Source organism: Phyllostomus discolor, chromosome 8 (assembly GCF_004126475.2).
Source record: "Phyllostomus discolor isolate MPI-MPIP mPhyDis1 chromosome 8, mPhyDis1.pri.v3, whole genome shotgun sequence".
Taxonomy (NCBI): Eukaryota; Metazoa; Chordata; class Mammalia; order Chiroptera; family Phyllostomidae; genus Phyllostomus; species Phyllostomus discolor.
In genome coordinates, this window is record NC_040910.2 from 37,428,691 (window position 1) to 37,541,412 (window position 112,722).

General features: G+C 54.3%; 8 protein-coding genes and 1 pseudogene across 29 annotated transcripts; 2 read left to right on the forward strand and 7 right to left on the reverse strand.

Moving 5' to 3' along the window:
- Positions 1 to 2,367: 2,367 nt before the first annotated feature.
- On the reverse strand, positions 2,368 to 5,269 carry FAM174C (family with sequence similarity 174 member C). Of its 2 annotated transcripts, XM_028520767.2 has the most exons (3): positions 4,763 to 5,260; positions 3,605 to 3,718; positions 2,368 to 2,833 (listed from the first exon to the last, which is right to left on the reverse strand). In XM_028520767.2, coding segments are annotated over exons 1-3 (396 nt in total). In that variant the 5' UTR covers positions 5,044 to 5,260; the 3' UTR covers positions 2,368 to 2,832. The 2 variants fall into 2 exon arrangements, with proteins under 2 accessions (XP_028376568.1, XP_028376567.1); XM_028520766.2 differs by lacking the exon at positions 2,368 to 2,833 and having other exon boundaries at positions 3,601 to 3,718; positions 4,763 to 5,269.
- Positions 5,270 to 6,017: 748 nt separating this feature from the next.
- On the reverse strand, positions 6,018 to 16,789 carry LOC114502427 (cold inducible RNA binding protein). Of its 7 annotated transcripts, none has more exons than XM_028519351.2 (8): positions 10,836 to 10,976; positions 9,672 to 9,780; positions 9,482 to 9,588; positions 9,246 to 9,387; positions 9,070 to 9,148; positions 8,886 to 8,956; positions 6,371 to 6,505; positions 6,018 to 6,173 (listed from the first exon to the last, which is right to left on the reverse strand). In XM_028519351.2, the coding sequence occupies exons 2-7, from the start codon at positions 9,772 to 9,774 to the stop codon at positions 6,501 to 6,503; spliced, it is 507 nt and encodes a 168-aa protein (XP_028375152.1). In that variant the 5' UTR covers positions 9,775 to 9,780; positions 10,836 to 10,976; the 3' UTR covers positions 6,018 to 6,173; positions 6,371 to 6,500. The 7 variants fall into 7 exon arrangements, with proteins under 7 accessions (XP_028375152.1, XP_028375148.1, XP_028375147.1 ...); XM_028519347.2 differs by having other exon boundaries at positions 6,026 to 6,173; positions 6,371 to 8,510; positions 10,836 to 10,986; XM_028519346.2 differs by lacking the exon at positions 10,836 to 10,976 and adding an exon at positions 16,647 to 16,789 and having other exon boundaries at positions 6,026 to 6,173; positions 6,371 to 8,956.
- A 1,756-nt stretch (positions 16,790 to 18,545) lies between these two features.
- Positions 18,546 to 28,352, reverse strand: MIDN (midnolin). Of its 3 annotated transcripts, none has more exons than XM_036032121.1 (9): positions 28,221 to 28,352; positions 26,385 to 27,031; positions 25,248 to 25,335; positions 24,981 to 25,043; positions 22,887 to 23,015; positions 22,488 to 22,802; positions 22,126 to 22,270; positions 21,649 to 21,909; positions 18,546 to 20,582 (listed from the first exon to the last, which is right to left on the reverse strand). In XM_036032121.1, exons 2-9 carry the CDS (start codon positions 26,615 to 26,617, stop codon positions 20,305 to 20,307), a joined length of 1,512 nt encoding a protein of 503 aa, XP_035888014.1. In that variant the 5' UTR covers positions 26,618 to 27,031; positions 28,221 to 28,352; the 3' UTR covers positions 18,546 to 20,304. The 3 variants fall into 3 exon arrangements, with proteins under 3 accessions (XP_035888014.1, XP_028375586.1, XP_028375587.1); XM_028519785.2 differs by having other exon boundaries at positions 22,126 to 22,273; positions 28,221 to 28,351; XM_028519786.2 differs by lacking the exon at positions 22,887 to 23,015 and having other exon boundaries at positions 22,126 to 22,273; positions 28,221 to 28,350.
- A 2,732-nt stretch (positions 28,353 to 31,084) lies between these two features.
- On the reverse strand, positions 31,085 to 33,287 carry ATP5F1D (ATP synthase F1 subunit delta). The gene is made up of 4 exons (XM_028521908.2): positions 33,035 to 33,287; positions 32,369 to 32,522; positions 31,735 to 31,823; positions 31,085 to 31,602 (listed from the first exon to the last, which is right to left on the reverse strand). Exons 1-4 carry the CDS (start codon positions 33,173 to 33,175, stop codon positions 31,480 to 31,482), a joined length of 507 nt encoding a protein of 168 aa, XP_028377709.1. The 5' UTR covers positions 33,176 to 33,287; the 3' UTR covers positions 31,085 to 31,479.
- Positions 33,288 to 35,710: 2,423 nt separating this feature from the next.
- On the forward strand, positions 35,711 to 44,940 carry LOC114504185 (CACN subunit beta associated regulatory protein). Of its 5 annotated transcripts, none has more exons than XM_028521906.2 (10): positions 35,711 to 36,028; positions 37,760 to 37,873; positions 37,957 to 38,096; positions 38,347 to 38,411; positions 38,751 to 38,895; positions 39,124 to 39,295; positions 39,520 to 39,657; positions 40,152 to 40,362; positions 41,548 to 41,731; positions 42,613 to 44,940. In XM_028521906.2, the coding sequence occupies exons 2-10, from the start codon at positions 37,778 to 37,780 to the stop codon at positions 43,664 to 43,666; spliced, it is 2,205 nt and encodes a 734-aa protein (XP_028377707.1). In that variant the 5' UTR covers positions 35,711 to 36,028; positions 37,760 to 37,777; the 3' UTR covers positions 43,667 to 44,940. The 5 variants fall into 5 exon arrangements, with proteins under 5 accessions (XP_028377707.1, XP_035888011.1, XP_035888010.1 ...); XM_036032118.1 differs by lacking the exon at positions 35,711 to 36,028 and adding an exon at positions 36,079 to 36,898; XM_036032117.1 differs by lacking the exon at positions 35,711 to 36,028 and adding an exon at positions 37,213 to 37,555.
- Positions 44,913 to 62,473, reverse strand: STK11 (serine/threonine kinase 11). 5 transcript variants are annotated; one of them, XR_003685115.2, is made up of 10 exons: positions 61,171 to 62,473; positions 54,555 to 54,638; positions 53,569 to 53,658; positions 52,704 to 52,836; positions 52,493 to 52,629; positions 51,386 to 51,513; positions 49,120 to 49,177; positions 48,838 to 49,034; positions 46,016 to 48,547; positions 44,913 to 45,443 (listed from the first exon to the last, which is right to left on the reverse strand). XR_003685115.2 is itself a non-coding variant. In XM_028521907.2 (10 exons), exons 1-9 carry the CDS (start codon positions 61,458 to 61,460, stop codon positions 46,028 to 46,030), a joined length of 1,320 nt encoding a protein of 439 aa, XP_028377708.1. In that variant the 5' UTR covers positions 61,461 to 62,465; the 3' UTR covers positions 44,913 to 45,443; positions 46,012 to 46,027. The 5 variants fall into 5 exon arrangements, 3 of the variants coding, with proteins under 3 accessions (XP_028377708.1, XP_035888016.1, XP_035888017.1); XR_003685114.2 differs by having other exon boundaries at positions 46,012 to 48,547; XM_028521907.2 differs by having other exon boundaries at positions 46,012 to 46,230; positions 61,171 to 62,465.
- Positions 62,393 to 63,409, forward strand: LOC118502328 (annotated as a pseudogene).
- A 7,179-nt stretch (positions 63,410 to 70,588) lies between these two features.
- On the reverse strand, positions 70,589 to 72,388 carry RPS15 (ribosomal protein S15). 2 transcript variants are annotated; one of them, XM_028519808.2, is made up of 4 exons: positions 72,262 to 72,388; positions 71,800 to 71,885; positions 70,814 to 71,048; positions 70,589 to 70,727 (listed from the first exon to the last, which is right to left on the reverse strand). In XM_028519808.2, the coding sequence occupies exons 1-4, from the start codon at positions 72,262 to 72,264 to the stop codon at positions 70,614 to 70,616; spliced, it is 438 nt and encodes a 145-aa protein (XP_028375609.1). In that variant the 5' UTR covers positions 72,265 to 72,388; the 3' UTR covers positions 70,589 to 70,613. The 2 variants fall into 2 exon arrangements, with proteins under 2 accessions (XP_028375609.1, XP_035888018.1); XM_036032125.1 differs by lacking the exon at positions 72,262 to 72,388 and adding an exon at positions 72,186 to 72,207.
- A 4,324-nt stretch (positions 72,389 to 76,712) lies between these two features.
- On the reverse strand, positions 76,713 to 101,900 carry DAZAP1 (DAZ associated protein 1). 4 transcript variants are annotated; one of them, XM_028521809.1, is made up of 13 exons: positions 101,665 to 101,863; positions 93,315 to 93,355; positions 92,409 to 92,575; positions 92,045 to 92,110; positions 89,532 to 89,639; positions 88,230 to 88,278; positions 85,047 to 85,129; positions 82,403 to 82,556; positions 81,003 to 81,032; positions 80,747 to 80,887; positions 79,545 to 79,721; positions 78,553 to 78,642; positions 76,713 to 77,664 (listed from the first exon to the last, which is right to left on the reverse strand). In XM_028521809.1, the coding sequence occupies exons 1-12, from the start codon at positions 101,691 to 101,693 to the stop codon at positions 78,563 to 78,565; spliced, it is 1,125 nt and encodes a 374-aa protein (XP_028377610.1). In that variant the 5' UTR covers positions 101,694 to 101,863; the 3' UTR covers positions 76,713 to 77,664; positions 78,553 to 78,562. The 4 variants fall into 4 exon arrangements, with proteins under 4 accessions (XP_028377610.1, XP_028377609.1, XP_028377607.1 ...); XM_028521808.2 differs by having other exon boundaries at positions 89,532 to 89,642; positions 101,665 to 101,862; XM_028521806.2 differs by lacking the exon at positions 78,553 to 78,642 and having other exon boundaries at positions 89,532 to 89,642; positions 101,665 to 101,900.
- Between the last annotated feature and the right edge of the window lie 10,822 nt (positions 101,901 to 112,722).

The window sequence follows — 112,722 nt, forward strand, 5'->3', positions numbered from 1 at the left end:
ACCTCCAGGGAGGATTAGATGAGCCACCAGAGAGGATGGGGATCAGAGAGGACTTCTGTCCTGGGAACCCCAGGAGGGCACAGTGGCATCACTTGCTAACACCAGGTGAGAGGGATGTGGCCCTACTGGATGCAGGGGCCATGTCCTAGGGAGCCCACATCAGAGCCAGCAGAAGAACCCCCACCTCCTGGAAGACAATTTGACTACCACCAGCCACTGGCCTGAGGCAGCCAGCCACAAGCTGCCCCTTTAAGGAGCCCGAGGTGTCCAGCTCCCACTTGTCCACATTCCCAAGATGGAGAAGCCATATAGTGATCAACCAGGAGCTGGAGATTCCAACCTACCCACGGCTGAGGGGACAGGTTTGCTGCATATTCAGTGGGCATGTGCGGGGGGAGGTGGTAGAGGTACTGAGAGGGGCCTCAAGGGGGCCAGGCTATGGGCTGTGTACCCCAATCTGGCACAGGCTTGGGATCTGTTGGAGGCGGTATGTCAGCATATGTGTCCTGTGTCCGTCCTATATGTGTGATATTCCATGTCATGTGCTACATGTCCTGTGCCTGCGTGTGAGTGTGAGAGGTAGAATGCTAGAAGCCCCTCCATGCTCAAATGCATGCACACACACGGGCCCTCGAGCCACCAGACCTGGGCCTTTCATCTTGTGCTGACAGGCCCCTCTTCCAGCTTTCAGCCACTGAGAACTTCCTGCTAATATTGCATTAACCTTGGAGGGGGCTGCCAATTACTCCACACTAACTAATGCAGGGGGTGCGTGGTGAGGCTGACAGGCACTGACAGGTGCCGGGGCCTGGAAACAAGGGGCACCCCTCCCCGCCCCACGGGGTGGACAGGAGGCAGCCGGGCTGGAGGGCATGTAGTGTGTTCTCGGCTCCGGATGGCAGGCGTGGGGTCTCTCCTGACCTCATTAGAGTAATTAATGTACCTTTTGAAGCTCAAGAAATCGCTCAGAGCTGCGGGAGAGAGGCACAGATCACAGGGTGGGGGAACCCACATGGTTTCTGTGCACCTGTTAAAAGCATGTCCCAGTGGTTCAGACAGGGAGAGAGGTAGAGAGCAGAGACAGACTGAGACGAAGGGAGACCAAGTGGGAGGCTATGCAGATACAGAGACGCAGACAGGGAGGCAGGCAGGGGCTTAGAAGTGCAGAAAGACAGAGATGTGTGGAGAGGGGTGGGGACAGATAGGGAGGAAAGAGCCAGAGCCCAAGGGGGTGTGACATCTGGGGCCTCCAGGGGACTGTGGCCTCATGTCTTCAACCTTCCCTGGAGGATCTACTGATCCCTCAGTGTAGGGCCCTCCCAAAGAATGGTGGTGGGGATGGGCAGGAAGCAGTCATAGAGAGAAAACTTCCTGAGGGTTGAGGGGGAACGGGAAATAGAAATGTGAAGAGTTAGGAGGCGCAGACAGAGATACCCAAGGAAGCCAACTGGGGATCAGCTGGCTTCCGTAGGACCCGAGATGGAGAGAGGAGTGATGAACTGACTGGCAGAGATGGCAACAGGCAGGGACCCAGGCTCAGCCCTGGTGAGGAGGGTCAGTGGGGCTGAGAGGGACAGGCCCAGGAGGCTGATGGATCCCAAATGGGCAGCAGGCTGGGCCCATCTCACAGTGGACATGGGAACAAGGTGAGGCTCAGGAGTAGGCATGAAAAACAGGGCTCCCAGACGGACTTATTTCTCCCCCACCTGTACAAGTGGCTGAGCCCAAGCCACACCAGGGCCCAGCAGGCAAGCGGGGCAGAGGCCAGACAGCACAAGTCTACCACCTAGTGGCTGCTCCCCCTAATGACATGGCCACGGTGGCTCTGGCCAGTGGCCTGGGGGAAGACCTCAGGTTGTGGGGCTGCCAGAGGCCAGCCCTTCCCCTCAGCCCCTCCCCTCCAACTCTCCAGGATCATTTACAGTGGGCAGGGGTGACAGAGCTGGACCCTGTGCCAACATAGTGACTTGAAGGAATAACAAAGCCCACAGAAGAACCCCTCGACTCTCCCCAGGAATGAAGTTGGGTGCCTGGGTGGGATCTGGTTCATCAATGAGGCCGATAGGGATGGGGCATGGTGGACATAGGGGTCCTGAGGCCTCATCCAGGCCCTACACACTACAGCCCCAAAGGTGCTGGTGGTGCGAATGAGGTGAGGCAAGTATCCCAAAGGACATGACCTTTCAGGGGCCCTAGACTGAAGGAAACACAGAAGAGGGAGCCTTTATACAGGGCCTTTGGTAGAGGAGTAGGCCCAGGGGCAATGACTGGGAGGTCCCTCCATTTCTCTGTCTACCTCACAGAACTCCTCCTTGTGCCCTCTGGACAGATGGGGACAAGACCAAAGAAACCCAGTGTGGTCGCATGTAAGAAAAGCCAGGCCTGGATCAAGCTCTGTTCTGCTATCCACCTTGCCTGTGAGCCAGGATGCCAGGTCTGGCCCAATATGGAGTTGGGTGACAACTACAGAGCCACTGCTGCCTTTATTGTTCTCAGCCCAGTAGGAAGGCTCTCCCAGACAGGACCACAAGCCCACCTGCCTGCCAGGTCTCAGCTGTGTCCCCGGGGGGGAGGGTCAGGGGCACAAGTCAAAGTCCAGCCATAGGGTCTCAGAATCCTGGATGGGGCAGCCAGAGGCCCCTCTGGTTCGCACCTGGCATCCTGGGTGGTCCTGTGGCAGTGGAGGGCCAAGGTAGCTTCAGGCTGGCTGGGCAGGTCCCACTCGAGCTCTCGGGCCAGCAGAACTGCCAGGTGTGTAGGCACTGGGAGTGGGGCCCTGTCTCTTGTCCTTCCCCCAAGGCTTCTGGGAACACTGCCTCCCCGACCTGAATGTCTGGAAGATGAGGGATAGGGGTGAGAGGTGTGGAGCAAGGGGCCTACCCTGATCCACTCCCTTCCACTGTGCCTGAGGCTCACCCTCCGAGTGCCCAGGAGCCTTCTCACCTTTTCAACTGCTGTCCCCAGGTCAACCAGGGTCCACCTCCCCCAGCCTGCCAGGCCCTGCCTGACTTTGCACCTTGGGGGAAGGGGGAAGGGGTTCCCTAGCCACAGGAGGTGGAGGAGACCAGAGGAACTACCACATTATAGCAATGTCTCCCCTGGGAAGCTTGGAAAGCCAGAACCATACCATGGTCTCCTGACCTCAGCACCTGTGTACCCAACAAGCTGGGCTGAACAGCCATCACTCCATGCTCAGGTCCAGTCCCAGCTCTGTGCCCAGCAGCCCCTGGGTCCTCAGTCTTGCTCTCCTTCTTCCTTCCTGCCATTCCCTTTGTCTGCTATGCTCTTCCTGGGGCTGGAGCCATGAAGAGGCCACCCAACCCACCCCGTCTATAGCACCCTGCAGTTAATTCTCCAACTCTGATGATGATGTTGGTCTTCAGGGCTGGGCCCAGAGCACTGACTCAAGACTGTGGCCCCTTCCCATCTGAAAGAAATGGGAAACTGAGGCTGGGTAGGGCACATGTCTTACCCAAGGCCACACAGCCTGGTCGGCGCAAGTGGATGACCTCAAGAATCAATCAGTGATCTTCCCAACTCTCCAACCCTGCTCCACCCACCCACCCACCCAGAGCTTCTGGAGGTAGGGGGAGGACTTCACTACCATCTCAGATTCGTGGTCTCAAAGATGGTTTCCTCATTGCTGTCCAGGGAGGCCATCTCTGTGGGGTCCTCGTTGGCGAGGAGGCCGTAGCTCCTCCGCTGGGGTTTCTTCAACCTGGAAGCAGTCCCAGGCATGATCAGTGGCTGTCTTGAGTCACCTCTGGGGGAGGCTCACACCCCATCCTGCTTCCTGCCTTCTCCCATGATCCTCCATTGTCTCTGCTTTCCACCTCCTCTCCCGATCCCTACAGTTTAGCTGTGAAGCTTCCTTGTCTAATTGTGTGTGTGTGTGTTTGCTTCATAAAGTTCACAGTAATTATCAGTTGCTCTTATGTCAATAATGGGAGGTGGACGCTTCCCTTGGCTGTTATCCCACTCTACTGATGAGAAAACGGGGTCTCAGAGAGAGGTTAGGGGTAGAAAGGACACCTAAACTGAGGGCTGTCTGTCTCAGGTACAAGCCCTCGCTCTTGACCACCACCAGGAAGAAGATGGAGGCTTTCTACAGCAGATGCAGCAAGATCGAGTACTCAGAGGGAGCAAGAGCACTGTGCACCCACAGAGTGCCAGTCTGGGACAAACAGGACCTCTTTAAAGCGTCCGAACATGGTCAGCTCTGTGTGACAAAGGCCCTCTGGAGCTCAGCCCCAAATAGGAAACTAAACAAGGAAGCCAGAGACCAAACCAGAACCTGGCAGGGCATGTGGGCCACAGTAGAGGAAAAGGAGTCCTTATCTCTCTGGAGGGAACACGGGAGGAACCAAGAAACTGACTTCCGGGTAAGGAAGGAGCAGTTCCATCCAGCCTTGCCCAGTGGGCCCTCCGCTCCATTCTCTGGGCTGGGTGGCTTAAAGTGGAGGGTGCAGCTGGTTGGGACCACAGGCCCAGGTTGGGCGGGTGGGCGACGCCTGGTATAGGGAACTGCAGGAAAAAAACATAAAGCGAGTACACGCCCACCCCCACCGTCCAGCCTGCATTGCTACATCCGAGAACCCTGCATCCGTGCCCACATTAGGAAGTACTAAGGTCTCACGTGACCCATGTAACCCACCCAGACAACATAACGACACAATGACATGCACCATCCACGCCCACTCTGGAGGGCAAGACGCACACTGGTTGGGCTCGCCAAGAAGGCGGTGGCGTGCGCCTGACGTACCTGAAGGCCCGGATGAGGAAGTAGAACACAACCAGACTGGTGAGGCCAATAAGCACGTAAAAAGAGCGCAGCAGCTGCGAGCCTAGCGAGCCCCGCGGCTGCAGGTGCGTAGTGTTGTACTGCACAGCCGGCTGGCTTCCATTTGCTATGGTCTGTGATGGCGAGACCGTAGACTGCGAGGAGCCCGACGACAGGGAAGCGACCTCCTGGACTCCGCAGAATAGCGCTGACAGCAGCAGTGTCGGCAGGAGCAGCAGCAGGGGCAGCACACACGGCCCCATCGCCCTGCGGAAGCGGTAGCTCCGACTCGCCTCAGCGAACTCCAGTCCCTCACTGGCACAGGGCGGTACCAACCAATGGCTCACAGGGGGCGGAGCTTGACACTCGGAAACACCCCGCCCCTTATCCACTACCCCACTTCACCTCTGCAGTCCTGAGTTTTTCCCACACTGCTCTGCGCCTAGCCAGCTGTGTGCACACCCTAAATCTTGTCTGGGGGCCATGACTTGTTCCTCCTGGGTCCCAGCCTGAGTGCCACAGCCAAGGGGAACGTCGTCTACAAGCCACACAGGAACTAGTGCCCCCCCAGGAACGACGTTCCCAACTGTATAGCGGGGTCAAAGATCCGTGCAAGGGACATGGTCATACCAAGCTCAGCACAATACCCCTGGAGCTTCTCCCACATGAGCCTGGTAACTCCTGCTGCTTTGGTCCCCACTCTGGCTTTTGTGCCGAGAAATGGGCCCTCCTGGAAAGTAGGCCTGCCTGTCCTAGCCTGGGCATTCTGCCCTGAGTAGCAGTAGGGGGCACCAAAGTCATCCTGATTGCACTGACCCAACCTTGGGTCAGTTGCCACCCTCCTCCCCTCCCCATCTCCCTCAGTTCAGCAGACAAGGCCCAACCCCAAGGGACTCTCAGCCACCAACTCAGGAAGAAAGCTTGGCTCTATGGGCAACAGACGATGGTGTCTAAGGTCACTCTGTGCCAATACTGTTGCCAGGGCCCTGAGAGACAGATGCCCATCTCAGATGAGGGGGCCCAGACACCACTACCTCCTCCTCTGAGGCCGAGTGTGCCCCTAGGTGAACCCAAGAAGACAATGAAGTGACTGGCTGGTCTGGTTTGGTCCCAGCTAGTATCCTAAACCAAGGCCAGAAGTTTTTCTTTAGGGTACCCCCATTTCTCACCAGCCTTCACCTGAGGCACAGGGACACCCCCCCCACCCCAATCAGCCACACCCCAAACCAGACTCAGATTTCTGGGTAGACACACCAGTCCTTTATTCAAATCTGAATCCCATGTCCTGCCACACTGTTGCTGGTGAGGACTGGCCATGTGCAAGCTGCCACTCACTCGTCCTCCTGGAGTGACTTGAAGCCCTGCACTCCATCCTTGCCAATGAAGAAACCTGCTGGATAAATGAGTGAAAAGAGAACTATAGCTGGCTCCAGTAGGAGGAACACACAGAAAGGTGTCCTCAAAGGGTGCTGTGGGTTGGACAGGAAACCAGAAAGAAACCACAGGAAAGGACACTGCCAGGGCCATAGGATTGTGTGTCACCCCCCACCAGGGACAGAGGATTGTTATCACCCCCAAAAAAGAACTTACAGGTGACAGGCTATGAGAGCAGGGGGCTGCTGTGTCTTTGGCTCCTGCTCCCAGGTGAAATCCCTCTTGGGACAGTATCCCAGGCCATCACTGCTGTTGGGCCACCCTTCTGAGTTGCACTGGCTTCCCTTCAACCTGCCAAAACAAAGGAGTGTTACCCCAGGGACTTGGACGTGCTCACAGCTGCCCCTCCCCACCTCACCCGAAACCATCCACAGCTCCTAGGAGGGTCTCAAGCTAGTCATCGGGCCATCCTGGTAGAGCCCCCATCATGGGTTGGCATGACCAGGGCAAGCCTGAGCCTTGACCAGGCCACATTCCATCCCTAAGCAGAGCCAGCTACCCACTGGGGATGGAGCTGCTTAGAGAATGGTGTGGGATCTGGGAAAAAAACTCATGGTGGCAACAAACATCAGAGAGCTGTAAGTTAGGAGTGTGACAAGGAGATCTGGAAAACACTGTCAATTGATGAACAAAAAAGCCAAAAGGCAGGATGCTCAGTGCTCTCCAATCCTGCTTACAGATTGAACCTACTTGCAAAGCACAACTGCCTGGCTTGCTCGCCTGGCTGCAGGCGAGGAAGGGCTAATGGCTGGGATCTGACTTTAGTTCCAGCTTGATTTTTTTAAAAAAGAAAATGGAAAAGCAAAAAACAGTCAAAGAAACATTACCCAGGCACATAATTTTACTTTCAAATGAGCTCTTGACAAGAGGAGGGATGTGGACACGAGCAAAAGGAGTTACCTCGAATTACAGGGCTATTTCCACATATGAGCTAGCCAAGGGAGCAGCTTGCGTCTCAGAGGTTTCTGTTGGGCGCACAACACTTCTGTCCTCCGAGGGGCTGCAGCTTCCATAGGCTAGCGGAGAACTCTCAGAACTTGTAAAGCAACAGCAGAGCTAGCTAACAAGCAGTCAGTCTGTGGTCACCCAGGGACACTGCCTGCAGTCTGCTCTCTGGCCTGCTTCTAGGCTATGCAGTCTGGTCAACGTCAAGTGCCCATGTGTCAACTGTTCCTGCTGAGCTGCCCGCCCATCAAGCCCTCTGGCTGCTACCGCCAGAAGCCTGCCAGGGCCACCTCGAGGTCCAACCTGCCCACTTTTGTCACCCACCTGCTCACCTAACCAGGACCAGTGGCAGTCAGCTGTCACAAGAGGCCTGCCAGTGTCAGTTTACTCTGCCTTCCTGGTCTAGCTCTCTGCAAGCTTCAGGCAGGGCTCACAGGCCTGCTTCTCAAATTGCAGCCCTCTCTGCTGAGGTCTGAGTGCCAAGAGCTAGCAGCAGGAGTGTGTTGAGCAATGAAAGGGAAATTGTCAGAGCAAGGTTCATTTCAGACGGTCTTTTAATCAGCTTCGTAAAGCCAAAGAAACTGTGTACAAGAATTCCTTAACCACTTCAAATACAACATCAATAGGATATGCATATGTCTTCCAGTAAAAAAGGACAATATAAATAAAACATTTTCAAGAACCTCTCAGGGACATCTTCGAGTCTACTGTGAGCTATATACGGCAGATGGGCTGTACAGGCTGGGCCCAGACAGCCAGGCACCTCTGCTGCCACCTGGGGCCGGTCCCACCATGCTACACTCAGGAACAGTACATGGAACTGGAAAAAAGCTACGGCCTGCTCAGCTTCTAACAAAAAACGGACTCAAAGTCTGTCCAGTCTCCGAGACTTGAATCAAGTGGGGGTGGGGGAGCCCAACTTCAACCAACCCCACTAAAAAGGGAAATAAAAAAAGACAACACAACCAAAACCAAAAAACCCACACAACCCCCAATGATTTTCTCAAAAACTCATGGCTCATGGTTAAATTAAAAACAAAAAAAAAAAAACAAAAAGAAACAAACAAAAAAAAACACACACATAAAATCAGAAGCGCTTTTCAAAAACGTTTTTAAAACCCTTAAAAACTGACAGCGCTTCCTTAAAAAGTAAAGTCTAATAGGCCATCTAGGGGGTGAGAAGCAGTCAGGCTGTGTTTGACAAGATTAGAACTGGTAAGACTACAAAAGTGGGTACAAGGAGATGTGTTCACTACACATTAACGATTCAGCGAAGCTCCCAAAATCTTTAAATATACAGCCATTGGAAGGACGATCTTGAGCAGGAAGGATTTTTACTCGTTGTGTGTAGCTGAGAACAAGAAGCAGGTACAGTGTAAAAGCACTGAAGCACGCAACAAGAGGCAGCATTCCACTCCCGGGTTCAGACCTGAAGGGCTCGGCTCTGTGGCCTCGGGAGCAACCAACCCCCCCCACAGCTGAGGGCGGCGGGGCTGGGTGGCCACACATGCATTTATGCTGCCTGCTCAGCGGGCCCCTCATCTCCCTTTCTTTCTTGGTCTGGTCTAGCTTTTATGTTTTGTGGTACAAATCGCCGCTGGCATGGAGACCTGAGAGGGCAATCTCGTCCCTTATGGGCAAGCACAGTGACAAGGTCTGAGTGTTGCTCACAGAGGGTGCCAAAGCTTGCTGAGCTCCCACCACAGGCCCTCGGAGTATGACTTACCATAACTGTCATAGCTGTCTCTATAGGACCCTCCTGAGCTCCGGTCGCCGTAGCCACCACCCTGACTCCGGCTGTAGGAAGGAAATATGTGGGCACTGGAGGGCACCTTAGTCTACTCACCCGAACCCTGTGCCGGCATCCCAACAGAACCCTGCCACACACTCAGGCAGGACCACATCCTTACCTACTGTAGTCTCTGGAGCCCCCATAGCCCCCACTCCTGGACTCGAACCGGCTCCCCCCATAGCCTCGGTCCCCTCCTCCTACAGACAAGAACAGGGAGGACAAGTGAGTGCCAGCTCCTTGCAGCAGTGTTACCATCATGTCCTCAAGGACCTCAGGCATCAAAGTGGCACTCACCTCTGGAGAACCCACGCCCCCGGCCTCGGCCCCCACGGAAGAAGCCTCCTCGGCCCCCAGCAGAGCCACCTCGGTACCCACGGGATCGGTTGTCGGATGACTTGCCGGCCTGGTCAACTCGAATCTGTCGCCCATCTACAGACTGTGGAGATCAAGAGATTGGCTCAAGTCAGCTTCTGCACCTCCCTGCCCTGCAAACCACAACCCTCTACATCCCCAGAGCAGCTGCCCCTCACCTTCCCATTCATGGCCATCATGGCGTCCTTGGCATCATCAATGTTCTCAAAGGTGACAAACCCAAAGCCCCTCGACCGCTGGGTCTCCCTGTCTTTCACGACCACCACTGTACAGGGAAGAAGTCTGCAGTTGACACCCAACATCCCCAAAAGTTTTGCTCAGCTGCCACCAGGCCAGCACCAGCCTCACCTTCAGAAATCTGTCCGTATTTTGAGAAGACCTGCTCCAGCGACTGCTCATTGGTGTCAAAACTCAGCCCTCCAACGAAAAGCTTGCCTTCATCTGATGCCATGGTGACCTGTGGCAAACCATTGAAATCTTGAGGTCCTCCAGGGGCTTCACTGTTCACCCCTCCCTCCTATTCTACTTTATATACAAATAACATATGCTTGTTGAAGACACACTAAAAAATTATCTTTCTCCTATTTACCATCATAAACCCACACCCAAAACTTAATTTTAAAAAAAGCTGTTAATTCCTTCATTACTCTGGGCCCCCTGTCCCCACCTAGGGCTCCTCAATAGCGGGTCAGGTTCTTTGTACTCCTCAGTGCAGTCCTGGTGGTGGACCCCAGATGATGCTCCCAGGAGATATTTAGGATTGGACACTTAAGACAGGAATCTGCCTTTGTTATCTCGGTTCTTCCTTTTGCACACAGGCACCAAACTACTTAACAGAACGATTGGGGTGGAAATAGCAAAGTCAATGGTCCACTGTAGGGCGCCTGTGGGGGGGGGGGGGGCAGAAACCGGGCCTTCGTGGGGAGATAGGGTGGGGCTCCAACGTGCAGAGGATATGTAAGGCCGGTGCTAATTTGGATAGACCCTTTCTGGGCTGGAAGAACCTCTGCCACATGGTTCCGGAGACACAGGCCTGGAAACGTGCAACTCAAAACCCAACTTGGGACTGAGACACGTGGTCCGCATTCCCCTCGAGCAAATTCAAGGAGAAACTGAGGAAGGCACAGGCCGTGGCAGAGGACCGCCAAGTGGCCCCGCCCCAGGCCCGCCCACACCGCGCGCATGCGTCCTGCGCGGGCCCTGAGCCATTGCATCCGGGCACTCGGCGCTCCCGCCATTTCGTGGGCCGCAGCCTCGCGCTCGTGGCCGCCATTTTGCGGTGGCGGCGGCGCCCCACTTTCGGCAAGCCTAGGCCACCGAGGGGACGCCCCCCGGCTGCGGCTTGGCCGAGTCTACCGCCACCCCACACCGCCGGTGGGGCAGACTCCACCCTGAGCCCGTCCCAGCACTACCCCTAATCAGGGGCGCACCGCCGCCGCCCTGCCTCCTCCGGTCGGCCCCAGGCCGCCCGCCGCCCGGGGCCCTTGGAGCCAGTGCCGCCAGGGCCCTCACCACAGAGTAGGGCAGGTCCCTGACGCAGGCAGGAAGACGACACGACAATACGACCAGAGCCTCCTAACGCGCAAGTGAGCGGGGGGGCCCACCGGGGGCCGCTCTTATGTACGTCGCCGCTGGGCTCCGCCCCCAGGTGCCGCCTTGGCCAATCTCAGGCTACGCGGCCACTGGCCACGCCTTATATTCCGTGGCTGTGGGCCGGACTTGTATAGGCCACGCCTTTTCCGCGCTCCGGTGTCGGGCGCTGTGACTGGCGGGAACGCGTAGGTCCGCAGTCCCCCGCCTTCGAGAGGGGGCGGGACCGGGGCGGGGCTGACCCACTTCCGCGTACCCACCTCCCACCCGGATCAAAGGCCTCCGACCACTGTTGCCAGAGGCTGGAGTCTCTGGCGGAACTGTGACCTTTGCTTTGCTCCAACAGTTGCCTACATTTCCACCTCACCCAGGTTCCCATAGATACTGTGCTCAGTTTTGATACCTCAACATTTGAACCCCGACAACAGTCCTGATATACCTGTTCACATAATTATACTTGTCCAGCGCTCCCAGCAGTCCAAAGTTCCTGAATACACACCACTTCACGAGTCTACCGCAAAGCCCACCCAAACCCCAATACTGAGACAAGCTCATTTATGTGGACCACAATATTCACCATGATTCAAATTCTCCATACTTCCCAACTTTGGGGAACCCACCTCACCCAATCCAGTTAGCCTACAAATCCGACCTGCACTAGCCCACACCCCAACACTCACCTAGCCAAACACTTTTGCATCCAGCTCTAGCCACAGACTGACCCCCACCAGCCTTTCAAGCCTGCCACTAGGGCCAGTCCTCTAGTCCTTACTGTACTCTTCCACTGGGCTCAGCTGGCTTACCCTTCACTAGTTGCTCCATGACCCCTGCCCCAGTGCATCCAGAACCCACTCGCTACCCCCATAGGGGGCCGGCGCCACTCTGCTCCTCCCCTTGCGTTCTTTTCCTGTCTTTTCAAGATGTCCCAACATCTCTGCTATCAGGAGACTGATCTTTGCAGGGATCCTCAAACATGGGGAGTCCCTTTTTGTAGCCAACACCTGCCTCCTGCCCAAGTCTCTGCTCATGCTGTCTCCTGTGGCCCTAGACCCTTCCATGGGTAAATAAAGTTAGTGCAGATCCTGGCCTGCCAAACCAAAGATCCAAGCTACATGCCTGCACTAGAAAGTCTTCAGAGGTTTTGTGAAGTGCCTTGTTCATGCATTCATTCCACCAGCACAAATTTATTAAACGTTTACTACGACCCCATTGCTGGTATGGGCTGCACATTTACCTACGACAGTTCTGGGTTGCCATCAAGGTGTGGACTGGTAACTGGATACCTGTCCCCGGGTGCACCTGCACCAGGCATCGTGTACTTGCGTCACAGGTATGTAAAATGTCTCCGTGCCTGTTTCTGTGGTAACACGAGTATGCGTGTCCCTGTGACTCGGTGTAGAACCAAAACCGTGTGTTTCCCATGGGGTGTTCTCAGGATCCTGGGACCACCCTCATCCCGGCCACAGCCGCTGTGTCACGCTCACCCCGAGGACAGTAGGGGGCGCTGCGGCCTAGCTGTCATCCTGACCCGAGTTCCGCCAGGCCCGCCACGAGTCTCATCGTGGGAGGGGGTCTCCGTCTCGCCCCACGCCTCAGCCCGAGCGCTGCAGGGGTGGGTAGCCGGGGAGGAGGAGGCTCAAAATAGCCCGGACGGGGGCGAGGCTGCTATTTGCGGCCCGGAACGCGCGGTACTCGCCGCCTCCCTGACTGGGACTGGGGATTAGGCCGGGAGGACCAGGTCGGCGCATTCGGAAATCGCCCCTCCCCAAAGGGACGCCATGGAGGGGGCGCCCCACTCCTGAGCCCCCGCAGCTGTCTCTGCAACTAAGGCTGGACGCCCCGCCCCTCCCCACAGTGGCATCGCCATGGAGACGGAGGGTGTGGCCACCTCGCTCACGTACCACCCCCTCCATCCTCTCAGCTGGGCCCCGCCCGCCGGATGCCGGGTTCTACCCCGACACGAGTAATGACCAGGCAGGAGACAGTAATGAGGACCTCAGACCTGGACGGTGGTGGCCGGGATGAGACGCTTGTATGTGGGAGACCTGGGGGCCAGCTAATTACCACACCCTTCTGGCCTGCCCAGCCAGGGTGAGGAAGCAGGAGGATCCTGGCCCACACCCGCGGCGTCCAGAGCCAGGGTTGGGGAATCAGAGACTGAATGTGTGTGTGTGAGTTGCCAGGTGTGGTGCACATGTGTGCCCGTGGGCAGTCTACTCATGGATACAGAGAGGGAAACAAGCATTTCTGGGGACGCTTACTTGTGTGGACATGAAAATGGGACTATGTACGCGTGCACATGGATATGGCAGTGAGTGCATGGAACTCATGTGAGAAAACTGGCATGGAGGTGTGTGTGAGCACACATGGAAACATACTTGCAGGGCACTCCATGTGGACAATCACAGGGGGTTGTGCGTAGATCCCAAAGCTTGTGCATTCAGGATGTGGATGTGGGAGCAGCCGGGGACAGGGCTGGGTGTGCGTGACTTGGATAGACTGGTCTCACAAAGCATATGTGTCCATGGCTGGTGGCATGACTCATGCTCCTGGGGTGGGCACACATGCTGTGCATCAGCAGTGGCCAGGGCCTCTTGGGGCAGAGGAAGGATACAGGAGGCCACAACCAGGAGGAGGCTTTAAACTGCCCCCTACCTAGTTTCCACCTGCAGAAGGAGGTGGGGGCTTCTGGTCCTAGGAGGCCCCAGCTGGTTGCCAACTGTGAGCACAGGAGATTTAGCTGCCCAGAGCTTAGTTTCTCTGGTTTCTAAGAGGAGGTCTCCACATGGAGGAGGATTCAAAGGGTAGGGGGGACAACTGGCAGATGCCGATGACTCACAGTCCAGAACATGGAGACTGACTTGTTTGTGCTCCCCCCCCAAGGCTCCCATCCCAGGAGTATAAAGGCCAGGTAGTGACCCCAGTCCCCACAAACTGCATGCACACATGATGGGCTGCAGAGTGGGATCCTGGGGGACACAATAAGACACAGACTTTGTTCATTTGCTCCAACCTGCACCTGGGCGAAGGCCTGTGGGAGCTACAAGGCTGCCCCTCCCATCATACACGTTTGCTCTTTCCTCAACTCATGATGGCGGCCCCTTCTACTGAGGAAAACTGAGGCATGGACAGGGTGGTAAATGCAGTGACTGACAAGCACACACCAAACATGCATTTGGACATAGAACATGGATAGGAGGAGCTAATCCCCACAGATGCCCTGTACATTTGACCCTGGCCCCACACACCCACACACAAGTGTCTTCACCCACATACAGGTTCTCCACAGGCACAAGGGGCTTGTGGCATCTCTGTGGTAACACTGGAGTACACAAATGAGGAGTGCTCCCTCCCTGGGCAGCTGCAGTGACTCCGGGAAGAGCTGTGGGGCAAGCAGCCCACACATGTGCCCACACCCCCCTGCACCTGTCCCCACCAGAATCACCTGGCTGGGCTCCAGTGGGCCTGTGTAGGCGAGTCTATGGCTGAGTGCTGGGTGTGTCTGGGGAGGCTGCTGTGTTGGGTGAGCAAGTCTTCCAGGACCTGAGTGTCCAATGCTGGGTGTAACTTCCAACTTTGCAGTTTTCTTACAGGAGATCTTGGCCCAGGCTGAGAGTAGAGGTGTGGTTTGATTTGAGGGTCACGCAGTTGATTGAGGTTGTGGCGGAACCAAAGTATGGGTTGGGGCTGGTTTGGGGTGTGTGTAGAATATTGTGTATTAGGGTTCTGTGTTGCAGAACAGGGAAGCAAGTGGACTATGGAGAAGGGTGCCTCACGTAAATGTCCTGTAAGAAGGCAGATTAGTCTGTCTGAGGCTGTAAGAGGCCCTGTGTGGAAGTCTGAGGTGGTGTTGCTTCTCCTGGAGGCCTGTGGAGAACATCTGAGGAGTGGGGAGGGGGGTACAGCACAGTTGGGGTCAGCCTGTGAGGGGCCACCTTCCCCTGCCACCCTGTGGGGCTGGCCCTACCCAGATTCCAGAAGGGTTAGGGGGTGTCCTCCCCACCTCTGCCTGCTCCCCGACCTGTAACCTTGGCCCAAGCCCACTTCCTTGGTGCTGGGTACCCAACTCAGCAGCAGCTGACTCCAGGGAGGGGTGGTGAGGTGTGGGTGGAGGCCGGAATGTGCTTAGGGTGATAAAGAAAGGGGCTCCCAGAAGAGGGTGGAAGTAGTGGAGGGGCTGGTGGGACAAAGAGCAGATGACAACAGAGGGAGACCCGAACAGGGATAGGGACAGGCCAAGAGACTAAGGAGGGCAAAAAGAGAGAGAGAGGACAAAGACAGAGGAAGAGAACTGGACAAAGAGAGGAGAGGAAGGCGGAGACAGATGGAGGCCAGGGGCAGATATAAAGGCAGCAGAACAAGGACACAGGTCTAGGGTACAGCAGTCAGGAAGCAGGGCCTCAGGTGACAGGGGCCCTGCCCCCACCCACAGGCAGGCTGCTCACCTGCCCTCAGTGACACCAGAGGCTGCTGATCCTCTGCCCTCCCAGGGTTGGGCAGCCGTGGGTGGGATTGGAGTCAAGACTCCTGGGTTGGGCCCCAGCCCTCTTGGCTTGGTAACTCCCATTCCCAATGAGTCTGGAGAGGAGGGCAGGTTCCACTAGGCCCTGTAGCGGGGGGGGGGGGGGGGGGGGGGGGGGGCAGCTGTGCCCCAGACACTCTCCCAATGCTGTGGGTGCAGCTGGCCCTGGTGGCATGCTACTCACTCCACCTCATCAGATGGCTCCTCCCTAACGTCCTCCCCAAGCGACCCCCTGACTGACTTTAGCCTTTGGCATTTCAACACTGTGCAGCTAGGCCCAGTGACCCATTTGGCCACCCCCGGAGGGCTGTTGCCCCAAGCAGAAAGCCATGACCTCCTCCTTCCCACCCACAGCAGCCTCTTCACCCCAGGAGCACCGCCCACCTGTTAGCCACCACCTGGACTCAGGCTCCACGCCTTGGTGGCCACGCCATTCCACACCACCATCTCCCACCGGACCCTCATCTCAGTCTTGAGCTCTGCCTGGGACCAATGGTTTGGCTCACATCCTCCCCAGCTGGCAGAGCCTACCCTGTTCACACTGACCTCTGCCTTCTCTGTGTAACTCCTGGTCACATCCCAACCTGAACCACAGCCAGGCAGCGATGTGGACTTCTGCCGCCCTAATCTCTCCCACTGGGGTGTTCAACAATTTCTGCCTAGAGGTTGGCCACATACTAGGGGCTCTTAAAAGGCACCTTCCTCCGATCTCCCAGCTACCTGCGGCCCCCTTGCCAATCACCCCGCTGAGAACAGGAGGCCCCTTCAGACAATACCTTATCTGTTCCTTCTCAGGCCTCTCCCCCAAGCCCAGGCCCAGCGTCCAGCCACGTCTGTCCTATATGTCCTGGCTTCTGTTCCCTCCACCAGCTCCTCCCTGGTTGCCATCTCATTCCCCAAGCCACAGACTTGGAGAATCACCCTTTCGGGTCCCTGGCCTTTTATTTCTCCCCCATCCTGATCTCCCGGCTGCCCCCAAAATGCCCTTGCTTTTACGCCTCCTGGTTTTTGCACACCCCGTGCCCCCCACCTGGGGGCACGCCTCCCTGTTCCTCTATTTGGCAAACCCCTAATCCTCTCGCAGTCTCAGCCCAACTTAAGTGCCTTCCTCCCGTTTGGTCCCCAGCGCTCCCGCAGCGTGGGGGCTGCAGTGCTCCCCCAGCTTGGGATCTCGCACACAGAGTCGTGGGAGAGGGGGCAGAGAGCAATACCTGGGCGTGGAAGGGTGCACGGGACAGCGCGGGTACGGGTAGGGGGTAGCCGCGTGCGGAGCCCCCGGATACGCCCCCTCTTCCGTCCAGGCCTATCTGCCGTTGTCAAAACTGCCGCTAGAGGCAGGGGTGGGGTGCCTAACGCCTCCGCTCCGCGCTTGCGCACTCAGCCCGGTCACCAAGCAGTACCTCCTCAGAGGCAACCACGCACCACTATTGGTGTGTACAGAAGAGCCAATGGGGAAGCAACCAATGAGGCGTCCCCGGGCGGTGGGTGGGACCTGGGCCTCAAACGCACAGTAGGGGGTGGGCAGGGCGCCTTCTTCATGGTGACGTGAGACACGTTTCGCGGCGTGTTGCCCTGGAAACCACGTTTCCATCCTCGAGGGTTTCCGGGGACCGCCTCTTCCCATTCATCTTTTTCCTCAATGAGAGAGGGGGCGGTGCAGGGCCGATCCGGACCCTTGCTGCCATTGCTCTTTCTGGGCGTCAGTTTACCTTTCTGTGCCTCCCGCTTCTTCCTGGTCTGACCTGCTGCCCCTCCGACTGCTGAACACCCGTGGCTGGCGACCCCACCCCACCCCCTGCAGTTGTGTGCGATGCGACCCGCAGTACCCACGAAGGGTGGGATCCTCCTAGGACCCTTGGGCTGGGCCGTGACTCTCCCACCCCGAGCTGCGCCCTGAGGGGTAGGTTCCGGAGCTGCAAGAAAAGAGAAGTGCTCCCCACCCTGCATTGTGCAGACACAGCCCCATGATTCAGTGGGTTCCACAGTCGACCACCTCCCTCCACACCCCCACCAGCTCTGTGGAGGTCACCTGGGTCACAGAGCTCGGGCCTCACTCCCGGGACCCGACTGCATAAGCGGAAGTTACACCTGACTTGTCCCACCCACGCTTCCACCACCTGCGGGGACGTTTACGCTGTTGACATTGAGGTCTGAAGGGATCAGCCTGACCTGGGCATCCTGATACCTTTTTGCTGTTGATTTGGGGGTAACTGGGTGGTGGGAGAAAGGCAGAAAGGCCTCCACAAAATGCCTCCACGACACTCCTGGGAAGGAAACTTTCCCTCCCTTTTAGCATCCCTGGAGCTGGGGCTTTGGGTGGCAGGAGCTTGGGCCATCACAAACTGGCCAGAAGTAGTCGTCACTAATTTCAGAAACACCAATTGTCCCAGGACAAGTAAATGATGCTTCTCTCTGGGCCTCCATAAATGGGAGTGTAATTATATCTCCTAGGTGGCAGTGCTTGTTAAGTGAGGAAATCCATGTAAAATAGCTAAGTTTTATGATTATCCCCTCACTCAGCCCCAAAGTGGATGAAGGTGGGACCCCCAGATGTTGAGGTTGTAGATACCAACTAAGTTCCCAGGCCCAGCACGGGTGGCTGAGAGGGTAGTACCTGGGTAGGACACAGCTTGGAGGTTGGATGTATGGTCAGGGCCAGGGAGTATACCCAGGGCCAGGTTACCTAGCACACCAGTCTCAGGCCCTGGTAATTTAGGAAAGGTCTGGATCCTCCAGAGGTCCGACACGAGGCGGGAGCCCTGGTGGTATTCTGGGAGAGGAGGGGGCTTGGGTCAGGGGCCAACCAGAGCAGGGAACCCAGAGGTCAAAGCCCGATAGTCTGAGCCCACACCCTGCAGGACTTCCGGCCTTGGGTGCCTGAGGTGGCCTGCCCCTCCCTCCTCTGCAGGGGCAGCTTCCTGCCCGCCCTCGCCCCAAGCCATGGAGGGGGCCTGGGATGTTAAGGGATGCAACCCTTCCTCTTTTTACACTGGAACGCCCTTTAAACTCCGAGATAGTGGAAGATCCCAGCATACCACCCCATAACCCCCCCATGCCATTCCCAGGCATGTGAGACCACCTCCCCACCCCCGGGGAGCAGGCGGACTTTCACTTGTGTCATTTTCTCTTTATTACTTGAAATCACTGTGTTTGTGTAGGTTTTTTTTCTTTTCATACAGGAAACTCACGAAAGGTGCAGGCACACCTCACAGCCTGACCCCCACCCCCAGGGCGGGTAATGCTTTCTTTAGGGGGCCATAGTGAGGGCTGGGGGCTGGGCAGGGCCTGTTCCTGCCTGGGGTCTCAACCCTCAGACCCTGGGGATACAGACATTACTTAAAAATTGTTTAAAAAAACAAAACAAAACAAGAGAACACACATTTAAATATCCAGGACAATTCTTCAAAAACAACCCGCCCTTTTCCCCTTTTGGAAAAAAAAAATCCTTGACCCCTAACCCTCTGACCCCTCCCAGCCCACCCTCCCACAAAAAAAATTTACAGAGCTACAGTTAACACATGATGTTCACATCTGAAACCATTAACTTGAAACACATAAGGGGGAGGGTCGAGGACCTGGGGTTCATCTACAGGTAGGACAAAGGGAGACAGGCAAGGGGTGGGGTGTTCTATAGGACAGACAGGTGGTGGTGTGGGAGGGGGGAAGCCCAAACATCTCCATTTATCAGTAAAAAAGTGAATGAAAAATAAACACCCCCACTGAAATGGCCCCAATAGGGAGGAGGTCTGTCCCTCTGCTCTGGGGGCCAAAGACCCCTGGGGAATGGGCATGAATGGGGAGGTTCCAAATTAGACCAGCAGCAACCCCCCCCCAGGGGGTTAATGCTACACAGTGTAGCCCCTAACCATGCGATTCACAGCTCAGCACTCCCTCCCCTCCAGGTTGCTGGAGGGCCACCCCCAGACAGTCCACAGGCCCAGCTCTCTCAGGTTGGGCTGAGAAGTAGGGCTGGGGGCCTCTCCCTGGCCCCACAGCCATTTCTCTCCTGATTTTTCAAGGGATTCCCAACTACTATTGGCTCAGTCAGAAAATTAACAGTCTATAAATACCCCGAGCTCAGAAAGAAAAATGGGGTGGGGGGCGGGGCCTGGAGAGTGGCATCAGAGGATATAGCACAGTGCGTGGCCGGCAAAGGCTGGCAACAGGTCTGTTCCCGTTCCGCCCTTTCCTGCTAGAAAAGGGTAGCACGTCATCACCCAAACCCAAGGTAGGCTGGCCAGCCTCTCCCCTGAAACAGCTTTTGTTTTCTGGGAAAAAGAAACCAAGAGAAAAGAAGTACAGACGGGGAATAGACAGCCACTGGTTGGTGTAGCTGTGGGTCCTGTGAGGTGTTGGGAGCCCTGCGGGGCCCTGCTGGCTGGGGGAAGGCCAGAATTGGCAGTGGGGGTTCTCTTCTCTGTGGCCCCCTCCTGTCTGTAAAGTGCATATGAGGCATCTACATTTTTGACTTAAACCTGAAGAGGGTGGGGGGCTGCAGAGCCAGTGGAAGGGGTGGGGCAGCTTCCTCATCTCTGCTCTGAACCATCTGGAAAGACTGCTACATATGTGGAGCTTGGGGAGATGGGCAGGGAGGACCCTGTGTGGCTGAGGCAGGGCAACAGAGGAAATGATGAGAAGGTGGGGAGGTGTGTGCTGAACCGAGGAGGCAGGAACCCAAGGCAAAGGAGGGTTTGGAAAATCGTGGTGAGAAATGAAATAAAAATTTAAAAACAAACATAAAAAAAACACAAAAAACAGAAGAATGCTGGCCAGAGAGGGAGGGAGGGGCCTTCTGCAGCGCCCACTGCCTGCCCTCCTGAGCTGGGCAATACTCTCAGCCACCCTGGGGAGGGGCGTGGGACAAGATTCCTAGGCAACCACGAACTCTGACTTGATGTCAGGGTTGACTTCTGGCTTCCAGACGGATTCCTCGAAGTCAAGGCCCAAGCCCGTGGCCTCACTGGGGCTGCCACTGCTGCTTCCACTGCTGCTGTCACTGCGGCCAGCCTTGCGGCTGGGTGGCCAGTGGTAGGGGCCACGGGCATCCCGCCGGGCCTTTCTGCGGAGCCGTTTCTGCTGGAGCAGCAGCTGCAGGCGCTCCACCTTGCAGCGGGTGGCTCGGTTCTCTGTCTGCCGCAGCCGGTCCCCTGTGAAGGAGGCAGTGACCGTGACCCCCTGGGAGAAACCAGACCCCCAGCAAATGCCCCACACACAGCCCAAGCCTCCTGGACACTCGCTCCACTCACTCTCCAGTAGATCTCTGGGATCTGTAGGTTCATTAAAACTTGCTACAGCCCTGGCTGGGTAGCTCAGTTGGTTAGTGTGTCATCCCATATGCCAAGAATGCGGGTTTGATCCCCAGTCAGGATACATAAGATTCAATCAATGAGTGAATCAATAAGTGGAACAATCTGTGTTTTTCTCTCCCCTTCTCTCTTTATATTAAAAAACAAAACAAAACAAAACAAAAAAAGGGCCCTGACGAGTGTGCATCAGTTGAATGGGCATTGTCCCACAAAGCAGAAGGACAATGGTTCGATTCCCAGTCAGGGCACATGCCTGGGTTGTGGGAACAGTCCCAGTAGGGAAGCAGTCAGGGCACATGGGAGAGGCAGCCAATCAATGTTTCTCACATTGACGTTTCTTTTCCTCCCTTCCCCCCTCTCTAAAACTTGTTCCGGGGTCCAGCTTTGAACCTTGTCTAAGGCAGGGCCATGTCTAAGACAGGCACTTCGGAAACATTCATTACATGAATTAAACACAGATTGAGCCCTTCCAGCTGCTTCCGTGACTGAGAAGAACTGCCTTAGCTTCCCCTTCATGGCCTGGGCTGGGGGGCGCACCAGACACAGTGGCATCACTGGTCAGCGCGACTGCACATTTACAGGGTAAAAACAGGTTGGGAGACATGGGTTGTTGTGTGGGAGGGGAGGCTGGGTTCCCTCCTTGGCCTGACTAGGCCATTCACAAAGGATGCACTTGCTACCTGGAGAAGGCACCTGAATGGAGTAAGGAGGAAGTGAGAACAAACCCCCTTCGGGAGGGTACAAGGACACTTTGTGCCCCCAACACACAATCCCTTCTCTCCAGGCTCTCCCAGAGCAGGCTGAGTGGCAGCTGGAGACTCCCCAGCCTGAGATGGGTCAGCTGCTCAGAGCAGCACACAGAAGGGCGTTGAGTAGTGAGGATGGGCAGGGCACCCTGGACACTCACCCGTGGGCTTGCCCAGGCGGGCCTGGCTCAGGGAGGCCGGAGATGTGGCTGCCAGCTTCTCACAGGAGGTAGTTTTGGGGGTGAGGTCTGCAGCGGGTGAGACTGGTGCACATTGGGCGTGGCATCGCAGTTGGGTCAGTGATGGGGGCATTCCCTGGTAGTGCCTTGTGGCACTCAGGAGGTCATTGAGGATCTGCAGAATGGTTCCAATGTCCCGTCGTGGCCGCCCGCTGCTATCCTGGCAGTTGGGGTGCAGCGTGCCTATGGGGCGCAGAGTGAGTTGGTGAATGCCCAGGGGTAGGACCCTGGGGCCAGAGTGACACAAGGAACCCCCCAATGCATGAGGACATAAAGCCTGCTGTAGGGTCACGAGTGTACATGGAGATCACAGGGGGAACTGTGAGAATGTCCCACCCACCATGTATGCGTGTGCATGTGACCACTGCTGGGAAACAAGTGGAAGCCACTGACACCTACCAGAGAAGGTCCCTGAGAAGACCCCCGGGGCGTGGTTCACGAAGCTCTCGATAATGGCACCAGGTTTGCGGGAACGGGAGGTGGGGCTGCTCCCAGGGGTGGATGTGGGGCTGGCCCGGGTGCTGGTAGCAGGGGAACAGTCCATCTGCTGATGGGGGAGGGGGCACATGAGCTTAGGGTATAAGCACAGACCTTGGTGTTCAGGGTCTAGGAATTACCCACCAGCCCAGGGTCCAGGGACAGCCTTTGAAACAAGGAATGCAGTAGGGTCTCTGAGTCCCTGTGCCAACCCCTCACCCCCAACACCACATCCCAGCAAAGCCCAGCCTTGGGTTCACAGGATAAGCCCTTCCCAGACTCACCTCGGAGCAGGTGGTGGGGGCTGAGTGGGAACGGAAGGAGCCGGCTGTCACAGGTGAGGGGGATGCAGGCGCAGGGCTGGTGGGCACTGGGGGAACTCGGGCGGCACTGGACAGTGGCCGGCAGGGAGAGGACATGGGGGTAGTCATGTTGGGGTCCCCACGGGTGGCGGCAGCTGCAGCGGCAGCAGCAGCCAGCACATGGCGGTGTTGTAGTGGGGCGTGCTGGGCCGCGAGCTGAAGCTGGACGAACATCATGTGGTCACCCACTCGAAGAGCCAGGGTCAGTGGCGAGCGGCCCGACAAGAAGTCACTGACCTGCAGAGAGTGGCCCATCAGCCCCAAGGTACCAGTCCTAGGCATCCCCGTCCCGTCCCAGCCCAGCCCCCCATGCTGTGTGACCTGGGGCCTCTCGCCGCCCCTCTCTGGGCTCTGGGGTCCCTGTCGGTGCCACGGATGCTTAAATAAAATGAATCGGTATTTCCGGAAGCCGCCTCCGCCAGCCCGGCCCGGCCCGGGCGCCGCTGGGGGCTGTGGGGGACAGAGGCAGGTCAGACAGGGGGGCCTGGCCCTCCCTGGCCAGCTTGGTTCTTTTAAGGGGAAACTGAGGCCAGAGGGGGCGGGGCCTAGCTGGAGGTCACTGCCCTAACCCTCACCTTGTATGTTTTCCCCTCCCTCGAACCCCTGGATCCTCTCTGCGTACATTTATGGCACAGGGAACTATCTCAGGCCCCCTCCCAGTTAAACCACGGGGGTGGGCAATGAGTGGGTGGAATTGCTGGACAAATTCTTCATCCTAACCTTTGCTTTCTCAAGATAAATATTTATCTGTCCTGGGCGGGGCAGAGGCTGAGAGGCGTCACTGCTGCGGGAGGGGCCGACTGGTTCCCTGGAGCCAGGGTCCCCCAGGGCCTGAATGCGGCCCACACAAACACGAACCCTCCAACTGGGGCCCCCTTTCACAGAGGGTGTGGGGTGCCTCTGACCCCCAGCTGCACTGGGGCCTGGCCAGCATAGAACTCTCCCCAGGGGCTGGACTGGAGGTTGGGGGGGGGGAGGTTTCTGAGAAGTGACACAGGCTGGATGACTCAGAACAACCGCCTCCCAGCTCTCCCCTGGCAGCGGCTGGTGTAACCTTCTGTGCTTGGTGGCCTCAGGGAAGAGGCGAGGGAGGCAAGCAGTGCAAAGCCCCCAGCCCCCAGCCCAGTCTGCATGACCCTCCCTCATCCCCAGAAATGCCCTTTGCAGGAAGAGCAACTGGGGAGCCCCCTCCACTCCCTCCCGCAACTTCCTCCCTGGGGAGGAGGAATGGGCAGGCGTGATGTGGTGGTGCCAGGCAGGGAGCAGCCCTGGGAGTCCAGTTGATCCACCCAGTGCCCCCCCCTCCCTCCTGACGCAGGCACCCCAGGGCGGATGTGAACCAAACACACAGGGCCCCCTTGGCAACCACATTTCCCCTTCCCCCTGGAGAAGGGAGTTCAGTTCACATCTGCCCCAGGAAATTAAGAGCCCCCTTGGGGCTGCCAGGACCCCTGTTCTTCCCCTACCCCACACCACCAGTCCTGATGACAGACCACCCAGTTCCTGGCCCCCCTTGTCTTCCACACTAGCCTGCTGGTGAGGGCAGGATGCTACTTGTCGGGGAGGGGGCGAGGGCCTCAGGCAGGAGGAAGGGAAGCGGCTGAGCAGGTTTCCTGCGGCTGGCCAGCCCAGACAGGGAGGCCTAGAACCTGCCCACCCCCTCTAGGGGAGGGCAGCAGCCTGCTTCCCCCACCCTGGCAGCAGGCGGATAGCTGAGGCCTGTGTCACCCTCCTGGGAGGAGGCCCTGCCGCCAGAAAAATGAGAAAAGGAGGGGGGGAAAAAGGCTGCAACAAAACCGGGAATCTGGGTGTGTGCCAGCCCAGGCCTCCCTCCTCATCTCCCTCTAGGCTGGTTACTAAATATTTTCCTAACATCCTGTGTTGGCCTAGCTGGGTGCCTAGTTGCCCCCCCCACCCCTCCCCCTTTTGGGGCAGAGAACAAAGGCCAGAAAGAGGAGGGGGAGGAGTGACTATTCACCCCTCACAAAGGGGTCATGGAAGGCAGAAGGAGTGTCACCCAGGCCAGCCACCCCCCGCCCCTGCCCCAGCTTAAATTTTATAAAGGTCACTCCAGGGAAACTTCAATGGCCCTGGAAGGGGGTGCTCAGGGACATAGGCCCCCAGGGGTGGGAGACTGGGCCAAGGTCACCCCAAAGGCAGGCTTGTGAAAGCTTGACCCCCTCCTCCACGGCAGCGACCGACCAACCGTGGGAGAGAAGGCCCTCAAGGTCAGGTGGTGTTTGGGGGGAGGGGGAAGAGGAAGCTGGGTGACCAGGCCAAGATGTCAAGAAGGTGGGGCAGCAAAAGTCCCCTCCCCACAGGTTTCCTGGGAGCACAAACAACCCCAGGCTCTCCAGAGGGGCTTGGCACTGGGCCTGCTACCCACTGGGCTAGGAGGGACGGCGCATATCTCACCTGGGTCTCTGTCAAGCTCTCCAGGGCCTGCATCACAGACTGTTCTGGCCTTGAGGCCTGAGACTACAAAGAGAGGGAGGGGAGGGAAGGAGACCCTGAGTATGCATTCTGGGCCAGGCACCTGGGCTGGGAGGGCCCTGCTAGATGGGGAGGTTGGGAGGGGGGTGGCTGCCTTGGAGGGCAAGGGAGCCCAGACTTGTGTGATGGGGACCATGCTGGCATGAAAGGGGGCTGCCCGCCCAAGTTGGGGCTTCCTCAGCCATTTACCATGAGGCCCGCCTCCACGGTGGGCACGAGAGTCAGCTTGCTGCCATCCCCCACGCCGAACTCCTGCAGCTTCCCCGAACTGAGCCGGCTGGTGGGGGTGGGGGGGGAGGAAGGAAGAGGGTGAGGCTACAGCATAGACCAGGCAGGGACACGGAAGCAGAGGCTGAGGGAGAGGTCTGTGCTTACTGAGGTGAGACAGTAGTTTTTCCACCCATCTCTCACTGGCCCTTAGACCCAGGGCACTGAACATGGGGCGAGGTTCACTCTCTGGCCCTGGGACCCCATGCTACTGATTCAGACCCCTTCTCTAAAGGAACACCATCTCTGGACTGTGGCACCTTTACACCTCAGCAAGGCAGTTTTCATTCCCCGGGCCCCATTGTGCCCTGTGACACCCTCCCAGCCACCCCAGGGCCAGCCCTGCCTATAATTTACTCACTGGGGCCCTGCGCTCGTCTTTGTGGGGCCACAGGGCTTAGCCTTTAGGGGCTTTGCCCGGCCGGGCTCCCCCTCCTCCCTCCCTCCCTGGCGCAGGCTGCCGCCGTTCAGACAAAGGAGACCCTCCCCCTCCCGCCCCTCCCCCACCGGGGCCCCTCCGCTGGGGATGGACACAGCGTGTCCCTGGAGGCCCGCGGGAGGAGGGCTCCCCAGCCTGGAGGCGATTTAAATACCATGGGGGAGGGGGAGGCTGAGGGGAGCGCTGGGTGGCGAGAACAAAGGGGGGCAGAGAGAGGCAAGTGGGGAGAGACAGCTAGCCGCAGAGGGGGCCGCGGAGCAGATGCGTAAACTGGCAGAAGACGAAGGCAGGGGAAGCGACGGCAGCTCACCCCACCCCCGCAGCCAGGAGCACCGCACCGCCCCGGGGCTCCTGCCGTCCCGCGGGGGGGGGGGGGGTCGCCTAAGCCCAGCCAGGGCACTCTCGAAGCCGCCTTTGTGCAGCGACCACGGACAGGGGAGGGGGCTGAAGCAAGCAAGGCCGAGCAGAGGGCGCCCGAGAGCGCGCCACCCCCACCCCCCGCGTTTGGCCGCCCCCTTCCTTCCCCGAGCCGCGAGCTCTTTGTTCCCGTCCGGGGGCCGGGGCCAAAGGGGGCAGCAGGCCAGGGGTGCACTGGGGCCGGGGCGGCGCGCGGTACTTACGTGTCTTTGTGGAGCAGCGCCAGGCGCTCCTTGGGTACTTTGAGCCGCTGGGACAGCCTCTTTCGCAGCCCCTCCACCGTCTCGTCGGGGGACACAGACAACTCGTAGCGGGTGCCCGTCGTGCTGTGGATGGCCAGGCTCATGGACGCCACATCCGCCACCGGGCCTAACTCGCAGGCACCACCGGGGCCCCCGCGCCGGCAGCTCCGGGCGCCGCCGGGCTGCGGCTCCATCCCCTGCCCGCGCTACGGGGCTGGGGTCCTCGGGGCGCCGCCAATCCTCGCCGCACCTCCGGGCAGGACAGGGCAAGGGCTCCCCGAATCAGGGTCCTCGGGGGGGCCACTAGGGACGAAAGGCAGCGCGTGTTCCCTTCGAGAAGGTCCCAGGAGCAAATGGCGAATCAAGAATCCCAGTGGCGCTCCGGGGTCGCGTCGGCTCGTTGGGGCGCCTTCCGGGGGTGGGGACAGCACTTTCAGCTTCTTTCAAGGGCGGCAGGCGGCGACCAAGACACCGCGGTCGAGGGGGGAGGGTCCCAAAGGAGTCAGCGCCCCAGGCCGGCGGAGCTTAGTGCCGTCTGCCGCTCGGGCCGCGCTTCCCGGCGCGTCACCTCCCTTAGCAACAATCGCTGCCGCCGCCGCTCTGAGGATCTGGGGGTGAAAGTAACAAGAAAAAAAAGTTATACTGTAGCAATGTTCCAAGGGGCGGGGTCTCCGCCCCCTCCCATTCACTACTTACTCCGCCGGCCCAGCGCTGGCCAATCGGCGCGCGGCGAACGCTTAGTAGGCCGTGCAGTCCAACCAATGGGAGTACCCGCGGCGCTGCCCCACGTGGCCGCCGCACCCGCCTCTGGCCCGCCCCTGTCCCGGTGGCCAAGGGGAACGCGGCGGGGGCGGAGCTGGAGCTGCAGAAGCCGGCCCCCACGCCCCCGCCCGCGCTGGGGGCCATTCATAAGGCCCGCTGCCCACAACAAAGGGCGAGCAGCTCGGTAAGGCGCGAGACCCCGGACGGGAGTAGAGCGGCGTGAAGGCGGGCATTGTCCCCGCTCCAGAAGGGGCAGGATGTCGCGTGGCCTCTCCCCGCGTCAATCCGGGAAGCTACCGCGAGCGGAAGCGAGGCAATCCCCGTGCCTCATGGCTGGGCCCCTTTCGGCGGCTCGCGGGTGGGCTCGACCTTGGGGGCATGAAGTCTCCCAGAGAAGTGGAGCTGAGGGCGAAGTCTGCATACCGGTGACGTAGCCGGTGTCGGGAGCAACCTTCCCGCGCCGGTGCCACCTCACGTCCCACCCCAGTCTCGCGGGCTGAGCCCGCTTCTCGAGTCGCACCCGCCCGAGCAATGACGTGACGCGGCGTCCCTGTTGCGCCCGCGCGCACCGCTCTGCTCGGGGCTGGGGTGAGTCAGCAGCGCCAGCGCGCCCTCTGCCGGGCGCATCCGGGAGCGCTGCCGGGAGTTCTGGGGAAGGGGCGAGAGGTTGCCCTCGACAGGAGTGAAGCGAACCAACTGCGGGCTTGAGGGGAGCCTCGCTATGAGTGTGAAGCCTCTAAATCAGGAAACTGGGACCGTACAGCGGGGAAACTGGCTGGAACAGCAACTAGCTCAAGGTCACTCTGAGGAGGGGGAGTGCCTAGGGTGAGGGGGCGGGGCGGGGCGGGGGCTGAGGTCCCTCCACCCGGGTGCTGGCTGTGTCTAGCTCCTCCCATTCCAGGTCCCAGGGTTGCTTCCCAGGTCTGAAGATATCCCGAATTCTGCCTGCCCCAAGAACAAAGAAAAGTGAGACACCCTTAAAAGCCTAGAGTGGGGAAGCCCTCCTTGGCCCATGAGATCTCGCCCCAAACTCACCGGGCGCGGCCAGTCGGAGGTCACAACAGTCCTGAATGTACCCAAGCAAAGATCAAGTGAGCGGTGGCCGGGTAGGTCTGGGGCAGAGCAGCCGGCCCCGAACCTTTATCCGCGCCGCCTTCCCTGGGGTGGAGTTTGGGCGGGCAGGGGGCGGGGGTGAGGGGAAACGGGCTGGCGGTGACGCAGGCTCTCCCCCGCCCCTCCCAGCGGGCAAGGGCCCTGGGGCGCCGCCCGGCCTGGGCTACTCGCCCCGCAAATGACTGTGCTCCCTGAATGCCGCTGAACCCGGGACGCACCCCTGCTCGAGCCACAGGAACTGGGTTTCGGGGTGCACAGTCGAGTTCCCTGTCCCATTCTTTTTCTGCCCCTTCAGGCTCTGTGTTTCGGCCTGAGGGCGCTTGAGTCGCAGCTGGGGGACGGGAAGGGAAGCCTGAGTCAGCAGCGCAGTCCAGGAAAACAGGCTAGCCAAAGTCACCTGCCTGGAGTAGGGGTGCCCCAGCAGGCGGCCTCCTGCATCCCTTAACAGTGACCTCAGAGGGCATTTAGGGAGCGATTAGCCAGCGCCAGGCCTGCCTTGTGCAGCCAGTCACCATAGGTCCTGTGACCTCGGAAGGGTTTTGGCCTCTAGAGCCTGTTTCTCCCAGCTGGCCGTGGGCTGGAATGAGAATGCAGCATGCCTCACTCTGGGACCTGAGGTATGGGTCTCTCACACAGACCCAGCGATGCTGTCATCACTCAATAATGCAAGTTCACAGACCGCTGCCCATCCTTTGGGGTAGGCATAACCCCCCTACCCATTTTACATACTGGAAAAGATCACACAGACAGGAATGTGGCATGTCCTTTCTCCCTGCAGTTGCCCAGGGTGGGAGGCTTTCTGAGGATGATCTTGGTTGGTGGTGGGGCCTTCTTGGTCTTCCTGCCCCCTCTGCATAGAAAGGGACCCCAAGTTCTATACCCCTGTCCACTTATCTGGTTTCTCCCTTTATCCGACCTGCCCAACCCCACCTCCAACTCCACCCTGGCCATCCCTCCCAGGGCTGGGCTCTTTCTGCTCTCACCCAGTGTTCCTGCGGCCTCTGCTCCCACCCCCATCACACCCAGACACTCCCAGCCCCACAGGGTCAGTCAGGGTCAGTCAGTGCTGGGTCAGCAGGAGGGAGTCGCTGGGGCTGGGGTTGAGGCATGAAACAAGTTTGCCACACACAGAAGATGGTGCTCCAGGAAGTGGAAACAGCCAGTGCAAAGCTCTGCAGACTTAAGTAGCTGAAGGCTGAGTGGTCCAGGGTGGACGATGTTTCCAGAGAGAGCATGGAGGTAGCAGAGGAAGCAGGAGGAGCGGGCTAGGTGGGACCCTTAAGGAGTAGGTGCGTTGCTCTTGGGGTGGGCAGAACTTTGTGCTCTCCGGAGGGGCCCTGACCTTAACTCTGCAAATCTAACTTAAATAAATGTGCTAATCTATCGGCTTCCTGTTCCTTCCCTTTTAGTGTATCCCCATAGTTCGGCAATTCTCCCAGGATGTGAGCACAGGTATACCAGAGGACCCCCTTCTTGCCCTTATTAGGTCCCAAGCCTACCCTATGGAAGAGGTCTCAATTCCTAGTTCCTGGCCCTGTGGCCTGCTCCACCCTGGACCCCTCCTATCCCAGGTCTTGGCCCTGCCAGCACTAGCACATGTCAGGGGGGCAGTGTCCCCAAAGCTCACAAGTCTCCCACAAGGGCTGTGCTATGAGGGCCCAGTTGCATCCTGTTGTCCCCCAGCTGGAAGCTAAAGCTTCTCAGGGCGGGGCCAGGAGACCCCTGTGGTGGGAGGTGCTGGAGGAGTGTCTTGATGAAGGTCTCCCTCCTTCCTTGGTCTTATTTATAGTGCTCAACCTGGCCAAGAACTCTAGGACCTTGGCTCTGAGCTAAAGACACGGAGAGGTGGGGCTGCACCTGTGACACCCCTGGCTGTCACAGCTTCTCTGGGCTGGGGGTTCCTGGGAGGTGGGGGACTGCTGCTAGGGCCTCATTGGTCTGAGAGTAGGGAGACCCAGACACACGCACCTCCCTGCACCAAGCTGTGGGCTTGCCTGGAGGCCCATACACTGGGGTCTCCCACCATGTCAAGAGTCAAACAGGGATGACAGCCACTTACATGAGACTGTGACACAGTACCACATAGCAAATCACAGCTGATGACACGCCCCAGGGTGGCCTCCCGGTGTGTCATGGGGACGCCCAGGCTCTTCCACATAGTCACTCCCCTGGAATACCCTGTAAGTTCTACCCAGGCTCAGGGCTGAGAAGGCACAAGAAAACTCATTCATGCCTTAAAGCCCCCTGCCTACCACCAGAAGCCCAAGTCTGGGTCACCTAGAGGGTTACAAAAGGGAGGAGGTGGGGAAGCAAAGTGAAGGTATGCTCTACCAGGGCCACCCCTCCCCAGATATCCCACCTCATTTGGGGCTGGGGTGCCAGAGAGATGGCATCACCATCAGGGGTTAAGCAGCCAGCCAGGGCTACCCATGGGCAGGGCCAGCGCAGGGCAGGGTCTGTCCTTTCTTGCTGGAGCAGGGGCAGGGGCAGGGATACCACAGGGTAGAAACCACAGCTTGGCACCTGACAGGACCCCAGGTGTCTGTCTAGCAACCCAGGCTTGGCCCAAGAGCCACAGTCATCTCGTCACTTTCTGTCCCCATGCTTGGCCCCACCCTCTTGACCAGTTATCATTGGCTATGCTACCCCCCTTCCGTTCTCCAGAGGCCCCCAAGGATCTCTCAGCCCACAACCTCCAAATCCCCAAGGCTGAGGCCCTACCTCACACGGGGTACAGGGTTTGAAGCCCATTGCCCTGGGTAGGAGACAAAATCAGCACACACAAGTGGGGTCCCTGGTGTTTAATGGGGTGCAGGCCAAGTGGCAGGCTGTCCGAAGAAGGTGGCGGGGAGCAGAGATCTCTACAGGGGTGAGAGTGGCAGGCAGCAAGTCAGGTTGGTGGTATCTCTGAAGGTGGAAGGCCAGCCCCCCAGGGGACAAGTCCCCCCAAGGGCAGAACAGGGTCTCTGACCTCACCGCCACCCAGCAGGCCTGGGCTCAGGGAGTGTGCTGTAGGAGACACTGGCACTGCGCTGCCCCCTGGTGGCTGTGTTGGCTAGCATGGCTCCCTCCCAAAGGAGTTGCCCCCACCCAGTCATAATGGACCCGTGGGAGCCGGTTCCAGCCCGTCCTACTCTGGACCTCGGTTTCCCTGCTGATGCTGGTGAGGGACACGCACTGCCTACTCCAGGGCCTTCACCAGGGCTTCATTGGCCTCGATGCAGATTTGGATCTCCGCCCTCGTGGCCTCGTCCGCTGCCCCTGACAGCTCCGACTGTGCCTTCTCCAAGTTTGCCTTGGCGGCCTGCAGTAAATAGGTGGGTGGGTGGTGAGGGCCAAGCAGAGTCCCTGGCCTGGCACCTGCCTCTCCACCCCCAAAGCCAGGAGCTCTTAGCTCGTGCCTGCTTAGTGCCTCAGTTCCCCCTGGGACACTTACTGCCAGGTCCAGCATGTCCAGCGTCACTGCCTCTTCGGCCAGTAACTGAACTGACGAATCAGCATTCACTGTGACTGAGCCGCTGCTCACTGTGGGAGGACTGGGACTGAGATCACATCCAGGCTCAGGGGAAGCCACCAGCCCCAGAATCAGGACAGTGTCCCCACAGGAGCCCTGGAGGTCCAGCGCAGGGGATGGGCAACTGGAGAGAACACATGAGACCAGGGGACCACCAGAGGCATCTGCGGGTGGCGGGTGGCTGGGCATGGGGACACAGACCCTTCCCTTCACCTACCAGCTCCCTAGCTGAGCAGAAATCAGGTGAACAGAAGGCTGTGTTTGAATTCTGGCTGAGGCTTTGAAGACTGATGCTGGTGCAAGACCTTCTTAGAGCCAGTTTCTTCCTCCACAGGTTTCCTTCTCTAAGTCAGGAGCCCTCCCAGCATGGTTTTACAGTTCTTCCCAGCATCTGTAACCCTCCCCCAGCCTGCTACATGCTATTTAACCACAGCCAGTCTAGAGCTGAAGGCTGCAAGATGCTTCTGGCTTGCTTCCCAGTGTGTCCTTCGGGTGCCCACAGTACTTTTCCTTGCCATATCAACGGATACGGGGACCGACCCTCTGCTGAACTCACCAAAGTATTTGGAAACGGTGCCATCCTCAGCGTGAACAACGACCAGCCCTGGCCGCAGGACCTGCAGGGTAGGCACGTGGGCTGCCAGGATACCGAAGGCTCCGGTCTGCGTGGGCACATCCACCTGCCTGACGTTAGCACCGTTGAAGAAGACCTGGAGAAGACACACGGGGAGCAGGTCACTGCAGGCCAGTCCCACTCCATCAGGACTCCTCAGCAGTGAAATGGGCTGGGGCAGGGCTGAGTGCCATGGGAGACACAGAAGCAGCGGCGCTGGGGCCGACGCTTGGGGTTTGGTCCTTGGGCAGTGTCTCAGTGCCATCATCTATGAGAGCGAAATCCAGCCACCCAAATCCTTCGGCAAAGAGATGCTGTAAGGATACGAGGACGTGCCTCAAGGGAGGAGCACAAAGAAGGCTCTTATCTCGGGAGAGGTGTCTGCAACGAAAGGCAATGCCAGCTTGAAGGGCAGGTAGGGCTCTTGGGCGTCGGATTCCAGGTGGAAGGCCCAAGAATTCGGGGGTTGTGGGACTCGGATCCCGGGTCCGTAATGGGGGTTGGCAACCTGAGAGTTGGGGAACTCGGATCCGGAATGGGAGCCGGGGTTTCAGACCCAGCCTGCGTGGGAGAGGGGCGCGGATCCTGGCTCCGAAATAGCGTCCGCACCTGCGTGGGTGATGCGAAGGTAAAAGACATTTGTCCTGGGCCCGCGGCTGGGGCCGGGGCGGCCGCAGCCTCAGCATAAGCGCGGGCCTGGCGCACGAGGCGACCCAGGCCGGGGCGGCGGAGCAGAGCGGCTGGCAGCATAACGGCACCGGCAGGTGGTTAGGGTCTTGCCGAACACGGGTGGCTTGGAGGGCGAGGAGGACGACGCGCGGGGACGTCTGGGAGAAGGATTAGACTCGAGGGCGCATGCGCTGAATACGACCCCGCCCCTCCCGTGGCTACGCGCGACACTAACGACTACACGCTACTGGGCGCGCGGCATGCTGGAGGTTGTAGTTTTCGGCCTCAGCTCAGGGTTCACTTGTCAGGTGTGTGGGACGGATGTCACTTAGACGGTTCTGCATGGGGAGATCAAAAGCTTGCGCGTAGGAGGAGACACTTAAGTTGAATTCAAGATTTGGAGAGCGCTCATTGGATGCTAGGGGCTAGAAAGAAATCAGAAATACCAAGACTCCACTTCTGGTGTGGGTGGTGAGAGCGTTTTACAGACATTCAACATAATAACTAAGCAAGTCATATTGTATGTTAGGAAGGGACAAATACCTTTTTTTTAAAAAAGTGCAAAAGAGCGTGAAAAGTGGGGATGAATCAGGTTGCAACTGAGGGAGGTTCAGGAATCCCGGGAATCGCATCCAGCGCGAGCAGGACCTTCCGGGCTGTGCTAGCACGGCTTGGCTGCGAAGTCCGAGACCGCCACGAGAGGGCGCCTCCGTGTCCAAAGATGCTCTAGTCGCAGCCTCGCCCGGCTGTCGCCCCCACGCGCCGCTGACGCAGGAGCGCGTGCGCGGGCGGCCCGGGGTTCCGCTTACATCACCGCGGCCTGCGCAGCCTCGCTCGCGGCGCTGACGTCGCCGCCGCGCCTCCGCGGTCACGCACGCAGGTCGGCGCACAGGGGTGGGTCCTGAACCCCCGCCCCCGACCTTGGGCTGGGGGAAAACGCTGAGTCGGGCTGAACGGGAAGGTTCTTTGCTGAGAAGCAGACGAGTACAAGGCGCAGGCGTGTGGGTGTCACTCCTGGGCCCGGGGCTGGTGGTCTGAGACGCGGGGCTGCTGCAGAGGTTCCGAACCCCAGGGGCAGCGTGAGCCCTAGCTCCCTGCAATGTCCAGGCAGGCGCTGAGGCCACGCCCCTGCCTGGCAGCATCTATGCCAAAAAAGTCCGCTCCCAGCCCTGGTTATAGGGGAGTGTGCATTGGGAAGCCCTATTCACGTGTCTAGGGGTGTATTGTGTGCGCAGCCTGACCTCTTCTGGAGGCCCGGACCCATTATCGAGGCCTGCTCTATCTACTCGATTGCTCAAATCCATCCATTGGACTTCTTTCCAATCCCTATTCTAGTGTGGCTCGTGGGCAAAGACACCACCTGTTAGGTCCAAAACCTGAGGTTAACGTGTAATAAATACCCTGGCGGACCCATTGGCAAGGCCTGACCACTCAGCTCAGCCACCTGGCCACCATCAGTGGCTTGCATGGTCCCAGCCTCCTCCCCCTGCCTCAACATGGGTACCTTCTCCACATACAGCCAGAGGAACCATGTTATTACTCTGCTGAGAACCACAAGCTGGTTTCCCCTGCTCCCTCAAACATGTCGGTTTTCTGCAAACATACTTTCCTACCTTGGGGCCTTTGCACATGCCATCCTTATTTACCTGGTGCCAACTTTCCTGGGTATTTATCGACTCAGCTGCCCCCTTGCTCTCCTTTAGTTGTGTCACCCTTTCATCCACTCAATAAGCACATTCCCTCCTAGGTGCCAGCCCTGTATTACACCTGGGAACCCAGCCTTAAGTGAGTTCCTGTTCTTGGAGGTCATCATGTAATGGGGACAGGGGATACAACACATAGAGGGCCACAGCGAGAAAAAAAGTGCAGCAGAGGACAGGAGTGTGGGATAGTGGTTGCCATGTTAGGGGACATAGCCAAAAGGAGAGGCAGGGAGGCTTTGGTATTTGGGAAGTGTTGAAGGGTCCAGGGAGAGCCTCGTACAGCTGAGCTGGGAAAGAGTGGTCTTGGCCTGGGGCCTAGGAGTGCAAATGCCTGGAGATTGAACTTGGGTATCGCTGAGCATTGTGGGCCTTCGCTGGAGAAGAAGGGGTGTCATTATGGGGTCTGGAAGGAATGGGATCAGGACCAGACTGATGGCAGGTTGGTGGCCTATGCATCTAGAAGGACAAGGCACGATTTTCGGAGAGGAAGAAGAGGAAGCAGCTTTGGGGGTTGTCAGGTATGGGGTTTCTGCAGGGTAGTTCTGCTGTCACCGGCACTGGACAGGCCCCGATGGTACTCTACACAGGCTGTGTTCTATTATCTTTGCTCGTCCCAACGAGGCAGGGCGCACCGTGAGCCCTAACAATGTCGCTCTCACACGAGAGGACTTGTGCCTGAAAACCCTGAGCGGTGTATACACTGAGGAACCCCAAACTGGGGAAAGATAAGGAGGGGGTCTGTGCATTCCAGGACCCGGGGTTGGGGATAGTCGTGCATCCCACGGCGCTCCCCCACACCCAAACCTTTGGGTCCACCGGAAGGGTCTACGAATCTTGCTGCAGGGGCTGGGGGCGGAGATCAGCCGCCGCTGGAGAGGGCGGCTCGGCGTGGGGAGGGGGCGCCAGGAGCGCAAGCTCCGCCTCCCCTTACCCCCCTCCCCCGCTGCCGCCGGAAGGGAAGGGGAGGCGGTGGCCAGTGCGGACTAAGCCAGACGCGGCGGCGAGCGCGGCGGGGGCGGCCGGTCGGGGACCCAGCGGCACCCAGCGGGTGGGAGCGGGCTCGTAGCCAACGCGGTCACGTGAGCGGCCCCTCCTCTCACGCCTGCCTCCTCCGCGCACCGGGCTCTCCATTCATAAATTCTTCTGCTCCGCGGCCACCGGGCGCCGGAGCCAGCCGGGAGCGCCGCGCATCTCCGCCCGCTGCCAATGGGCCGCGCGCCCCGAGACTGAGGTAGGCGCGGCGGGCCCGGGGCTGCACCGGGGCGGGCGAGGGGAAGGCCGGGACCGCGGAGCCCAGGATCACGGTCGGCTCTGGTGCCCGCCTTGGCTCGGGACCACTGTCCTTTCCCGGCAAGGCACGAGGAAGGTACCGGAGAATTCGGGGAGGGCGTGGGAGCCAACCCGCGGCGTTCTGCACCTCGCCTTCCGAGGCTGGAAGAGGGACCCCCCCCCCCGCCCCACGCCCGCGCCCTCTCGGGCCTCAGTTTACCCCTGGAAATCCATGCGGGCTGTGGCGTTTCTGCCTCTTGGCTTAGCCCGAGATTTAGATGTGCCTGGAGCCCCTCTCTCTGCCTGTCCTCGGTCGTCATCCCCGCCCCCGGGGCCGGATGTAAGCTCGGGAAACCGAGGCCCAGCGGGACCTCGGGGTCTAGCCCTTGGGGAACCTCCGCCCTCGCTCCGGTCCCCGCCCACCCCGAGAGTCCACCTCTCTTCTTCCCCCGCCTCCTGCCATCTTTTCTGGTCTCCTGTCATGTCCATGCGCCTCTGCCCCCTCCCCCTCCAGCCTGAACTCATTTCACAACCTACATATGCGCGCGCCCTACCCCCGAGGAGATGGGAACCGCGGCCAGACCCTGATCCTGAGCGTTGAGGACACCTGACTTTCGCCAACACCCACCCTATATTTGGGCCTCAGTTTCCCCCCCTATCTCGTGGGGTCAGAACCCGAAAGAGTTGGGGACACTGGAGCCTGTGTACAGGTTTCCCTTTCCTCTGGGGAAGGACCGAGAGGGAGCCCAGACTATTCAACGCTGCCGGTCATCAGGCTCCAGTTTGAGATTCCAGACTGCGCCCCTGTCTTTCCCGCTGCGGGGAGGGTCAGGTGCAATGTCTGGGCAGTCCCTTTCCTGAGTGCCGGGCCCCTCCCCGGCCTCAGTTTCCCTCAGCGTAAGGCAGGCATGGAGGTCTGCCAGCCCGAGCTGGGAGAGCCTGCTGGCGGAAGCGCCCGGCCTCGGGCTGGGCACCGGTGCGTGGGGAGGCTCGCAGCAGCCATTTTGCCGCCCAGAGCCCCGCATGAGTCGCCCTGCAGGAGGCCTCCCCCCCAGCCCCGCCCCTCCCCAATACTCCCTGGCAACCCCCCCTCCCCCAGCTCAGCCTGCTAGCTCAGTCGCCATGGGAACCAGATTCTACAGGGCTGGGTACAGATGCTCCTTCTTTGGCTTTTTCATTCCCTCTAGCGATCAGTGGAAGGGGGCCTTTAACTCCCGAGTCATGACCCTGGAGTCCCTGTGCTCAGCCACTCTGCCCGGTTCCCCTAGGTGGACTACCGGTCCCCACTAGCCTGAAGCCAGTCTCCTGGGGTGGCCCCTCCCTCTCCCTTGATGGGGCAGGCAGGGCCCTGTGGTCTCTTGGGGTGGTGGGCATGCAGGTGTAGCTGACACTCTCAGTTTCCCCATTTTCCTAGGGGTGCTTCCCCTTCCTGGGCAGGGCTCCCAGCCCAGCTACCTTGCCCATCCGGCCCCACCAGCTGGGGAAGCAGGTGATACACACACACACCTTTGTCTTAAAGATGGGGAGTTGGAGGTCCCTACTGGGCACTGATCTGAGGTGGGTGGTGGCAGCCTCTGGTTCCCCCCACCTTTCTGTGAGTCACTGCCCTGCGTGGGCTCCTGCTTTGACTCCCTGGGATGAAAGAGGGGGTGGGTGCCAGGGAGCTGGAGCTGAGCAGGCCCTGCTCCCACAGGGCCCTCCTCACATCAGAATGCAGCCCACTGCTATCATGGCCACAGCTGCCACCACTGCCACTGCAGCCACCCCGACCATGACGTGGGACAACAACACCACAGTCCACCCCACTGTGAGTGATGGGGTTAGGGAGGGAGATTGGTGGGTTGAGGCCACTAGAGTCCACAGCAGGACCTGACCGCTGCCACCCCACAGGCAGAGCCCGAACCCATCCTGGACAGCTACATGCTGCTAGTGGTGGTGATGTCGCTCTTCGTGGGGGGGACCCTTGTGGTCCTGTCTGGTGTGTTGCTCCTGTGCAGGCGCTGCTGGGAAGTCCACCAGAACTTCAACAGGTGCGTGGCCACCACCCCGCTGCCTTCTGGGGGGCCCTGGAGCGGGGTGAGTGTCTGACAGCTGGCCAGTGAAGAGCAGGCCCACCACCCCTGTGCAAGGGCAGCAGTGTTTGAGAGCGACAGGTGCAAGGGGTATCTGTGCAGGGACCCCATCCCAGCAGGTGGGATCCAGTGAGCTCAGGGCACTGCCAGTGGCACGAGCCCTTCAGGGACACTGGCCTACCTTTCTCTTCCTGTTGTCCTGCCCCAGAGCCACAGAGGAGTTAGAGAAGACCACCACCACCTACCTGGACAATGGTACCCATCCGGTCCAAGGTGAGGCCTCACCCAGGCCCTGCCCTTGCCCAGGCCCCACCCCCCCATCCACTCTCGGGCCTCCCTCCTTGGGCCTCCTGACCTTCTGTGTCTGTCTGTCTCCCCCACCAGACTGGGCGCAGCTCGATTCCGACTCATCTCTGTTTCCTTAAAGCCCACGCGTAGGTCCTCACAGGCGCATGCTGAGCGAGTGAGTGTGTGAGCGGATGAGCGAGTGCCCGCCCACCTCCCTGTCCGTCCTTGGCGGTCAGTCGGGCCCCCTCGCTCCCTCCCAGGCCAGTCCCACTCATAGTCAGCCAGCACCAGGCTCGGCCCACCCTTTCTTGGCTCTCCTCACAGACCCCGAATTGAGGGGGGAGGACCTCGAGGGCCAGGATGCAGAGACCGAGCGCTTCCTGTCCACCAGCTCCACTGGCCGCCGCGTGTCCTTCAATGAGGCAGCCCTGTTTGAGCAGAGCCGGAAGGCACAGGACAAGGGCCGAAGGTAAGGGGATCCCTGGGTGATCAGCACCGTCGGGGCTGAAGCATGGCCTCGCTGCTGAGCTCACTGGGCAGACTTGGCCTCTGCTGCAGGGCCACTCATGTTCTCCTTTCCCCAGACCTGGCAGGGTGGAGGATGGGGCCATGGAGCAGTGGACTGTGGGCAGGGGGAATCTGGCCGAGCACAGGGACCAGCTGGCTGCTCAGTGACTGGTGGGCATGCTGGGCACAGGTATACCCTGACAGAAGGGGACTTCCATCACCTGAAGAATGCCCGTCTCACCCACCTGCACCTGCCACCCCTCAAGATTGTCACCATCCATGAGTGTGACTCCAGTGAGGCCAGTGCAGCTGCCATGCCCCACCCCACTGCCCCTCCCAAGGCCAGCCTTGCCATATTCCAGGTGAGATGGAGGGCTTGGCAGCCAAACCTGGGCTTGCTGGGAGGGACCCCTACCCTTACCTGGCAGTGGCACCTTTCCCTTTCTCTGGTCTGGGCCCCTCATCTCAGGACGGGAGGGGGCTGACTGGGATGCATAGAGGGGGGCTGGGTCCAGCACACCCCCTCACCCGCCAGTGCTCTTTGACCTGTCACTGCTTCCTCCTCCACCCTGGCTCTGTCCCACAGCCCCCGGGGAAGGCCCTCACTGGCCGCTCTGTGGGCCCCAGCTCCGCCCTGCCAGGTGACCCCTACAACTCTGCCATGGGCCCTGCTGACTTCGAGATCAGCCCCTCTGCATCCAGTGACTCCGGGGAAGGCGCCTCGGTGAGGGCTCCCATGTGTCCCTTCCCTCTCCATGTCCAGCTCCAGAACAGGTCAGCCTGTGGCCTCCCATCCTCTACAGCTCCCCTTGACCCAGCCTGGTCCCTGCACAGGACCCACAGCACACAGTGGGTTCCTGCAGGCTGAGGAGGCTGCCCATGGGCATGAGCCCTGTGGGGTGGGTAGCACACAGGACACAAGCACAGCTGTCTTGCACACCAGTGTGCTCACATGTGCACAGGGCACTTTGGCAGCTGGCAGGGTGTGGTTAGGACCCCAGCCAAGTAGCAGGGTGAGCACTTCTGGACATTACCCTTGGACCCCCTCTGTCCAGGGCTGGGGAGGACAGAGCTGGCCCCTGGGAGCCTTTTGGGCAGCGTCTGGGGTAGGAGGAAGAGCTCCATGTTCCCCTCTGCAATTGGCCTGGGTGGAGTAACAGGTGGGAAACAGTGGGGAAGGGGTCCTTCCTGTCTGAGAGCATCTCTCTTCTTTCCCAGCTGGATATGGGTGCTAGCAGCACCAAACCTAATGGGCCTGGGGCTTCTGTAGGGCCCCAGGAGGTGGGCCCTGGCTCTGGGGCAGGCCCTGTCCTGCAGTTCTTCACTCGCCTGAGGCGCCATGCCAGCTTGGATGGGGCCAGCCCCTACTTTAAGGTCAAGAAATGGAAGCTGGAGCCTAGCCAGCGGGCATCAAGTCTGGACACAAGAGGTGAGCTGTAGCCCCTGGAATTGAGGGCCACGGGCCCTGCCCCAAGAAGCTAGAGTAGGAGGCTCAGAACCCAGGGTGGGAGGGGGGTCTCTATTCCTGAGGGATCTCCAGCACCTGCCCCATGCTGGCCAGTGCGTACCCTGTCCAAGGTCTCAAAGCTGGTCAGGCAGGGGCCCAGAGCCACGCACCAAGCTTATATGGGGACCCAGATGATAGTATTTTTAACTTTGCAGCCAGATTGTCTACAGTGGTGGTGGGCAGTATACAGCATGGAAGCGAGTCTGGCCGTGTGCCAATAAAACTCATTTACAACAGGTGGGGGCCCATTTGGCCACCCCTGGACAAATGACAGCAACTTTCAACACTGCAGTCCCTGGGGCACGTGGGGTCATGGATGTAGGGCTTCCTTGTCCTCGGCCCAAGGCAGGGCTGGGCAGGAGCATGGGAGGTGGGCACCGACAGCTGGAACCAGCCCTGCTCAAAGGAGCTTAGGCTAGACCAGGCCATGCCTGTGTTTGCTGCCTTGTGGAGGAGGCAGGGAGAGGAGACAAACAGTATCAGAGAGAGGGGCATGGCTAGTGACAGTGCCAGCCCCTGGTTGGGGCCTGACTCCAGCTAGCACCAGAGAGGGTGGGGTGAGTTCCAGCCTAGGTGCTCCTGGCCAGGGAGGGCAGGTCTGTCTTGCTGCCCTGTTAGAGCTCTGAGTGCAGCTTGTGATTCTTGAAGGTGACTAGAGTCAAATGCAGGTGCAGAAGCACCTAGAACCTATTTGCTAGGTGACTGTCCTCTCCACTCCTGAGGCCTTCCCACTGAAGCTTCTCCGAGGCCTCTGTGGTGAGAGGGTCTTGGCCCCTGTCCAGGTGGCTCAAGGGCAGGCATGGGGCTGGCAGGAGAGGGCTTCATCTCTTCCCTCACCCCCCTAACCTGTCCCTCCCTCTTCACACCTGCCTGCATCATACCTGCTATAGTTTAGCTGTGCCTGCCACTAGGTGGCCAGTGAAAGTCCTTGCTCTAGTCACGCCTATCTTCCCAGGCTTCTCAGGGCACTGTTGCTGCCTTGGCACAACCTCACACCTGTACAGCAAGGTGCATGCTCATCTGGCCTAGGCTGGTGCCTACAGACCTGGGGGTGAGGTGCAGGGCTGGGAGGGGCCCAGGCAAGCTGACGTGCCTCCCTCTGCACAGGCTCCCCCAAGAGGCACCACTTCCAGCGGCAGCGGGCAGCCAGCGAGAGCATGGAGCAGGAGGAGGGGGACACACCCCACATGGACTTCATTCAGTACATTGCCAGCACAGGCGCTGCCATGGCCTTCCCGCCCCCCTGCCCCTTTCTGGCCAGCCCCACCAGCCCGTCCCCCGCTCTCGGCAGGTATTTTTCAGTAGATAAAGGTGCTAGGGGTGGGCCTGTGGGCCCCTGCCTCACCCCATCATCACCCGGTAGCCCAGGGAGTGAGTTCCCCGCCCTGTCTGCAGGGCAGACAGGCAGTCGAATTCCTCCAGTGCCACTGCCCCTCCTGGAGGCTGCCTCACTAGGGCCACCTCTCCAGCATGGATCAGAGGAGGGGAGCAGGGGGAAACTGGAGAAGGGCCAAGGGGAGGGTGGGGACCCTGACGCTAGCCCCAGGGTCACCAGGACTAAACGTGTGTTCAGGCAGGGCTGCTGGGGGTTCATGCATGCCAGGGCAGTGCCCCTTCCCAGTGGAGTCCTCAGCCTGCGGGGACCCTTCCAACCTGCCCAGGTTCCTTCTCAAAAACTGTCCTGACCAGTCTCTGCAGGACCCCCTCCCCAAGCCCAAGGGCAGCTATCCTGAAGCTCGGGGCCATATCAGTGAGATAGGGGGTCGAGGGAACAGGGTGACACTCCCAGGTCTGGGTAGCGACCCCTTCTGATTGTGTATCATCCCCCTAGTTTGTTATCAATCCAAAATGGTGGGAGGGCATGAAGTGGCTTATCCAGTCACCCAGGGATAGGGGTCCTCCATAACTACAGTCACTCTTTCTGGGTGAGGAGCCACAGGTATTTGGATCACATGTAAGACACCCTGGGTGAAAAGCAGGCTCCAGGAGAGCTTGGATGTTTACCCAAAAGCATCCCCTACAAAGGAGACAGCATTTTTAAAAACTCACCTTCCGCAGAGCCTGGCCAAGGTGGAGAGTCCCCATCCATCCCTACCCTCCCTCCCTGACCAAGCAGGGTAGCCAGGGAGGGGATAGGGGGAAGGCCCTCTGACGGTTGCGCCTGGCTTGCAGGCTAGAGGTGGAGGAGGAGGCAGGCGCCATGGGAGGAGTGAGCCCTGAGCCCCCCACGGAGCGCAACGTAGGTGGTTCGGGGCATGAGCAGCAGCTGGAGTCAGACAGTGAGAGAGATGCAGGGCCGGAGCAGGCCCAAACCACCTACCGTGACATCTGGAGCCTGCGCGCCTCGCTTGAGTTGCATGCAGCCACTGCCTCAGACCACAGCAGCAACGACCGTGACTCAGTGCGAAGCGGTGACAGCTCTGGCTCCGGGGGCACAGCACCCGCCTTCCCACCGCCCTCGCCACCGCCTGTGCTGCGGTCTTCGGAGGGTGAGGTGGGAGGGCCACGCAAGCTGCTGCAGATGGACAGTGGTTATGCCAGCATCGAGGGGCGCAGCGCTGGCGATGATGGGCCTCCCAGTGCACCCCAGAAGCGTTCCTCCTCCATCAGTGCAAGCCATGCGGCTACCATGGGGGGCAGCTTCGATGGGGCCCAGGTCGAGGAGTCCACCTGGCCTCCCAGCCCACGTGCCTGGCCCCGTCGCACACCGCGCCGGGACTACAGTGTGGACGAGAAGACTGATGCGCTTTTCCATGAATTTCTACGCCATGATCCGCACTTTGATGATGCCCCGCCCACTGCTGCGCGCCATCGAGCACGCGCACACCCGCACACCCATGCACGCAAACAATGGCAGCAGCGTGGCCGGCAACACAGTGACCCTGGCGAGCGAGCCATGCATTCTGCACCACCTGGGCCCGACCCCCGCCCCACACGGGCACCTCTGCGCCGTGGTGACAGTGTCGACTGCCCGCCAGACAGCCGCACAGGTGAAGAACCGATGGCTGTCCCAGCGTCCACCATCCCTGCCATCGAGGAGGAACCTGGCAGTGGGTGCCCTGGATCAGGCCTGTGTGCCCGGCCCTCAGGGGCATTGCTGGACAAGCTGGCAGCCGGCCTCGAGGATAGACTCTTCCTGCCACACCTTGCCCAGACAGTCAGTGCAGCCCCCACACTGGCTGCTGTCACTGCAGCACCCACATCGCCAGACCACAGTCCTGCCTAAGCCCCAAGCCCCATTTTCCAGCTCCTATCACATGTACAAGGGCTCCGCAGATGGACATACCAAGGACATGAGGTCCAGGTGCACATGCACTGAGATCTCATGCACACATGTACTGCCCTGGATGCCCACGCTGCCCCAGTGTGCATGTGCCCAGTCCCCATCGGTCACTAAGCTGGATTCCTGTGTTACTTCCAGGCACAAGGACTCTGGCCCTTGTGGCCCATCTGGAGGGAATGAGGCGTATTCTCATCTTTGCACTTTGGAGGAACATACTCAACTGTTCTTACCCCAGACAGTGTGGCCTCTAGATAGTGCTAGGCTGTCATTTGCAGGAGGCACAAGCGCAACACACCCTTCCCTGGGCCAACTGAGCCTCGAGGCATGTCTGGGCTGCAGGAGCTGAGTCCACACCAGGGTGCATGCTCTAGGCCCACTGGAACATGGACTGCAGTGTACTGAGGATCAGTGGAGTGCACCGGCATTGCTGTCAATTACTGGAAGCCGTTCTCACCACTGCGTGTGTTTGCTGCAGCCCAAGCCTCCTCCAAGCAATAACCACACTACTGCTGCCCCCAGGCCTGGACAAGAACTCCTTGCAGTCCCCTCTGGGTATCTGCAACTGCCCTCCGCATGTGAGTGGGCTGCCTGCCTCACAGCCACACATCCAAAGAGCCCCAAGACTCATCAGTGTTTGAGACTTCCACAAAATCCAAGTGGCCAAGGTTTCAAGTTTCCCAAGCTTTATTTATTGCCAAAAAATGGGGCAGCTAAGCCGCCCTGCCCCGCCAAGCTTCCTGCAGTCTGTGTACCATTTAGTGATGGAATTTCTTGTTTTCTGGTTGACTATAAATATTTACTGCATACTCTTGTTCGCTCTGAGTTTTCTCTGGGGACCTAGGAGCAGAGGCCTTGGGGAAAAGGGCCAGGATTCTGCCGTCACACTTGGCCCCTGTGCTGTGGAGCTGTAGACCTTAGGGCTGAGCCCAAGAGCCTATTCAGCTTTGGAGAGGCAAGGTTGCCAGTACAAGAGCACAGAGACCCAGTGTGGCAGAAGACCCCCATGGAGGCCCAGGACCTCCATGCACTGAGAGCGAGACCTGAATACCTCGGCCAGCCCCTGCACTGTGGGACCCACGGAGGGGCCCCAGGCACAGACTCAGATGACACCTGACAGCACATCTTGCCACCCGACAATTTCCAAACACCCCTCACAACCACAGCTCAAACTGACCAGTTTTATTTTTTCTTAAAAAAAAAAAAAAAAAGGAAAAGGAACCAACCAAGCAACAAAAACAAGGCAGCCACCTGGCTCCAGAGGGCACTGGGCATGCGTCTCGGTGGGCAGGCCCATCTACCCACTTAAGTCCACCCCACTTAACTGCAGTTTGAACACATTACTAGGTGTGGGAGGTGCTGTGTAGCAAAGTAAAGAGAAGTCGGGCGAGAACCAGTAGTCTAAACGTAAAGTGCATGGCGAGGTCTGTGCGGGCCCCATGGCCTGGCCTCACCCTCCCCTGGCCAGGAAAGGGCCCAGCACGGGATTGCAAAGTCAACCGGAGGTTGTGTCCACGGCCCACAACTGGGAGGAGGCGGGTAGACTCCAGTCTCTGCTGTTCCCCAGCCACAGCCCTCCAGGACCCCCTGGCTTCCTGAGGGGTGGTCAGCACGAAGGGTATGGCAGTGGCCTTCCTGGATGGTGGGCAGTGGGCCAGCAGTCGTCGGGAAGACTGAGGAGGACCCGGGCCAATGGCATCTGGCCAGGACTCTCAGAGATGGGCTGCAGATGGACAGAAGGTGTGTCAATTTCAGGCCAGCAAATATGCTTGCATTTTCTGGGGGCATCCCCACCCTGGGGCCCACTCATAGGGCAGGGAAACTTGAGGCCCAGTCCCACAGGGCTGTCAGACACCTGACGAGGCCAGGGAAAGCTTTGCGGACTTGGGCCCCATGGCTGGGCAGCTGCTGCCTCCAGCCTACACCCCATGCCCACGTCCTGAGCAGGTGACAGGATCTCCAGCACCTCTGGGGCCTGATCCCCACTTCCTGAACTGGGGCAGCCAGGGATAGGAAGGGGAAGGAGGAACCAGAATTAGAGCCCCAGCTAGACCCCTGCTGTTCCCCACCACCCTGCCCCTGGCATTCCTCTGGCACAGGGGACCCACTTTCCAAGTGGCTGGTGTCCTACAGAAGTGGCCTCTGCCCCCAACCCTGGTAGCAATGATCACAAACTGACAGGACTTCAAAAGGCAGAACTGGACCTGGTCAGCCATGGCCACAAGGGTGACTTGGCTAAGTTCGGGCAATGCTTATTCCTGCCCACCCCTGCCATCCCCGCTGTGGCCCACCTACAGCCAACCGCCCTCACTGCTGCTTGCAGGCCGAAAGCCGACGGATCTTGCCACTGGCAGAACAGGCCTTGCGGGCAGGGTTGGAGACAGCACTAGCCCGGCGCTCTGCCCTTGATTTGGTGCTCAGCTGCGCCGAATCGGTACCATTCATGCACATGGTCTTGGACAGGCCCCAGCTCTGTCCATTCTGACTGGCCTCCTCTTCTGGGACTTGTCCTAGGAGGGGGAGGACAAGTGTAGGCTAATGGGGGCCCTGGACCAATACCACCCCCACACAGTCACCCAGTTCCCCAGGCATGACCCCACCTGTCCCACCCAGGTCTTGTTTGCAGGGGCCCTTACCCGGGTAGAAGGAGAGCTGGTCTCAAGCTGGCTAGCCAGCCAGGGCAAGACCCAGACACCTGGTTAAGGACCAGGGTCCTGGGACAAGGTTGAGAGCCTCGGCCCTCTCATCTGTTCCAAGGCCACACCTTGCTGGCACATGGGGGACCTGGGAGGGGTTGGGCTCAGGCCAGGTGTGTCTCTCCCAAAACAGCCCACTGGGATGAAGGGATCAGAGTCAGAGACCTACCATGACTCCACCCTCACCCTCGAGGTGTCCTGGGGGCCATGGGCCTGGGGCTTCACTTCTGTACTCACTGAGACAGAGGGGGCCTGCAGGGAGGGGCCCACGAAGCTCAGCCAGTGCACACCAAAACCCGGCCTACCCTCCTGTGACATTGGTGGGAAACTGCCCTCAGGTGCCTGGGGCCCCCAACTCTTTCCAGCAGAGCCCCCTCTCTGCCAAGCATGTCCAGAGCCCAACCAGTGGCTTCCGACTTGCCACACCCACCCATGTGTGCCCAGGTCAGAGCTCACCCCTCCTCACAGGATCCTGCTAGACAGAGCATGTCAGGAGGTCTCTGCGAGGATGACCTGGAGCCCAGCCATCAGCACAGCATCTGAGACCTGCCCCACTCACCCTCAAGGCACTGTGCAGGCAGCGACTGGCTGGTCCAAGGCTCACCTCTCAGGGTGGGTGGCAGGACCTCCGTGGTGTGGACAGCTGAGGGCCTCCGAGGGTGACCCAGAGTGTGACGGGTCCTGACCCCAGTACAGCCCGTCACTGACCCGCAGCAGGTCAGAAAGAAGTGGATGCCTGACATCTTAGCCCAGAGGACATTCCCAGACTGGGAATCCCCACTGGGGAAAGGCCACCCTGGCCTCTCACACAGGCCTGAAAGGTGCTTAGGTGCCAGCTGCAGGAACCTGTTAGAATCCTCACTCAGCCTTGTTAGGACAACAGACTGCCTACTGGTGTGGCTGACACCCAGGTGCTGCCAGTAAGGATGACATCCAGATGCCTGTAACCTGTCACAGGTCTCAGTGCCTCTGAGAGGGAAGACACCTCATTCCTGTTCTGTGAAGGGGAAGGAGGGGACAGAGGGTCTAAGAGGCCTTAGATCTAGGACTGGATTGCAGCCAGGTCTCCCAGGCCAGAGCACCACACATGTATCGCCTCCAGGCACTCCAGGCCCCAGGACCAACCCCACAGGAAAATGGCTAAGCCAAAGCCACAGTGACTTGAGACCCTGGGGCACCAGGTCTAAGCTGACCCTGTGGCTGGCTACAATGAGCATCATAGACCCCAGAACAACAGGATCTGGACCCTGCCCAGCTCTACCAGGGACACAGCTCCTGCGGTCCTGCCCACCCTGCAGGCTACCGCTGCACACTGGTTCTATCTACAATAAAAACCCACCACCGGACCCTGGCAGGTAGCTCAGTTGGTTAGAGTGTTGTGCTGATACCCCAAGGCTGTGGGTCCAATCCCCTGTCAGGGCACACACAAGAATCCACCAATGGCCCTGGCTGGTGTGGCTCAGTGCATTGAGTGTCAGCCTGTGAACCAAAGAGTCACTGGTTCGATTCCCAGTCAGGGAACATGCCTCAGTTGTGGGCCGGGTCCCCAGTAGGGAGCGTGTGAGAGGCAACCACACATTGATGTTTCTTTCTCTCTCTTTTCCCCTCCCTTCTCTCTCTAAAAATAACTATATAAAATCTTAAAAAAAAAACAAACCCACCAATGAATGCATAAAAAAGTGAAACAACAAATCACGCTTCTCTCTCTCTAAAAACAAAAAATCAATTTTTAACAAAACAAAAACCTACCATCAGGCTGACAGCCAGGGAGAGAACATAAGCATCACCCCCTTCCACACGCACACACATTGGGCAATCCTTTATGATGGGGACTGCAGAACCAGTCCCAAAACATCACAGAACCATGAAGGCTGCAAGGGGATACAACCAGCCACAGGGAAAACTGCCCAGCCTCCCTCCGACACCCGGACAGGGTCAGTGTGGGCCCGTGGGAGGTGCTTGGCCTGGCCCCTACAGCCCAGGTGGGCATGGTGGCTACGCTAAGCATGGAGCTCCTCCTCGAGCTCCTGTGTGCCCCCGGCCTCAGCTTCCTCTGCAGAAAGGTCTGGGCACTGGCTCTGCTGGGTGCTTTGTTCCTCTATAAGCCCTGCCTCAGACGCCTCCTCGCCACCTGGGGAAGCAAGGCCACTCGTCAGGGCAGGAGGCAGGGTCAGGAGGGCCACTGGACCCCTCAGTATGAAGTGTGGTCTGTGGAACTTATACAGGGAGAGCCTGTACAGCCTCTGCCCTCTAGGGCCCCACCTGCTCCTGTAGGGGAAGGGGTGCCAGTCCACCCACGGCTGTCTGTGCACCCCAGCAGGCCCCTGGGCTTGTGATGGCATGGCTGGGCCTGCCCTGAGGGTTTGGGGATGTTGGGGACATCCAGGCTGGGCTATGAACCACCATGGCTGCCAGACTCACCAGGCATGGTGAAGTCCTGAGTGTAGATGATGTCGTCCTCAATGTCAAAGAGGTCCTCGTCCCCTTCATCGTCAGCACAGCCGTGAAGGTCCTCCAGGTAGGGCACCACAGTCATACTGCGCCACCGGTCCTTGCAGTCCGAGCTTGGTGGGATGGGCACCGGCTCCTCAGCTGGTGGGTGCTTCTTCCGGAACCAGCTACAGAAGCCGGTACATCAGGACAGCCTGGAGCACCCAGCTCCCCATACAGGCCCCACTCAGCCAGGCACCTGGGTACACTCACCTGTGCTGCCTGATCTGCTGGATGGAAAACCTCTTGGCTGGCTCATATTCCAGCATCCCTGAGGAGGAGACCATGGGGGAGTCAGCACGGGCCCCTGTCCAGCTCTGCCCCGCCTGCCTGGTGCTCTCCAGTAGTGCTGGGCCTGTAACTGTGTGGCCCTTGCAGATCCAGGGCCCTATACTATGGGGACACAAGGGCAGTCCAGGCACCAAGGCCACATGCAGCCACCTGTGGAAAACTGCAAAGCCATAGGCAGTGTGGCTGCGAAGACAAGGAGGAGAGACTGCTTTCCAAAACGACACCAGAGCAGGCCAGGCAGGACGCAGCCCCAGCCCACAGGTCTTGGATCTGCTGTCCACATGCTTGAGAATGAGGAAGCATGGATCTACCTCTGCCAGTGTCCAGCCAGCAAAAGACAGTAAAGCTGGTGATTAGTGATTCTAGCCAGGAGCCCACGGCCCTGGAAATAGCAGCAAGAGCAGCACGTCATGGGTGTTCATGTGCCCAAGGGGCAGGTACCCTACTAGACAATTCCATATCAAGATAATCACTTGAAAAAGGCAAGACTGGCTCACAGCCCACCCAGCCAGGGTGGCAACACCACACTCAGGTTGCAGGGGACCCCAGAGCTGCGGTTTCTGCTGCCCCTACACCTTGTTCCCTGCATTTCCTGTTCCCTTCTCTGTGGGAGGACAGATTCATGCCTCCTGAGCATGATGCAGAGGGGAGAGGACAGAGAGCTAAGCTCTGAACACCCCCCAAAGGAGGGCAGGTTTGTGCTCAGAAAACAGCAGCAATTTTGGGAGCTGAGGCTCAGAGTTGAAGGTCTCAGTGTTGTGGGGACAGGAAAGGACATGGTGGTTGCTCAGGGGGCTGGGAGGCCCCTACAAGCTTCTGTTTCCCCCCTCCCTGTCTCTGTTACCAGCTCTCCACACCTTGGTACAGCTGCCACAAATGTCCCCTCCCAGCATGCCTAGGGGATCTGAAACACCAGAACTCAGAGCCAGGATGACTCTAGAACTCACAGGGACACTGCCCACCACCCCAGCTGATGGGAGAACCTCCAGGCTGACCACTCAGCTAGACCCAACTACAATGGAGGAGGCAGAGCCCACGTGCCCTAGCTGGCAGGTAGAGTCAGGGATGGGGCTTCCCTGCCTGCATCTGGGGACAGGGATGTCCTCTGCCATGTCATCACCCCACATGGGGCCATTTCAGGCATCAATGAGGGTATGGGAAGTAAAGGTCAACCTGCAAGGGACACGAGCTCATGTAGAGAAAACGTTAACTGACACTTGTCCAGGGAAGGCAAACTCACAACACCTGCCCCTCAGCAAAACTGAAACCTTTGTCATGGAAAAAGCCTGGTGAGTGGAGGTCGAGGGCCAAGCTCCGGGCACAATAGAGGGTGGGATGTTGAGTCTACAACCCCCCTGCAAAAGGCTGCTGGAGCCCATGAGCACTCTTGGGAGAGTTCATGAAGGACTGGGGATGGAAAAAAGCCAGGCCAGCCTCGATCTGGGGGCCCTTCTGAAACAGGAAGACTGCTTCCTGACTGCTCACTCCTTCCCACATTCCCAGAATAAGTAGATCAGTGTCCCCAGAGCTGGCCATTTTCCTTGAAGTCTTAGGGTGGCCAGCCAGGCCTGCACTCAGCATCAGGAGCCCAATTCCACCTTTGAAGCATTGAATGAACTTGCATGTAAGAACCAGCTTGACTCAGTTACTGGGAAACTGAAGTGTCTTTAGAGCAGCTTGGAAACATAATTTGATCTTTCCAGTTGTGCCCCAAACTAAGTCCAGGTACTGACTAAGCATCCAATAAGGACAGGATGTAACGTCAGTCACAAACCAGAGCATGACGACTAAGGGCAGAAAAAGAAGCTGAGACAGTACTGAACTGATAAATCTTACATACTGGTCACAAGCTGGGTGTGCAACATCCTCATAAAGTGTCTGATCCAAACTCACTACAGCTGGACCTCAGGCTGCCAGCTGGGGCTCCCAGCCACCTGCCCACACCTATACAGCCATGGTGTAGACTGACAGCACCACCTGCTGCACTGACAGGGAAATGCAGAGGAGAACAGTGACCCAAGCAGGCAGGCTGGGTTCCTCACCATTTGGGGAGTGGGGTGTGAGAGCATTTCCTGGACTCAGCTGCTCTCTACACCCCAAGGAGAGCCGTGCCCCCACCCACCCTCAAAAGACCCATGTCCTACCCCTCCCCAGGGCCCATGGTCGGTCACCATCCTGAGGGCCTCACCTTTCAGCAGGTCCGAGAGTGGGGGGCCGCAGTCGCCTGGGATCGTGTAGTCCCCCTTCCCGATGTTCTCAAACAACTTGTAGATGTTGTCCCCCTCGAAGGGGTACAGGCCTGTTGTGATGTTGTAGCTTCGCCCCCGAGGGGAAGGACAGAGGCCCAGTCAGTCGGGGCTTGTCCTGCCGCCCTGGCCCAAAACCCACCTGGACAGAACCCACCTGGCACAGAAACCTCAGACCACCCCCACCTGTAGGACCTCACACTGGGGGTCGGGAGTGACCTGGAATAAAAGGGTGGTGGCTACACCACTGAAAACACTGGAAACTACTTGACTGTACATATACTTTAAAAGGTGGGTCCCCCTGGCTGGTACTGAGTGGACTGAGCACCAACCGGCCTACAGACCAAAGGGATGTCAGTTCGATTCCTGGTCAGGGCACATGATGGGGCCTTGAGAGAGGCAACTGACTGATGATTCTCTTATGCTCTTTCTCCCTCCTTTCCCCTCTCTCTAAAAATAAATAAAATCTTAAAAAAAAAAAAAGGGTGGGTCACATGCTATGTGAGTTCTCTCAATGAAATACAAATGCCCAGCTTGCAGCTGCCCTGTAGCAGGGTGGTATACAAAGGTTCTCAACGGAGAGCTGTGCCCAAGCATCTGGAGCACAAGTACCACCACTTCAGGAGTGAACAGGGTTCCAGAGAAATCGGAAGGGCCCACCAATGCTATTATTCAGAAGTGCTCAGGGACACGCCTTCACAGGCCAGCAGACTAGTGGGGCAGAATGGGGGCAGGGGCACAGGAAGGAGGCACACAGTGGTTGGCTGAACAATGCTTTCGACTTGCTGTGTCTGAGAATTCCCAGTATGAAGCGTCAGGACAGAAGGTGCCCACAAGACAAGTGTGGCTAGGTGTCAACTGATGAGAATAAAGACAAACGGGGCACTTGACAACTAAGGGGGACAAAACCTTCAGTCCCACCCATAGGGGCTGCTAGCCCCAGCCCCATGGCTGCCCCTCGCTCAACCACCTCAAGAGGGGCAGGATCCGGAAGCCTGAAGCCCGAGCAGGGTGGGCTAAAGAGGGAGCCACAGCCCATGGTCACTTACAGGGTAACCCCAGCCGACCAGATGTCCACCTTGAAGCCGGAGAAGGTGTCTAGGCCATTGGCAATCTCAGGTGGCTGGAACGCTGGGGAGCCCTGGCTTGTCCTACACGTGTCGTCCTCAGCGAAAGGGTGCAAGGCCTATAACAGAGCCAGACAGCCTAAGGAAGTGGCCTTGGGGACTGCCCTGCCCCCACCATGTCCTTGGGTCCTACCTCGGCGACACCCAGGTCAGAGATCTTAAGTGTGCCACTGGTGGTAAGCAGCAGATTGCCCGGCTTGATGTCCTTATGCACAATGCCCTGGCTGTGCAGATACTCCAGACCATCCACCAACTGGCAGAAGTACCTGCAGGACACAAGGGCCACCTGGGGTCACTCAGCAAAACCAAAGAGGCCACAGCTTGGGAGCCACCAGGGCCAGAAAACAGAGAAATGACAGGACAGGAGGCTCCTCTGGGAACCACAGGCCACAGGTGAGGCTGAGCCACTCCTAGGCCCCCGAGGGCTTTGGTCACCCTTACCCAAGCCTCCTGGAGTGGACACAGAAGGGCTCCCCAGCTTCCTTCCTGCCTCTCCCCACCAGGCAGCCCTTCCTCACTCTCCCCATCACATCAAGGCATGTGTAACAACACCCCCTCCCCAACTACTCTGACACAGACATGGCCATATAGCCCCCCTGGAGCCCTCCCTGGGGCCAGGGACCCAGGCTCACCCTGCCAGCCTTCCACTCACGCCACAGGCCAGCTGGTCCTGCAGCAAGGAAGGGGGATGATACTTCAGGAGGGCCAGCCAGCCAGCAGCAGTCAGGGCCACTGTCAGGGGCTTCCTAAGGACCAGGAGGTCTCATAGCCTCTAGAGCAGGCATACTGGCATAGGGGATGTGCACAGAGGGGCAACCTGCCTGGGGTGCTGCAAACCAGGCCCCCCAAACTCTTGAGTTTTAAAGCACACTTGAGCCATCATTTCATTAGTAATCAGAAAAAGCTGAAACACAGAACTGAGCCTTTGAAGCCCTTGGGCCTGTGGGTGACAAGGCAGGACAGAGGGGCAGCCGTGAGGCCTGGCAGCACACACTCACCCATGAGCCTGGCACACAGGGAACCGCTTCTCGGGCACACTGTCCAACATCTCCTGCATGCCGCACACGCAGTATTCCATGACCATATACGTGCAGTGCTAAGGAAACCACAGCCCAGCCAAGACTCCACCCCAGGCAGGACCTGTCCCTGGGGAAAGCTGGGAAGAAGGCCCTGGAAGGTGCTGGTAGGAGACCACAGGCAGCCGGTACAGGAGAGACCAGAAGTGGCTGCGTGTCTCAGGCCAGTAGGAAGGGGGCTAGAGGTGCAAGGCTGCAGGGCTCGGCAGCCCAGGGTCAGGCCAAAACCCCTACTCTTGGCTGTCTCTACCACGTGGACAGAGAGGAGCCACATGCTAGGAACCCTGTCACTGCACCAGTGAGTTGGTGACAGGCACGTGTGGAAGGACATGGGACTCCTTGGAGGGACCTGAAGCCCTCATGCGCCTGCTTCCAGGAGCTAAAGCAGGGGTGTCAAACTCATGTTCACCGGAGCCCACATCAGCCTTGCACTTGCCTTCAAAGAGCTGAAATAATTTTAGAACTGTATAATTGTAAGTACCCCTTAACTGATAAGGAGCTGAAATTACATTTGAACCTTTGAAGACAACGACGAGGCTGATGTGGTCCCCAGTGAAAATGAGTTTGGCACCCCTGAGCTAGAGTCAGTCAGAGCCGCACGTTTTGGAGAGAGGAAGCCTGTCCCACTCAATGAAGGGCAAAGGCCAAAGACACTCCTGCATTCCAGAGTGATACCTCTGGCCTCAGCAGGCGAGGACCAAATACCAGGCCCAGGTGGTGTGCCCGCCATGGGGGCATGTAAACATGGGGTCACCCACGTTGAGGCTGGAAAGCGTCTTTTCTCCAGACTCAGTACTCCCACTGAAGCCACAGAGCAAACGGGGACCCCAGCTAGTTCAGGAATAACTGGGAAAACAGACGCATGGGCGTCATGACCCGTATCTGCCCACCCTGACCCCGAAGGATATATCTTCTGCTTCTCCTCATTGTACAGTACATCCACTAGCTGGATGACGTTTTTGTGCCGCAACCTCCGCAGTAGCTGAATTTCCCTGGAGAGAGGACACAGCATTAGCCAAGCCCTCTGTGCAGTGGAATGTGGAGCTTGCTCTTGGGTGCTGTGCATAGGACACGCCAGCTCTTAGGCACCAGGAAGACTGGTAGGCTCTGCCACTGCCCCTTCAGTTGTTACCAGTTTGCACAGGGACAGCTAGCTGGTGGGGCCTGGACAGGGACAATGCAATCAGGACACTTGTTATACATTTCAACTGAAGATGAACAATTTGCTTTGCAAGAGACCACACACAGGGACAGTAGAGCAAGGTTGGCATGAGTGACCATTGTGTGTGGAACTGGGCTTACAGGGGGCCCCAGAGATGGGACTGTCACACAGTAAGATGAGGCCACGCCCGTCCTCTGGCATCTCATAAGGCCTTCCTTCCTCTCCCAGCACTCTGTAGCCCTGAAAGAAAAACGACGCAACCTGCTTCGTTAGAATGGACACCAAGGCGCCACTGACAACCTGGCACACCTGTTGGCTTGTGACAAGGGCTGGGTCCAGAAATCACCCACATGTCCATCTACAGATGACATGGGCCCTCGGGAGCAGGGGCAGCAGGAACGGGGAGCCTATGGTGGAGCTCCCCATGTCTGAATGCCCAACCCCAGAAATGCCTTTCTAACCTAGGCACAGACAGCCCACAAAACTGTGTGGCTGTGTTGGGAGCAGCATCTACCACTGCTAACTGGGGGGCACTTTGGGGAACACACCCCAGGTCCTCACTGATAAAGACCCGCCCATAGTTCTGCATCCCTGCATCTGAAGATCACCCAGGACCCATCTCCTGGGCTGTGCTCCACTCTGCTCAGAGTCAGGGCGAAGTCTGACACTCAGCAGATGATAGCACCCTGTCCTCTGCAGTGAGACAGCTCGGTGCTCCTGCTGACACCAATAAAGTGTGTGCGTGCTTTTTTTTTTTAAAAGAGGGGAGCCTATCCACTTAACCTCACTGTGGGGGGAGTATTCATTTGTCCAGTACCAGGATCAAAGCACTCTGTGTAAACATGGAAGTTCCGTCACTCACCACACCAGGAAAGAATGGACATACCACCAGCTTCGCAGAGATGGGGCAGTGGGAACCACATGCCCCCAGTGGCAGAAGCGCGAGTGCCAACAGCACCTCAGGCAAGGGAACTGGAGACATGCCATCAGCATGACCTGAGCTGCCTACCACAGAAAGCAGGATGTGGCCACGAAAACCATTACTGCAGTGGCCTTGAGAGCACAGAGGAGTCTCTACCTTGTCAACCGCTCCTACGAGCTGCTTCTCTGGCCAGAAAATGAGAACAATATTTAAAGAAAAAGGAAAGGCGAAGTGCCCAGCCAGGATGCAGGAAGTAAAGGTGAGGAAGTGGTGCCTTCCAGGTCAGGCAGGCTGCCTCTGCTCCTCTGGACCTGCCCATGGACAATGCCCAAGCAAAGTGGACTGTTCCATGACTCTGATTAACAGAAGAGAAATTGAAAAGCCAGGGTCAAAGCTTTAGAGAAACGGAAGGTGGCCACCTCCATGCTGAGGCCGAAACACACGGAATAAGCAGGGGAGACAGGGCCGCGCCACAGCCACTGCTCGAACTCCCCCACCTTGCTCCCCTCCACATGGGGGGCAGGTCCAGGGCTGAAGGCAGCTCTGGCAGAGGGACACTGAGCAAGATCCCGTTACCTCCTGGTCCTTCTGCCGAGATTTCTAAACACACAGCAAGGGGCCCTCAGAGGTGGGAGAGGGACTAAAACGGGGAAATTTGCTGTAAGTGCAGGGCAACACAAACACTTGTACGTAAACATTCACAGCAGCAGGGTTCATAACAGCCAAGGAGAGGAAACAACTCAAATGCCCATTGACAGACAAATGATGAATAAACAGAATGTGTCCATCCACACAGTGGATTACTACTCAGTCACAAAAAGGAGTGAAACACTGATACTCACTACAACATGGATGGACCCTAAAAACAAGATCCTCAGTGAGAAAAGCCAAACACAAAAGGCCACACAGCATGTGACTCCATTTATGTCAAATGTCCAGAACAGGCACAGCCACAGAGACCAGAAGTGGGTTCACGGTTGTCAAGAGCTGGGAGAGAAGGATGAGGGTAACTGATGATGGAGATGGGGCTTCTTTTGGAGTGATGGAATGTTCTGGAATGGTTAGTAGTGAGGGTTCCACAATCTGTGAAAGTACTAAATGCCACTGAATTATACATTAATAGGGTGAGTTTTATGCTACATAAATTATAGCTCAATAAAGCTGTTAAAAGAAATAAACTAAAGTTCAGCCACAGGATGGATGGATGCAAGATAAAGGGCAGCATCGGCTGAGATTCCCAACACACTCACAGGCGAGGAGCCAGAATCCCACATGTACCCTGGCCCGGTGCTGCAGGCTCCCAATGCATCTCAGAGTTCTCCCCTCCCTCTCCCCTTCCCTGGTCAGGAAAGGACCAGGCAAAGAGGGAGGCCCTCAGAACATTCAGTGCAGGTGAGCCCCAGCAGATGGGCTGTGCCCTCTTGCTGTTTTTTGTTGCCCCTGGCAGCAGGCCCGTCTGGGCTCACAGTGGAATCCTTCCCAATACTGAGGGGGGCAGGCAACCCAGCAGGTACCGGGACCTTGTAGAGGCCACTTGGGACAAAAATAAAAGCCAACAAAGTCCAGGGTTCTGGTTCTCAACGTGTTAAAACCACAACTATGCAACATCCAGATCCAAGTACCTGTCAATCACTGCAAGGTGCTCCCAGTCTTGCCAGGCCTAACAGGACACTGAGTGTTTGCTCCCAGAGCTAACACCCCTCCACTGAGGACCCAGCCACACAGGGGGCAGCAGGGGAAAAGGAGGAACATCCCAAGTAGCCAAACACGTCATACTATGTTACCGTCCTAACACAGACAGCAGACACATAACAGAAACCACACTCAAAAGACAAGAGATGGCAATGTGACAGAGATGCAAGGGACCGGTGGTCTGGACACAGCTTATCATACTCATGCACGCTTCCTCTGACCCAGAAACTCCACTTCTGGCAATGTGCCCTTCATACCCTTGAGCTTGTCACACAACATGGCACAAAGTAACCCACCAACACAGCAGAGGTCCCCAGCATAGGGAGGGTCAGACCTGGCCCTTGTGGACAGAGCCGCATCCTGAGACAGGAAGGCGGGTCAGTGTGGGCTGCAGGGCAGGCCACCCCATGACTTTGTACGGTCCTGAGCAGGAGTGAAACTGTTTCACATTTCTAAACAGTTGGTGAAAAAAACACCCACAAAGACTGTAATATGATGACACATGAGTGGTGTGTTCTATGAATGCAAGATGCCATCTGTGCAGTTGTACTGGGGGTTTCCCTCAGCCCTTAGCACGACCTGCCCAGCTGGACCCACTCACCACGTGTGCTCCAGAATGTGCCCACCTGGTAGGGAACTATCTATACATGCAAGAAACCCTGTTACCCCGATAAGGAGTGGGTTCAACTCTGCCAGACACCTTTTTGGATTCAATCCTTGAAGTACTACTGCCTATTGGAAAAACAAATACATTTAATTTTTTAAAAAACAACCCTTGCTGTGGCTGAGTAGTTCACTTGGTTAGAGTGTCATCCCTATACATGAAGGTTGCAGGTTCGATCCTCGGTCAGGGCACATGCAAGAATCAACCAATTAATGCAGAAGTGGGACAACAAATTGATGTTTCTTTCTCTTTTTCTCCCTTCTTCTCACTCTCTAAAATCAATCAATAGTTTTTTTTTAAAAAAGTATAACTTAGGATATATTTACTTTTCATTAGAAAGTGCTTGGATAGGGTAAGAAAACACAAATAAAAAAAAGGAAGTGAGGCAAGATGCATTGGTATGAGAATTACAAGAAATTTTTTATTTTTACTTGATGCTTTTGGGAACTTTCTTGTTTTACAACAAGCAAGAGGCCAGACACAGACCCACAGCAGCCTTCCTAGAGGAAGCCCACGAAGGGAGGGGGTGTTCTGACCTGCCCACCACCTGGGAAAACATTGTTCTTTCAAGGGAAAACAAAAAAACAAAAAACTGGTCCAACTGAGGCTTGTCTGTAAGGTTCTGGACACTCTAAGAGAGCAGTGGCTACAGTGGAGTTTATTAAACCTTTCACAGACAAAGAAGCTTTTTCCCTTGCAGCAGGCTGGCTGGCAGCAAGGGCAGCCCGGGAGCTGACACCTGTTCCCCTGCCACCAGAGCTCTGTATTGGGTAGGCCCACCCAGTCCCCTCCTGCAGACTTGGGACAACAGAGCAGGGGCTCAAGAAAGGAGATCCAGGAGCCAGCCCAGCACTCCAAGGGAAACTGCAAAAAGGGGAACCTCCACACCCAGGTCCAGGCCCAAGCCAATGAAATCGAGCACTGGCTCTTTGCCTGCAGCTGACACCTTATGCTAATTGTCAGGTTGGCTGAGGACCACCAGCCACTGGCCTCCCTGGCCTGCTTCCCCTCTGGTCCTTCGCACAGACTCTGCAAAACTGGCTCCATGCAGCCCCAACACCGCATGCCCATGTGTTCCATAAGCTCTTGGGACCTCAGCTGACCCTTTAGGAAGCCAGGAGCAGGATGCCAGTGCTCTGTGGCTCCCAGCTGGGCTCTAGTCATTTGTGTCTCTAGTGGAGCATGAGGTAGCTCTTGAGTGGTGAAATGCCCTCTAACTTGACCTTGGTGTGTGCAAACTGCATCTCCTGAACAGGTGCCTTTATCATAAGTACATTACATCTTAGCAAAGGGGGACCCTCAGCCCAGCCCAATGTGCCCCCCATCATGGCCAGGAATGCAGACCTGGGCCCTACTGGCCCTGAGGCCCCTGACTGCTAATGGGGCGGACTTAGGTGGGTGACTAATCAGGCAAATCAATTGGTGCTAGAACCCAGCCACTGGGATGGGACTCTGGAAACCCTGCCTACCTCGGGCTGCTGCACTGGAGAGGTGGGGGCCTGGGGTGCCCGGCAGCAGGACATCAAGCAGCCAGCACCAGAACATGTCATGAACTAGTGCCAACTCCATCCAGAGCGCTCAGCCAAGCAGGGGGAGACCAGAGCCCATTCCAGGATAGATGGGGGATGATGCTAAGAGAAGCCAGGAGGACTAGGACAACTCTGGAGAGCAGGAGGGAGGTCCATTTCCGGAGCAGCACTCCAAATGCAGGAACTCACTGCCCTCAACCTGCAGTGGTAGCAATCTGGCTGCCCAAGGGCCACACTGCCCCCTGTGAACTTCTAATGAGAAAACATGACTTCAGGCCAGCAGTCAAGTGGTAGAGTCAAACTTGAGGATGAGGTGTCACTTAGGAGGGTGTCTTGCCTTTAGGGCCCTGAGACTCCCCAAGGACACCATGGCTCATGCCCAAACTCCACCTCCCAGATAAGAGACCTGGGCAGAGAACTGATCAACTGGCCCCAGGGGGCCCAGACACACCTCACCTGGTGCCCACAGGCTGGGCAGTAAAAAAGCCTCACCAAAACACTGCCCACCTTGCCCTTTGTCCCACCCACCCTGGGGCTGCTCAGAGTACCAGGCTCTGACATACCCTCTTTTCACCTCCCCCAGGTGGTTCCAGAGCAAAGGAAAACTGCTCAGCTCTCCTGCCAGTGGGAAGGAGGGAGGTGAAAGCCTAGTGGCGGTGAGCAGCACTTCCAGTACGGGCCTGGCCAGCCAGACAGTCCAAGGTCACAATCAGTCCTGCCTCCTGGCCCGTTAGATAAACCTCTTCTGGGAACCTGGAGGCTGGGAGGAGAGTGGGAGTGGGGAGGGCAGGGTTCCACCCTGGGGCAATAAAGAGGAACGCCCCCATCCTAAGACTAGCAGGAGGAGGAAGACAGGGTCCCCACTGCTCTTGGGGAATTCCTGCTGGCAGTCTGGGCACCTCCAGGATGCCTAGGGGGCACATGGCACATAATTCATGTAAAAATTTATGTAAAAAGTTCCGCAGGACACAAGCAATTCCCCTCTGTGGGTCACCAGGCCTGCAGTCAGGGATGTCTAATGTAACAGCCAAGCCAGCAGGAACTGGATAAGTCCTTGCTGCTGACTGATAAGCTGGTGCAAACAATTATTTTTGGCAACAGCAGGGTTCCCCTCCAACAGGATAAACAAATTGTTTCACCTGGCACTAGTACTGGCTGCTAAAGGGACAGAAAACCTGCCGGCCTCCAGGGCCTTTCCCGGCAGAAACTCTCAGGGCCAAACACTGGCTGGCTCCACTGGGCACCTAAGTTCTTTGTCCAGCTGGGAGAGTGAGAGGAAGAGGGGTGTACTCCTGCAGAGAACAACTTTGACACCAGCTCCCAATAGCACAAAAGCACCAGGGCCCAGCTGCAACAAGCTAGCCTGACTTCCTGAAAGTATTAAGCACGTCAACACGTTTCCTAATAAGGGGGATGCAGGAGCCATCTGCCCAGCTAAAGGGAAGGAGGGAAGGAAGGAAGGGAGGGAGGGAGGAAAGGGAAGGGAGAGAGGGTGGATGACCCTGGAGCACTCAGGGGCCCCCAAAGCTGGGTAGACCAAGAAGCTCACACTTACTTCTTCACGTTGGCTTCCCCATTGGGGATCCTCCGCAACTTCTTCTTCTTGAGGATTTTGACGGCTCTCCTGCACAACGTTTCCGAGTCCAGCACCTCCTTCACTTTGCCGTAGGACCCCTCCCCCAGCAGGTCCCCCATCAGGTACTTGCCAATGAGCTTCGCCCGCTTGCGGCGGGGCTGGTAGATGACCTCGGTGGAGTCGATGCGGTGGATGAACGTGTCCATCCCCACTGACATCAGCTCGCCCTCTGTAAACATGCCCAGCTGCTGCGGGTCTGCCACATCCATTCTGGACTCAAGATATCCGATTCGCACCACCGGCGGTCCCTTAATCCCCTTTAGGGATACCCCGGTGACAGATTCTTCTTTTTATCTCCCCTACCCCAAATTCCCTTCTCAAAAAAAAAAAAAAAAGTCAACAAAAACACAAAAGGAAAAAAAAGAGAAAGAAAACCCCTTCTTTGAAAAGAAACGATTGTACTAAACGTGAGTTCAAGAGGCGTGCCTGGTCCGAGGCCCGGGCATCCGACGGGGAGCAGCGTCGCAAGTGCGACCCGACCTGCCAACTACAGGTCGGGCCGGCGTGTCCACGGGGACCCTGGGAAGGCCGGTGGGGTTGTGAAGTGCTAGGTCATCCTCCAGGGACTTTAGACCCTCGGGCAAAAACGGACGCGGCCAAGCCAAGTCTTCTCCTGGTTGCCCATTACCAGCCAGCCACAGCCCGCGCCTGGAGCCCGGGCAGGCCCCGGAGCCTCCAAAGCTGGGCAGTTAAGCTTCGCTGGGGACCGGGGCGTCTCCGGCGGCCTCACTGTCCAAGGCTCCCCTAAAAGTGGCAGGTTCCTATCCGGCTCGGTCCGCTGAGGCCAGCCCGTGCGTGTGTCGGGAGGCCGCCTGGGGCCCTCCTGCCACAGAGCGCAACTTCCGTCGGAGCGGGCCGCCTGGGAGCCCCCAAGCGGGTCTGGGACCTCCACAAGCAGCCTCGCGGGCACCCCCCCCCCGCCCGCCGACCCAAACGGCAGCCGGCGCTCGCTCTCCGCCCCGAACGTCGTCCGCTGCAGCCCTCGAAGCGCAAAGGAGCCCGTAGGACACCGGGCAGCCGAGGCGGAACAGGCCACAGACACCGGGCAGGGGGTTCCCAAGGCAGCGGGGCCCGGGCGGCACGTCCCCAGCCGCTGCCACCGCGCGCGTGGAGCAGGAGGGGCGAGGCCGAGACCCAGCCCATGCAAGGCGGCCGCGTTGCCGCCCGGCCCCGCTGCCGCCGCCGTCCGTACCTCCACCTCACTCGCGGGCACCCGGGGCCGCCTCCCCCTTCCGCACCCAACACTCCACCGCCATCTTGTTTACCTCCCGCCCCCACCCTGCGCCGCCGCGCCGCCGCGCCGCCTTGGGCCCGTCCCACGCGAGCCGACGTGTCCGCCCGTTGGCCGGGCTGGAACGCCCCGCCCTGCTATGGACATCTATTGGGCTGTTTGGACCTAGGGGCGCCTAAGCGGGGATTGGTTCGTGCTTGGCCCTGCCCCAGGGGTGGATACTGCTCGCTCATTGGTCTGCGGAGGTGCCCTTCACGGGTACGGTAGCGGGCGTGGAGAATTAAGGCTGTGGTGCTAACCTCCGAAGGGTTTGGGGTTACGGTCGGAGGTCCGAGAGCCAACCGCCTCGTTGTAACGTGCACGGGGTAGGTGCAGTCTTCGTGGGCCAGGATGCGGCTTGGGGACCTCTCCCCCGGGATCTTTCTCGAGGCGAAGTCAAGGGCCAAAAAGTAGCCCACCTCTATCCATTTCTAGCTGCCGCAGCAAGGAGCTGCCGCCGCGTCTGCCCATTTGCGCTGGATTTCGTAAGGAACTGCTGCAGCTTTCTGATGTAGAGGAACCCGCAGACGTACAGCACCGAACCCAACAACCTGAACGCCAAAACTCCTTTAGCTACAACGGGTTGATTTACCGCAAGACGGGTGTGGAGCCGGCAACCGATGGCAAAGGTGTATTGGTCATACTGAAAAGGACATCCGGCCAGCTATACGGATCACCATCAACAAGAGTGCCCCGGCCACTCTGAGCAGCATCCAGCACATGATCCGCAAGAACAGGTACCGCCGGATCTGCGCAAGGCCGCAACTGCAGGGCCAGCACCTTCCTGCACAGCCAGAATCCCGTGATTGTTAAGTGGAAGCCGGCCACCCCACCAAGAGCTCCTGAGCAGCCCCCTTCCCTCGGAGCAATAAAAGTATAAACAAACTTAAAAAAAAAAAAAAAAAAAAGTAGCCCAAAGTGACCAAGGCAAAAAACCTTGATTAAACATAGCTGGGGCCGGAGGGTGATCTGCCCTCAAAGAATTCTAGAGCAGAAGAGAGCTGGGTGAAAAAGTTTGACAAAATAGGTTTGATGAGGTTGAAAATAGCTCCTTTGTACCTTTCTGCTTGTTGGCACTAGATTATTTTGCCAGAACAAATTGTCTTGTGTGAAGCTCCTGATTCTCAATAGTCAAAAAGTAAAGTTTGGATGCTGACACATCTGATTTGGGATCCAGGCTGGGGGTTCTGAGGCTATGACCCTTGAACACCTGTAAAACTGTAACTTTGAATGTGCCCATGTGCATGTTGTTGGGAATGATCCTTGAGTTTCATCACATTTTTAAAAATTATTTAATTTTTAAAGTAAATTTACATCAGATTCTTCAAGGACCCATATAAAGGGGATTGGTGTAGCTTTGAAGAGAGGAGGGGACACAAGGGGCACCACCATACCAGTAGGCCCAAATCAAAACGTGAGGATTGGCCCCAAACTCCTTTTGAGAAGAAAATTATAAAGATCAGAGCAGAAACCAAGGTAATAAATAGAATAGAAAAAATCCTCTGGCTGGTGTAGATCAATGTATTGAGTGCTGGCCTGCAAACAGAGAGGTTGCAGGTTTTATTCCTGGTCAGGGGACATGCCTGGGTTGTGGCCTAGGTCCCCTGTTGGGGGAGAAAAAGAATAGGAAAATTAATGAAGCCAAAAATTGTTCTTTGAAAAGATACAAAGACATTTTCTTAAATACCAGGGACAACTCTATGCCCATAAATTCAATATTCTACTTGAAATGGCCCAACATCTTGAAAGATACTAAAATGAAAGTTCATACAAAAAGAGATTGTCTGCATAGTCATATCTATTGAAGAAATTAAATCTGTAGTGAAAAACCTTTCAACAAAGACAACTGTCAACAAAAGATCTCTCCCACCAACTAGGGAGATACAACCATCAGTGGAAACTGAGAATGTACAACCCCAGAGGCAAGGGTATGGCGGATTCAGAAGTGCCTGTTCCCTCCCTAATTGGTATACTTCCACAGGAATGAGAACTCCAAATCTTCATAGGTTGATTGGTCAGTGAAGGTGCAAATAAGGCTATAGATGGGCTGGTCTGATTGGATGAGGACGGCTGAGTACTATTGGTCAAACTTCTATCCTAGGAGCTCTCTTTACAAAGGTCAATTTAGCATGCAAGAGGCTTGGAAGCCTGTCCATAGGCAACTTGGGTAACAGGCCCCTATAAACAATGGCTGGTAGACTCTGGTTATAAATTTGGGCCCAGTTAAACACAAGGTAGTCCTTCTTGGCAGGTATTCTTAGAGTCAACACAATTAAGGCTCAGATGGTTTTACTGGTGAATTTCCACTGAATGTTTAAGGAAGAAATAACATCAGTTCTAAAAAAATCTCCCAAAAAACAAGATGAGGGAATGCTACCCAACTTGATTTCCTTTTGGTATGTTCTATGTTTTAAAAATTGCTGGCTTATGACCAAACTTCTTGGAATCTGGAGGTGTCATTGACAATCTTGGCATCTGAAAGGCCCCAATTTCCTTCAATGAGTCCAGACTCCTCTTCTGATATGCAGAACATATGAAGGGACTTGGGAAATGTCAGGTGACCATTGCAGAAAGTCCTTGAAGGTGAAATCTCTGCTCATATACCACCTCCTCCAAGAAGCCCTCCTGGTCATTCACTGGAACATTGCATTACATCAGCCTCCATTTTTTCCTTTTTATTGAATTTATTGGGGTGACAGTGTTTAGCAAAATTATACAGGTTTCAGGTGAACAATTCTATAACATCATCTGTAAACTGTATTGTGTTCATCACCTCAAGTCAAGTCTTTGTCCATCACCCTTTATCATCCCTACACTCTCCTCCACATAGTCCCTTTCCTGTTTGACTTTCTTAACCCTTGTCACCATCGGAAATTATCTTATTTGCCCTGGGTGGTATGATTCAGTGGGTTGGGTGCTGGCTTGCAAACCTAAAGGTCACCAGTTTGACTCCCAGTTAAGGCACATGCTTGGGTTGCAGGCCAGGTCCCCAGTTGGGGGCATGTGAGGCAACTGATCAATGTATTTCTCACACATCAATGTTTCTCTCTCTCTCTCCCTTCCCATCTCTCTGAAAATAAATAAAATCTTTAAAAATATTTAAGAAATTGTTATATATATATATATATATATATATATATATATATAATTTAAAATCCTTATCCAAGGACCTGTTTGTTAATTTTAAAGAGGAAGGGGAAGAGAAAGAAAAACATCATCAGTTGCCTCCCGTATGAGCCCTGACCAGGGATGGAACCCACAACCTAGGTATGTGCCCTGACTTGGGATTGAACCTGCAACCTTTTAGTGTATAGGACAATGCTTCAACCAACTACACCACCCAGCCATGATCATTTATATATCTTCATCTGTTTTTTCCTATCCCTGGCAATAGACTGGGAATTCTCTGGGGCTGAGTCTGGGTCTGTCTTGGTCACTGCTGTACCCTCAGCAATGAGAGCTGTGAAGTCCAATTCAGCAGCCACTGGCCACATGTGTCTAGTAAGCTCTTGTAACGTGGCTGCCTGAATTGAGATATGCTGTGCATGTAAATTTTACACTGGATTTCAAAGGCTTATCATGAAAAAAAATATCAATAACTATGATGAGAAAACACAATAACTTACACTGATTGTGTGTTGAAATAACAATTTTGTTAAAATAAATGTTATTAAAATTAACCATACCCACTAGGCTGACTATAATACCAAAACATGGGCAATAACAAGTACTGACCAGGATGTGGAGAAACCAGAACCCACTTAGAAAAGGTGCAGCTATGTTGGTAAAAAAGTCACAAGGTTAAACACAGGCCCTGCCTGGTGCAGCTCAGTGGATTGAGCACCAGCCTGTGAACCAGGGGATCACTGGTTCGATTCCCAGTCAGGGCACATGCCTGGGTTGCTGGCCAGGCTCCCAGTTGGGGGCGTGTGAGGAGCAACCTAACAATGTTTCTTCTGACTCATAGATGTTTCTCTCCCTCTTTCTCCCTCCCTTCCTCACTCTAAAAATAAATTAAAATCTAAAAAAAAAAAAGGTTAAACACAATGTTTCTATATGGCCCAGCAATTCCGCGTCCACACACAAAACTGTCTACACATGTCCACAGCAACAAGATTTGCAGCAGAATTCACAGCAACCAAAAAATGGAAACAGGAATATTTGAGATCTTGCTTCCTGGCAATTATCAGTTTGGGCTCCAATAAACTCATAAAAAAAAATCTTAAATGAAAAATAACTCAAATGCCCATCAATGGATGAATGGACATACATAATGTGGTCAGTCCACAAAGTAGAATATTACTCAGCCACTAAAAGGAGTGAAGCACTGACATTCGCTATACCATGGATGGACCTCGAACGCATAATGCTCATTGAGAGAAGCCAGATCAAAAAGCCACATAGTATGCGATTCCATTTGTGTGAAATGTCCAGAATAGGCAAATCCAGAGTCAGGAAATGGGTTAGTGGTTCTCAGGGGCTGGGGAGTGACTGCTAAGAAGGGGGCTGTTTTTTGCAGTGATGGAATGTTTTAGTCCCCCCTCTTTTGCCTCTATCACAGGTGAGCAGACTGAGACTTGCAGAAGGGAAGCCACCTACCTGCTCAGGCTGAGTGGGAACTCATATCTGAATGCCCAGCCTGGGAGCCCCCAGGAACCCTATAAGGATTCTAGCACCATCTGCTCAGGGTGATGCAGGCCTAAGGGCTCCCCAGCTACTCTGCCTGCTTAGGGTTTGTAGCAATTAACAAACCCAGGTCAGGCCAGCATGGAACCAGATTTGGGGAGCCTGAGACCCCTGTGGGGGTGCTCCCAGCCTCTCCAGGGACCCTCTCACTCACTTCAGCTCTTTTCCCAGCAGAAATCCTCAGCTGAGGCACCTTGGCCTCTCACTTCCCATTTCTATTAAAGGACGATTAACAATACTGTATGTCATCAAGTATAAGGCCATTGGTGGTAAGATGCACTATTATTCTGTGAATGGCCATGAAAAGCAAAGAACAGCCAGCAACAATACTCTGAACCTGACCTCTAGGAAGATAAACTGTGACAAATGGGAATAACCATAGGGCTAGGCAGTAGTTACAAGCACTTGGAATAGCCCTGGGAAAATTCTTGTCCTGCATTCTCTCATGCTTACCAACCTACAGGTTTTGCTAAGAATCCTGGGTTTACAAGTGTGGGCCGCAGGTTATAGGTGAGAGTCTTCAGATTTTAAATGGAGGGCTCCACACACAGACATTCCTGTCCAGCCAGCCCCCAGACCCACTTGCCCCTGCAAATCCCCCTCGCTAACCCTCTTGCTTCCCCCAGCTGATGCCAAGAACCACTTGCTCACTGAAGACAGAGGAAGCCAACTCCTCCTGACCACCCTCCAGGCTCTCTGCCCCCATCCTGGATCTGCTCCCACTTAATGGGTTGAGTGAATGTCGAGTTCCTGACCACAGGCACAACTCACCCCAGACCCAGCTCAGCCCCTGCCCCATGAAGCAGGGCCCCTGGGAGCAGGGGTCCTTCCAAAAATAGATCCGCTATCTCCAAGGATCCAGCCATAGTTGCAGATTAGGATGTGGCCAGAGAGGGGCCAGGTCCATATGGACTTTTGTGGTGGGGACCCGTGGCCCAGGCTCTGGGTGCTTGTCTATGATGCTGGGGGCTCACAGGTTTTCAAACCCAGTCTCTTGGGGTAGTGACACCTGGATTGTCTCTGTTGTCACCCCTTTTTGGACCTTGTCAACAATAGGATGGGAATGCACAAACTCACATGCTGACAGTCACCCATGTTTCACTCTAGACCACATCCCACTCCATCAGACATCTGGGCTGGATCACCCTCTGTGGGAGGAAGTCCCGGGTACTGTGGGGTATGAAGCAGCCTCCCTGCCCTAACTGGTGTAGCTCAGTGGGTTGGGCATCATCCTGTAAACCCAAAGATCCCTGGTTCAATTCCTGGTTGGGACATATGCCTGGGTTGCAGGCTGGTCCCCAGTTGGGAGCACATGAGAGGCAACCCATTGTTTCTCTTGCATGTTGATGCTTCCCTCTTTCTCCCTCCCTTTCCTTCTCTCTAAAAATGAAAACTTAAAACAAAAAGATCTCTCTACCCTTCCACACCCCCTACCTACCCACCTCTGTACATTGATTAGATAATGCATATTCACTATGGAAATTTTGGGACATAGACTTAAAAAAATGAAGCAGCATCCCTGCCCCCCCCCATTCAATGCCACAAGCACCCCACTTGTGACAATCACACATTCCCGGACATTACCTAGTGACCCCTGGGGGAGGGATCACTCATGTCTGAGAATCACTGGTTTAACAATACACATGTACTTATGAAAGAAGTTCATAATCTTGTTTCAAAATACTCCTAGGCATAATGTATTTTGGAGAAAGTGTCCCGATATGGCTCCTGGGATTTTTATTTTCCTAAAAATTTTTATGTTTAAGCCCTGGCTGGCGTAGCTCAGTGGACTGAGTGCGGGCTGGGAACCAAAGTGTCCCAGGTTCGATTCCCAGCCAGGGTACATTCCTGGGTTGCAGGCCATAACCCCTAGCAACCGCACATTGATGTTTCTCTCTCTCTCTCTCCCTCCCTTCCCTCTCTAAAAATAAATAAAATCTTTAAAAATAAATAAATAAATAAAAATTTTTATTTTTAGACAGAGGGGAAGGGAGGAAGAGAGGGAGAGAAACCAACACATGGCTGCCTCTTGTGAGCCCCTCACCGGGGACCTGGTCTGCCACGCAGGCACATGCTCTGACTGGTAATCAAACCAGCCACCCTTTGGTTTGCAGACTGGCAGTCAATCCACTGAGCCACACCAGCCAGGGTGGATTTTTATTTTTAAATAAGGTGTAGCAAGTTCCTGGTTCACATAGGTGAATTTCCCCATTCACATAGGTGGTGCATTACTTGGCCGAGGAAGGTGCAGGGTTCTGCTTCCGTGACAAAATGTCGGGAGGTCTGCCACCTCATACCCATTAGGATGGCCACTACCACAAAACAGACTGCAAAAGCCCCCCACAAAAAACACACAATGTGAAGTGCTGAGAGAGATGTGCAGAAATTAGAAGCTTGTGGACAGATGGTGGGGCAGCTGCTATGGCAAAAAGGATGGTGGTTCCTCAAAAAAATTAAACATAATCACCATTCAAGCCAGCAATCCCATTTCTAGGCAGACTCAAAACAATTGAGTGCAAGACGCAGAAATTATTTGTGCACACATGTATGTAGTAGCACAATTCACAACAGTGAAGTGTCCCCCACAGGTGACTTCAACCTTCCACTTGCTCAGGCCAAAACCCAGGTGTCATTTGGACCTTCTCCCCGACACCATCAGTCATGAAGACTCCTTAAAATCTCACTGCTGAGTCTTGTCCCTCCCCTGCATTAAGGAAACAAATCTGATCAGGAAGCTTTAAGGAGCAGGATTAGGACCCCTCTGCATCACACTGCACTGGGGTGGTATGTGACACCCCTGTCTGTCCTGGAGAAGGCTTAACCCAAAGCCCATGGCCCAAGGCCAGGGATCCTGGGGCCATGTGTAAGGCTTTCAGATACCAATCAGGAACATCACGTCTGAAGAGAGGGATAGATGCAGGCAGCACGGTAAGAAGGAGGGCAACAAGGGACACTGGGCAGGCATGTAAATTGGAGGGAGTAGGGCAAGAGATTCAGATCATTCAAAGGCTCTTGCTGTTCATGTGCTTGACTGTAGAACCGAGCCCTTGAACGGCAAACATGAAGGTCCCAAGAAGGGGATGGGAGCCTGAAGGGAAAGGCTACACTCAACCCAGCAGTGGCCACCTCTTTGGGCCAAAGGGCATTCTGAGATGCCAGATGGCTAAACTTGTGGATCTGAGTTTGGAGGGTCAAGGCGCAGGGGCACAGGGAAGACGGTTTAGGATCCTGACCAACCCCCAATTTGTTACAGGGAACCCCCAACCCACCCAGTCCAAGTTGCCACTACTGAGGCCCCCTTAACTGGGGGCGTTGACACCCTGCCCAGGTGCCCCCAGTGTCTTGGGCCCCAGACACTTGAAAAGATGGGTTGCACTCAAACTAAGTAAGTCTGTGCTTTTATTGGCTACTTGAGAGGGATGAAGCGGGAAGAGTGGGTAGCCCCAATGCCGGGTCGGCCATGCTTCACTGGCTTATAGGTGATGGAGAACTCCCCCAGGTAGTGGCCAATCATCTCCGGCTGTGGGAAGCGAAGAATGGACCAGTGTTAGGTGACTATGGGTGGAAAAACCCACACCCACCCAAGCAGCATAGCCTCACACATACCTTTATCTCCACCTGGTTGAAGGTCTTCCCATTGTACACGCCCACCATGCTGCCCACCATCTCTGGCAGGATGATCATGTCCCGCAGGTGTGTCTTCACCACTTCAGGCTTCTCCATAGGTGGTGCTTCTTTCTTGGCCTTGCGCAGGCGCTTTAGCAGTGAGTGCTGCTTCCTCCGCAGGCCGCGGTTCAGGCGCCGCCGCTGCCTGGCACTGTAGAGCTGCATCAGCTGCTCACTAGGTGGGAGAGGGCAGGTGGGGCGGCATGGGTGGTCTAAGCCCTGGTAGAAACCAATACCCTTCACTCACTAACAACATTGTTCCCTGTAATCCCCAAAGGCAACGTTCAGGGTCCAGCCGAATATTTAAGATGAACCCCGCAAATCCAACAACCTTCACATCACTGTCTGGAAACCGAGGCACCAGTACAGAGCTCAGGTGAAGTGGTACAGCAGGAACCCCGTGGGCAAAAGGGTGTGCTCCTAAAGGCCTCAAGAATCCAGGAGAAGGGCCAAGTCTAAGAAGCCCTCAGCCTGCTCTGTTTCCAGGAACTGGGTCCTCCAGGCCTAGACCCAGGTACACCTTCAGCAAACAGGGGTGCTCCCCCCTCATCTGGAGGCCCGGACACATACCCACCCCGCCCCTGGGGGCAGACTTTTAAGAAGCACGAGTCAGACCCCACCCCCCCCTCCCACCCCCGCCTAGAAGCTTCCAGCTCCGACCAAATCTTAAACCTGGAGCCTAAACTGCCCAAGTGCTAAGCCGTGGCCCGCTGCCTGACCCTACAAGGCTCGTGAGCTACAGACATTTGCGTTTTCAAACAGATGGGAAGATGTTAAACAGAACACATTAAATTTCTGTTATTATCAAACCGCAGCCCATGCTTCTACCCTCGGGCTAAGGCCTCGTGGGCACCTCTGGCCGCAGTCCCCAGTCCCCCGGGGTCCCCTCCCGCCGCCACCCCTTCCTTGGTCCGTTAGACCCTTACTAGGACATGTCAAGTAGCTGATCGAGATCCACGCCGCGGTAGGTGAACTTGCGGAAGGTCCGCTTCTTCTTCTGCTCCACTTCCGCCTGTGTGGGCCCGGGTCAGAGGTGAACGCGAGCCCGAGACTCACCTCCCACCTCTACGGCCTCAACGGGGACGCCGGGCCTAAAAGTCCCGCCGGAAAACACGCGGCGCCCCCGGCAGACGAGTCCGTGGAGACATATCACCACGGGTACACGCGGCTACGGGGCTTCGGCTGTGACAAGAGAGCTCGTACAGTCCGTCCCAGACCCGGGTCGTCGCGACACCCACCAGGCCCGCCCCGCAACCCCACATCCCGCGGTCCCGGCAGCCTGGAAGAGGCTGTCGGAGTTGCGCGGGCTGACCCGGAGCCCAAAGAAGCAGCCAGAGCCAGGATGGTGGCGGATATGTTCCCACAGACAGCAAAGCCTCAGCTCTTACCATCTTGTTGGTTCTTTGGAAAGGACCACCCACTCGGCGTCTGCGCAATTATCGCGAGCTCGCCCCTGTGCCCCGCCCCTCGGCCGTGCGTGCGCAAGCGCCTCAGCTTTTCGGGGGAGGGCGCGCGCCCTCTGTTGTCGGGAGGGTAGAGCTCAGGCTGCGGCGACAAAAGCGGTGGCAAGAGGCCTTTGCTTTTGCCGGGGCTTGGACGCCAACCCCCCAGGGTGGGGCCGGGCGCCTGGAGTTTAGGGCCCTTTTCTAAACGTCGCTCCCCCTTTCAAACATCATATTCGTGCTCTGTAATCTCCATTAATGGAACCCAACCTAACAAGTGTTTATGGAGCACCTACTGTTCGCAGTCGGTGCTGTCTGGTTCAGGTCCAGCGTTCCACGATAGAGCTGTTACTGCAGAGTGAGAGGCAGTCCCCCTAAGGAACAGGGTCATATAGTTTTCTGACTGGCTTCTAACAGTCAGAAAAAGGCATCCCTGATAAGAACCAGCCAGCCTTGAATGGACGAAATTATTTAAGTAACAACTATATAACAATACACTTCTAGGTTTGTAACATAAGTTGATGTAATAAGTATAACAGTAATAGCCAAAAAAAAAAAAAAAAAAAGGAACAAGGCACTAAGCTATATAGGAGTACTGTTTCTATATTCACTGGAATTAAGTTAGTGCCCATCTGAAGGTGATTCTGATATATTAAGATGTATATGGGCCCTGGCTGGTGTGGCTCAGTGAATTGAGTGCCAGCCTGCAAACCCAAAGGTTGCCGGTTTGGTTCCCAGTCAGGGCACATACCTGGTTCGTGGGCCAGGTCCCCAGATGGGGGTGTGGAGAAGCAATTAATTGGTCAATGTATCTCTTGTACATCGATGTTTCTGTCCCTCTTTCACCCTTCCATATGTATATGGTACCATATGACCAAGCAATCCCACTTCTGGGTGTGTACCCCAAACAATTGAAAGTGGTTATTTGACCAGATTTGCACACCCATGTTTGGAGCACCATGATTCACAATGGCTAAGTGGAAACAACCCAAGTGTCCATCAATGGATGAATGTAAGTGAAGTGTGGTGCACCCACACACTGGAATACACTATTCAGCCTTAAAAAGAAAGGACACTGACACTTACTATGTGGATGAACCTTGAAGACACACTCAGTGACATAAACCAGACATTAAAGGACAAATACTATGTGGTTCCACTCATAGGAGGTCCCTAGAGTAGTCAAATTCATAGAGAAAGCAGAATGGTGGGAGCCAGGGCTGGGGAAAAGGGGTGAGAAGTTAGTGTTTAATGGGGACTGAGTTTCAGCCTGAGAAAGTCCTGGAGATGGATGATGGGAATAATTGCACAACGTGAATGTACTTAATGGCATGGAGCTGTGCACTGAAAAATGGTTACACATAGCAATTTTTACGTGTATTTTGCTATAGTAAAAGACCAGCCCTGGCCGGTAGCCCAGTTGGTTAGAGAATCAACCTGATACACCAAGGTTGTGGGTTCAATCCCCAGTCAGGCACATACAGAAATTGAGAATCAACCAGCCGTGACCAGTGTGGCTCAGTTAATTGAGCATTGGCCTCCAAAGCAAAATGTCACTGGTTTGATTCTCAGTCAGGGCACATACATAGGTTGTGGGTTTGGTCCCCGGTCAGGGTGAGTACAAGAGGCAACTGATCAATGTTCCTGTGCCGTATTGATGGTTCTCTCTCTCTTTCTCCCTTCCCTGCCACTCCCCTCTTAAGAAAAAAGAAAAGAAAAGAAAGCATAAATGAGTGATGAGTGGAACAATTTAAAAAAAAAAGAATATACTTAAAAATCCAATCAAACATACATATAGTAAGCTTAGAGGATCTATATATAGTAAGCTTAGAGGACCCTCTAAGAAAATCACTCCCAAAATACAATGAACAAAGTCATTAAAGAGAATGAAATGCCACACTAGAAAATGGTGGACTGTAAAAGAAAGAACTAAGAGAGGCATTAAGGACAAAAAAGAACTATGACATAGAAATCAAAGTGAAATGGCAGAGCACAGCCCAAGCATATTGGTAACATTAATGAGAATTCAGCAAGGAGGCAACCAGCCCTGCTGGGAGGGAACTTTGCTGGAAGAGGGAGCACATATGCAAAGGTCCTGGGGTAGGGATGACCTAGGTGCTCTTAAAGCCAGAGAGGCCAGTGTCAGTGTCACCCTTTTGAGCCCTCAGTCCCCTCTTGGTCTCCAGTCCAGCTGGTTGGGTAGGGTTTGGCTGACACCAGTGACTTTGTGGGGAGTTGGGTAGGCCTGGAGGAAAACAAGTTCAGAATCTCCTCAGCCATTTTCACAATCCTAGGGAAGAAGCCAATTAAATTACACTCAAAGGAGGGGCTGTCAAAGGAGGGGTTGCCCTCTCTGTCCTAAGGGAGTATGCCATTTGGGGTCAAAGGGTATGTTCTTTAGGGTGTGAAGGGTATGATACAGGCTACTGAGAGTCCCAGCTGTCAGGAAATCTGTTTGCACGATGCTGTTTGCCAGGGACCTTAATTTTGCCAATTAATTTCACTAGCAAAAGGAGCTAAGAGTTAATGCTGTGATACCATGGTATGATCCTGCTCCTCCCTGCGTCTTCTGTAAACCTGGGTGGCAGCAGCTCGAGAGGGAACGGGGAAGGCTGCCTGCCACCCAGAGACCCTTTGGAGATCACAAGGAAATTTGCCAGGGCTGAGCTCTGGGAATGTAGGGCAATGGCAGCTTTGTTCATTAGTTTTATCTCAAGCCTGGCACATTTGGAGGTACTGAGTTCATTTTTGGACAAATCAGTTTATGTTTTAAAAACATTCCTTAAAACTTTTTTTGATTTTAGACAGAGGCAACCTAAGGGAGAGAGACATCGATTTGTTGTTCCACTTTTTTTATTGTTGGTTATCATTTTTTTTCTCTTATTTTTTAATTTTAATTATTGAAGTACAATTTCTATCTTTTACTCCCAGCCCACCCACCCAGCCCTCCCCTCCTCCCTCCCATTTCCACCCACCCCTAGTTTTTTATCCATGTGTCCTTTACACTTGTTCCTGTAAACCCTTCCCCTTTTCCCCTGAAATTCCCTGCCTTCTCCCCTCTGAACACTGTCAGCCTGTTGTTCCACTTTTTGATGCAATCATTGGTTTTGTATGAGCCCTTACTGGGGATGGAACCTACAACCTTGCCAAATCAGGATGACACTCTAACCAACTGAGCTCCCTGGCCAGGACATGTTTTAAAATCTTGATTGTGGTCATTAGAATTACAAAATAATGGCCACCAATGACATCCCTATGGATTTTAACCCCTTGAGACCATGTCAGACTCTAGACCTCCAGAAATGTAAGAGAATAAATGTTTTTAAAAGATTTTATTTATTTTTAGAGAGAGGGGGAGGAAAAAAGGGAAACATCAATGTGTGACTGCCTCTCATGCACCCCCTTCCGGGGACCTGGTCCACAACCCAGGCATGTGCCCTGCCAGGGAATCAAACAGGCAACCCTTTGGTTCGCACACTGGCTAAACATGTTAAGCCATTTTGTGGTGATTGGTCACAGTGGCTATAGACACATACACTAGAATAATTGGTCACAATTGTTTCCCAGGGGCCAGACTCCTGGGACCCAGAAGCCCGTCCCTACCACCCCCACTTTATGGATAGGCCAGACTAGCCTCAGCCTATGTGCAAGCTCTGACCCACCTCTTCTCAGGCCTTTGAATGTCAAAGCCCTGGGCATCTGGGGAGTGGGGGCAGTTGAGATGCTAGAAGGACTTTGCAAGTCAGGCCCATGTGTGTCCAAAAGGAAGGGGTAGCCCTTACGGAGTGACAGATCCCATTCCACATTTCTGACTCCAGGGCCCCTTCTTTCCCTTTGCCCCCTATCCCCTACTCCCCACTTGTCTCCAGGTGGACTTGAGCCTGAAGGCCAGAAGCAAGCTGCCCTACTCCCTGGCCCAGCCCTGCCTCTCGGGCTCTAATTGTCCTAGCCACGATGCTTCATTCCAGGGCCCTGACTGGATGACCCAGTGCCACATCACCCATGTCAACAGCCTAGTTTGTGCAAAGGTGAGCAGGCTGCCCAAGGCCACAATCCGAGTGTCACTCCCACAGGGACTGGGGAGGCCTGGCCAATCAATCCCCAGCCAGATCTGTCTGGATGCCTTTTCCTCGACACGCAGCAAGTGGCCACGAACCCTAGAACCCAGGGCCTCTCACACTGGCTCTGCATCTCTCACCAGGCCCCTACCCGACCACTGTAAAACCTGTAACCATCAGAACCCCAAAACCCCCAGGCCCACTGAGGTAGGGTCCAGGCCTCCCACTCAAGCAGGCCACAAGTGGTTGCAAGACCATGGAGGAGCCAGGGTAGGCGCAGGTCCTTCTGTGGGCAGGGGTTCTTCCCTGGCAGGGAGGGAACAAATGACACAACGTGGGTTCTAATCCAAACGCACTTCTCTTTATTCAAACCAGGGTCAAACTGGTCAGTGGGGATGCCCTGAAGCCACATGCGCAGGAAGTGGGCTGACAAGGCCTCCTGGTCCTGTATGCAGTTGGACGCGGGGTGGTTGCCAGCTGAGCCAGGCGGTGTGGTACCCATGGCCCACTTGCAGACACCGCCAGGCAGGTCAATCAACAAAAGCAAGGAATAAACAAAAACAAAACACGCTCAGTAGATTGCTTCTTTAAGCTCCAGAGTTTCTGGACCAATGAGTCCCAACCCTCAAAGCCAGGAGTACGGGGACCAAAAACACCCCTCACTTCCACCAGTGCCGACAGAAACCCTGTTTTAAATTAAAAAATAAGCCAGTATACACTGTAGAAAATTTCTCTTAAAAATCTCACAATTTGTAAATGTATATTTTTTTCTTTAACATAAAAGTTTACAATATACGGTAAAACAAAAGGCTCAGGAAAATAATTTCAAAAAAAAAAGGAAGAAAAAGAAACCTGAAATTTTGAATTAAAGCTGAAGACATTTTTTTAACCCTGTTGTTGAACCAGTGACTTTTTTTTTATTGTGCTGATGGGTTAGAGAAAGAAATGTATTTAAAAACTTCAGTCCAGACACCCACAGCCACCTCCAAGAGCCTCACATCTGCCCCTCCCCCCAAGGTTGAATCTGAATTTTTCTGCCAAGTTTTGTGATTGTCACGAGTTCACAAGTTTTGAATCCTGGGTCTCAGCCATCTAGCCATCTGCGTGGCGCCAGCCAGCTAGCGTCGGTAGGGGTGGAATCCTTGCACGTTGTGGTTCTGACCTCGTCCAAAGCCACTTCCACCGGCAGGGGGGCCCCCAGAACCTGGCACTGAGGGGCCCCCGTAGGAGGGGGGCTGCTGGCTGGGGTCTGAGAAGCCCTGCCCAAAGCCGGCCAAGTCCTGTCCATAACCTGCGGGGAGAGAGTGCAGTGAGTGGCCGGGGGAGCCAGTGCCACCAAAAGGACCCAGGGTCCCACTCCCACCTGGTGTCACTGGGCCTCCAGGAGTATTTGTCTCGAAAAAAGCCCAACTTAAAACCCCAGCAGGACCCTGTCTCTGCATGGAAAGAAGAGTTGGAGAGACCTCATGGACCCACAGTCTATCCTCTCTGCTCTTGGTAAGTTTCCACTTGTCCTGAAAGACTCTGGGTAGGGGCCCTGGTGGCAGAGCTGAGGGTCAGAAGAGACCTTTGGGCTTGGAGACACACATCACCTGGCCCGGTTCTACAGACCTCAGGCTCCTAGAAAGTCTGTTCTCAAGGACCATGCAGGGTGGGCTCAGGCACAGCTTTTAGGATTTAAGGAAACATCTGATCTACCCTAACCTCCCTCCCTCCCTCCCGGATGCACCCCTGGTTCCAGACAGTCCTCTCTCCAGAGTCGAGGCTTCCATAGCACTGGGAAACACTGAGTGGTAGGGAGCGGTGGGCAGGGCCTACATATGGAACGTGAGGCTTCAGTGACTCAAGTTGGCCACACCTGCAGAGCCCATCTGGGTGGAGCAGGTCCCTACACTAAACAGGACCCTGACCCTGCACCACTGACCTTGGAGGGCGCGAAGGCACTTCTGGAAGAAGGGGACAGTACTATCTTTGCTCCCTGCCCACCCGGACCACACACTTTGGATGACGGCCATCCCAGGGCCCCCGGATTCCCATCGGGAGCACACTTGGAGGCAGAGCTCCTGGGCCATGTCCCAGAGGGCAGCATGGGTCCACCCCACCCGGGATGGCAGAGGAGGTGACGTCCAGTGCCCGGGTGCAGGCAGGTGAGGACCGTGCATGAGGAGGCGCCACCTACCTAGGCCATATCACTGCTCAGCCTGACCATAAGAGTGTAAACAAAGTATGGGCCCGAAGCCCGCAGGGTCTTGAGAATAGGTACCCAGGCCTGGCGAGAGACGAGACCAGGGTGACTACCCCAGGGTGTAGGGAGAGGACACTCTCGAGATCGGGTATACCCCCACCCAGGGCCGCTCACACGTCTGCCGCCAACACGTCCTGCTCGTCAGGGTCGAGAACCCATGTGCTCAGTGACTGCAGCCCTGCAAGGCCCCAAAGGGAAGAAGAGTGCGATGCAGGGGTGCTGGGGGGCATCTGGTCAGCTGGTGGGACTGCACTGTAGGGTAAGAGTGGACTGACTTGCAGACACCGCAGTCTTGGGTGACCCACAGTTCACGCCATGAAGTGGGAAACGAGGGGCTGAAAACTCTCGCAGGAACCCTGGAGGCCCTGGCACCTAGCAACTGGCAAGGGACTGAACCCAGTGTGAAGAGACCCCAGGCTACACTCTGTCCTCACACAAGCTCCCCCACTCAGCCGCCACCTTGCAGACCCGACTCAGAAGCACCTACTCCATGACCAGCCCCTCAAGTGAAGCACAAAGCCAACGCCAAAGCCAATACCTGCCCCAGACCAGAGCTGAGACTACCCAGCCAACACTCTCGCCTGCACTCTGTACTCGGATATTCAAGGCACTCACAAGACGAGCCTGCCAGGGATGCCCTTGGCCCAACAGCAGTCACAGCCACCCTCACACCATCCTTGTGGGGGCCCAGCCAAGGCCTCAGGTTCCCAAACCCACAGGCCCGGGGACAAGTGCTGCACAATCCATGCTTTTCCATGACTAGCACCCTCGCAAAAGCCCAAGCAACTTAAATCTCTCGTGACACTTGCTGGATCCTGGGTTACATGAACTCTCCAACCACTCCCCGTACCTTGGACCACCCGACCTGGGAACACTGGCGGGAAATCCACCTGTGAGGGACGAAGGCAGGAGGCACAGCCACTCACCGTACTGACTATAGGGGAAGTCTGGCTGTGCCGTTGGGGGCTTGTTCATGTCTGGGGCAGCCTGAGATGGAGGCGGCGGGAAGGCCAGAGGTGCTGCCCCTGGAGTGGCAGGTGGAGGGGGGACCCCTGGAGGTGCAAACTGATCCGGTGGTGGAGGTGGAGGCCCATAGCCGAAACCTGTAAACAAACAGGACAGACAGACACCATGCTCACCCATGGCTCAGCCACCAGGAACCTTCAGATTTCCACCTGAAATGCATGAGCTGCCAGGCCCCGAGGACAAGGGTTAAGAGACCAACATGAAAACTGTGGACAGTTGGGACACAGGGAGCTGGCTAGTAATTTAAGCAGAGGTCATTGCTTGGGAATGTTGACAGGACAAAAGTCAACCATCCAGCACAGCATAATCCATATGCTTTGAGAAGACAAAAATCACACCCAACCCACACTCTGTCCTCAGACTGCAGATACTGTTTCTATTACTCTCATCTTGTTAGAAACAGACTTCACCTAGGACAAGAGAGCACGCCTTTTCTGTAAGAGCCACAAGGTCATTATGTGGACTTGCTCTAGGCCAAGGAACTGAAATGCCCAGTCCTGGCCCACTGGCCATATGTGGTTATTGAGCCTATGAATGTGGCTGGTCCACAATGCTGCCCCAACAGTGACACAACTAGATCCCAAGGACTTAATAGGAAAAAGCCCATATAGGACCCTTAATGCTGGTAGAATGACATGTGGCCATTCTGGTTTAGGTGAGGGGTTCCTCTTTTGTGACGAACCCAGATCCCAGCACACAGTTGCACTGTTTTGTTCTGAAGGTGCTGAGGCGGGAGGAGAACCCTAAGTTTCCTGGTGAGTTGGCTGTTCAACCACCAGATCTTCAACCATAAGGCAAAGCACAGAGAAAAATGAATAAAGACCTGATGCTCCCTCAATCTTGACTCGCAAAGACCAGGTCCAGAGGCCCATTCCAAGGAACAACCATGAGAAAGAGTGAGGTCTCTGCACTGTGAAAAGTCCTGTAGAGCCCATGGCATCAGCCCACAAGGGGGCCAAAGCCAACAAATGTGCAAGTCCACAAGGCTGACCTGCCCCTTTCCTCCATGCAGAGGAACTGTGACAGGCTGCATCCCTCAAGCAAACAACAGGCAGTCTATGCAAAGTGTGCAGCAAAGGCTTCCCATGGCCCAAGGACTTACTGAATTGCGGGGGTGCCCCATAGCCCTGTGGGAAGCCTTGTGGAGGGGGGAACCCTCCAGGAGGAGTGGATACGATGTAAGACGTAAATGGTGGGGGCGGTGGGGGAGCTCCTCTTCCTGCAGGTGGGGGTCCATAGCCACCTGGAACACAGGACACAGGTCAAGAGAGAGCATGGCGCACGTAGTCCCCAACTACCCAGACCCAGGCCCACCGCACTTTGGATTGTCACCTCCTGTTTCCCAAACAAAGACTTACCAATTGCCTGTCCTGCTGGCACCCACATTCCTAAACCAGAAAACAAAGATGGAGATTGGTGCTGTGTCAGCCCAATTGTCACCAACTGGGGGCTGAGCCTGCCCTCTCACCCCCGGAGCATGACTGCTGTGCTGGTGGAACCCTCCTGGAGCCCTACTGGACACAGGGAAGATGTAGCAATCCTGAGGGACATGCCCTGTGATCTTGAGAATGCTGAGTACTGCTATCCATGTCCTCTTCCACAGGGAAAGAGCCCAAGAAAACTGATCAGGTTAGAGGGCCCCAGCTCTTCAACAGAATGGTCTAAAGGGATGAACGGGAGCCCTGGCCAGGTGGCTCAATTAGTTGGAGCGTCATCTCACAGACTAAGTTTGCGGGTTCAATCCCCAGTTGGGGCACATGCCAGAGGCAGCTGATCAATTTCTCCCCCGACCCCCTTCTCTCTCTAGAATCAACAAGCATAACCTTGGGTGAGGACTTTAAAAAAAAAAAAGGATGGAGGGGATACCCAAAGATTAGGGCTAGGGACTCAGGTACACATGTGGGATCTCAGGCCACGCTGCTGGCCAAGCACGGGTCCTTCACCTGCTGGTGGATGAGCATCTGGAATCAGTAAATAGTTTACCAGAACTGTTCTTTTTCAATAAAACACAGGTTTTAAAAGAGACAGCTCTGGAGAGAGCAGGGATAAGCCTCAAGCTGTGTAGACGGCTCTGTGAAACTGGGGGGGTCAGGTGCCCTGGCTGCAGATGGGCCCAGCTGGCCTCCTTTTGCCTCTCTCTGGATGTTGCCACTTCTTTGGGTTTCCAATGAGGGTGGAGGCTCCCAGATCCTGTCCCAGGGCCCCCCAACCCTCTGGCTAAGGTATCCCTAACCACTGTGGACCCCGCACAGAGGTCCTGACAGCCCAGCTGATGTCAGTCTATAGAACAGGGACAGACCCAAAGAGCCTGAGAGGTAGGATTCTCCTTCTAGCTAGGCGAAAGCTCCACATCGCCCAGAAGCCTGTGATCGAAGTCTACCAGCTGGCGGCGGGGGGGGGGGGGGGGGCGGCGCACGCCCACATCCACCCTCACTGTGGGCTGTCTACCACATGTTGGCCACCAGTCTCCAAAATGCACCAGGTTCTCTTAACCTATCCCTGGAAGCCCTGCCTTAGGAACGAGGAAGGACTGTAGGACAAGAGGCACCTCAGACCTGCAAGGGCAGGGATGCTCACTGTAGCCCCACTGGCCCAAACACTAGACAGGGACTCAGCCAGGGCCCATGTATACCACAAAGAGCCATTCCGCCCTTGAGGTGGACCTGGTGACAAGGAGAACCCAGCTGAGGAGGGAGCCCCACCTCTGTGCTAAGTCTACTGGAGGGGGTATGGTGGCTGGTCTGGGCTGAAGCCTTACCTTGTGGGCCGTATCCTTGTTGCCACGTGGGTGGGGGCTGGCCTGCCCAGCCATTGGCAGCACTGGGCACGACTCGGCTCCCCCACTGGCTGGCCCCTGGCTGTCCGGGTGCTTGGCTTTTGCTGTCACGAGGCTCAGCCCTTTTAACCTCCACCTAGACAAACCGAGGTCTGGTTCAGGAGGATGTGCGGATCCCAGGCCCCTTCCCTTCAGACACACCCTCAGGTAACTTACAACTACACTTAGCATCTTATTACAACTTAAAACTAAATACTTAACTATAAACTTTATTTAGGCCAGTAGCTTTCTTCTTTAAAAAGTTTTTTTTCTGTTTTAATCATTATATTTAAAAAAATGTTTCTCAGGTACAACAAATGTGACTGTGACGTGCTTTGCAAGCCCTATGCGCTGCAGAGCAGGGACCCTTGAGCATTTTATGCATGACAAGGGTCTCCTAGTCAAGTTAAAATGGCAGCGTCCAACTTCAACAGCCTCATCAACCCAGGACAGAGACCAGGACCATTCCAATAACAGCAGCCCTGTCACAGACCTCCCTGGGAGTGGCAGGAGCCAGCCCCTGGCTGCACCCCGATGGTGGGGGACCTCTCCGGAGCCCACCCACCCTGCCTGCGCCTCCAGCTCATACCTGAGAAACACAGTTGGTTTACTTAGATTTTTAATTTAAAATGTCTAAAGGAAGATAAAGACTTACCTTCCCCAGGCTAACGCTTAAAGAATCTCAATTAACTCAAAATAATGTCAGAGGGAATGGATGTGATAAAGAGCCTTACGTTACATCTAACAAAAAGTAAACAAACATGCAATAAAATGGACATTTGGATCAGTAAGCAATCTTCATACTGTGTTGGGTCAGCAGCCCAGGACCCTTCCTCTCTGGACGTGTCAGGAGCCACAGCCAGGGGAGGGGCTGGCACAACAGAAGGCGGTGCTTGCCCCACTTACGCTGTTGTTGCCCCCTGATGACAAAAAGATGCCCCAATTCCAAGGTTGTCTCAGCCTTTGAGAACCCTGGACTTTCTTGTTTTTATGAAAAATTTCAGTAAGAGACTAATGGATCCATACAGTCACCCTTGGGGTCTCAGCCTGGTGAGCTAATTAACCATTCTGTGTCAGAATCGTCAGTGCTGCCTGACAACAGAGGCACAAAAACCCCACCTTCCTGATGCCCCAAGGCTGCTCCATGGATGGGAACAAAGTGCCCCTTAGCTGAAAGCTATGGGACAGCGGGATCAAGGGAGTTTCGAAGAGCTCGAATTAATGAGTCTTAACATACTCTCCTTAAGGGAATTTGGCTCCTGCTTACAAAGCAAAGCAGCCCTTGTAATTAAAAGTTATTTTACTCTTTTCCTATGGGAGCTCAGGTGTAGTCACTCCACTCCAGTTTTAATTACAAGTGGGGCCCACGCCTGTTACAGTGGGAAATCCCCACTGAAGAATTGGCAGGAATCAATAAAGGTCTCACAACAGCAGCCAGACTCCCACGAACATGAGAAGCCCCCACCAGTGTCAGCTCTGAGCAGGCCAGACCCAGACACTCTCTACCCCACAGAGCTGAGACCAGCAACCAGAGTGGGGGCAGCGAACCACACTCCTTTCAAGTTTTAAATGCCACAGGTCCTTCAACTATTGAGCACGAGGCTCCTTTGACCTGGTGTTCTTAACTGGTATGCATCCTTGAAGTCCTTGTGCTGATTTCAAACTGGAAGCTTCAGTGAATGTTAGAATAAGGTGTGTGTCTCCCGCTTAGCCAGGTTCAAGTGGTATTAAGCATGCATGGAAACCTGAGCCTCTGGTAAGTAAAGTATGAATTCCTGCCCTGTTGATGAACATAAGAGAGCAGGCTAGGGCTTGCTGCCTGGGCAGGCCCCGGTGCCATGCTCCCTCCCGTGTCTCAATCAGAAGGGCTGGGCATGCTGAACCAAACGAGGAGCAACTGGGAACACACACCAACAGGGACTGCCACCGGGGTGCACTGAGCAGGCTTTATGAGGACCCAAGCAGGGATCCTGCCAAGATGTGGACCCCAAAGACTTTTCTAACTGTAAGAAATCCCACACAGCAGAATTTCTACCAGTTACTCATTTTACCTTTAACTTCTCCAAAAGCTCTAAGGGCCCCGGACAAACGAGGAGTTAAGGGCCACTTTCTGAAAGTTACCTCCGTGGTGGCAACACAGTATGAAGATGAAACAACCAGAGGTCACTTGACTGCATGGAGTTAAGTACTATCGAGAGCATGTGGTTGGTACTGGAATTTCACAGTAAGTGACCCAATTAAAACAACCAATCCTTCAGGATGTTTACATTTCTTTCAGTTTTACAAGAAACCTATTCTCAAAGGTTGGCTGCCCATCGCAGGTTGGATGGAACAATCGGAATACAGTACAGACATCTGAAGGAGTGGTCACTGGAACCAAGCCTGAGGCAACCTGTGATGTCACTGGACGCCCACCGCCCACCACCCGACCCATATCACCAGAGGTCCAGGTCCCACCCGACGGCAGAGGGCCCCAGTACCTCTTGCCCAGATCTTTTCTGTGAAGGAATTTCCATTTCCAGTGACATCCCTCAGTTGCCTGAGACTTGGTTTGGTCTTAAGGTAAAATAAAACTACAACTACACACTTTTTTGCCCATGATGTCGTGAAAATGCATGTTGACAGCCTGGTCCACTGATTGTTCGTCCTCGAAAGTAATAAATCCAAAACCTAGCCAACGACGAAGAGTGAATCAAGGTAGCAGGGTGTTGTGACACAAAACAGGATGATGAACAGTATTAGGGACGGGCCGAAGGATCAACCCAGGGCTTCAGCAAAGCAAGTGAGGGAGGGGGTTGTGGGCCTACCCGGTGAGTGACTGAGGCAGGGGACCCGCCAGACGCCTGGGCCCAGCATGAGCTGGGGTTCCGCTTGGACACTTTGGAACAGCCGGGGCATCTCTTAGGGAGTGGCAGCCCGGACAGCCCAACAGCGAGGGCCATGAAACATGGCAGGGTGTGCCGTGTTGGTGCTAGAATATTCTGTGGAAGACAAGTGCAGGCAGGGAGTGGTCCAGCGCCCCGCCTCAGTCGCGGGTGCTGTGGGTGCACTGTTGCTCCACTGAAACCCAGGGTTCTCCCCCTCGGCTTGCAATTTGCTTTGTAGCTAGTGCTGACAGCAGCCATATATTGTCCTACGCGTTAACAGTATGGTCTCTACCACAGTTAGTGCCTCGCTAGGCTTATCCAACACTGTTGGGTAAGCCCAAGGAGTCCTGTCAAAGTCACATACGTATGTATACAGTATCTATCTGCACATATCTACATAACAAAATACACAAAGATACAGGCCACAGCGGGTTCCAGCAGGTCAACTCTGCTGTCAGCAGCAAGAGCAAGAGGCACCATGTCATCAAAGAGAATTTCAAAGAGAAAGTAATTTAGCATTTTCCAAACACAAGGAAGTGGCAGTATAAACGAAGTTTGGTTGGTCTGGGTGAGCGCGACCACCCGGCTAATGTGGCGTGTCTGGTCCTCAGTCTATTGCCCTTGCTTCCAGGGCCCATCGGCTCTGAGCACAAAAGGACACCTGGCAGACAGCTGCCAGGAGACCCTGAAGAACAAAAGATGGGTGAGGGGAAGGGCCAGCAGCAAGAAGGGGCTGAAGATAAGCACTGCAGGGGGTGGAGGGAGGGAGATAGTGCTCTGTGGCCAAGTCGCAGAGCCAGGGGCAGGCCTGTGTTGCGTGGGTAGCACGGCCACCCTTGAGACTACCTGGCAGAATCACAGGAAAACCGTGATGGAAGGAGAAACAGAGAAGGCAGCTCACAAAGCTGGGTGACAAGACTAGCAGGGAGGGACAGCTGGGATGCAGGAGCCCTCTTCGGTAGTGTTCCCTCCGCATGTGCACGCACACAAGAATCTACATGTGGTTTTGAGAAAAGAAATGGAACCGTGACAGCAAAGCAGGAGAAGAGACAAAGCTGGGGTAGACGGGGATAAGGAGAGAAGAATGAGGTGAGCAAAGGCAGAAGTGGAGCTGAGTGGGCCAGAGGTCAGGGCTCGCAGTCCAGGAGAGATACACACAGAACCTCCAGGACAGGGACACTGTCTTAAACCAACTGGAGGAGTATGAGATTATGCAAAGACTTAGTGAAAGCTTCTGGAAGGTAAGGTAGGAAGGAGCTGTTTCTGGGACACCTGGCTAACCAACTGCTGCTCTGGGAGGCGCTCCTGCCCTCTGCTTGCCTAGTGCTCACGGGGAATCACAGAGACTCATGGGGACCTACGGAGCCAGATGGCTGAGGACGATGTACGCCACAGGAGAACATGGGCCCAAGGGTCAAGCCCAAAATGCTCTCCCCACCAGCCTGTCCTGCCTGCACCCCCAACCCCAGGCCCAAGCGTGAGGGCCACAGGTAGCCTGGGAGTCGGGGGGCAGGGGCACAACCTGGAAAATCTAAGAGCAGCCCTCAGGATCCCCACGTCTCGAGGCTTCACAAGATCGGAGGCAATAGTGAAATACAGCATAGGTGATGACACATATTACAAGGTAACATTTTCTCAGAGTGCAGGAGTATCTGAAACCACAGGGCTCGCGAGGTCCATTAGGGTACAAGAGGCGGTGACTCGTGGGTAAGGAGCCTGGGGCGGGACGTCTAGGGACGCGTCTGTGTCAAGAGGCGACATCACCACTGAGGAAGCGGCACAGAAACACACTGAAACTTCGTTTACACCCCACTGGAGCAAAGCCCGCTCCCTCCTCTGACTGCAGGATGGCCTGTACCTGTGTGATATAATTTAACACCTGGAGAAGAGAAATCTAAAGAGAGATCGTTAATCACAAAAATTCACAGAGAGAAAGGAAAACAACTTACTTAACATTACTATATTTACTATGAAACACTTAATATGTCACTAAGCATGTACGTCTACATTAAAATTAAGACTATGACTTAACAGCTTAATCGACATGAAGGGAGGAGACATTACTTAATCATGGAGTAAGAGGATGGAAATTCAAATGGCAAACTATTCTCCAGCACGGCGGGCGCATGCTGCGGGCGGCAGCCCAGCGCTCTAGGGGTCTCCGCAGGGCAAGGGCTGCAGGGCCCGGACCAGCAGATCAGCTCCCGGCCGGGCCCAAAGCGGCTGATGAACCAAAACAGATGGGCAGGAACAAACAGCAGCAGCCACAAAACAAAACAAAAACCAAAACAAACCCCCTCCAAACCCAAAAGGGCATGGAGGTTGGGTGCCGGCTGGCCCAGGCCAGACGTGCAAGGAAGGGCTGCTCAGGGAACCCAGGTAGGGACGTGCCCCTCCTCCCACCAGCCCCACTGACTGAGGAGAAAAACAAGAAAAAAGCATGAGATGGATAAAGGAAACTCCACGTTCAAGCTGAGCTGCAGCAGATCTGGCCTGACGACATGAAATGAGACTTCTGCCTACACTGGTGTGAGCTGAACGCAGGAGACGTACTATACTGGCGTGAGCTGAAGGCAGGAGACGGTTGTAACTAAGGAGTTCACAATGGAGAAGGACACAAGTCTTTCAGTGCACACTGAAGAACAGACACCATGTTCAAATTCATGTCAAGTTGTAAAAAACTTTAAAAGAATGAGCCAAAAAGAAAAAAAAAAAAGGACAGTAACGTCTGACCTTGGGAAGCACAGACAAGCTGGGGGCTGCACAGGAAGAGTCTATGTTTTAATCATTTGTCTCCAAATCACCCTTTTCTGAGGCAATGCTCACTACAACCACCACCTAATTGTGAGATAGTTTGCCATCTGAGGGGAAAGGTCAAGAAGAACAAGCTCCATCTCTTTTACCTCGAGGCCTCTGCTTTTCTGCGTCGTAGATCATGACCACTTCCGTGACCTGCAAAAGAAAACAGCCATTCGAGGATCTGGGTGCCACAGCGCACATGAGCACCTCTGGTTACAACAGAAGCCTCAAGCCAAATGGCTGCCGGGAAGTCTCTAATCTGAGGAGTCCTGAGGCAAAAGGCTGGCCTTCCAGGGCATGCTGTCCAAGACTCATGGGGCCAGAGGCCCAGGCCACCATTCCACTGTGGAGATGATACTCGGGAGACCCGTGGGGTGACCCTCCCATTCACTATGCCAGGATGGAATGACCCAGAGCATTGGTGGGTCAGTGTCCCCATTGTCCTGCTGACTTGGCCCTCACTGTCCATCACCCCCCTCACTATTCACCAAGTGAGAACCTTATTGTGTACTCTGGCACTCTTAAACCCTGGTCCCAACCACTGAACATTCAGGAGCCACCTGACAAACATGTCACAGCCAGAGCAGGCAGGGCCACACTGTTAACAGGGCGTTTGAGTAGCAGAAGCCTGGGAAGGACTGTGCGACAGCCCCACAAAGGCTGGCACCCTATTCTCGTCTTTTCTTCTGCTGGCCCCATGACAACTGGGTTCCCTGTACAGCCCCGATTAACTCCAACCCCTATGGGATTCTAAAGGATTTTATCCTCTTGTAGAAAACAGCACCACCCTCAGGAGCTCTGTGTCACAGAGGAAATACTGAGCAGGACACAGGACCCAATATCTCCTGTGAAGCCTGGAGCCTAAATGGCAATGAGGGTCTCCAGAGGGAGCAATGGGCTTGGGTCAGGGCCCCCCATACAGTGAGGTCCCACTGCTGGTACAAGGATCTCGGAACAGTCTCTGCTCTAAAGTCCCCCATTATGCCAGGCTCCATCCTCAGGTGCAGCTACCAGGGGAGGGTACCTTGCCTGGGGTCCTGGGCATGAGGAGTTAGCCCAAGGTCCCAGGTGAACCTGATCTGGAACGCCCCCTACGCTTTGGAAAGATAGCAGACTGGCTTCTCAGCAACACTCCCTAGTGCCTCACAACCAACCAGAAGGCCTCCTGGACACCAGCCTGTAGAGTTTTATATCTGCCTGGAAAAGTCATGACTATTCTCTAGGATGGTAAATGGCCATGAAGGGAAAGGCTGGGGTTCTGGGTATTCTGTTCTGGAAGGATGAGGGGCAAGAGGACAGAGCTGTAGGCTGAGCCTCCCCAGGACATAGGGCTCCATCGTGCCTGTCTCAACTAGGCCAAGTTGAGCAGTTGCTGCCTGGGTGCTGGTGGTGAGGGAAGAACTCACCACTCCAAATTTCTTGAAGTATTCCCTGAGCTCTGTCTCACCACAATTGTGAGGAATTCCGCCGACAAATATCTTATTTGATTTACTGTTATCGCTCCTGGATCCTTTCTGCTGTGTCAAGAAGGAAAAGATGGTTAGTCCACGTGTGGGTCCCTCAGCATGCTCCCCAGGATTTTGAGTGCCTGCATAGGTCTGAGAGGCACTAAAGCTACCGAACACTCTTGAGAGTCCAGTGAGTTCAAAGAGAACCAAGAACAGCATTTTCCCAGAAACCCAAGGAGACCAGATCCAGCACTACAGCACCACTGCTTTTCAAGTGCATTTAAAAGCAGGCTACAGTACTATGTTCAATTATTCTGAACCACAACAGCTACATAACCTAAAGCTCTACACTGTGAAACTAAGGATTTCAGGAGCATAAGGAAGACACAAGGGGGCCTCCATGATTAAAACTACTGATGAGTCTGATTTTTTCAAGCTGGTGACCAACAATGACAATGGAAAGTTCTAGTAACTGAAGAGCCACTCCATCATTTGTCTTTCACTACCCCTGACTCTGATCCTGCTATCTGTGGAATGACCTCACACCTACCTACCTTGGAGGAAAATGCTTCAGCCTAGTTCATCACTTGGAGGGCCAACGTGAAGGAAACAGGCCCACCTGAACTCCCTGGGTGGACCCAAAACTCAGCTCCTGCTCTACAATGCTGCCCCTCCCACCCCCTCTATTCCTATTCCCTTCTTCTTTCTGCCCAAGGAGCTCATAGATTAAGTCATCCCAACTGCTTTTATTTTTTAAGACTACTTAATCCTCACTGGAGGACATTTTTTTCATTGCTTTTAGAGAGAGGAGGAGGGAGGGAAAGGGGGAAAGAGAGAAACATTGATGAGAGAAAAAATCAATTGGTTGCCTTCTGTACACACCCTGACTTGGGAACCCACAATATAGGTAAGTGCCCTGACCAAGAATTGAACCCGCAACCTTTTGGTGTATGGGACGACACTCCAACCAATTGTGCCACACCAGCCAGGGCTGTCCCAACTGCTAATGATTAGCAATTTTGAGGGTGGGCAAGGTTTCTTCTGGTGTGCGGGTTATGGCCTGTGTCTATTCTCTTAATAAAACTGCCAAGTGACTAAAGGACATTCATAACCAAACGGAATCTGAACTCTGCTTGGAGTTCAGTCTGAAAAGTTATGAAGGTTGCCTGTGAGACGATCCCAGAAATGTGAGCATGGTGGTATGGACAGGGGTGACACTGATTGTCACCAAGGGCATTTTAGCTGTGGGGGGACAGGGATTCTGTGAGAAGTCCATGCTTTTAGGAGATGCACACTACAGAATTTAGGAATGGTCTATATAGACAAAGATGGATATTAATTCAGATAACTGCAAATAGTAACAATTAATGAATCTAGTTTTCTATAATTTGAAAACTTTCCTAACAGAAAGTTGGAAGAATAAAAATGGTTTCAGGAGTCTGACGCCCCTGTCTACCAGCAGCAGTTGGGATCCTGCTAGAAATACAGGTCTCAAGCCTCCACCTAGACCTGTGATCAGTCACATGTGGAGGGGCCTACATACAGCTTCTTAACAGTCTCCAACCAGCTCTGTTCAGTAGGACTTTCTGCAAGGATGGGAGCGTTCTGGGCGACAATCTTCTCTGAAAACTACTGGGTGGTACAAGGGGAGGTATGGGCAGGGAGCAACAGAGGATAGGTCTGCCCCAACTGACCCAGTGCCAGGGGCCACACACAGCTCACAGGGAACCCCCAGGAATCATCACACTGGCTGTTCGAGCAACCAGTGACCAGGTTTGTGTCTGAAGGAGAGCTGCAGAGCTGGGTGGTAGAAGCCTTGGAGTCAAGGATGACCAGGCCACCAAACAGAGAGGAGTGAGGGCATGAACAGAGAAGATGCTCTTGGTCCTCTTGGGCAGGCTGGGAGCACCTGGGGCAGATAAAACCTAAGGCTCTATCAGGGACATCCAACCTGCTACCCACGGGCTGCATGCATCCCAGGATGGCTAGGAATACAGCCCAAAACAAAATCGTACATTTACTTAAAACATTATGAAATATTTTTGTGATTACATGTTGCGACATATTTAATGTGTGGCCCAAGACAACTCGTCTTCCAGTGTGGCCCAGAGCACCAAAAGCTTGGACACCCCTGGTCTAAATGGTAAATGGGTATGAGCTGTCATTTTTTTTAAAGGTAGACTAATAAAAATTTTCTTCTTGGCTATAAGATAAAAATTTTACAGCGCTGAATAAATCTGAGCAATTCTCAGCTGGTCAACTGTCAAAGGAGAAGACCTTCTGTTACTCCTAATCTCAACAAGCACAAACACCAGAACAAACGCACATGTTTGTCTAACTACTGTGCAGTACAATTGAAAATAATACTGAGTAATACTGAATGTAAACTGTAATTGAAAAACAACAACAAAGGCACACGTATCCTTTAAACTGGCTGTTGAGCACACAAGCTCACCCACCCAGCCTCTTACCCAGCCTTCTTTTGGCCGCGTCCTCTCTGGCTGCATCCCCCGAGGTGTACATGGCTTTGGGTCGATCTGTAGAAAGTTTCAAACATGCCAGTTGTGAATATGAAGTTCTTTTCTCTAGAAAAGAAAGTATCAGCAACAGCAGCCAGCAGCACAACACACAAGCACTCCCTCTAATCAATTTACACCATGTCCCTATCCATTTCCTACTCCAACCTCCGGCCCAAACACAGAGACGTCATGCTTTTTTAGATCACCCCCACAGGCAACAGTCCTTAACATAAACATCCATGAAAGCTCAGACCCAGAGGGTTGAAGGTCAAATGACAGAGAATGGCAGGGAGCTCAGCGGCAGCTGGACACTTACATTTCGCCCATCCAGTGTGTGCGGTCTGCTGGCCAGCACTGTGCCCACACAGTTGGGGTCTTTAAACTTGACAAACCCGAAGCCTCGAGACTGGTTGGTTGTCTTATCTTTCATGATCACACAGTCCACAACCTCTCCATACTGGGAGAAGTAGCTGCGGAGAGTCTCTGCTCGGAGATTGGGACAGAAACACACACACCAGAGTGTTAAAGCACAGCGTCGCAGCTGGCACGAAAACACACGCATGCACACGCGTGTCACTCTCCTGGTTCATCAGTTTGACCCAGAAAGTGTGCAACTAGCCTCTTTTAAACAGACTAATCTAATTTGGGGGGTAGGGGAAGAGGGTGAAGGACAGGAGACACCTGAGGAAGAATGGGGGACTCCACACGATGGGTATATCACATCTCCATATAAACTAGAAAGGCTGCAACTATGCATGGCTGTAGCGAAGGTACACAGGAAAATGAAGTTTAAGAAAATGCAGAACAACCACTTTGAAGGCCACTTGACAACAAGCTTCTTTCTGCTATGTCTGAAGTCACTGACAGCTGGGCAAAGCCCTGGCTGTCACATTCTGCATGTTAATCGTCCTCCTGCCTCCAGAACCTACCTTGGTCTTGAGCTAGGAAGCTACAGTCTAATTCACCCCCTAATTCTGCTGTGAAACATCAGGACAAAATTAACCATTTCAAAGCCAATGTTGCACTCCTTCTGGCCCCCACCAATGCCCAACTGAATGTCCTTATATTCCAAAAATCAAGATAATAAATCAATCAAAAATTAAAGAAGCCTGAGGTAATAGCAAGAGATGAATTCACACAACACAACTTGAAAACTACGGTCAGTCTACCTGCAGCACCTGGCACCCAGCTGCAGCACCTGGCACCCAGCCACAGCACCTACCTTGGGTGGTGCTCCAGTCAAGACCGCCCACGAAGAGCTTCCTGAAATTCAACAAGAAAACATTTAGGGTCAAATGGTTCTTGCATTAAAGACGCCACCCATCTGACCCATTCCAAGGCAGTAATCCACACCACCAAAGGAGTTCACGCAAACATGCTCACATTGTCACAGTCGTGGCAATGGCACAGGATAGCCTCGGCTATCACCTGGCCTCGTTGGCTGCAGACACAAAAAATGACTCCAAGACCTGCCAACACAGCAGGTTGAGTGTTAAAACATAGCGAATTGCACGTGCACGTAGACTACAACCATAGCAAGTCCCTACCCTACCACTCTTGCAATACTGTTCATTTGAAATCAAGATCTGAGATCACAGGTGACAAACCAGAATGGCAGCAAGGTTAGGGACTGTAGGGCAAAGCCTCAGACACCCACCATATGGTCATGAGCTAGGACCCACAAATCACTGGGAAGGTCCCCAGAGCTCCAGACCCAGCACTGGATGCTTAGCCCACGTCGCCCACCCCAGGGTGGCCTGGAATGTACTTTCGAGCAGACACACTAGAAGATTCGGGAGGAACCCCATATCATCCCTGCAGCCTACCGGCCTTGTGTCTGCCCTCAGTGAGTCCAGAACCCAGAGTCCCCCTACTGTCCCCAGGGGAGGGCTCTACACAAGGGAGAGGCGTGGCAGCCCCTGCCTTTCCCTCTCACACCACCTTCAAACTGGCTGGACCTGAAGTGAACCAAGGTGCCACAGCTGTTCCAGCTTCCACAGGGGACAATGCTCACCAGCCTCACCCTCAGCGCCCCTCCACATCATTCCAGCCTCTCAAAGTCCTGGAAGCAGGTATGACAGAGAAGGTAGAGGGAGGGGGCTCCAGCAGCAGTGGTGGCAGCTCTCCATCCTGCCTGTTTCACCCAGGAAAAGGGGACAGACACTACCACTGCCACCCTCAGAGCTGGACCGAGGCACTGATTGGCGGGTCTTCAGATGCTGGCAGGTGGCCCAGGCTCAGTCCCCGCCTGAGACACAAGCACCCTGCAAAGCTTATTGCCGTTCTACCTCCTGAGCAACCAAGAGAACCGCCAGACAGGGAGCCTTGCCCTCTGCCCAAGGACAGAAACATCATGGGAACAGGTACAAATGTCACCTCTGCTCCATCTGGTGACTCAAGCCTTGGTATACCAACTACTGGCAAAATGCCTGTAACAGCAGGGCTGTCAGGGGCTTGTTCCAATCTGCCTTTTCTCTAAGGAAGGGCAATCTAAACTTACTGAGTGAGAAACAATTTCCCACCACTTCCAACCTCAAAATGCCAACAAACAGGCCACCACCTGTCCCTGGTTGGAGAGGACTGTAAGGGGACTCAGGACAGGTGTTGAGCCATGGCTATTCTTCCAGTGCCCTAGAAGGGAGCTAGGTAAGAACAGGTTTCAGGGAACATGCTGACCAAGCAGCAGTGAGGCTCACATTTAGGCCTCATTAACTTAAAACTGTGTTGCAGGCCTCCCGCTTTCCAACAATTGAGGGGCGGGGGATGGGGGTGGCCAGGGAAGCCTCTTCCATCTGTGCCTCACTCTCCAAGGACTGTCCAGGCAATGCCCAGAGCAAGCTGTGACTCAGGCCCAACCACAGCCAGCACGCCCAACCCCTTGAGGCCTGGCACCCAGCAGGGGCACAGGGCCTCAAAAGACAAGGGCCAGAGGCGGGCTAGCGCTGCTGAGGAACTGCCCATTTGTCCAGCACTTTAGAACAGGAATACCCAAGGGTTTGGTGTGGAAAAGCAGCTTTGTGCAGGAAAGAGATCTTAAGCATTCTCAAAAACAAAATTAAAACAAACCCCAATCCCCTTAGAGAATACCAGCCTCTGTTTAGCACTGAATTCACTGAACAGTAAAGTAATAAAGCTGCTGCCCATCCAAGCATATCAACCTGCACCGCCTACCCACAGAGGGAGAACCCGCTGGACCAGTCCAGGCTCCAGCCTTCACTTACTTAAATTTCAAAATTAGGCATTAAAGGGAAAAAACTAGAAATGCCATCACCTGAACAATGGACAGAACTGGCATCTGCCCCGTGGATGGATAACAACATGGCATCGATACTGTGCATTCCAATTTTATCACTGCGCTGTGTGCATTCAAGAGAATGCTTCTGTTCTTGAAAACGGAACACACAAACAGGTCCACACAAAACAGCATTAGGGTACCACTTCCTCTCAAAAACTTCACTAAAGACCCAAGCACGGTTTAGAAGTATTACCTAGTTTACAATGACCTCTTCAGCTGTACCTAACTTTCAACTTAGTGTCTATGTAGTTCCAATTTCACTTTTTTTATTTCTAGAGTTCTATTTGGTATTACTTCAAGCAAAACATTTTGATAGTCTTTTGTTTATTCATCATATTTTCAGTACCTTGTGTTTCCCATAAAATATTTTTAAAATATATTTTCTATTTAGTCTCTGATATTTCTAGTACTTGCTGTCTTTGCAAGTATTAATCTGTAATTTGGCTTCTCTGCAGATTTTTGCTCGTGGCAGCATTCTTCTTGTGCTTTGTGTATTTATACTCTACACACATGTTCTTCATCCACACATTTAAACATTTTTCTGAAATAATGTCGTGTCCTACATTTTATGTATTTTGTATCAGTAGGATTTATCTAAATATCTAGTCTTTTATTTTTTTTTTAATTTATTGATTGATTTCAGAGAAAAGAGGGGGAGAGAAAGAGAAACATCAACATCAACTGACTGCTTCTCGTACACTCCCCGACTGGGGATCCAACCCTAGACTATGCGTGAGCTGCATGTGCCCTGACCAGGAACCCAACAGGCCACCTTCTAGTTCACAGAATGTCGCTTCAACCGAGTCATGGGGCCAAGGCTAAATAGCTAGTCTCAAATATTGCTAGAAACAGAAGACCAATTATCCTTTTATATAAGCTTTCTTATGTTATTTTGTTTTCAGTATGTCTCTTGTTAAACAGTAATTGTTTGCATTTTCTTTACTAAATAAATTTGAGCTTAAACCAAAAAACAAACAAACGACCCATGCACAAATGAATGGGGCAGAATACTAGGCCCTGGTGAATCTGGCTGGATAAAGAATATGGCAGCCCTGGCTGGCATGGCTCAGTGGATTGAGTGCCAGCCTGCAAACCAAAGGGTCACCAGTTTGATTCCCAGTCAGGGCACATGGCTGGGTTGCAGGCCAGGTCCCCAGCTGGGGGTGTGCGAGAGGCAACCAATGGATGTATCTCTTGTACATTGATGTTTCTCTCACTTTCTCCCACCTCCTTCTCCTTCCCTTCTCTAAAAATGAATAAATAAAACCTTTCACAGAAGTATCGGGGACTTTTCTTACTAATCTGTAACTATTCTGTAAATCTAAAATTACATGAGATTATAAATTAGGAAATTCTCATCACTGAGGAAATCGTAGAATTTAGGTTTCTTCTGAAACAACAGTACTGACACATAGGATATCTGAGACACTTGGTAAGAGGCACCTCTTGTATGACCATTACTTTATGCAGCGGGGAAGAACACGCTTAGCTTTTGTGCTGGGTGGCAGCCTGCTGGGCACTTTTATGTGCTTCCACTTCCCTTGCTCCTGCTCTGAGGGCACACTTTCCCAGTCTACACACAGAAGGTTCCAGAAGGTCCTGGGAGGCCAGCTGATTCACGGTAGCAGGGACCTATTCACAGCCCAGCACAAAGCCCTAACCTCTGAGCCTTAAGTTTTTGTAATCAATACAATAAAAATGGCCCTGGGTGCCAACCTCACCAGGGTGAGTGAGAAACAGGTGCTCCGACACCTTGGAGACTAAGGCCCCCACAGGACAAGCCCAGACAGTTCTTCGCTGCCCTGGCAGCAAGACACACACGGACATGCAGTCCTGGCACCAGGGGGAGGCTTGTTCACCTTGCCGGCCGTCCAGGAACAGCCCAGACAGACTCACTTGGCACCACGTGAACCTCAGGAGTCTATAAGCATGTATACACGAGACTCTGCAGATTAAGGGACTGGCCAGCAGTGCCAGCTTCCCTTCTCCAGCCCTTCCCTGCTCTGAAGGGTAACATTACTCAGCTGAAACTGGATGTCAGGGCCACACAGACCCTGCACTCCCCAAACTCATGTGCAGACTCCCTGGCTCTATCAGGTCCTCCCAAGAGAACAAACGTCAAGAAACAGGAAATGCCACCACCTGGGGGATCTGAGAGAGGCTGTCCTACTCCCAGGGCCTTTACCTCAAGAGGGGTTGGTGACCTCCTCCTGGAAGGGGCTCTATATAGGTGACCAGGCACCAGGCTCCAGTTAACATTCCCCTGGAATGTTCTGCTTGCTGAAACCAAATCTGTTTCTGGATGACTACCCTACTCTTGTCCTGCGGACTTCAGAGCAACTATGTAGTATCTGCACCAGAAAGTTGGTCTTCAGTGGCTTCCTCTGGCTGGGGCTGACCACTCTGGGCTCTGCCCTGGAAGCACACTGGCAGGCTCTGGGAAGTTCCATCCTGCCTGGCAAGAAGCCCACCCAAGGCAGCAAGGGGCAGGGGCAGAGGGCCCAGACCAGTCAGTTGTTGAGCAAACGACCCTTTCTTTTTAAAGAACATACTATTCAGAGCCTATGTTGCACCTTCCTGGTCTCCAGTGGAGACACACTGGGACCTGATCTCCCTAAGTCTGTCTGTCCTCATTTCCCTGCAGAAGGGAGGTGGCCCTAGGAGGCCATGCACAGCCGTTGCCCATGGGCCTCACCCCAAATCCCCTCCATGCCAGCTCCTGCCTTCAACACTCAGGCTTCCCTCCTGCCAGCAGGGAAGAGCATCCCCTCCTAGACAACTGTGGGGGCTGTGTGACATGGAAGAAAACCCCAGGACAGTCTGTGCTGAGTGATAGCAAGAGCCCCTCCACTCACTGCCCTGTCCCATACAGGAAAAATGTCCTCCCCAAATCAAGTCCTCTCTGAAGCAAACCGAACAATGACCCCTCCCACATCACTGGGCCAATCAGCACAAACAGGCATTTACAAGTACAGTCTACAGTCCATTGCTGCTCCTGATCCCCACCCTCTCAGGACCCCAGAACTCAACTTAGGGGTGTCTACTTCCAGTCTCTCCAACAAACTATTCCAGAAAGACCAGGAAGGACTCAAGTGCTCCACCTTGGGACCACTCCACATGCCATCGCTCAGCCAGCGCCAAGGCTGCAGCCTGCTGAGGTCACCTACTTGCAGCCTCTCTGACTAAGCAGCCGTGGATTCACCCCACATCCCCAATCTTTCCTTGAAATGATCCCAATGCAGCTTCACGTCCCTTCTTCAAGTCTTTCCACTCTTGTAACTCTGCCCTAAATGACATGCAGGTGTCTCCGTCTTACCAGTCCCTGGTTACACAAATAGGACCACGTGTGCAAGATAAAATCTTCCTCACTTTTCTCCAGTTCCTGACACAGTTTAGCTATCCCAGAGGTGGGTGGTACAAAGCACTTCTGGGTGGCTCTGTCTATCTGTAAAGGGAGAGAGCCCTCCCCCCAGCACCCAGAAGCACCAACATGGTGGCAGGCGCCCTCGGAAATCCACCCACAGACCCTAACCAAGAATCTGAATCAAGGGACCTTTCTTTAAGTTGACTTCCCAAGGTCACAGCAGGGGAAGGAAAGTCTGTCACTGCCAGGCCTTCCTCAGAAGGGAAGGCATCTAGCCTTCCACACATCAGCTACAAAGGGCTACACGTGACTACAGGTGACTTCCACAGCTCCTGTCATCCTTTTGCCCTCAAGACCTAGCCCTTGCTCTGTTCCAGCTGACTGTGAAAATAAGGATGCTAAAAACATTAACTAAAGCCAGTGGTCTCACCCAGCTTCCATTCTCCCAACAGAGTTTATGCTGATTTCTAAGCCAACTCAGGTAGTCAAGAGCTGGGGAAGCGCTTCCTTCAAAGACAAATCCAGGAGTACAGACCAGGAAAGAATGGTGCCCCATGCAACCACACATTTCCTAAAGCTTCCGCAGTGCACTCACACATGTGTGTCTATCAAAGAAAGGAGAGTAGCCCCTCCTACCTGTCAAGTGTTCCCTTGGGAGCTACTGGGGCAGAGACCAGACACCAAAGCAAAGGAGGTCAGAGGTGAGGGTGACTGTCATAAGATATCACTCAGACCTGCCACCTCCTGATAATGTCTGCCATTGCTTGGATCTGAGCACAATACACTTCCCACATGGTAACCCTGCCAAAGCTGAAACCCTGCTCCTCTCACAGAAAATTGCAGAAGGGCCATCACCAGGGGGCCTGACTAACAAAGCTGCATAGCAAGGAGATCAGAATCAACCCAGGACTCCATATCCAACACAAACAAGATTTCCACACAAAATAGAAACTTCTCAGTACTTTTTGGCAACAGATTTTTAATTGCAAAGCAATAAAAGGTTTCTGGGACACCTGTGATTTACAAGTTTAAAACTGAGACCATCCGGGTAGGTTTACCAGGATGGGAAGAGAACACCTATCTCCAGGCAGGATCTATGGTCCCAATCCTGGTTCTGCTACTCACTCTGCAGCCTTCCCAAGTTGCCCACAGGTCTGGAGAGTCCAGATCTGGGCTCAGATCCTGGCTGGGATCTGTGAGTTGGGACAAGTCAAAGGGTTAAAATGCCAGGCATCCCTTCCTCCTCATGGGCATTCCTGAGGGGCAGGCCTAATGGGCCTCCAGACTCCCTTCCTTCCCTAACCTTCGTCTCTGCTCTCCTGGTGAGAAGGAAAGGCAACCCAGGCCTGAAGACCCCTGTGCTCTGGAAAGACATGTGCATGTGCTATGGATGTGAGAACCATGCCAACTCTTTCCCTGCCTCCTAGTTTCCTGTTAGAAGTGCTGCAACCTTTGAGTTACCTAACAGAACACAGCCTTCTAGTTTGGGGCGGGGGGAGGAAAAAAAAACAAACCAGTTGGGAGCTAAATGCTTTCCTAACGGGTCCTCTAAATGGCATGGGGTTTTTCGGAGGGGTAAGCATAAGCACTTCATACATTTTAGTTCAAGGTTTACGCAGTGGGCCGGATGCAGGCCCAGTGATGCCAGCCTCCCACCGGCAAACAATTACTGACTCACCAAATCAATTACTTTGTAAAAAACACATCTGTTTAAAGCTAAGGGCCCCCCAAAATGTACACAAGGCCACAGAAAAGCACCCCGCACTGTTTTGCCATTTTCTTCAGGAAAAAAAAAATCTAACTGTAAGATTACGCTGGTGCAGTGGGAGCTGGTCTCTGCATAGAAAACTAGAGCAAACCCCTCCACTAAGACAGAACTGCATTTTCTAGCTCCTTTGGGATAGCTTCTCGAGATCTCGGCTGGTTCAGCGTTAGACAAGGTTATAATTAAAGGGAAACAGCTGTAACAAACCTGCTCTAATAGCTGCTCCAAGAGAAAGACCTCAGAAGTAAGACTTTCTGCCCACCCGCCGTTTCCCTTTTTCTTTATTTTAAACACACCCCTGGGGGGGGGGGGGTTAGGTGGGGGCAGAGTGAGAAGGCGCTCCGTCAACGTAAAAACAACAGTCACAGATGCTGCGGGGTGCCCAGACCAATCCCCCTGACCTTGGCCCGAGAGCTCTCTGTTTGTGACCCTTCCTTGTTCATAGCACTCGGGGGCGGGGGAGGAGAGATACATTGGAAAGGGTGTGATGCCGCCCAGAGTCTCCGGTGGGAAAAGTTGGGCGGCTGCAGAACCGGAACCCCCGCGTCGGGTCCGCCACGTGCGCCGACCCACGAAGTTTGTGCGCGGGCTGGGGGCGCCTCATAACCCTCCGGTCCTCCAGTTCCAGGTTCCAGTTCCGGTCCTCCAGGAGAAATACAAGCACTGGGGCGCCTACCCTGTAGATTTACGTTTGAAGTCTCCCAGTGGGAAATCTAGGCACGGCGGCAGAGGGGGTGCCCGGGACCCTTCTGAGTTCTCGTTCAGGCTCCCCCAGAGGAAAATCCAGGCGTGGGGGCGGTGAGGGCGCCTCAGACCCTCCACGTTCCCGCTCGGGATCCCCATGGTAAACTCGGGCGCGGCGGTCCCTCCGGGGCCCCACGGGGTCCCATTCAGGAGTCCCTCAGCGGGGAACTCGGTCGCGGTGGCGGTGGGCCCTTCCCGGCTCCCCTAGGCTCCCGTTCGGGATCCTCCCGGGCCAAGAAGCAGCGGGGACCCTCAGAATCCTCAGGTACCCCCTCGGGATCCCCCTCCCCCGGCTAGGAAGCGGCGGGATCCCGGGCTGCGGCCCCGTAGTGTGACCTTGACGGGCCAGGCGAAATCTGGGAGGGGGCCGGCCGACGCGGCGGCGCGGCTCTACGCGTCCTCACCCGATCTCGTCGGCGCCCGAGTTGTTCATGGCGGCGGCAGCAGCTCTTAGCGTCCCGGGCCCCCTGGCTCGCTCCCGCCTCCGGAAGGTCACTGGCCCCGGCGCCCTCCCCACAACAGCGGCCCGGATCTGCGCAACGGCGACGGCCGCGCTGCCTCCTCCCCTCAGCGCCAACCCAACAGTCACCGCGCGCCCCCGCGCCCGCGCCACCGCCCTGCACACGCCCGGGCGCGCTCCAGCACAGGGCGTAAGGGGGCGGGGACGGGGGGGGGTGCCACCGCGTGCGTGCCGGCGTTTGTGCGTGCGATGGGGTCCGCCTTGCCGCTACTCCACCGCTGCGTGTCGAGCTTCCTCCTCGGGGATTGCTGGCGTCGCCGCGGTGTATGCTGGGAAATACAGTCCCTAGCGCAGGCGTTGACACCCCCCCCCCCCCGCAGTGGGGAGCGCGCGGGCCGAGCCGCGTGCGTGCGCGTGCGTGCGTGCGTGCGTTTGTGCGTTCGTTGCGGAGCTCGGGGATAGGCACTGCGAGGCGCAGGCGCGCCTACGACTTTCTTGTTCAGTCTCCAGTGGAAGAAGGTGGGTGTACATTGGGCGAGTTGTGGACCCGGGCCACGCCCGCACCCCACGGGATCCCCGTCGGTATCATGTCCCATTCCTGCTACTTGGCTGTTCCTGCTGTCCCCGTCTCACAGAAGAAGTTACCAAGGATCAGAGAAGCCTGGTCACCTGCCCAAAGTCACTCAGGGGAACTGGAATCAAATCCAACAGTTGTCTGGAAAGTCATGGTTATGAAAACATAATGAGCACCTACCACGTGCCTAGTATTGTTTCTGCCTTCAATTGTCCACACAGGTGGGTGTTATCCCCGGTGATCTTGCCCTTTCACCCCCCAGTCGCACGACTGGCAACCCATTAAATATATAGAAGGCTTTAAAATTCTCTTGTGGGTGTCCGTCTGAGACTTCAAACCGACTAGAAACTTTCAGCCCATCCCGTGAAGAATGAATATGTTTTAAGTGTTAGATGATGTAATTAACTCAGGTAGGACAGTGCTTTGCAGTTTAAAGCCTTTGCTGCCAACTGGAAGGTCTCTGCAGATCACTGGACAAAATTCACTTCATTCAGAAAAGTAGAAGCCTTGGGTGATCCCACATTCAGTGAACTGCCTGCCTGCGCCCAGCAAAGAGAAAGGGAAGAGAGGAGTACATGATGGCTCACTGTAGTGTCATTGCCTATTTTTGGAATTTCCATAATTTAAAAGATGAATTTGATGAAATGTAAGAAACAAGTTTTCCACATCAAATTTGCAAGGACAAAAAGGATAACCAGGGTGAATACACCCCTTTACTGGAAGGTGGTTTTTGACCCTAAGGTTGAACAGCCATAAACATGGGCAGAACTTCCAGCTACTTGTCCACTTTCGGGAGCAACAACCAAGTACAAGTGAAACTTTGAGCTCCCCTCCATCTTAAGAGGGTGAGGAGGCCCTGGTGGAAGTGGCGGCTGGTCATGGGGTGGGCAAACTACCACCCTCTGACCAAAGAGCCCACCATCTGTTTTTATTTAAATAAAGTTTTATGGGCACACAGCCACGTCCATTCTTATATATGATGCTTTCACACTACAATGGGCAGACGCTGGCCTGCACAGCTGAAATTATTGACTGGACCTTTAACAGGAACTTTCTGTGTTCAATAAAAATAAGCAGGACCCTCCCTAGGATAGCATCAATGTCATGCCCTCATCTGGCCCTCTAGGGTGTGTGTCACCTTTTGAGCCTCCTTAGGAAGGTTCCAGCCTGGTCACTTCAAGTCACCTGGGTGGACTCGGTGGGGGATGGCCAATGATCATAACTTTTTTTAATTTTCTGCAGTTGGAATTTATATAACAAAAATCACATATAATTAGTGGAAAATGCACAGGATTACTGAGGTAAGAAAGATAGAATACAGAATCCAGGCCTCAAGCTCTACCCCTCCCCTTCTCCATCTTGAATGGGACATGATAGGACCTTCACCCCACTTGCCCCTCCCCAATTTCCTGTAATTAACAGGACCAAAAAATAACAATATCTGGAGAGGAGGGAAAAGAATGGGCGGTGTAGGCAGCCACCTCCTCCCAGTCTCAGAAGCAGAGGACAACCCTATCAGCATGCCCCACCCTGCATTGCCTACATTTAATGAAAACCTTTTGCCCCCCATCAGTGTGACTTGTTCTCCAAGGTCTGCTGCTCTCAGGTGCGTACTATTACTTTAGTAAACCTACTGTGCTTTGCCAGGTCCTTCTGTCACACTCTTGAATTCCTTCTTGTTTCCTAATAAGAACCTCAATTGGTTGAGACCACCGCTGACCTCCCCAGGTACAGGTACTACCCTGCATCAGCTTTTGAACCAGCCAGGAAGTCTCTTGCTTTCACAGGCTCTCTTGGAGACTTGCAACCAGGGAGCCACAAGTGGCTGCAGTTTGCATCTCCCTCCCTGAAACCGAGAACCAAGTCTTGTTTCTCTCCTCCACTCCCGACTGGGTGTCTCCCCTCCACTCTTTGAAGAACTCTTTCTCACATCCCCCTCCTAGGCAACCAAGAGCCTCAAACTTGCATCCCAGAGGAGTAAGTTATCTGCCCACAGTTGCTGGTAAGTTAGTCCACATGGATTTGCCTCACATTGCCTTTGCTGTTCATAAACACATCTTTTATTGGATTTCTTTCTTTTTTTTCTGGAGATTAGACTTCCATACTTTCTTTGGAATCCCCGTGCACCTCAGTTTTACCTGGGTCAGGTGCAAATTTGAACTCTTAGAAACCATTCTATGGTCCCATAACTATTGTGGCCTCTTTTTGGCATCCCAGACTTAATAATCAACCATGGCCTTATTGGCCCAAAAAGAGTGGGCTCCCAGGATGGGTGGGGAGCCATGGACCCACGGTAGGAGGAACCACACTGGACCGCTCTGGGGGTGCCTGGGGCAGGTCAGCTGCAATTATGGGTGTAGGGTACACCTGGCCCCCTAAGTTAGGACCCTCTTAGCCTACCTTCAATGATTGGTGGGTGTACACTCAGTCCACCCTCCAGTGGGAAGACATCAGGTTGTCTAGCCCTAACTAGTGCTCCCCTTTTCTTTCTCAAGTCATTATGGGAAACTCCTCTTCTATTCTCAAGGACTCGCTGCTAGACTGCATTCTAGCCAAGTGAAGGACTTCAAATTCGACAGCTTAAAATAAAACAAGAAAACCTCATTTTCTTCTACATTATGGCATGGCCCCAATATAAGTTAGGGAATCAGGAAACATGGCGTGATAATGGAACCTTAGATTATAATATTATCCTTCAATTAGATCTCTTTTGCAACCTCCATGAAAGGCAGAAGTCCCTTTTGTACAAGCCTTCATGGCCCTATGCCAAGACCCAAGAAAAAGAGGCTCATATTGCCCTGGCTGGTGTGTCTCAGTGGATTGAATGCTGGCCTGTGAACCAGAGGGTCACCAGTTCAATTCACAGTCAGGGCACAAGCCTGGGTTGTGAGCTGGGTTCCCAATGAGGGGTGTGTGAGAGGCAACCACATACTGATGGTTCTCTCCCTCTCTTCCTCCTTCCCTCTTCTCTCTCTAAAAATAAATAAATAAAATGTTTTCTTAAAAAAAGAGGCTTGTGTAAAGCTGTTATGCCCATTACCCTTTTTCTAGAACTCCCCTTTTTCTAGACATCTTAGATGATCCTCTCGTGTGGATGCTTCCACTGCACCCAATAGATAATCCTGAGGAACATAAAGGCCAAGATTGGGCCCTCCACCTCTTAAGATGCCCCTGGGACACCCCTTCCAGCACCTTTCACCCCATCTATAAGCCCTCCTCCTATTCCTTCTCCTTATGCAACACTGTATTTTCCATTACCAATGGAGATTAGAGAACCCAGCCCTGTAGGATATAGCAGGAGTGGAGCTTTTTATCACCTGGGCCCCATCAAGTTATGTCCTCTCAGAGAAGTTACAAATGGAGATTCAGGAACCATTGGTTAACATCCCTTTTAGCATAAAATACTTCCCCCAATGCAAAACAAAAACAAGCAGGTTCTCAGAAGATCCTTCAGTTGGGTCTGTAGATAAATTTCAAGCTTTGACAATGTCTTTTGACATGACTTGGAGAAACATTCATATTGTCCTGTCCACCTGCTGTGCTCCTGAGAAAAAAACACAAGATCTAGTTAGTAGCTCATGGACATGCTGATGAAATTGCAGTCCAACCAGAATGACACCCAGTGGAGGGTGAGTGCAGTCCCAACCCAAGATCCAGCCTGGGACAGGCAGATCTCACTAGGAGAAATCATGTCTTACCTTGTCTTATAAGTAACATGAAAAAAAATGTGTCATTCAGTCTGTAGATTATGAAAAAGTAAAAGAGGTAACTCAAAAAAGGAAGAAAATCATGTTTTATTTCAGAGCAGACTGATTGAGGCCTTTAGGAAGTACACCAATATAGACCCCTCTGTCCCTGAGGGCCAAGCTTTACTTGGTTAACATTTTATTAGCCAATCTGCCCCAGACAGCAGGCAAAAGTTATGAAAACTTCAATTTGGTTTTCAGACCCCAATGGCTCAGTTACTGGAAACAGCCTTCAAAGAAGTCAGTAATCAAGAGCAAACAGAGGGATGAAAGGGCCCAACTTGAGACCAAACAGGCCAAGCAGCAGGCTCAATTAGTAGCAGTCATAGGTGCCTCTCAGCCTCAAGGTCACCCAAGGGAAACATTGGGAAACCTTAGTAGGGCAACCCCTGGATCCTCCAACTGGGCTTGCTTCCAAGAGCAGGGTCATTGGAACACATAGTATATCCAAAAGCCAGGACCTTGTCATCTCCTCCCCAGAAAAGAGGCCCCCCACCAGGCCTTGCCCTCTTTGTAACTGGCCAGGCCATTGGAAAGGGACAGTCCCCAGCTCTGAAGATTGAGGGGGACTCCTGAACCTATAATGGCCTTATCTAAAAAAACTAAAGGGGCCCTGAGTTCCTAGTAGCTTGCATAAAAGACATCTCATGACTACAGAAGAACTCCTGGACTCCTGATGTAGCAGGTAAAAAAGTTAAATTTTAAATTGACACCGGAGCCACCTACTTGGGGAACACATGGGACCCTTGACATTCTTGGCTTGTACCATTACTGGAGTAGACAGGCAGCCTAGAAATGTACTGTACCCCACCTCTCAGCTGCCACCTTTAAGATTGTTTAGTTTCTCAATTTGTGGTAATGCCAAAATGTCCTTCACCCTTAATGGGAAAGGATTTAATGATGGTCCTAGGTTTAATCCAGTGGAATAGCCACTCCATATTTCTCTTGATCTCTAACCAAGACTTGCCCCACCCTCAGTGGGACTCGCAGCCCATATACAGTCTGTTGTCAACCCAAGAATCAGATAGAGACTATGTGGGAGGGCCACCCAGGTACCCCCCATACAAATTAAAAGAAATGGCTGGATTCCCCCAAAAGGATAGTACCGTCTAAGACCAGAGGCCCATGGGGGGCTAAAACCCCTCATCGACATGTTCATTCTGCATGGATCCATAGTTCCTTGTTAATCTCCTTATAACGCTCATATACTGCCTTCGAAAGAAAGAAGAAAGAAGAAAGAAAGAAGAAAGAAAGAAGAAAGAAAGAAAGGAAAGAAAGGAAGAAAGAAAGAAAGGAAAAGGAAGAAAAGAAAGAAGAAAAGAAAGAAGGAAGAAAGAGAAAGAAAGAAAGAAAAAGAGGAAAGAAGAAAGAAAGAAAGAAGAAGAAAGGGAAAGAAGGAAGAAATAAAGAAAAGAAAGAAAGGAAGGAAGGGAAGGAAGGGAAGGAAGGAGAAGGGGAAGGAGAAGGAGGAAGGAGGAAAAAAAAAGAGGGGTATTGTATGGTTCAGGACTTACAAGCCATTAATGAGGCTGTGATTCCCATTCACCCCATTGTAGCCAATCCATATACACTCTTATTCCAAGTTCCCCATGAGGCCAAATGGTTTATGGTGCTAGATCTCGAAAGATGTATTTTTTATATCCCACTTCACCTCTGTTAGCTTTCGAATTGACGATCCTAACACCCATGTAATAGGTCAATATACTTGGACTGTCTTTCCTTAAGTGTTCCAAGACAGTCTTCTTATCTTTGGACAAACGTTGGGAAAAAGTCTCCAGGAACTAGAGCTACTGCATGGGACCATAATTCAATATGTTGGTGATATTCTGATCTTTAGCCCCACCAAACAGAAGCCTGACCACAACATTATCTTAGTCCTTAATTTCCTGGGAGAAAGGGATATGGAATGGCTCCCAATAAGGCCCAGATGTCCTCCTTAATGTTCATATATTTAGACTACCACCTAACCCAGGGATCGATCAGTCTCTCTCTCTTTCTGTCTCTCTCTCTCTCACTATAAAAGGCTATTCTAAACCTTACAGACAAAACAAACAAACAAAAAACCCAAGAACCTTTTTAGGAATGTGGATTTCTGCTGACACTGGATCTCTGAGTTTAGGTTGCTAACTAAACCCCTTTCTGAGGCAAACAAAGGCCCTGATTCTGAGCCATTAAAAAGAAGCCAGGGCTTAAACTGAGCCTTCAGGTCCTTCAAATTGGCTAGCCAAGGCTCCAGCCTTGGGCTTCCCTGACTTGGAAAAGCTGTTTACTTTATATGTAGCAAAAAAGAAAGGGATCACCTTAGGAGTCCTAACCTGAAAGCTAGGCAACATCCCTAGGCCAACGGCTTACTTCTCAAAACAATTAGACTCTGTTACAACTGGATGGCTGGGTTACCTATGGCAACTGCTGCCTTCTTGATGGAGAAACCAATGAGCTGACCTGGACCAACCTTTAAGAGGTCCAAACTCCACACCTGGTTCAAACTGTCCTTGAGACAAAAGGCCACATTGGCTAACAGGAGGAAGACTTACTAAATACTAGGCCCTTCTATTAGATTTCCCCTGAGCTTACTCTAAAAATATGCCAAACCCTAAACCCAGGTAACTTAATTCCCAAACTGGGCCCTGAAAAAACCAGGACATCTGACATTCCTGCGCTGAAAGTATCGAACAGGTATTTTTCCAGCAGATCTGGCTTAAAAGACACAGCCCTTGACAATCCCAATGTAAAATGGTTCACCAATAAAAGCAGTTCTGTTGACCAGGGAGGGACAAGGACAGGCTATGCGATCATGAGTCTCCAGGAGACCATAGAAGCCAAGCCTCTCCCCTCGTGATCTTCAGCCCAAAATGCTGAACTCATAGCTTTAACCTGAACTCTTGATCTAAGAAAAAACAAAAGAGTCAATATTTACACAGACTCCAAATATGCCTTCTTTGTTTTACATGTCTGTGCTGCCATCTGGAAAGAGGGGGGACCATTAACAGCAAAAAACTCCCCTATGAAGCTTGGCCTGGAGCTTCTAGGGCTTTTAGAGGCAGTAAACCTCCCCTAAGAAGTAGCTGTACTCCACTGTAAGGGACAGTAAAAGCACCCAACTAAAATATCTTTAAAAAAGAAAAAAGAAAAAAGCTTCCCTTGCCTGCAAAGAAAGCTGCCAGGTCAGATACCTCTATTATGACCCTAATTCCATATACTCTTCCTCTGCCTATCAAACTAAGTTATGCCCCATTGAAAACACCTGGATGGAACGGCAAAGTTTTTCCCTAAACAATGAAGGTGGATAAGCTATCAGATACTACTGCTTTCAATTAAGGACCAATAAAAATTATAAAATCCTGTCATGACTGTCTCCATCTAGGTAGAGATGCCACCCATTCTTTAATATCAAAGATTTTTCATTTGCGCTGGCTGGTGTAACCCAGTGGATTGAGTGCCAGCCTGCGAACCAAAGGGTCACAGGTTCTATTCTATTCCCAGTTAGGGCATATGCCTGGGTTGTGGGCCAGGTTCCTGGTAGGGGGCACTCGAGAGGCAACCACACATTGATGTTTCTTTCCCTCTCTTCCTCCCTTCCCTCTCTCTAAAAATAAATAAATAAAATCTTTTAAAACAAGATTTTTCAATTGGAGAGGACTATCTTCAGCCTTAAAAGAAGTCACTCAGGCCCTGGCCAGGTGGCTCAGTTGGTTAGAGCATCATCTGGATACGCCAAGGTTGTAGGTTCAAGCCACAGTCAGGGCACATACAAGAATCAACCAATGAATGCATAAATACATGGAATAACAAGTTAATCTCCCCCCCCCCTCTCTCTCATCAGTAAGAAAAAAAGTAACTCAGGCCTACACCCTCTGTTCAGTTAATGAGCCAGGAAGAAAAATAAAGCACCTCCACTCTTCTCAAGCCCATCCAGAGAAGGGGTTCCTGCTCAGGAAAAGATAGGTAGATTTTTTAAAATATATTTTATTGATTATGCTATTACAGTTGTCCCATTTCCCCCCTTCTCTCCCCTCCACCCTGTACCCCCTCTCCCACCCACGTTTCCCCCCTTTAGTTCATGTCCATGTGTCATACTTATGAGTTCTTTAGCTTCTACATTTCCCGTACTATTCTTGCCCTCCCCCTATCTATTTTCAACCTACATTCTATGCTACTTATTCTCTATACCTTTTCCCCCTCTCTCCTCCTCCCACCCCCCCTGCTGCTAACCCTCCATGTGCCCCCCATTTCTGTGGTTCTGTTCCTGTTCTAGTTGTTTACTTAGTTTCTTTTGGTTTTGCTTTAGGTGTGGTTGTTAATAATTGTGAGTTTGCTGTCCTTTTACTATACATGTCTTTTATCTTCTTTTCTTAGATAAGTCCCTTTAGCATTTCATAAAATAAGGGCTTAGTGATGATGAACTCCTTTAACTTGACCTTATCTGAAAAGCACTTTATCTGCCCTTCCATTCTAAATGAGAGCTTTGCTGGATAGAGCAATCTGGGATGTAGGTCCTTGTCTTTCATGAGGAATATTTCTTGGAATATTTCTTTCCAGCCCCTTCTTGCCTGTAAGGTCTCTTTGGAGAAATCAGCTGACAGTCTGATGGGAACTCCTTTGTAGGTTACTGTCCCCTTATCTCTTGCTGCTTCTAGGATTCTCTCCTTCGTTTTTACCTTGGCTAATGTAATTATGATGTGCCTTGGTGTGTTTCTTCTTGGGTCCAACTTCTTTGGGGCTCTCTGAGCTTCTTGGATTTCTTGGAAGACTGTTCCCTTTGCCAGAATGGGGAAGTTCTCCTTTATTATTTGTTCAAATATGTGCTCAATTTGTTGCTTTTCCCCTTCCCATTCTGGTACCCCTATAATTCGGATGTTGGAACGTTTAAAGGTGTCCTGGATGCTCTTAAGCTTTTCCTCGATTTTTTGAATTCTTATTTCATCATGCTTTCCTGCTTGGTTGATTCTATCTTCCTTCTGGTCCACTGTATTGTTTTGAGACTCAGATTCCTTCCTTTCACTATTGGCTCTCCTCCGTATATCTTCCTGCATCTCTTTTATGGTAACCTGCATCCTTTTATCTAAATTGCGCCCAAAATCAATCAATTCCATGAACTTTCTGATCACCAGTATTTTGAACTGTGCATCTGATAGATTGGCTATTTCTTAGTTGCTCAAAAGGATGAGTCCTGGGGGACTGATCCGTTCTGTTGGAAACATATCTTTCCCTGTCTCTCCTTTTTTTTCCCCCCTGGTCTGGTTGCTCTTGTTATGGTGGGGGATGGAGCCTTAGGTGTTCACGGGGGCTGGGCACCCCAGTTGCTAGATTGTGATGTTATATGTGGGGGCTGGGGCGGGAGCGGGGATGGGAGGGAACAATGGCGGTAGTTTCGTTCTCCTGGGCTCAGACCCTTCTCTGGGATCCCGGGCTGCGAGCTCTGCTCTGGTCCACAATCGCTGCCTCACTGGGTCCACCAGCCGCAGCTTGTGTACTCAGGGACCACCGCTGCGTTCTTGCGCCCCTGATGGCTGACGCGCCAATTTCGCGCCAAATTTTCCCCGACCTCTGCGCGCCGCCGACCCGCACCAGCCCCGCGCCTGCCCGGCTCGTTGTCTCCTACCAGTCTGGATGTACGGGTCTAATTCAACTTCTTGGCTGTCCGACTTCCATTCAGATAAATCCTCTATCAGTTCTGGGTGTTATTTTATCTGTAAATTATTGTTGTTCTAATCTTGGTTGTGCGAGGAGGTACGGTGCGTCCACTTATTCCTCCATCTTGCCAGAAGTCCAGGTAAATAGATTTTACACAAATGCCTTCCTCCCAGGATTTCTGCTATCTCCTGGTACTCATAGACACTTTTACTGGATGGGTAGAGGCCTTCCTTATCTGGACTAAAAAGGCAGCCAATGGAATCAAAGCCTTCCTTAAAATGTTCATTTCCAGGTTTGGACTGCCTCAAAGCCTCCAAAGTGATAATGGCTCTTCCTTCATGGCCAAAGCTACCCAATAGCCCAAGCCCTAGACATGAACTATTATATACATAGTTCATGGAGGTCTCAGACTTCAGAAAAGGTAGAAAAGGCTAATCACATCTTAAAGAAAATCTTAGCAAAATTATGCCAGGAAACCTGGGAGACATGGCTCCAGCTCCTGTCCATAGCCCTCCTAATGTACAGAGCAGCTTCCAAATCAAACTTAAAACTAAGCCCCTTTGAGCTGTTATACAGGAGGCCCTTCCTAACCTCTGAATATATTTTAACCCAGAGGTCCAGAAACAACTTGAATATTATACATCATCAATGCTCCCTGGCTGGTGTGGCTCAGTGGATTGAGCACCGGCCTGTGAACCAAAGGGTCACCAGTTCAATTCCTGGTTGGGGAGCATGTCTAGGTTGGGGGGCCAGGTCCCCAATACAGAGCAAATGAGAGGCAGTCACACATTAATGTTTCTCTCCCTCTCTTTCTCCTTCCCTTCCCTTCTATCTAAAAATAAATAAATAAAATCTTTTAAAAAGTATTATATCTCATCAGTGTAAAATGTGCAATAGGCTCCCCCTTCTCTCACCTGGTTCTTTTCACTCCTTTGTCCATAACTATTCTCCTTCTTTTGTGATTTAGTCCATGCCTTTTTTTTTTTAAAGATTTTATTTATTTATTTTAGACAAGCAGAAGGGAGGGAGGGAAACATCAATGTGTGGT

What these genes read in the sequence shown, in the direction of transcription:
- DAZAP1 (XM_028521806.2), bottom strand. Translation starts at nt 101,693, where the DNA reads ATGAACAACTCGGGCGCCGACGAGATCGG. An exon ending in ACAAGGATACGGCCCACAAG is followed by an intron (nt 81,033 to 82,402) that starts GTAAGGCTTCAG and finishes TTTCTGGTTTAG; the next exon opens with GAATGTGGGTGCCAGCAGGA. An exon ending in CTTCCCCTATAGTCAGTACG is followed by an intron (nt 77,665 to 79,544) that starts GTGAGTGGCTGT and finishes CTCTCCCCGCAG; the next exon opens with GTTATGGACAGGACTTGGCC.
- LOC114504185 (XM_028521906.2), top strand. Translation starts at nt 37,778, where the DNA reads ATGCAGCCCACTGCTATCATGGCCACAGCTGCCACCACTGCCACTGCA. An exon ending in ACACCACAGTCCACCCCACT is followed by an intron (nt 37,874 to 37,956) that starts GTGAGTGATGGG and finishes GCCACCCCACAG; the next exon opens with GCAGAGCCCGAACCCATCCT. An exon ending in ACTCCGGGGAAGGCGCCTCG is followed by an intron (nt 39,658 to 40,151) that starts GTGAGGGCTCCC and finishes CTTCTTTCCCAG; the next exon opens with CTGGATATGGGTGCTAGCAG.
- STK11 (XM_036032123.1), bottom strand. Translation starts at nt 61,460, where the DNA reads ATGGATGTGGCAGACCCGCAGCAGCTGGGCATGTTTACAGAGGGCGAG. An exon ending in GGGGAAGCCAACGTGAAGAA is followed by an intron (nt 52,837 to 61,170) that starts GTAAGTGTGAGC and finishes TGTGTCCTGCAG; the next exon opens with GTACTTCTGCCAGTTGGTGG. An exon ending in CAGCAGATCAGGCAGCACAG is followed by an intron (nt 49,035 to 49,119) that starts GTGAGTGTACCC and finishes CGGCTTCTGTAG; the next exon opens with CTGGTTCCGGAAGAAGCACC.
- ATP5F1D (XM_028521908.2), bottom strand. Translation starts at nt 33,175, where the DNA reads ATGCTGCCAGCCGCTCTGCTCCGCCGCCCCGGCCTGGGTCGCCTCGTG. An exon ending in CCTTCGCATCACCCACGCAG is followed by an intron (nt 32,523 to 33,034) that starts GTGCGGACGCTA and finishes TGTCTTCTCCAG; the next exon opens with GTCTTCTTCAACGGTGCTAA. An exon ending in TGGACATGCTGGACCTGGCA is followed by an intron (nt 31,603 to 31,734) that starts GTAAGTGTCCCA and finishes TATTTACTGCAG; the next exon opens with GCCGCCAAGGCAAACTTGGA.
- LOC114502427 (XM_028519346.2), bottom strand. Translation starts at nt 9,774, where the DNA reads ATGGCATCAGATGAAGGCAAGCTTTTCGTTGGAGGGCTGAGTTTTGAC. An exon ending in ATACGGACAGATTTCTGAAG is followed by an intron (nt 9,589 to 9,671) that starts GTGAGGCTGGTG and finishes TTCCCTGTACAG; the next exon opens with TGGTGGTCGTGAAAGACAGG. An exon ending in GGGGCGTGGGTTCTCCAGAG is followed by an intron (nt 9,149 to 9,245) that starts GTGAGTGCCACT and finishes TCTTGTCTGTAG; the next exon opens with GAGGAGGGGACCGAGGCTAT.
- MIDN (XM_028519785.2), bottom strand. Translation starts at nt 26,617, where the DNA reads ATGGAGCCGCAGCCCGGCGGCGCCCGGAGCTGCCGGCGCGGGGGCCCC. An exon ending in GCGCTGCTCCACAAAGACAC is followed by an intron (nt 25,336 to 26,384) that starts GTAAGTACCGCG and finishes CACCCCCACCAG; the next exon opens with CCGGCTCAGTTCGGGGAAGC. An exon ending in CCGCCTGGGCAAGCCCACGG is followed by an intron (nt 20,583 to 21,648) that starts GTGAGTGTCCAG and finishes CCTCCTTCACAG; the next exon opens with GGGACCGGCTGCGGCAGACA.
- RPS15 (XM_028519808.2), bottom strand. An exon ending in CAGCTACTTGACATGTCCTA is followed by an intron (nt 71,049 to 71,799) that starts GTAAGGGTCTAA and finishes TCTCCCACCTAG; the next exon opens with TGAGCAGCTGATGCAGCTCT. An exon ending in TCAACCAGGTGGAGATAAAG is followed by an intron (nt 70,728 to 70,813) that starts GTATGTGTGAGG and finishes CGCTTCCCACAG; the next exon opens with CCGGAGATGATTGGCCACTA.
- FAM174C (XM_028520766.2), bottom strand. Translation starts at nt 5,043, where the DNA reads ATGGGGCCGTGTGTGCTGCCCCTGCTGCTGCTCCTGCCGACACTGCTG. An exon ending in TTCCTCATCCGGGCCTTCAG is followed by an intron (nt 3,719 to 4,762) that starts GTACGTCAGGCG and finishes GACTGCTTCCAG; the next exon opens with GTTGAAGAAACCCCAGCGGA.